Source organism: Poromitra crassiceps (genome assembly GCF_964638095.1).
Source record: "Poromitra crassiceps genome assembly, chromosome: 12".
NCBI classification, from domain to species: domain Eukaryota; kingdom Metazoa; phylum Chordata; class Actinopteri; order Beryciformes; family Melamphaidae; genus Poromitra; species Poromitra crassiceps.
In genome coordinates this window covers 43,197,497-43,341,675 of record NC_139632.1, presented here as the reverse complement: position 1 = coordinate 43,341,675, position 144,179 = coordinate 43,197,497, and the positions used below count along the sequence as shown (strand labels likewise).

The following is a 144,179-nucleotide window of genomic DNA, read 5'->3' as shown; positions in this document are numbered from 1 at the left end:
CACTGCTCCAGTAAATAAGATTAACCTTAGATACCAGTCAGCAACAGGAGGTATAGACCCTTTTCACGGGGACCATTTTGTGTCGAACAGGCAGGGTAAACAGGTGCAAGCAAAACACTAATGAGGGTTTCCAACTTCCATGATTGGAATTTAGAAACCCTCATTAGTGTGGGTGTTATCTCCAACGCAATGTCATTGTCCCGATGTCACGATGAGATAGGCTCTGTCGGGCCACAGCCAAGGAGGTTATGACGTCGGCAGCCTGTAGTGACGTTAGATAGTTTGTTTGTTTTTTAGATTATTTTTGGGGGCATTTTGCCTTTATTGTATAGGACAGTGGGCCGACTGGTACTAGCCTGGTAAACCGCCCGTCACGTGAACTCACATTGCATTTGGTTCTCCGTGACGGTCTGGACCTGCACAGGCAGTTAAGATGATTGGTCGAGCCATGCCGGCTCGACGAATCAGCGGCGGCCGTAGGCGGGCTCTGGCTCATTCACTCAAATCAACTCTCAATAACTGTCAAACTATTCCACATTCATCTAGTTTGACAGTTATTGAGAGTTGATTTGAGTTAATGAGTTATTAATTTGAGTTAGTGTGGACTAGTGATGTCACTGGTCCACACTTTAACACTCAATAACTGTCAAATTAAATGACAGACTTCAAAACCGTTTACAGTTTTCTGATATACTACTGATGTTCTAATGATACAAAGCTGGTTGAAAATGGGCGGAGTGTTCCTTTAATGGATAGCTTTGAAGTGTTCTGTAATCACTTATGGCTCATTTCCACCGTTGGTATCGGCGCAGCTCGACCCGGCTCTACTCTCCTTGTTTTGCTTTCCACTGGTCAAAAAACGGGACGACCCGGGTTGAGCCTATACTTTTTTTTTTAGCACCACCTCTGTCGAGGTTCTGCCTTTATTTGCTGCTATTTGCATGGAGATACAGGTAGCCTGAAGATATGGAGCAATCTCATGTCTTAATGCATGGGGTTAATGATGCATGGTTATTATCTGTTATCAGTTAGTTTTACATACTGTATGTTTGGCTTCAGTTCCACTCACACTGCCATGTTGTGTTGTGCTGGTTTCACTCCTGTGCTCTTCTGCACAGTTGCTATAAAAACATGAAATAAATCACTTGATTTGACCTGAGAAATCAGAGGTGAATTTTATTATTTATTTTATTAGAATACTTTTGAATAAAACACTATACTCCTTTTGAAATTCTGTGCATGCATATGGAAATTCCCACATAGATTTTGTCTATAATTTGTTTATTAAAAAGGATCCCCATTAGCTGACGCCTAGACGACAGCTAGTCTTCCTGGAGTCCAAGAATAGATGCACTTGAACGAATGAATCCCTCACATCACACCCTGTGATATTGTACCATATCCTCATGGACGATGTTGAAGGGAGCCCACATTATGTACCATTTTATATTTTCCTCTAGTCTCAGTGTTTCCTCTGGGATTTATTTCAACAACAGCGGGGAAGGGTTCTGTTATACCTGGGTCGTGTGCGTGTAGTACGCACACGACCCAGGCGCGGGCAGATAATTGCACAGATTTACTTTTCCATAACTGTATGTGCTTTGCACCATTTAATGTATTTTGACGTGTTTTCTGAAAATCACGTAAAAAAAAAAAAAACGTGTTTAAAAAAAAGTGGTACTCGTTTGTGAAGATTATTTTGCTGAACACAAACTTCGCTGTTTCATAAACTTTTGTTAAGCACAGACCTTATTTCATGCATTCAACAGAAATCCCCATACTAAAATCCCATTGCCATTCCCCCCGACTTCCGGACTTGTTGACCAGACCGTAAGCAGGGCCATAAAGATGTCCTGAAGCTCAACTTCCAAAACATCAGCGCGCCACGCGGGCCTTCACAACCCTTCTTTTTCAGATGGCGATGACCTCGTCCACAAATTTGATCCTTAATATGATCGGTATGAGCCTGGGCTGGTTGGCCTTTTCTGTAGACACTTTGGATCTAAGCACTCAGGTAGGTTAGGGTTAGGGTTAGGTCGGGTGGCATCCTTACCAGGAGCCCGACCCACCATAACTGGCTCCTCACAATATGAAGGACCAGCATTGACTGAGTTTTTCCTGTATCGCTGAACTCGTCAGCCTAACATGAAGAGTGAGGCCAGACACCCTGCAGAGAAACCTTATTCTGGCCGCTTTTATTCACGATCTATCCAAAGGTTGTGACCACGGGTAAAGGGTCGGAAGGAAGACCGACCTTTGCTTTGTGGGGTCAGCTCTCTCTTCACTGCCACGGTCACCTGCCTTGTAGTTGTCCTGCATCGGCATTTGATGTTAGATGCTACAAATCGAATGAAAGCCGAACCTTCCACTGCAGACAGTATTTCTATTTTTGGAACAAATATCCTGACTTGGAACTTAATCTGCACCCAGCAACAATGGAAAAATTGAGGAGATATTTGGGCTAGTTTGGCAAGTAGCTGGCTGGCTATTGTCTGACAGACTATGAGATACTTGCCTGGGTCCAGACCTTTGAATCAGCCCACTCCACCGAGTAGACTGATTCTGTTCTGGACATCGTGACATGAAACAGCAGTTTCTTGGTTGAAAAATGATCGATCCAAGAGGGCTGGGGGACTAATGATTAGCCAATCATCGTCACAGGCGGGGACTAACGTGGATACGTTGGTCTCTAGTGATTGGTTAAGGAAAATCAAACACTCCTCCCCCACGGAAATTGGTGTGGAGTGGAAGCAATGTCAGACTGAAGAGTGTAACGAGTTGACAGTTCTGTCTGATATCAGGCCAATAGAGCATTCATTAATACCACCTGGGTGTAGGTGACATCATTTGCACCAGGAAGCAGATTGAACTTCTATATGAGTTTAATTCTGTTGAGTTTTCTCAAAGAGCGTTAGTCAGATTTCTACAGTGCTGACAGACTGTGACAGTTATAATCAGTTATAATCATCTGGGTAACTTTACATTAACAGGTCCTTTGTTCCATTATACCATGAAATACAGAAATGCAAGTCTCACTGCACCGAACCTTTAAGATAAATTACGATGTGATTTTAATGATCCCCATGGGGAATTTGGGTCATTCCAGCAATGAATCGTAACAGCAACAGCAAAGAATAACAAATAAGAAAAGAGCAAGTTGGGGCCTTATAAACGTACACAACCAACACTTTCAACTGCAGAATATGTGTAGAATGTATGATTTATGTATTTGTATGTATGTATTTGTCTTACATCTTTTACCATTGCCATATGCGTCACCGCACTTCAGTCTAAGTGATACCAAGTGTCATAACTGTGACGTTTTTGCCGCAGCGCTGGACCAGCGGCCCCGCCAGGGTCATGGGATGGAAAAGTCAGGACAGTCAGTCAGTCATGGATGTTTAGTGAGTTTAGTGGGAAAATGGCCGTAGCTCGGGATAGGAAGGTCGTAGAAAGACAGGATTTGAAGAGGAGCCATAGGGATAGGAAGGTGCTAGAGAGTCAGGATTCGAGGGGTGGGTGGGAATAGTGGCTAGGGGGATATGGGTGGTGTTGGAGGGGGGTGGGCGAGTGAAAGGGGCCATAGGGTTAAAAGGTTTATGTTTGTTATTATAATTGTAAAGTGTTACAGTGCTCATTGTCACTATTTTCTGTACATCAGTTTCCTCCATCTGCAAATCTGCAGCTGCACATCTGTAGGTATTATCTCTCTGTCATATACATTACCATAACTTTTCTTTGCATGTTTTTGGTGGGCAGTTCTTATCTGGAGGAAACCCCAGTGAAGCACAGGGAGAACATGCAAACTCCTCACTGCCCCCCTGGGCTGGGGGCAGGGAGGACATGGGAATGGGGACACACCCTCAGCGCTCACAGCATCCCAGGCAGGAATCAAACCCAGGACCTTCTTGCTGTGTGGCGACAACGCTATCACTGCGCTACAATGCCCCCCTACGTTACCATAACTTGCTAAATGCCAATCCTTAGCCAATTGCATGTGTACATTTTTCACTGACATACAAGGAACAATCTAACATCCTCCAATCATGGGTCTATTGCAAGATACAAAGTGTTGGTACAGACAGTGATGGTACAGACAGTGTTGGTACAGACAGTGATGGTACAGACAGTGTTGGTACAGACAGTGTTGGTACAGACAGTGATGGTACAGACAGTGTTGGTACAGACAGTGATGGTACAGACAGTGTTGGTACAGACAGTGATGGTACAGACAGTGTTGGTACAGACAGTGATGGTACAGACAGTGATGGTACAGACAGTGTTGGTACAGACAGTGATGGTACAGACAGTGTTGGTACAGACAGTGATGGTACAGACAGTGTTGGTACAGACAGTGTTGGTACAGACAGTGTTGGTACAGACTGATGGTACAGACAGTGATGGTACAGACAGTGATGGTACAGACAGTGATGGTACAGACTGATGGTACAGACAGTGATGGTACAGACAGTGTTGGTACAGACAGTGTTGGTACAGACAGTGATGGTACAGACTGTGTTGGTACAGACAGTGTTGGTACAGACAGTGTTGGTACAGACAGTGTTGGTACAGACAGTGTTGGTACAGACAGTGATGGTACAGACAGTGATGGTACAGACAGTGATGGTACAGACAGTGTTGGTACAGACAGTGATGATACAGACTGTGTTGGTACAGACAGTGTTGGTACAGACAGTGTTGGTACAGACAGTGATGGTACAGACAGTGTTGGTACAGACAGTGATGGTACAGACTGATGGTACAGACAGTGATGGTACAGACAGTGTTGGTACAGACAGTGATGGTACAGACTGATGGTACAGACAGTGTTGGTACAGACAGTGATGGTACAGACAGTGATGGTACAGACAGTGATGGTACAGACAGTGATGGTACAGACAGTGATAGTACAGACAGTGATGGTACAGACAGTGTTGGTACAGACAGTGTTGGTACAGACAGTGATGGTACAGACAGTGTTGGTACAGACAGTGTACAGACAGTGATGGTACAGACAGTGATGGTACAGACAGTGTTGGTACAGACAGTGATGGTACAGACAGTGATGGTACAGACAGTGTTGGTACAGACAGTGATGGTACAGACAGTGATGGTACAGACAGTGATGGTACAGACAGTGTTGGTACAGACAGTGGCAAGAAGAATGTGTTTGATGTTGGTCCATGGTCCTGGACTGAGCTGCAGAACTCTGTCAGACTTCAGCCACTCATGTTATTGGCTCCGACATTAAATGGGCACTGAAAGCTCCTCTTGTTTTAGGCTGTCATTTGTTTTTGTTCTTGTCACACTAGATCAGTGGTTCTCAAACTTGCTCACGCCAACGACCCCTTCACCAGCTCAGTGGCCTTGTGGTTTGAGTGTCCGCCCTGAGACTGGGAGGTTGTGAGTTCGATCCCCGGCCGAGTCATACCAAAGACTATAAAAATGGGACCCATTTGCCTCCCTGCTTGGCACTCAGCATCAAAGGGTTGGATTTGGGGGGTTAGATCACCATATGATTCCAGAGCGTGGCACTGCTGCTGCTCACTGCTCCCCCAGGGGATGGGTTAAATGCGGAGAACAAATTTCACACACTCAGGTGTGTGACAATCAGTGGGACTTTATGTTTACCTAAACGGACACAAATTAGACCACGGACCCCCATTTGATACGATTTTGTCATAGGGTCCACCATCTTTGCTTTTAGATGTTTTATTGCAGAAAGTGTTTGAAACGCATTACCAAAATAGTCATACATTCTGTCATAGTCTTACTTATGGATGGAATTACATGTATAGTGAAAATAAATTATTCCCCTTTTTGCTGGGGACCCCTGGAACCCAAGGACCCCTGGGGGTCCCCGGATCGCACTTTGAGAACCACTGCACTAGATTATGTGTCACTTGGGAGGTTTTATTTCTATTTCATGTTTTACATTTCATTGTCACTTGTGTGGGGTTTGTCTTTTAATGGGTTATGCTGCCTCTCTTGGCCAGGTCTGCCTGGTAATTGAGAAAGTCATTCATAATCACCAGTTGTAAGAAGTTATTGAGTTAGCAGTGTGATGGACAGGGTCTGATGTTGTGTCTGCCTGCAGCCAACACAGCCGTGGACAAGATACTGACATTTAGTTGTCCAACAAGACTCACCTGTTCAGAGTCAAATTAGCATTATTGGCAAAGGTTTTATTTTTTATAAGATGGCTATTGATGATTTAAGAGACAGTAGCCTACGGATGGGACAACATACCTGTAGGCTACTTATCTCATAATATGATTCAATATGAAATATGGGGTTCACAATTTGATATCATCAATCATGATCATCACCAATTATGATTTAATAAATAAAAGGTCAATGACAATAAAGTCTGATTGTGCAGAATTATGTTTATTTCCGAACCACAAAACTGTCTAGCGATGGCATGCTTGAATATAAACGCCAATTTAAAAATGTCATTGCAAAGTGGAAATAATATGATTTTCTTGGAGAGCTTGTGGAATTGTGATGGTCAAGGGTCTCATTTGTGATTAAAGCAGAATAAAAGGGAGCGTTAGCTAATATCACTATTCATTGTCCCATCCTTGTTCTCAATGGGACGTCATGGTAAATAAATAAATAAATAAATAAATAAATAAATAAATAAATAAACCTGCGAGTTCAGTGAATTGACGCATCTGAAAAAAGTGTATGTGTAGTTAGGACAGATTGGGTGTAATGTCCCTTTAAAGGGCGCGCTTGGCCCCCTGCAGGGCTCGTGGTGCGCGTCGTCATTGCGCAGAGCACCATCACAGAGCAGTTTGAACCAAAAAGCGGAGTGACCTTCCTCCGCTCTCAGTCTGGAGAGAGAGAGGGAGAGGGGCAGTACTGAAGCAAATACACCGGTCATCCAGAGCTCTGACAGCCAGCCAGCCCCCCGCTTTAGCCTCAGAAATGAACAACAACTTAGCCGGAGATGAAATCGGGTAAGATCATCTGAACAAAGAATGTCACTGTGAACGCGGTCAACTATCAATTGGATCGTAACTTGTAGTTGTCAGCTGTCTTCTCAGCTGGCGTTTGACAGCTAACGTTAGCTGGTTAAGCTAAGCTAGCTCCGTCTGTCCGTAGTAAGTTAGCGAGATGGCTAGCCTGGGGAAAGACGACAAAAAGTGTCACCAGTGATTAAGATAGCGTTGTTGTTACTAGTTTTGCTTGTGGTCTAATTGGTCATAGTAGTCTGGTGTGCTGCCACTTCGCGTGTTAAAGGAATTTGTGTTAGTCTAGTTACTTTTCGCAGTACTGTTTTCAATGAGCTGGAGCCACTCAGCTAGCTTAGCTACCGTTAGCCCAGCGATGCGAAAGTGGCTTCTTGAATTGGCCAGTGTGCGAGGACATTTAGCGGGCGTTAGTGGGAGGATGGAGCATCAACACGCCGCTAGCGCTAATGCACTACATTTAACACTGATGTGGACTTTGCTCTTGGTAAAGATCTACGTCAACTTGCTAGCTATTTGGCTGCAAGCTGCCGTGAAAACCGACGTTAAACTTCTAATTCTGCCAGCGCCGAAACCTTAGTTATCGGGGTGCCAGTTTGCTTCGCAGTGGCTTGAAAATACTTGTGTTCAGTAACGTGAGGAGGTCAAACCAGTTTTCTTGATTTTTCTTTTTCTGTTTTGAAAAATGTCATTGTGAGAAACTGCCGCACTCTGTTCCCTCCTCGGTCTCCAGCCTCCACCACCACAGTGTCTGTCCACCACAGTGCAGGCTGGAGACCGAGGAGGAACAGAGAGTGCTGCAGCTTCTCCTCCACTGTTTGCCCGCTATTGACGTTAGCTTGCTGCTAAATGCTATCGCTCTTTGCCGGGGTACGTGGCAGCAGGATTCAAAACAAGACCTTTATTGTCGGGACCAAGCCGGCCAGGCTTTGGAGAGGAAAATGACACCCAGGGGCCAATCAGGGCTTATGTTAGCCACATGACAGCACACGAGATTTGTTTATTTCTTGTCGTGCAGCATCTGCCTTGGTGGCAACGTTGTGAGTTGTGTAATATCTGTGTAGTTGGCTGGTTACTCAGCTGTTGTTATCCTCGGAAACTGATTTGAATCTTCCCGAGACATTGGATTTTTGCATTCTGTTACAGTCAATCAACCTGACATGTTAGCATAATGAAAAGCTTATTATTGGCATATAACAGTACCATGATGGTGCTAGTAGTTTTTAAGATGGACTCTGAAAGTAGTGGTCAATGACTGGTCATTTGTTTACACATTTTTAGGAAACTTTTTGTGGGTGGCTTGGACTGGAGTACTACACAAGGTAAGTTCACTATTTAACCTGTGAAGCAAGGAATGTGTTTAAACAGGCGTCCGTCACATATAAGTACAGTAAATGAACAGGAACAATTTGTCTTTGTAGCTGCATTGCCATTGAGACAGTGTGAGATTGGAGTTTTCTGTCTGGGAGCTGTTCAGGAAACTTGTCTGCTGAGTTTGTCAGTCCAGACTTGGCTACAGTGTTCATTGATTCTCAGGTCACAACCAGGTGGAAATGACATGAATGATGTGGGAACAATGTGGGAAGCCCACAGTGAGCAGCTGCTCCGTTACAGCACCAAGGAACAGCTCCCAGACAACATACTCACACAGAAAACTACTCGCTTTGTGTTCTCAGAACATTTTATTTATTTATTTTAACGATAAAAGGAGCTGTCCATCAGCACCACACAGAAATCAGAAGCTAAAAGTGAGGGGCTGTCTGCATTGCAATAGGCTAATTAATGAATAATTGATTAAAAATTAAATAACTTTCATTGGAGAAATGCATTACATATACATAATAATAAATACATAATGATAATAATTCGATTTTTTTTAAACACAGATCGTAATGTTTCGCTGTTTTGCAAAATGATTTGGCGATCCACTTGCAATGCTTTCGCGGCCCACCAGTAGGGAATGGTTGTCCTGTTGTTTTCAGAATGCTAGCTGTGTGAGTACATAGCAGTTCCATGTATGCGAGCAGCATGGTTTTGTCCGCAGCCCCAGGCGTCCGCAGCCCTTCACCAGCTCATGCTCGGCTGGCCAGTGTGTGTCTTTTGCACCAGGCTCGTCCCTGACCGCGTTGTGTTAACGTTCCGATCAGTAGCCACAGCGCTGCGTTTCTCTCAGCTCGTTTCCCCGCCGATGCCCCAGGGCTTCCCAGCGACCAGGAAAGCAATTATGAGAAATGACTCCTCATTTGTTGAAACTTGCATGCCTTGCCTCCGAGGGCGTGTGCGGGCATTAGTGTAATTGGGTGTAGTATATTTGGTGCCGTGTGTGTGATCACATTGGGTCAGTGTTTGCTTTGTTTGTTCTTAAGGAGTGTCTGACATTTATGGGGCTGTTTTGTGTGATTTTGCCACACCTCCAAAAGCGCACATCACCTAGTATTCCACTGTGAGACAAAATGAAGGTCGTGTGTGTTTCCTCTGTGTGTGTGTGTGTGTGTGTGTGTGTGTGTGTGTGTGTGTGTGTGTGTGTGTGTGTTTCTTCCCACATCTGTCCCTGTTTTGGTTGCAGTTGTAGCGCAGGGTGAAGTGCTGAAGACACATTCTTAATAATGTAACATTTAATCGTTGAATTGATCAAAATGAAAACACCGGCTCTGAACATCATGGCTGCTGCACTTTTTTGTGTTTATGAGAGAAACTGGGCCAAATTATACTTTATAATCAATTACACTACTATATCATTTAAATGTCATCTTTTCAACAGCTGCAGTGGTTTGTATGCTTGCTGCTGACTAAACCCAGAGGGAAATGTTATGTCATTGCTCTTTTCTTTTCTCAGAAACACTGAGAAACTACTTCTCACAGTATGGCGAAGTAGTGGATTGTGTCATCATGAAGGACAAAACAACAAATCAGTCGCGGGGCTTTGGCTTTGTCAAATTCAAAGACCCCAACTGTGTACGGACAGTGCTGGAGACCAAGCCGCATAACCTCGATGGTAGAAATGTGAGTATTTGAAATGACAGAAGCAGTTAGTCAGTTAGTAAGTCTTTGAAAGAAAGTTTTCTGTCTGCTCCATGTGCTGTCTGTCTGTCTGCCTCTGGCTGCAGTCTGCTGTTACTTGGGCTTGTGCGCCTCCCTGCAGCCAAACATTACAGCCGTAGACATTGGCAAGTGACTGACATTTGTTTGCCCAACAGGACTTACCTGTTCACAGTCCAATTAACACGATTGGCAAAGGTTTGTCTTTTTATAAGATGGCTGACAGATGATTTCAGAGACGGTAGGGAGGGATGTAACGATAAACCGCAATATCAAGAAACCACGACGATAAGCTTTCCCTGTAATACTGTGCCCCATGATATGTTGTGTAAACGTTCTCATTTTAGTTTCAGGTTCAGTTCATTAAAGCAATATTTTCCTTCAAGGCAAAATTACTTCTTTCTTCTTCGATAGGCACGTTATATGATATAGTATGTTTAATTAAAGGGGTGGGGGGGGATTAATACCTTGGAATACAGTATACCGAGATATTTTGGGAGATAAATACCGTAACGTACTGTGACATTTCATACTTCTCTCACAATACGATTCAATATGAGAGATGGGGTTCACAATTTGATATCATCATCAATCATGACACGATTTAATAAATAAAAGGTCAACGACAACAAAGTCTGACTGTGCAGAATTATGTTGATTTCTGAAGCACAAATCTTTCCTAGCGATGGCTTGCTAGAATGTAAACGACAAATTAAAAATGTCATTACAAAGCACAAATAATAATATCATTTGGATGGAGAGCTTGTGGAATTGTGATGGCCAAGCGTCTCATTTGTGATTACAGCAGAATAGAATGCACCTAATATCACTTTATTATCATAAAACTTTTCTGCTCCATGATACGCATTGACAGATTTTTCTATTGCGATATATTGAATTTCGATACATCGTCCCGTCGCGTCCCTAAAAGAGACAGAAGCGGTCGTTAATCTGTCCGTTTCCCTCCTGCATGAATTCTGCTTTACTGTCTGTGCACCACGGATGAGATATTGCCTCCTTTCCCCTGTTGACGGAGGCAGTGAAGGGCATAAGATTGTACTTGCCATGCAGTCAAATTAATATATGTCCAGTATGTAGGTTGCCGTGTCGCGCGAGGCAGGCTGTTCGACTAGATTCACTGAAGAAGAACACCTTGAAGGTGCTTTTTTATTTAGGGTTAAGGTCGAATATTCTCTCTCTCTCTCCCTCTCTCTCAGATCGACCCCAAGCCATGTACTCCCAGAGGAATGCAACCCGAAAAGTCTCGAACCAAGGAGGGCTGGGTAAGGAGCCGTCTGTTCAGTCTACTGGGGAGGCCAGGCTGGCTGCTTCTGCTGGAATAAGGTTCAGGCTGTCAGTCTGTGCTTCTGCTCCCCCTCCTCCTCCTCCTCCTCCTCCTCCTCCTCCCCCCTCCTCCTCCTCCTCCTCCTCCCCCCTCCTCTCTTCATAGGCCACAAGGCGAGCCGGAGCCTCATTTATAACAACGCTCTGACTTTCACCTACATTTCATTTTGTGGTACTTTCAAAGAGGTTAGCTTTTATTTCGACGAAAAACTGTGTCACCTTCATACTTTGGAGAATGATAGAAAATTGCTTTGAGATTTTTTTTTAGACATTTCTGACATGTATGAGAAAACAAACTACTGATTTTAAAGAGGCATTAAGTAAGCATACTTTCATCAATCTTTATTCGTGATCAAGGAATCGCAGCAACAACGCGGACAGGTCTTTGGCACAGCCGTTTGCAATAGAGAGGCGCGTAAGCTAGCTAATTGGAGCGCATATCATCATGCTAATGCTAAAGGAATAGTAAAACGGCTTTGGCATTTGCTTTTTTTTTTGGGCTTGAGAACTTTACTTTACTTTACTTTATTTCATTTAGCAGACGCCTTTATCCAAAGCGACTTACAACAAAATACAACAAATTCAAATTAATTACAGTATAGGCAACATCAATTATAGAGTTAAAAAGAAAACATAGCAAGCAACACAAAGTGGCACAAAAAGGCAGACAATAAAAATCGCACTTATGAAACGTCAATTCCAGAAGGGTCGAGGTAGATTCTGAACAGGTGAGTCTTTAGTCTACGCCGAAAAATCGGCAGCGACTCGGCCGAACTGACCAAACGGGGGAGCTCATTCCACCATTGTGGCGCCAGGTAGTCAAAGAGACGCGATCGAGATGCACGACCCCTGAGTCCGCGCAGCAATGGAGGGGCGAGACGATCAGGGCGGGTGGAGGAGCGGAGGGAGCTATGCAGTGGTTGGAACCTAACCATAGATTGTAGGTATACCGGGGCTGTCCTGTGGACTGCCCTGTAGGCCAGCACCAGTGTCTTGAATTTGATGCGAGCAAGAATGGGAAGCCAGTGTAGTTTACGGAAGAGGGGAGTGATATGAGAGAACTTGGGTAGGTTAAACACCAGACGCACTGCAGCATTTTGGATAAGCTGAAGAGGTCGGATGGCAGATGCAGGTAGCCCTGCCAACAGAACATTACAATAGTCCAGGCGGGAGAGAACAAGTGCCTGGACCAGGAGTTGAGTTGCCTCATTTGTGAGAGAGGACCGAATCCTACGGATGTTATACATAGAGAATCTACATAGAACAAGCTGAAATGTGTTCCGACACCGTTCGCTCGCTTGTAGCTCCGTCCTCCATCACTGAGCAGTGTAAAATGCCAGTAGGTTGGGCAGGCGAGAGAGCTAGTAAGGTTGGGAGTGTTCTGAAAGTCCAATGGCTGTGTGTTTTGAAAGCGAGAAGTCTCAGCACTCTGCCAAGTCATCATTGAGTCATTGGTATTGAGCATAAACCCCCGGACAGATATATTATGGTCATTTGCGCTTTGGATCAGTCAATTTCTTACTTATTGCACCTTTACTCTCAATAAAACTTGTGCATAAATCACATATTTGGCTGTAAGCACAAAGTGTTTTGTCAGAAGCTCTTATAAATGAGGCCCCTTGCCTGGCTGCTACTGGGACTCCTTTCACTTGCTTGAAGTCACATTGATTCTTCTGTAACTTTTATGAATGAAAGAGATGATGTAGTTGTTAAAAACATGAACGTTGTAGTCAGCAGATCTCTAGCCTGTAACAGTGTGAGTGGAATACACACAGCGATGGTAATTCAGAATGAGCGGAGGAGCCGTGCGCTCTGATCTGTGGAGACTAGTGTTTGCATTGACATGACATGTTAAGAATTATACCCCAGGGCGAGAGCAGAACCTCATTTCTAACTGCACTGTCTGCATAGATGATGGCTAACTGGCTCCTTCCCAAAGTGATCCTTTAACAGACATTGAAATCCAAACACTCCCTGTTTTCTTTCAGAAGGGCAGCAAAGCCGATAGCAATAAATCAAAGAAGATATTTGTAGGCGGAATCCCCCATAACTGCGGCGAGCCTGAACTCAGGGACTATTTCAATAGATTTGGAGTGGTGAGTATTGCCAAGCGCATAATGCAAGTCAGTTCATATCGACATTGAAGGGATAGTTTCACCCAGAAATTAAAATTAGACTAGTATTTTTTTTTTCTTCCTTTCATACAACATACCAGCAGTTCTCCAGGCTCAATGTCGGAGAAGCATAAAATCCAGAAAAATCTTCCAACTGTGTAATTTAAGGTCTTAAATGGAGTCCAGTCCTTTAGGCTTCAAAAAGGCCAAAACATTTCCATAAAATGTTCGTAAATGTTTACATACAGCTGCAGCGTAATCCAAGTCTTGTGATGCCATGCGATCAAAACAAAAAACATGCGATCGCTCTGTGAGCGCAAAACAAAAAACATGCGATCGCGCTGTGAGCGCAAAACAAAAAACATGCGATCGCGCTGTGAGCGCAAAACAAAAAACATGCGATCGCGCTGTGAGCGCAAAACAAAAAACATGCGATCGCGCTGTGAGCGCAAAACAAAAAACAGCACACCTTTTTTGATCCATTATTGACCTCGTGCAAATCGAGTCTTCTTCCATTGTGTTCACCTTCCACGTTCCCAAATCTGGTGCAGCTCGTGCAGCTATGGAAGTTGCACACACAGAACGGGAACGTAGAAGCTGATTACAATGGTGGATTATTTGGATTAAATAAGTGATAAAATGTTAGTTCTGTCAGAAGACTTGGATTATGCTGCAGCTGTATGGATACATTTATGGACATTTCTTTCCCGCTTGAAGTCTAAAGGACTGGACTCCATTTACTGCAATAGTCTGGAGGAAAGCTCTGGCAGTGAGCCTGGAGAACGGCTGGTAAGTCGTATGAAGGGGGGGGGAGCTCATCCGATTTTGTGCTGGCATGAGGATGATTGGATAATGACCACATTTGAATTTTTTGGGCGAACTACCCCTTTAAGACGGCTTGAATGGCTGTGACATTGAGCAGGGTCAAATGCTACAATAAAAGGATGTGACATTTAGCGGGGCGGGAGAGACAATTAATTATGTGTGTCCAGATTGAGGCAGAATAATGAATTGGAATAAGAGCGGGTTCCTGTTTGTGGCCGGTTCTCTAAATGGAGCCACTGTTTTCCTTTGTCCCATTCAAGGTCACAGAGGTGGTAATGATCTATGATGCGGAGAAGCAGAGGCCCCGAGGTAAAAGCTGAGCCCGTTTTTTCTCCCCCCCTCTCCATACCTTTACCATCTTAAATCTCATGACAAACTACTCCGGCCCAAAGAGAAAAGCCCATTCAGCTCCAAATATTCAAATCAATTCCCAACTTTATCCTATAGGGGACATTTGGTTTGCACGGCTTATGATGAAGATACACAATAAAGCCACATGGATTAAAAACTCATACCAACAATTTATCCTGATGGTTTGCATGTACACGAAAATATTATGCAAGTTAAAAAAAAATATATGCCCTTTTCTTTTCTTGTGCTCAGGTCTGTAATAGAAAATGTTGCTGTTATAGCTATTGTGATTAGCCAATGAAAACATTAATTAAAAACAAAACTCACAGCAAGTCGCCACAATAATGGAAAACATAAGGAATGCACAGCTCAATATAGCGCTATATATATATATATATATATATATATATATATATATATACACACACACACACAGGCATAAAGACAGAACGTTTAATTTATGTGCGAATGGCAAAGTCATTGGGAGGGACCTGGATTGTTGCATTGTCCTTCATGCTCAGCTAAATGTATTATTTTGTCTGGCCCAGTATTGTCGTTGATCTAATCACATTTACTAAATAAACATGCATTAGCCTGGCTAATGAAGCACGGAGGCTCTCATAAATGTCTAATATAAAAGGTCTGAGGCAGATCTGTCTGTTCCTGATCGTGATATCGAGGTATTTTCGGTGCAGATATATTGATAGCGTGCAAAATTTAAGCTATACATGTACATCAAATGTAAGAAGAAGAGAAATCCATTGTATAAGAGGCAGAGATACAGATTTTCCACCACCAGTAGCCTTCATAGACCAGAATGCAATGCAACCACATTTTGATTAAGGTCACTTTTACTCTACTGGGAAATATTTTTTTACTCTCTTACTCTCAATCCAAAAAGCTCAGGCATGTTCTGTAGGGTTTGTCCAAAGGCATTCTGACTGAAATAGAAGCAGGAGAGGGGAAAAAAAGTAAATTTCAACATGATCATAAAATGACTCTTGGAATGTATTGAACATCGCAGATTGATGTGTCATCAATTCTTCCACCACAGATTCAGATTTCTGCCCCAATGCTGAAGGAGACCAATACTGTCCCCAATACTGTCTCCTCAATGCTGAAGGAGACCAGTACTGTCTCCAGCAGAATGACGGCATCATTCTGTCCTTTGCTCCTTCACAAGTCTCTCCCACCTCCTTCCCGTCAGTGGAACGACAGGCTGTGATGTGATGGCTCATGATCGGCTTGTCCAGACTCCAGTTTAGTCATAAATCAAAAATATGCCATGTGTGCCTGTCGTTTTTAGCTTGGGCCGCCCCCACCTCAGTGGGAATCAGACCCCTGGACTCTGTTGGTGTCACTGTCAAACTCGACCCGCCGACTTACCAGTTACAGCTGTTACAGTCACAGCTGTTACAGTCACAGCTGTTACAGTCACAGCTGTTACATCTGCATTTGTCCTACATAGCGCTGATGCAGTGGCCATTGACCCACAGCATGTATTCCTCCTCTTATTCAAAACCCCATCCACTCTCTGTTGGGATGAAACCCAGAATAGTTTGTCATTGGAATTTAACTTGATGTATTGCACCAGTAACACCCATTACATAATCTTTAATAGTATGAACAGTTTTCTTTGACTAAAATCATTAGATGTTCTATATTGGAATAAGTTTTCTTTGTTTTTGATTTAGACATAATTGATACATGTATCTTAAATGGCATAGTATGTGTTTTCCCCATATGTAGAAAGTTAAGTATTTTTGTAAGTAAGCCCTTTCTATTTTTCTTTCTTCTGTCCCCCTTCTCCTTGTGAATGGTTTGAATGTGATTAACGGTGTCTCTTAAGATTTGTCTTTTCTCCTTTAGGTTATTGTGCATTGACTGGTACCACAGAGGTACAGGCCAGACGTAAAAGCCCCCCAAATTTTCTCACTTGGTTAAAATGGGGTGTATACAAAGTTGCATCGTATGGAAAGCGTTTCAGAAGTGATAGTTTAGCATCAGATCAAGTGTTTGGAACCTGTTGTCCATTCCTTAATATTTTCAAAACACAGATGATCACATCCTCCTGAAATGTGACAGTTTTGTAACTTAATATGCTGTACAAGGAAGCGCACACACATGTCCAAACTAAAGCCAGATGCAGGACAGAAGGACAGAGAGATTGCGGGAAAACGATGTTTGGAGCAATCTCTAATGTGCGGACTCTGTCTTGTAACCATTTTGTAACTTAACATCTATTGGCCTCAGTGATAGACCGCAGTCAGTGACTTTTATTTGAACTAGAAATATCGCACGCTCATTCTTTCTAGCGTGCCTCGCATGCTTCGTGTGCTCGCGCAGCAACGGAACCGGTGGCCTTATTATAGTAGTGAGATGTCAGTGGTCACTTTGGAAGAATAGGTGTCAAATATGGCGCATGGTATCTGATTTGAATGAGAAAACTCTGGAAACGTTCTGCTGGAGTGTAGCCAAGGCGTGCGTCACTGTAAGCAAGACGTGTCAAACTGTTCAAAGGTGCCAGCTTGGTTTGAAAATGAGATTAGGGACGGGTCATTGATAGATGTTATTAATAGCGATAGATCATGAGGCTCGGGGAACGCGTGGCGTGATAGTAGAGCTCTCAAAATCTCGCCGGTCTCGTAGGACGTGGAATTGGAATCAGGTTAGGTCCCCGAGTAGAGATGTGCTCACAACCCAGTTCTGCCAACAGAGAAAAGGACAGGAAATTGAAAGTGGATCACTGCAGTGCGCTGCAGAATGTCGGCGTTCTGAAAGATCCGTTTCCTTTAACGGTCAGATGAGGTCGCCCTTCCGGATCCCCGTGTTTAAGTGGCGGGCTGCTAGGCTAGAGATTCCTTTGGACTTTTGGACTTTTGCACTGTTGATTCAAAGCGGTCTTCTCGATGAGAACTTTGTATACGCCCCATGAAAAGTCTTCAGCAACATCAGTAACACCGTGCACTTTGGGAAGAACCAGCTATGGCCTATATCTTTGTGTTACTGTTGTGAGCAATATTGTAATTTTCCATTTTAGGCTTATCCTGGCTGACTCAAAAAGTAAAATACCGAATTTGGGAAAGCTTGGAGAAAGCTTTAGGCATAGTTTCTGTTTCTCCATATTTTTGTTCTGCATTAACAACGGCTGCTGCCAGTGTGTGCTCCACAGCAATATACCAAGGGACAGATCAAGGTGGGGTTTGGATGAAACAGCATGAAGTAACACAAAGTAGTATTGGTACAATTGGTATGTATCAGCTGCTTATTAAAAAAAAAAAGTCAGTACATGTTTAGCCTTGTTGGAGGGCTGGAATATAGACTTAATGACTTCACCTCTTTTACAGCAAACGCTGCACCTGTTCTTTATATTTCATTAAGGTTAAGCAGTCCTGTGATTGTCATACCAAATATAATATAAGCAGTAAAAAGCCCCTTATGTGTTCCAAACATGGTGTTGGTGCGGTTTCCCTCACTCCCCCAGGCCCTAGTGTCTGACCTGTGTGTTCTGCAAGCCTGCGACATCATCCGAACCCCAGGAGCCTCTGGCTCGCTCTTGACGGATCCCCACTCTGCTGAAGCCCAATACTGTTCTTCATCTTGTGTTGTCACAACCCCCTGCTACCTTGATTCACTCTTGGTCGTTGGCTAGGTTTTGGATTTATTACTTTCGAGGCCGAACAATCAGTGGACCAGGCTGTCAACATGCATTTTCACGACATCATGGGCAAAAAAGTGTGTAGTTGTAGTTTTATTTTACCCTCAAGATCAAACAGAGGCTTGGGCGACGGAGCGAGAATTACGCCTTGACGCTGTTATCGTAGTTTTATCCTACTTGCAGTTGTTTTTTCCATCAGTCAGTCAGTGCCTCGGGTCACTGCTGCGTCATTCTCATAACTTCCAATTGCCAACCTTTAACATCCTTTAAAGTAACCTAAACCAGGCCACTGACTTCACTTTTTTGTTGTTCTCAACACTTACTGTACTACCACACTTACTGCTTTGGCTTTCATAGTCTTCATAGGCAGACTCATCCTGCAGAAACGCTATGTAACGTTACAGTTTCTATTGTCGCCCAAGGCTTTGTTTAAACTGACCTCTCCTTTAGGTTGTCTAAAGTTTCTAAATCGTTAAAGTTAGGCGATTCTCTGGCTTTAGATATTCAAATGACTTGCCAGTAATGGAGTTTATAATTGGAGAAAAGAGATACAGACTTTTACTGAAAAGAAATCACCTAAAGGATTGGTCCTCTATCAGTTCTGTTTCTTTTTCCGTTTTCTGATATTTTGTTGGCAGGTCACTTATTTTTTGAGTTACACGCCAACATGTTTTCTTTTCAAAAGTTAAAGAAAAATCTGAGCTAAGTGACCTCAGTTGAAGAATCTCCATACTGTGTCGGTAACTTCTCAGAGACGTGGGGGGGTGGTGTCTTTCTGCTCAGGATGAGCCGCGGGTCAAACGGTAACATTTGCAAGTCATTTATAGTGTTTGTTTTATTCGCAAACTGTTAACTTATCTGCCAGATGGGTGGGGTTTACCCCATCAGGGCAAATTAGACTAACTTAGACTAAATTAGAATAACTGTAACTTAACCCCCCTGGCAGTCCTTGTATGGTCCTGCTGTATGTGGTGAACCCCACCCATCTGGCACCTCAGCTGGGATGAAACGAACCATAAAAATGAAATGTAAATACTAATTGGTGTTCTAGTTAGGAATCGGCCCAGACACATGGGGTTTAAAAGGCAGTTTAAAGCTCTTATTCATTCATTTCCCCCCAGTGGAGACATTTAGCAATTAGCAGCCTTAAGCTAGCGTTCAGAGACACCAGAGACTTGCGCGGTCTCTTTCCTGTCCTCCATCCAGACAGCGATGATTTATGACTATAAGAAAATAAGTCAAACCCTGTAGCTACGTCCCGTCAGCCATATCAATCTCATGTGTCCTATTCCTGTCCTCCTTCCACGTGAACTTTTAGTTGAACTCTTCTCAAACGTATTAAAGTGGTAAACTTTTTTTTTTTATACATTATAGTCTCCATCTTTGTTGTCGCACTTCCGAGAGATCACCTGTCAATCACACACTGTGTCAGACACAGAGCGTCTAGTAGCTTTAATGGAAAAGCTTTCACAAACTGTTATATCTGTCGGCGATATATTAGCCGCTAAACAAGACATTTACTGCTATGAAAATGTCACAGATTATGACTTTAAACAGATGAGCCAAATCCCGTTTAGTTTATACATGATCCAGCAGAACCGTTGGTCTCCAGCAGCTTGTCTTTGCCCTGGTTTTTCCAGCAGGAATCCAAGCTCCACTTGAGCCATTGTTCTTGAGTTGACATTACCTGGCGCGGGGGGGCTTGAGGGAGGCTGGGAGATATGAGTTACAAAATTAGAAATTGGAGCACATCAAACTGTGGAACAAATCCCAGGTCTGCTGTTGGGGACTGTTACAGGAGTCACGGTATCCATCACTCGTAGGCCGTGATGCCCACGGGAGAAGTGCCCAGGTAGCCGGCGGCGGCGGCGGAGGCCACCGCCGGAAACATGTGCGCGTAATTAGGTCGACAGAGAAGGAAGAGGGGAGGCTGAGAACGTGGAGACACCTTAAAGCGGGGAGGAATTTGTGATTCGTTTTCCTCCCTGCAAGGTGACCCCAATAACTCAACCCCCCTGGTCTATTTCTGGTCGGCTCCCCCTTAGTCTCAGCCTGTTTCTTTTGCTCCGGTTAACTGCTGCCTGCTAGCTTTGCCTGGTTACAAGCAGGGAAAGTTTTGCGACTGGGGCAAAGAAACACTCGCTGAAATGATAAGAACAAAAAGCATGAAACCTCCACAGCGACGGACGTAGACCTACTGTGTAAAATGGATTTATTTAAAATGTCTGCTTGGCTTTTGATAATCGCTCTTTTTTATCTGTCTCCATGTTAAAACAGTAGCAATGAAAACACTTTCAGTTCACTCTGTCAATACTTGCGGTTTTGATTGCATAAAGAATCGGGCGGCCCTTCAGCAGCGATTAGATATTTTGGGGTAAAATGATATCAGTCATTTGAGCTTCATGGGAAAAGATTTTCTCACCTTTGACACAGTATGAAGGTTCGATTTTAAATTGACTTAAAAAAAAAAGACTATTAATTTGTATTATCTGCATGTTTACTGTATATTATGTTAGATCTGAGATACAAAACTCTACATCCATTTCCCCCCTAAAATTTTAATTCTAAGTAAAATAAAAAATTAGATTCTTTAAGCGTTAGCTGGAGAAAGGTAAGTCTTGGCCTTCCATTAGATGTCTTTATCACATATAGGGCAATTCATGAAGAACAAATCAATTCTATGTTTCTCAGGTACAACCTTCAAAAGCTGCATCTGCACACAATTTCCGCATTCATTATTTGATCATCTATATGTATTTTCTATGCAAAACATTATTTCGGACGCTATGAAGCACTGCCTCTTTGGTTAATCAGGTACCTGAGACACATAGCTGTAACGGCTTTCCTGACTACACAGTAATATTAATTTTACATAGCTGCCCTACATTTGACGCCATAGACATAACGTTTTCAAGCTGCCCCAAAAAATGTTGAGCCTAATGTCAGTTGGTAGGACAGGTGTGTGTGTAGGCGAGGGACTTTCTGCGGCAGAATACTGGTGTTGCAAAATGTGCCCTCCTTGTCCTTTTGTCCAGGTGGAAGTGAAGAAGGCTGAGCCTCGTGACAGCAAAGCGCCCGGCCAGCTCGGGCCCGGCCAGTGGGCGCCCAGGGGCATCCTGAGCGCCGCCAACGGTTGGACAGCGCAGCCCACCCCCGGCTGGCAGCAGGCCTACGGGCCGCAGGGTGAGTGGGATCCAGTCCCAGAGTGGAGCCGACTGCAGAGAGGCTCGCTATGCCTGGGAGAGCAACACAGAACCCTGATGACAAGTCAGGAACTATGTTTACACGGACGGCAGCATTCCAATATGAAAATCCCATTAAGACAATAGTCTGAATTAAGAAATTGCCGTGTGATTTTCGGATGACCTTCACGTGAATAAGGTCGTAGTCTCGCGTAAGCAGAATCACATTAAGATGTAGAGCAGTGATACTCAACTTGCGGCCCGCGGGTCACATGCGGCCCGCGGGCATGGAATTGCAATTTTTTTTTCTTTTTTTTTACAGTGCACCTGAACGCAACATGCAAGATACCCGCTGAATAAGTGTCCAAATGTCCATGTCATTCTGGCCAATACTCTACTTCTGTTATAGCATTTCAGTCTGGAATATGGGATATCTTTCAATAATCTATGATTTAGCGGCTAAATTGTCAAATACTGACGTCTGCTCGCTACCCATGCACTTATGTGTGTACTTAACCTAACTAACTTAACCTAACTAACTATCCGGTGTGCACAACACTGTCAGCCTAAACTCCGGCTGACACCCCAAAAACCTACAATCCGCTACAGAAAAATGTATATTGTTTGTTTATTAGCTGGCCCCTGGCCTTCGATCATTTCACGAAAGTGGCCCCCGGGCAAAGCAAGTTGAGTATCCCTGATGTAGAGTATTCTGTTTGCAGTCTCATTATTGAAGTATTTTAGACTGTAAACACCTGAATCCAACCAGGACTCTCTGTCAGAGGCTTGGAGGGGCGAGCCGCCCGCTTGAAAGTCACTTTAGCCTCCCCGAGCAAAAAGAGAGTCGGAGCAGAAACACCTCTGTCACTGTCAGCATGCTTTATGGATTTAGATGGAAATGATATCATGACGTTTTCACTAAAGTCTTCAACTGTCCGTGTCTCCAATGATTCCCGTCCGTCTGTTTAGTGGGACTTTGCTCCACAGCATGGAAACATGGTTCTGAATGGAACAGTATAAGCAACGCATGGAAACAGAATATTGTCTTATTTAGAATAAGGAATGGTTGGACTATTGCGGTCAGTGTAATCGTAGTCAGTGTTCAGTCGAAACACCAGTGGTTCCGCTGTACTTTTTGAATCCAAACTTGTTTTAATAACATTTTGTATCCCAGGCAGCATGACTGTCCTCACTCTAAACTGCCCCCCCCCCCCCTCCCTTTTCTTTTCTTTTTTCTTTTTTTCGTTTGATTCCTTTTTCTTTGATCTTTTAAGGCGTTTGGGTGTCGACTACTGGACAGCCCATAGGTAAGTGTCAGCTCTTACCAGTTAACAACCCCTCCCCCCCAAAAAACAACAACCTCTCTTGTCATTGTAGTGAATTAGTTGTCTTGTGTAACTTGCATAACTGGGAAGTGACTGAATTTGGAGATGAATGTATATCTTTGTCATGCGATGGTGTGCTTATCTTGAAAGTTTTGTGTCATAGAAGATGACCTCCCACTCTGTGACCAATAGGGTAATGGCAGTTAACAACACGTGTTATCACTGTCTGATTGGCAGTGGCTGAGGCCGCAGATAATTTGCTGCTTGAGACAGATGGCGGCCTTGAACGGATTCCGGCCTCCCTCTGCTGTTGGTTAGGCTCGGCTTCGTATCGCCTCCTCCAGCTCAACCCGCAGCGATCAGGGAAGTGTCGTCCCTCCGCTCGCTCTAAACATACTTTATTATTATTATGAAATTATGAAATTTATTATGAAAGCCACAGTTCAGTAGTAGTAGAGGAGTGATTGGGCTTTCACATAGATAACGCAAACGCGCGGCATTGCGCAGAGCACGACCATTGTTTACAACGAGGGACCGCGGCAGCGCTCTCCTAAACAGCTGCAGCGCGGCCGATATCGGCATTCCGGAATTTACAGGAGCTAGGTTGTGTTGCGAGGCTCCGTCCCTGTCTTGTCTGTTAGCAGCTAGCCAGCTATGCTAACTTTGTCGGCTACCGGGAGAAGAGTTTGCGCTCTACCTCGCGCAAAATATGTGCATTACCGCTATCTATGTGAAAGCCCTGTGAGGGGCAGATCAAAGAATTATTTTCCAAAGAACCAAACCTGCACCTTTTTGTCAACCATGTACTTAGGTTTCCCCAGTATTCCTTAAAGTGCCATGATTTGATTTTTATGTTTTGCTATCAAACATTTTGTGAAGGTCCCATAGTAAGTCTTTCAAATGGTCAATATCTTATTATGAATTGAAGCTCTATAATTGAAGTTATTGTCTTCAGTGCTTCTCCACATACAGTATTAAAACCGGTATTATGAGCAGAAAGTGTATTTTGAGTGAAGCCACGTTATTTATTCTGTATAGTGCTTTAAAATACAAAACCACTTGAACTGCTTTATAAAATAGGGTGGTTACAAACTGGGGGGGGATAGAATGCGAACAGCAAAATGAAGGCGTAAAGTAAATGAGAGTTTGGTTAAAAGCACAAAATACCAACAAAGGGCAGAAAGAACGCGAGGCGAGACAGTAGTCGGGTTTCCATCCACCTGTTTTTATGCGAAATTTCAATTTGCGAATAAAAAAACTTGAGTGGAAACGCTGCAAAATTCGCAAAAATCTCCAAATATTGCAAAAACAAGATTCAAGATTCAAGATTCAAGTTTATTATTTGTCCCTGAAGGGCAATTTGTGTGCAGCAGACATAAAAAGCATAGCGAATACATGAAAAAACAGAACATGAACAAATTAAAACAAACATGGAGCATGGCAGCAGTTTTCCAGCAGAAAAAGGATCAAGTAAACACAGGATAAAATAAAATAAAAACAAAATAAAAACACACCTCAAAGGATCTGTACGATGTACTTAAAAGTAGTAAAGACACGTACAATGTACTTAAAAGTAGTAAGAGACACGTGCATGTCTTTTTCACGCTTGAGGGAGGTGGAAAAGTCGGGTGTATCGATAAAAGGAAAATGCGATACGTGCAGTGGAAACAGATGAAGGGATATTCCGTTGTCTCTCCTCCATTCAAAAACCACGCAGTTTGCCTTGATCACTGCAAAACATGACCTGCCGTGTAGCCTACAGAATAGGGTAAATACACACAGTAAATAATGTCGTAGTAAACTGAAGAAGACCGACCGGGATATTAACTTTAACGCGACTCACTTCTAGAATTGAATGAAATTGTATTCACTACTATCTGCTCCATCTAGCAGCTGATCAGCAGAGGCAGACAGCCTCAAACACGAGGTGATTGACGGCTCTATAATTCGCATAATAGCAGCGGATGGAAACGTGAATTATTTCGCATTTTCTTTTGCCGACTTCCTCAAAATCCGATTGAAATGTGCGATACCTTTGGATGGAAACCCAACTAGTGTATACCCCGATAATGGCTTGTGTTAATCAAAGTGTATACCCCGATAATGGCTTGTGTTAATCAAATCAAATCAAACAATTGGTACGCAATAAGTTTGTTGTACAGCACAATCTGGAGCGAGGACAGGAAAAGGGTGCAAAGCAATTTAGACAAACTGTTGAAGGCCATGAAACGCACTGCCTACCTTACGGTGAATTTGTCTTTTCTGTGTGGGAGCAGGCGGGTACGGACCTCCGCTGACGGCGGCCCGGGGAACGCCCGCCCAGGCTCCGTCTCCGTTCAACGCATTCCTGGTCACGACCCCGGCGGGTGGCTTCGCTGCACCTCAGGCTTACCCTCAGCAGGGCTACAGCACTACACCTCAGTTTGGTCAGTACCGCCCGGCCCGATTGGGTTTGACATCACTACACAAAGCTGCATGGGTCATCTGATATGTGGGAAAGGCATTACACTCTGTGAATATAGCTTTCTGAAAACAGATACTGGTATTTTTAGACTGAAGTTGCTGATGCTGGTAGCTAATAATTTGTGCCGTTATTCAGTCTAAATTTGAATTACAAGTATTCAGTGTATTTTTTTCTCTCGTCATGCGTTGAAAATCCTCTGAAGCAGCATTCAGTCCATCGTGGGGCATTAAAACTCTCCACTGAAAGCAGACTGATGAAAATCTTTTAGTGTCAGCAGCTCTTTTAAGGCAGAGAGACCCACCACACCTGTTCAATGGTAGAGACACTCTACATAATTGAACACCTAAATTAATAAATAAAATGTGCAAAGAGAATTCTAATTTCATGTCAGGTTTTCCAGCCTGTGGTCAGGAGGAACCTCCATCATATCAGAGGTAGACAACATGACTGGCTGATATCTGATAATCTTTCTAAAGAAATTGTCAACCCTACTGTGAATTATGCCACTGTATGGAGTGGGATGCGATTAATAACTGCTACCAACAAAGTCTTTTCTGTGGTTGGTGAGTTGATCTGTTGTACTAGCCACTCGAACAAACATCTGGAGGTTCTCTGTTCAGAAATTGGCCTCACTTGATTGGAAAGCCACTGCAGAGTGAAATTCACTGCAAAATGTGTGTTATCTGTTGTAGATAACCAGCTGTTTTCAATGGAGGATGGTTCAGGTTCCATTTACCTTCAGGAATGTATCTGATCCTTTTATCTAGACTGGAGCATGGCTGACTCATTTGGGGCCCGTGGGCCGAGTTTGGCCCGTTCCCGTTTGTTTTGGCCCACCATGGATTTGACAAAAAAATAAAATCATCAAAAGATCACATCTAATATGACTGTCTTTCGGAGGCTGTGGCAGGCTCATTTTTAAAGCTAGCATGATGGTTCTTATAGCATATGAAACTAACCCTAAGGGTAAGGGGGTAAATAACACTCCAAATTTAGGCTACATTTTGACGAAGGAAAAAATTGGCATGGCCATTTTCAAAGGGGTTGACCTCACCTCAAGATATCTGAATGAGAATGGGTTCTATGGGTAGGGCTAGCGATACGCACCTTGAGTTGCATGCACTTTATGTCAGAAAGGTCTTTCCCTTTGAAAATGTTTAAGCTTTTCCCCCCAATCAACTCTAAATCTAACTATCTTTTTTTTATTTTATATAAAACTTGTAATGGGGTTTTTTTTAAGTTGGAAATTTATTTTATATTTAGAAATAAAATTTTCTATCAAATATAATACATTTTAATGTAATATAATTTCACATAACATCAACATTTATGTTAACATTTTTCATTATGCCTCCGCCGGTGATAGCCGGGCCGGAGGCATTACAGTATTGTTTCGGGTTGTCCGTACGTCCGATATTCATTAACGTGATATCTGAGGAACGCCTTGATTTTTTTTTTTGTTCAAATTTGTCTCAAACATCCACTTGGACTCAAGGATGAACTGATTAGATTTTGGCGGTCAAAGGTCAAAGTTCAAGGTCACTGTGACCTCATGAACGCCATTTTCAAGATCGTTAACGCGATATCTGAGGAACGCCTTGACGGAATTTCTTCGAATTTGGCTCAGACGTCCACTTTGGACTCAAGGATGAACTGATTAGATTTTGGTGGACAAAGTTCAAGGTCACTGTGACCTCACAACTGCCATTTTCAAGCTTGTTAACGCAATATCTCAGGAAAGCCTTGATGGAATCTATATCTACAGTATCTATCTATCTATCTATCTATCTATCTATCTATCTATCTATCTTATATATATAAAATTGAGTATGTGGGCTCTGTCCACTGTTTCAAGTTCTGTGTTTGGCCACAGCTATGCCGTTTTACGTGCGATCAGGCTGAAACCTTCAGGATGTGTAAAGGGCACCCGTGCAAGTGACCTGACGGTGCTGGATTTTTTAATTAGGTGATTGCCCTAATTTGCTAATGATGTGATGTCATCAGTGATGATATCATCAGTAATGTCATATCACAGCACACACACACACACACACACACACACACACACTGTAATGATGTCTGTAATGCAAAACCCCATACACATGAATGGCAAAAGTGATGTCATAAGGGCGCGCACACACACAAGGAGGCATTGTGACAAGACTGAGTCAAAACAACATTTCTCTTTTTTCGACAGGTTACACTTTTGGCACACCCCAGGCAGACCAGTACGCTCCACAGGGAGTTCCTCCTCCTCCCAACACACCAGGAACCGCACCACTGGGCTTCGCCCCCGCCACCACACCAACTCAGGACTTGAGCAAAGCTCCCACTGGGCAGCCTGACTTCCCTTACAGCCAGTATGGTAAGCTGAGCGTTAACGCATAAAGCAGTTTGCCACCCCTTTCTCTCCCATTGAACTGCGACTCACCCCTCGGGCCTGCCCGTCCCCCCTGGACATTTTATCGGGTGCAACTACAACTCATTTTAGCGCATAACTACAACCCTCAAACAAGCAGGAGCTTTGCCCTCCGTACCATTTAGCTTGAACGGCTAGCTAGTAGCTACACATGCATACATGCTTGTTACATACATGTTCCCCTCTGGCTCTGCCGTGAAGATGCTACTGAAGTTCCACCATATCCTCGAGTCTATAGCAGTCGTTCTGTCAACTTTTTCCAGCTGGGCTGTGGCTTGGTAAAAAGATTGGTAGGTCTTGGTAGGGTTGAATTAGATCATCCTGCCTTGCAATGTTTTTGTTGTTTTGTTTTGTGTTGTATTTCTTTATTTTGAGAGGAGTGGAACCCCTCCTGACAGACTGTGTTAGACATTTGACTTGGTTCAAATATTCCCAGATCTTTTAAATCACCACCTCCTCTTGCTCTGACTTCCTCTCTGTTGATGACCTTGCTGGCTTTGTGTTGCTGGTCACCAGCATGATGGCCACAGAAGTGCACCAGCATGACAGGAGAACTTAGTTCAGGAATTAGGCATGTACAACCTGCCAAGTGACCTATCAACATTTTTCTCCCATTTCCTGGGCAACACCTCCATCAACTGATCATGCAGGAGCTTTGCCCTGGGCAACACCTCCATCAACTGATCATGCAGGAGCTTTGTCCTGGGCAACATCTCCATCAACTGATCATGCAGGAGCTTTGTCCTGGGCAACACCTCCATCAACTGATCATGCAGGAGCTTTGTCCTGGGCAACACCTCCATCAACTGATCATGCAGGAGCTTTGCATGCTTGTCTGTGAAACGTGAACTTTGCCCCTCTTTCCTGTGAATGAATACCAATAGTAGTTAGAGTCCTGTAGTTATTTGCTATCATAATCGTTTCGTTTCGCGCGCGCGCATGTGTGTGTCGTGTGCGTCGTGTGTGTGTGTGTGTGTGTGTGTGTGTGTGTAGGTGTAGATTTTACTTTTTGGTGGATGTAGGATTGCGGTCTGAGAGCGAGCTCGACTGTTAGTCTAAGATTATCTTTGGGTTGTGGTGGTCTGGATAATCATTTGTTCATCCTGGATCTGGACTGACCCATGGACTTTGGCCAGAGTGCATTCAGCATGTAGAGACTTGAAAGATAAGGCATTTTCACCAAGACACTCAAATGTAAATGTAGCAAATAATGAGCCTTGTAGATGATGACCAAACATTAATTTTCCAAGTACTAAGAGATGCTCCCTGGGTTTTCCATAGAAATATGCCCACATGGGATGTAGGCATCGATACCCTCTAGGACTATAGGCGATGCAAATGCAAGCTGGAGGTTCTCCGTTCCAAAATGCTAAGGAAGACAGTGAGGTGAAATGAGCTCAAAGCTAACCAGCAGCCATGGAAAAGGAATGAAGCTACACACAGTTAGTCCAGCTCACAGTTAGTCCAGCTCAAACTCAATCCAGTTCAATCTAAATACTGGGGATGTGACATGCCACGTTGTTGTCACACTTTCCCTAGTTTCTGCACCAGTTTTTGTGGAAATTAATATTTGTCCGATATTGATTTCTTATTTGCTAAATGAACACAGGTAAGAGGGACGAATTCCTGCTGTTGGATATGAGGAAAAACTTTGTCTTGATGCTAGGAGGCAAGCGCTTGCCCGTGGGACGCTAAAAATGGAAATGGCAGAGAAGAAGCCCTCCAATTCAGCAGATTTGTAAAGGAAAGCTATGTCGTGGGTGTTAGTGAAATGCCCTCCCGCCATTTGTAACAGATAGCAAGTAGGCCCGCATAGCCTGCTGCCTTCTCCGGCTAGCATCTCTCCTCCAGCGAGAAGCTTGATAGGTGCCGTCTCCAAAATGCTGCTGTAGGGAGGAGTGTAAATGATAGTGGGGATGGTGAAGCAGAAAGCGGCTTGCTTATGGCCCTTAAAGGTAGGCTCAGCTGTGTGCTGCATGGAGCTCAATGACGAGCCGCTGTTCCAGGAGAGAGCGAGGAAAGCCAATGACCTTGCACCACTATGGAGGTGGGAAATCAACACCGACCACCAGAGCAATGCTGCTCCATTTGGTCCGTGGCTGGTGCATTTCTCCGCTCTACCGGCCACTTCGGCAGGTGACTAACCAGCATGTAACTAAATCGGTGTTCCTGTGAAAAGAAGGAAAATGCCCGGTGGTGGATTTTGCTGTCCACACGACACCAAGCATCTCTACTGGCTTACAGCTGCTTCACACCACTGAGTCTACATTTATATCAGTCATGTGAGTCATGTCAGTCCTGGTAGGTGCCCATCTTGTTCAGTGTTTCCTGCTTGTGCTTTTCTTCCATCCAGCTTTTTGCTTTAGGGTCGGGGTGCCTGTCCAGGCTCTCAGTGCAGCCTGTCCAGGCTCTCAGTGCTGCCTGTCCAGGCTAGTGCAGCCTGTCCAGGCTCTCAGTGCAGCCTGTCCAGGCTCTCAGTGCTGCCTGTCCAGGCTCTCAGTGCAGTAGGGGTGTCACGATACACTAATTTCACGATACGATACACGATATTGGGTTCACGATAATGATACGATACGATATTTTAACAATATTCTTTTTAACAAAAGTAAATAATTTTTATGTATTTATTTATCATTTATTTAACCATGTGAGTCCCGTTGAAATCGAAACCTCTTTTCAAGGGAGCCCTGGGAAAATACTGGAAAAATAGTCTTTCATTTGAAATACACAAAATACAAAACAAATGCTGTTTTTGGAAATTGTTATTATAATAACTAGAAAACAACATGGAAGATAATGCTTCTCTTGCAATAGAATGTGTCACACTGTCACAAACTAAATGTTTGTTGCATGGTGAAAGAAAAATAAAGTATACAATCTATTTCTTAAATAACTCATGCTCAATGGTCCCTAAACTTATGTAATCTTATGTACCCCTTGAGCTGTTTTGCCATGCCAGTAGTAGTCTAACGATATAATTTTTTTCTGACGATATCGATATCGTGATGTTTCGATATCGCGATATATCGTGCGACGAAATATCGTGACACCCCTGCCTGTCCAGGCTCTCAGTGCTGCCTGTCCAGGCTCTCAGTGCAGTGATCATAGACAGCAGAGACAACACAGTCCCACCAAACTTTGTGGAATGAGCACCATCTCAGATGGTGATGATGCAGATTGAACACAAATAATGTGAAGATTCTCCGCCATGCAAGGTTTATGTGAAAATAACAATTAGACCAATGGACTTTAGGATTTGGTTAAATAAGAAAAGCTTCAACGAGAAATAAAACTTCACTCATAGTAGAAAATGTTTTCACAATTTGGGAATTAAACCCGGGAAAATGTCTGCGCCCAACCGCTCCATTGACTTTCCATAGTATCCACACCTTTCGCTTTTCCTCGTAATCCTTTCATGGTGGGAAAACATTATTTATCGCCCGTTACTTTTAAGACATCGTGCTCATTTCTCAAACTTTCGTGAGAGCAGGCTGGCCAAATGACAAAACAAAAGGGGCGTTCTAACATATAGAGCGCGCACACTTTATTTTTCCCAAAATAAAGTTCGAACGAACTTTAATTGCCTGCAAAATGTTCGAATATATTCAAAGTTTTTTGGTAATAAAAAAAAATATATATATATATATATATTTTTGGCAAGCCAGGCCACCGGGCATCGGCCCGACGTGTTAGCTTGGACGCTCACAGTCACAACACTGCCTCACAAACTTGGCTGCATCCAACTCGAGACAACTTTTCAGACCCTGGAGACAATCTTTCTCAGAAGAGACTAACACGACAAATCTGGAGACTTTTTCTGACATGGGATTAACATTACCAGCAAGCAGCAGTTCATTTTGGTTAATAAAAAAAAAAAACGGACAGGTCAATTATACATTCGAACATGCCCTCCTCCCCCACGTTCGAAGTTAAATTCGAATTTCGAATAAAAAGTGACAGCCCTAGCGCACACACACACACACGCCATTTTTGTTTGGACCTACAGACAGAGCTGGGCAGTGACGCTTTGGCAGGCTTAGTGCAGCAGTCCAGAGGAAATGAGTCTGTGTTGAAGTGTAACTGTAAAGCGCTGGTAGCTCAGTAAAAGGGGACACCAGCAGTATCTGGGTTCAGTCAACCTGGTCTCCTCATCTCCCTGCTAGGCTTGGGTAACTACCCTCAGGACCCCTCTGCCTACGGACCAACGCGTCCTTCTCACAGTTATGGTCAGGATGAGCAGGGAGGATATAGTGCAGGTAGGTGTCCAGCATCGTTCAGTACTGTAGACTTTATATACAGCTGCAAGTTGCAACCTGCTTCTTTTGCCTCTGTTCTTTTGCTCTGTGTTCAGTATTTTTGCATGTACATTTCGCATGTACATACAAACTACTGTGTTGTGTACTCCTCTTGAGTATAGTAAAAACACAGCTACGACTTGTTTGAAGGCGAAGCCATGATTTTAAAGAAATTTAAAATGAATGAATGAAGAAACGCTATTGTGATGTTTCCGACTCGCCTCTCAGTGGCTGTAGCTCTACTATACCCAGTCTAATTGTCCTCTCTTTGTGTCCACTCTCTCTCTCTTGTCCGCATTGCTTTGCTTATTTTAAAAGGATGATCTAATTATCAGAAAATGTGTTCATGGTTCAGTTGTCTCTATGCATCAGCAGTCCATTCACCCATTGTTATTTACCCCCCGTGTATTGTCTCCGCATTCTAGCTAAAGGGCTGAGAATCAAAAGAAGATGTTATGAAGGACACACATGCCGATGTCAGTAAATTTCCAATTTCTCTCAGTTCCCTCTGTCTGGCGGTCCTGTTGGGGCCGCTGCCTGTTCCTCTCAATCCTTCTTCTGTTGCTCCGTTCCTGGATCTCTTTGAGCACCCCGCAAGAGATGTGTTGTATCTTTCTCTCTATTATCTTTTCATTCCAGTTGTCTATTATTTCCTGTAGTCCAGTTAGTATCTATCCTAAAAAGTATGAAATCTTAAGTCTCGTGTGAACTGGATGTTCTCAGGGTGCGAAAATAACCATCATCAGCCAAATGCTGGTAAGTTTTGGCTGCGGGGGGGGGGGGGGGGGGTGTATCCTAGCAGCCACGCTGGAACAGTCGTTAACCAGCCAGTCTCTAATTGTAAAAAGAGCATTTGACTGGTAAAGTGGCTGCTGAAGTTTGGGATACAGCAGCCATTTTTACCGGTAGATGAGAAGATTAGTTTCCTTCCCTGGGTGTCACTCTGGTGTTTGCGGGGAGATGGCGCCCTCCAGTGTCTGAATGGAATAACATGTATGTGCTTGTTGCACTGATCATTAAAGAGAATCTAGGCATTGTTTTCCTTTTATGAAGCCCCTTAAATTTGCTTTTTCAATTCAGTTGAAATCAGTTGAAAAATTTAAACAATTGTTGATTTTTGTCCAACACGGCATAATTAGGTTTATTCCAAATTTCGATTTCTTAATTTTCAACACAAAAGGGCTCATGCAAGGAATACAATATTTCAATCCAGAGGGAAAATCCCCCTAAAACACTTTAACACTGTTATTTTAAAAAAACGCTATTGGCAATGTACTTGGCATTCCTGCATCCATGTTGTTTGGTGTAGTTTTCTTCTGTGACGAGGTGACGTTCATCAATCACACATGGGAAATGTCTATTGTAGAAGAGGAGAGAGACCATTTCTCCACCTGCAGGAGAGAGAACAGAATACAACACAGCAGAGAGACAGGAGCAGGAGAGAGAGAGCAGAATACAACAAAGCAGAGATACAGGAGCAGGAGAGAGCAGAATACAACACAGCAGAGATACAGGAGCAGGAGAGAGAGAGAGCAGAATACAACACAGCAGAGATACAGGAGCAGGAGAGAGAGAGCAGAATACAACACAGCAGAGAGACAGGAGCAGGAGAGAGAGAGCAGAATACAACACAGCAGAGAGACAGGAGCAGGAGAGAGAGCAGAATACAACAGAGCAGAGAGACAGGAGCAGGAGAGAGAGCAGAATACAACACAGCAGAGAGACATGAGCAGGAGAGAGAGCAGAATACAACACAGCAGAGAGACAGGAGCAGGAGAGAGAGAACAGAATACAACACAGCAGAGAGACAGGAGCAGGAGAGAGAGCAGAATACAACACAGCAGAGAGACAGGAGCAGGAGATAGAGCAGAATACAACACAGCAGAGATACAGGAGCAGGAGAGAGAGAGCAGAATACAACACAGCAGAGATACAGGAGCAGGAGAGAGAGCAGAATACAACACAGCAGAGAGACAGGAGCAGGAGAGAGCAGAATACATCAGCAGAGATACAGGAGCAGGAGAGAGAGAGCAGAATACAACACAGCAGAGAGACAGGAGCAGGAGAGAGAGCAGAATACAACACAGCAGAGAGACAGGAGCAGGAGAGAGCAGAATACAACACAGCAGAGATACAGGAGCAGGAGAGAGCAGAATACAACACAGCAGAGAGACAGGAGCAGGAGAGAGAGAGCAGAATACAACACAGCAGAGATACAGGAGCAGGAGAGAGAGAGCAGAATACAACACAGCAGAGAGACAGGAGCAGGAGAGAGAGCAGAATACAACACAGCAGAGATACAGGAGCAGGAGAGAGAGCAGAATACAACAGCAGAGATACAGGAGCAGGAGAGAGAGCAGAATACAACACAGCAGAGAGACAGGAGCAGGAGAGAGAGAGCAGAATACAACACAGCAGAGAGACAGGAACAGGAGAGAGAGAGCAGAATACAACACAGCAGAGATACAGGAGCAGGAGAGAGAGCAGAATACAACACAGCAGAGATACAGGAGCAGGAGAGAGAGAGCAGAATACAACACAGCAGAGATACAGGAGCAGGAGAGAGAGAGCAGAATACAACACAGCAGAGATACAGGAGCAGGAGAGAGAGAGAGCAGAATACAACACAGCAGAGAGACAGGAGCAGGAGAGAGAGAGCAGAATACAACACAGCAGAGAGACAGGAGCAGGAGAGAGAGCAGAATACAACACAGCAGAGAGACAGGAGCAGGAGAGAGAGAACAGAATACAACACAGCAGAGAGACAGGAGCAGGAGAGAGAGAACAGAATACAACACAGCAGAGAGACAGGAGCAGGAGAGAGAGCAGAATACAACACAGCAGAGAGACAGGAGCAGGAGAGAGAGAGCAGAATACAACACAGCAGAGAGACAGGAGCAGGAGAGAGAGAACAGAATACAACACAGCAGAGAGACAGGAGCAGGAGAGAGAGAGCAGAATACAACACAGCAGAGAGACAGGAGCAGGAGAGAGAGAGCAGAATACAACACAGCAGAGAGACAGGAGCAGGAGAGAGAGAGCAGAATACAACACAGCAGAGATACAGGAGCAGGAGAGAGCAGAATACAACACAGCAGAGAGACAGGAGCAGGAGAGAGAGAGCAGAATACAACACAGCAGAGATACAGGAGCAGGAGAGAGCAGAATACAACACAGCAGAGAGACAGGAGCAGGAGAGAGAGAACAGAATACAACACAGCAGAGATACAGGAGCAGGAGAGAGCAGAATACAACACAGCAGAGAGACAGGAGCAGGAGAGAGCAGAATACAACACAGCAGAGAGACAGGAGCAGGAGAGAGAGAGCAGAATACAACACAGCAGAGATACAGGAGCAGGAGAGAGCAGAATACAACACAGCAGAGAGACAGGAGCAGGAGAGAGAGAGCAGAATACAACACAGCAGAGATACAGGAGCAGGAGAGAGCAGAATACAACACAGCAGAGAGACAGGAGCAGGAGAGAGAGAACAGAATACAACACAGCAGAGATACAGGAGCAGGAGAGAGCAGAATACAACACAGCAGAGAGACAGGAGCAGGAGAGAGCAGAATACAACACAGCAGAGATACAGGAGCAGGAGAGAACAGAATACAACACAGCAGAGAGACAGGAGCAGGAGAGAGAGCAGAATACAACACAGCAGAGAGACAGGAGCAGGAGAGAGCAGAATACAACACAGCAGAGATACAGGAGCAGGAGAGAGAGAGCAGAATACAACAGAGCAGAGAGACAGGAGCAGGAGAGAGAGCAGAATACAACACAGCAGAGAGACATGAGCAGGAGAGAGAGCAGAATACAACACAGCAGAGAGACAGGAGCAGGAGAGAGAGAACAGAATACAACACAGCAGAGATACAGGAGCAGGAGATAGAGCAGAATACAACACAGCAGAGATACAGGAGCAGGAGAGAGAGAGCAGAATACAACACAGCAGAGATACAGGAGCAGGAGAGAGAGAGAGCAGAATACAACACAGCAGAGATACAGGAGCAGGAGAGAGAGAACAGAATACAACACAGCAAAGAGACAGGAGCAGGAGAGAGAGAGCAGAATACAACACAGCAGAGATACAGGAGCAGGAGAGAGAGAGCAGAATACAACACAGCAGAGATACAGGAGCAGGAGAGAGAGCAGAATACAACACAGCAGAGATACAGGAGCAGGAGAGAGAGCAGAATACAACACAGCAGAGAGACAGGAGCAGGAGAGAGCAGAATACATCAGCAGAGATACAGGAGCAGGAGAGAGAGAGCAGAATACAACACAGCAGAGAGACAGGAGCAGGAGAGAGAGCAGAATACAACACAGCAGAGAGACAGGAGCAGGAGAGAGAGAACAGAATACAACACAGCAGAGAGACAGGAGCAGGAGAGAGAGAGCAGAATACAACACAGCAGAGAGACAGGAGCAGGAGAGAGCAGAATACAACACAGCAGAGAGACAGGAGCAGGAGAGAGAACAGAATACAACACAGCAGAGAGACAGGAGCAGGAGAGAGAGCAGAATACAACACAGCAGAGAGACAGGAGCAGGAGAGAGCAGAATACAACACAGCAGAGATACAGGAGCAGGAGAGAGCAGAATACAACACAGCAGAGAGACAGGAGCAGGAGAGAGAGAGCAGAATACAACACAGCAGAGATACAGGAGCAGGAGAGAGAGAGCAGAATACAACACAGCAGAGAGACAGGAGCAGGAGAGAGAGCAGAATACAACACAGCAGAGATACAGGAGCAGGAGAGAGAGCAGAATACAACAGCAGAGATACAGGAGCAGGAGAGAGAGCAGAATACAACACAGCAGAGAGACAGGAGCAGGAGAGAGAGAGCAGAATACAACACAGCAGAGAGACAGGAACAGGAGAGAGAGAGCAGAATACAACACAGCAGAGATACAGGAGCAGGAGAGAGAGCAGAATACAACACAGCAGAGATACAGGAGCAGGAGAGAGAGAGCAGAATACAACACAGCAGAGATACAGGAGCAGGAGAGAGAGAGCAGAATACAACACAGCAGAGATACAGGAGCAGGAGAGAGAGAGAGCAGAATACAACACAGCAGAGAGACAGGAGCAGGAGAGAGAGAGCAGAATACAACACAGCAGAGAGACAGGAGCAGGAGAGAGAGCAGAATACAACACAGCAGAGAGACAGGAGCAGGAGAGAGAGAACAGAATACAACACAGCAGAGAGACAGGAGCAGGAGAGAGAGAACAGAATACAACACAGCAGAGAGACAGGAGCAGGAGAGAGAGCAGAATACAACACAGCAGAGAGACAGGAGCAGGAGAGAGAGAGCAGAATACAACACAGCAGAGAGACAGGAGCAGGAGAGAGAGAACAGAATACAACACAGCAGAGAGACAGGAGCAGGAGAGAGAGAGCAGAATACAACACAGCAGAGAGACAGGAGCAGGAGAGAGAGAGCAGAATACAACACAGCAGAGAGACAGGAGCAGGAGAGAGAGAGCAGAATACAACACAGCAGAGATACAGGAGCAGGAGAGAGCAGAATACAACACAGCAGAGAGACAGGAGCAGGAGAGAGAGAGCAGAATACAACACAGCAGAGATACAGGAGCAGGAGAGAGCAGAATACAACACAGCAGAGAGACAGGAGCAGGAGAGAGAGAACAGAATACAACACAGCAGAGATACAGGAGCAGGAGAGAGCAGAATACAACACAGCAGAGAGACAGGAGCAGGAGAGAGCAGAATACAACACAGCAGAGAGACAGGAGCAGGAGAGAGAGAGCAGAATACAACACAGCAGAGATACAGGAGCAGGAGAGAGCAGAATACAACACAGCAGAGAGACAGGAGCAGGAGAGAGAGAGCAGAATACAACACAGCAGAGATACAGGAGCAGGAGAGAGCAGAATACAACACAGCAGAGAGACAGGAGCAGGAGAGAGAGAACAGAATACAACACAGCAGAGATACAGGAGCAGGAGAGAGCAGAATACAACACAGCAGAGAGACAGGAGCAGGAGAGAGCAGAATACAACACAGCAGAGATACAGGAGCAGGAGAGAACAGAATACAACACAGCAGAGAGACAGGAGCAGGAGAGAGAGCAGAATACAACACAGCAGAGAGACAGGAGCAGGAGAGAGCAGAATACAACACAGCAGAGATACAGGAGCAGGAGAGAGAGAACAGAATACAACACAGCAGAGAGACAGGAGCAGGAGAGAGAGTAGAATACAACACAGCAGAGATACAGGAGCAGGAGAGAGAGAGCAGAATACAACAGAGCAGAGAGACAGGAGCAGGAGAGAGAGCAGAATACAACACAGCAGAGAGACATGAGCAGGAGAGAGAGCAGAATACAACACAGCAGAGAGACAGGAGCAGGAGAGAGAGAACAGAATACAACACAGCAGAGAGACAGGAGCAGGAGAGAGAGCAGAATACAACACAGCAGAGAGACAGGAGCAGGAGATAGAGCAGAATACAACACAGCAGAGATACAGGAGCAGGAGAGAGAGAGCAGAATACAACACAGCAGAGATACAGGAGCAGGAGAGAGAGAGAGCAGAATACAACACAGCAGAGATACAGGAGCAGGAGAGAGAGAACATAATACAACACAGCAAAGAGACAGGAGCAGGAGAGAGAGAGCAGAATACAACACAGCAGAGATACAGGAGCAGGAGAGAGAGAGCAGAATACAACACAGCAGAGATACAGGAGCAGGAGAGAGAGCAGAATACAACACAGCAGAGATACAGGAGCAGGAGAGAGAGCAGAATACAACACAGCAGAGAGACAGGAGCAGGAGAGAGCAGAATACATCAGCAGAGATACAGGAGCAGGAGAGAGAGAGCAGAATACAACACAGCAGAGAGACAGGAGCAGGAGAGAGAGCAGAATACAACACAGCAGAGAGACAGGAGCAGGAGAGAGCAGAATACAACACAGCAGAGATACAGGAGCAGGAGAGAGCAGAATACAACACAGCAGAGAGACAGGAGCAGGAGAGAGAGAGCAGAATACAACACAGCAGAGATACAGGAGCAGGAGAGAGAGAGCAGAATACAACACAGCAGAGAGACAGGAGCAGGAGAGAGAGCAGAATACAACACAGCAGAGATACAGGAGCAGGAGAGAGAGCAGAATACAACAGCAGAGATACAGGAGCAGGAGAGAGAGCAGAATACAACACAGCAGAGAGACAGGAGCAGGAGAGAGAGAGCAGAATACAACACAGCAGAGAGACAGGAACAGGAGAGAGAGAGCAGAATACAACACAGCAGAGATACAGGAGCAGGAGAGAGAGCAGAATACAACACAGCAGAGATACAGGAGCAGGAGAGAGAGAGCAGAATACAACACAGCAGAGATACAGGAGCAGGAGAGAGAGAGCAGAATACAACACAGCAGAGATACAGGAGCAGGAGAGAGAGAGAGCAGAATACAACACAGCAGAGAGACAGGAGCAGGAGAGAGAGAGCAGAATACAACACAGCAGAGAGACAGGAGCAGGAGAGAGAGCAGAATACAACACAGCAGAGAGACAGGAGCAGGAGAGAGAGAACAGAATACAACACAGCAGAGAGACAGGAGCAGGAGAGAGAGAACAGAATACAACACAGCAGAGAGACAGGAGCAGGAGAGAGAGCAGAATACAACACAGCAGAGAGACAGGAGCAGGAGAGAGAGAGCAGAATACAACACAGCAGAGAGACAGGAGCAGGAGAGAGAGAACAGAATACAACACAGCAGAGAGACAGGAGCAGGAGAGAGAGAGCAGAATACAACACAGCAGAGAGACAGGAGCAGGAGAGAGAGAGCAGAATACAACACAGCAGAGAGACAGGAGCAGGAGAGAGAGAGCAGAATACAACACAGCAGAGATACAGGAGCAGGAGAGAGCAGAATACAACACAGCAGAGAGACAGGAGCAGGAGAGAGAGAGCAGAATACAACACAGCAGAGATACAGGAGCAGGAGAGAGCAGAATACAACACAGCAGAGAGACAGGAGCAGGAGAGAGAGAACAGAATACAACACAGCAGAGATACAGGAGCAGGAGAGAGCAGAATACAACACAGCAGAGAGACAGGAGCAGGAGAGAGCAGAATACAACACAGCAGAGAGACAGGAGCAGGAGAGAGAGAGCAGAATACAACACAGCAGAGATACAGGAGCAGGAGAGAGCAGAATACAACACAGCAGAGAGACAGGAGCAGGAGAGAGAGAGCAGAATACAACACAGCAGAGATACAGGAGCAGGAGAGAGCAGAATACAACACAGCAGAGAGACAGGAGCAGGAGAGAGAGAACAGAATACAACACAGCAGAGATACAGGAGCAGGAGAGAGCAGAATACAACACAGCAGAGAGACAGGAGCAGGAGAGAGCAGAATACAACACAGCAGAGATACAGGAGCAGGAGAGAACAGAATACAACACAGCAGAGAGACAGGAGCAGGAGAGAGAGCAGAATACAACACAGCAGAGAGACAGGAGCAGGAGAGAGCAGAATACAACACAGCAGAGATACAGGAGCAGGAGAGAGAGAACAGAATACAACACAGCAGAGAGACAGGAGCAGGAGAGAGAGTAGAATACAACACAGCAGAGATACAGGAGCAGGAGAGAGAGAGCAGAATACAACACAGCAGAGAGACAGGAGCAGGAGAGAGAGAGCAGAATACAACACAGCAGAGATACAGGAGCAGGAGAGAGAGAGAGCAGAATACAACACAGCAGAGAGACAGGAGCAGGAGAGAGCAGAATACAACACAGCAGAGAGACAGGAGCAGGAGAGAGAGCAGAATACAACACAGCAGAGAGACAGGAGCAGGAGAGAGAGCAGAATACAACACAGCAGAGATACAGGAGCAGGAGAGAGAGAGCAGAATACAACACAGCAGAGAGACAGGAGCAGGAGAGAGAGAGCAGAATACAACACAGCAGAGATACAGGAGCAGGAGAGAGCAGAATACAACACAGCAGAGAGACAGGTGGAGTGGGGCCTCGATCAGACATGTCGAACCAACAGCTGACTCACAGCTGTTGGTCGTCAAAAAGACCCACCTATGATTGAAAGCAGTAAGTTCACCCTCTCTGGGGGTTGTTTAAAGGCATTCTGGGAAATGTAGGAAGTCACAAATCTGAAGTAAGAGTTAGACGAGGCAGGTTGAATTGAAGTGGATACACTAAAAAAGTGAATTATAGCACTTCAAAACCTCCGAAACATAATTACTGGACTGCAGTTAAGAACAGAAATTGATATCTAACAGTGTAAGAACATCAAAGGGTGGATTTTTCCTTTTTAACATCAAAATAGTGATAATTTAACTGAAGCCATTTGACTTAAACATAATTTAAGAAGTGAAGGCTGTTCCCCGCACGTTGCCTGATGTGTAGCTGAAGCCTCGTCTCCTCTTCTTGTCTGTCTCTCCTGCAGGTTACGGTCAGGACCTGAGTGCGTTCGGCCACAGCTTCGCCGACCCGAGCCAGCCGACTGCCGCGTATGGCGCCCCCACGGCACAGCCCACCGCCACCCCCCAGTCTGCCGCCACCGCTTTCGGCCGGGGGCAGAACCACAACGTACAGGGCTTCCACCCCTATAGACGCTGACCGGGGTGGGGGCGGGACGGGGCGGCGCGCAGTTCGGAAATTAAACGGAAAAAGTCAGGGAAACGTGTTGTTGCTTAAAAAGCAAAACTGGAGTTCTGGATTGTTCGTTGGGAATATTTAAATGCACACAATTTGTGGAACAGAAAACTTTGTGTAACCAGGGATTCCAACAAATTTCTGTTACAATCTCTCTCTCTCTCTCACACACACACACACACACACATGCACACACACACACACACGCACACAACGGGGTGGAAAAGAACCCAGATTTTTTCGCATAACTTATGGAACGTCGAGCCGAAAGAAGCTTTTATTTCTCCCCTCCCCCCAATGTTTTATAGTAGAACTTTACTACTTTGCAATAATTTTGATTGTCTGGTCAAACACTAGCACAGAGACTATATGTAAAGAGACTTGCATATAAATATAAATATGTATATTTATGGTGGACACAAATGAAAACAGGGTCTCAAGTTTCCTCAGCTTTAAATTCTAGGGAAAAATGTTTTTATTTTTCATTTGGTGAATTTTGTTTACTTTCTGAGCCTTTATTTTAAAGTTTGTTTAAAATGGAAAATATGAATATATATTATATTACAAACTGTGCAATTTTTTAAAAAGAGAATTTTGTACTATAAATGTACACTTTGCTTGTTTTTTATTTAAAGATGTAGACTTCCCTCAGGTGGCTGTTTGGGTGCATTTTGCACTTATGCAAAAAGAAAGGAAAACGTATTTCAAAATAAATGTTTTAAAGATACCACACTTCTCACTGATGTTTTGTGTATTTGCCTGTAGCGCTCCAGTGCTGAAAGTAATGGAATATAGACTGTCCTTCAGCCTTAGGAAGAGATGGGTAGAAAACATTTACTTCTATGTCGATGTAAAGTTAAATCAGATTTATCAAACAGTCTTCTCACTCTCTCACACCACACCTATTATTTCTCACTCCAAATGTATCTTGGGCCCCAAGATGAAAACGTTTGGGAACCCCTTTATACAGGGTTATTGTTTCTTGACTTAAGTTGTCTGATATACTACTGATATTGTAATGATACAAAGCTGGTTGAAAATGGGTGTAGTGTTCCTTTAAAAAAAATCTGGTACCACCACCAATCATGTATCTTTCCAAGTTCCCTCATTTTTAAACCCTAGAGTAGATTTGGCACGATAACACTTCTTTTGATCCGGACAAAATCAACTATCAAGGACTTCAGTTGCCTCCTAAAACTTTACCATAATTTATTGTAATTTTGTGTGATATGCATGGCATTTTCTGGGAGCAGCCAGGGACCATTATTTTCAGATGGTGGCTATCTCCTGGGCCAAAATCCATATATAACTAGAGACGAGATTTGCAAGTTTCTTTATTTGTGTTGTAGGTGAAATCTGCTGGCACGTGAAAATGAACTGTGAGGAGATCCTGTAAGGCTTCTGCAGGTGATGGATTATTAGGCTGACCTGTGGCAGTCACCAGTCGGTCCCTCCGCTCACCTTTGCCCTCTGTTGCAGGACGCCACCTTTGGTCCCAGGAGAAATGCTGAGGACAGCCGAGGGGAAACAAGGTGAAGAAAGCTCTGTTGAAATAGGTCACATGATAAAAGAAAGCTTCAAGTAACCAGGCTCAAACTGCCATTGCATTGTTCTGATAAATAAGTGGTGTGAGTAAGACAGCGGTAAAACCGGTCAGATTAAGTGTTTCTTGAAGATCTATAGTAATCCTATGCTACATTTCAGAAGGATACTCTGCAAATATCACAGCAAAACCATTAGTTTCTGTAGGAATGTGTCTGCAGTTTCTCTCTCTCTGCATGATGGGCTGAGTGTTCGATTCCCGATGGAGGAGAGATGATGTTCCTCAAGCCGGTCTCCCATCTCTTTAACGTGGCTGGAAACACACTGGCTGACAGAGCGCCTCCTACAGACAGTCAGCCCACCCCTCAGTCACTTTTGAATGGTAACAGCCAGAGGAAAGAGTGAAAACCACTGAGAAAACCAGTCTTAAGAGGTGGCGCAGAGGGTTAGCTTGCTGCCCAGCAGTATTGAGGCCTCAATCTCTTTTGAGGTCGTGGTGGGTTCGAGTCTCAGTCAGTTTTGAATGGACAGCCAGAGGAAAGAGAAGAAAGTACCCACAGATTAGCTACTTAATTATTTCTAAATTCACTAAAAGCTCAAATATATCTTTTTGACCTATAGCCAGCCACTTCAAAAGTCATACAGAGAGAAATACAGCATCAGTGGCAGTGCCTTTGTGGTTCACTGTGTATGTCAACTGCCTTCAGAGGGAGAGGTTGTGAGTTTTCACCTGGGATGTGCACAGACTGAACTTTTGGTGGTGCGATGGACCCTTTGACCACATAGAGACGGGGGACATGTGTGTGGCAGGTTTCTCCCCCCCCCCCGACCCCAGCTGAGATATGAGCTGAGGGTTATGAGACAGAAAGCCACATATTACTTTTACTGATTGAGTTGTCTTCTTAAAGGAACACTCCGCCCATTTTCAACCAGCTTTGTATCATTAGAACATCAGTAGTATATCAGAAAACTGTAAACGGTTTTGAAGTCTGTCATTTAATTTGACAGTTATTGAGCGTTAAATTGTGGACCAGTGACATCACTGGTCCACACTAACTCAAATTAATAACTCATTAACTCAAATCAACTCTCAATCACTGTCAAACTAGATGAATGATGAATAGTTTGACAGTTATTGAGAGTTGATTTGAGTTAATGAGTTATTAATTTGAGTTAGTGTGGACCAGTGATGTCACTGGTCCACACTTTAACACTCAATAACTGTCAAATTAAATGACAGACTTCAAAACAGTTTCCAGTTTTCTGATATACTACTGATGTTCTAATGATACAAAGCTGGTTGAAAATGGGCAGAGTGTTCCTTTAAAAGAGCATCACGGGTGGTGCCTGAGGCAGGGATTGAACAATGTACAGAATAATTACATAGTTATTATATAGCAGTAATACAGTAATAATACCATGCAGCCTGTCTTTAGTCTCATATCCACTTCATGACAGGTTGCTCAGATGATGTTATGCAATACATATATAGCACTCATAGCAGCCACTGCATGTGTGAAACAGACCCAAGGTGTGTAGTGACTCCAGCTGTCCCTGCCATCGAGTCCCTGCCAGCTCCAAGAGAGTGGGGGGGAAGAACGAGGTCTCACTCTGCTGCCAGTTCTCTGTACCACAAATGTCATCCAGAAAATGGTCTCAGTGTTTTGGCGTTAAATGAACAGTTGTGATGGTGCGTTCCTTTTTCGCAAAATAACTGGGATGTGGAGGCTACGTCACATCCGTTTTGTTAGCGTTCCATTTGCAGAAAACTGGAGCTGGGAAGTTCACTGTTGCGAGACAGCTCTCGGTCAGATCCAGTCACTACCCAGGCTAGCCATTGTTAGCAATAACAGTTTATAACAAGGCATTTTGCGCATACAAACACTGCAACATGTCCACACAGATCGATTTTAGGCAGTGCTGTGTGTAGCTGATTTAATGAAACACAAACAAGACAGAAGTGCTAGTAAATAGCATTTACTACGATTATAACTGTTATTGCGCGGAGCAGCCATCTTGGATTTTTGAGGTCGGGGCTGCTGAGGCTCCTACGAGTTTGGAATGGGAAATACCAGCTCTGTTGACGTCACCGTCCCAGCTCATGACCTTTGAACCGTAAGATTACTGTAAGATTACCAGTTCCCAGTTATAAATTAAGGAATGCACGATGAGATTATGGCAGTTGATTAGAATACGTAAACGTAAACGTAAACCTGACAAGCATGTGTGTCTTTGTCACACAGCGAGTGACCACATACACACAAATGCTGAAGGTGAAATTCAGCGCGGACAAAGTGGAGGTTTTTCACCGGTCCGTTTATAGCACGGGATATAGCACAGCATGTCAGTATGCGCACGAGATCTGCATCCTAGGCCCCTCCCCCAACTCCCTGGTCAGCACAGAGACAGCTGGCATATAGACGGTTTTCACCAGCTGCAACCCCACAGCACTTCCTTTTTCTCAGCTTCTTCTTCTGTGTTTTATGGCGGTTGGCATCCTTAAATGTTGCATTACCGCCACCTGAATTGTATCAGCTTCACAGTGCTAACTATTGACAGTGTCCACTTTCTCAGCTATTCAGGGGAAAACACTGACATAGCCTACTTCTATTTCTATTTTTTATTTTTGCTATGTAAACGTTTAAATGTAAAGATAGGCCTATGCGTGCAATAACGTACTGATAGTCAGCTTACTCTGTAACATGTAGCTTTTATTTGCCTCTCAGGCTAGCTCCGGGACGCAATCTTTTTTTTCCCATGATGGCGAAGGCTAGGCGAAGGCATGACCCGCCCCTCTCTGCCTCTAATTGGCTGACTGCACTCGGCTGCTCTCGCCTGCTTCCCAGGCGAGCCAGAAGTCATCTCAAACGAGCCTAATTATAGCCTATACTTTCATTCAATGTCATGATGCTGCAGGGGGAAGATCTCACACTTGTACTGATGTCCAGCATGACTGGTGACGAGGGAAACATGAGTTTGTTTACTGCGTCGCGCCATGCACCGGGTCCACCTGGTGCGCGGGGTTCTGGAGGGGGGTCTCAGCCGGGGGTGTGGGACCCGGGCAGTGTGAGGGGCAGGGCGGGTGGTGGCAGCCTGGTGATGGGAGTGGCTGCCCTGGGTGTCTGCCCAGCAGAGGGACACTTAGCCTGGGTGGTGGCAGTCTGGAGGTTGGGGTGGTTGGGGTGGCTGGCCTGGCGGCGCTCTCCTCCTCTCCCCCTCCTCTCCTCTCTCCTTCTCCTCTCCCCCTCTCCCCTCCTCTCTTCTTCTCCTCTCCCATCCTCTCCTCTTCTCCCCTCCTCCTCCCCTCTCCTCCTCTCCCCTCTCCCCTCCTCTTCTTCTCTCCTCCTCCCCTCCCCTCTCCTCCTCCCTCTCCTCTCCCCTCCCCTCCTCTCCCTCTCCTCTCCCCTCCCCTCCTCTTCTCTTCTCTCCCCTCCTCTCCTCTCTCCCCCTCCCCTCCCCTCCCCTCCGCTCCTCCTCTCCTCTCCAGCAGCCTCTCTGGTCGCCTTTTATACACGGTCCCAAACAGCACAGGACAACGCGATTGGCTGGCTCAGATTTGAACAGAGCCAGCCAATCGCATTATCCTGTGATGACATAATGTCCTGTGCCCCATGACCGGATGGACCATATATGGACTTCCTCCCCCCAACTTCCTCCTCCCGATTGGCTCGTGCTATCATAGCTGCTGACTGCACTATCTGTCAGATCCGCGTGATTTCTATTCGCACATAGGTTACGCAACAACCACACCCTGTGCCCGCCTACGCAGCAGTCAAGCGCCGGGATTGGCCAGGCACCCATGCTCACGTGAGACTGACAAGGTGAAGGCCACAACAGACTCGTCCGCCTCGTATAAAGCTTAATAACAACTGATTCACTTGGACTTGTCTATTCATAGTATTCCCATGATGTCACATGCATTTCCGACCAATATGGCACTTTACACTACACACAGCTCATTGGCTGTGTGTAATTAGATTGTAATCACCTGTTAATTGATTACAATCAGACCAAGATGTCTGTGTGGTGATGTCACAGAATACTATCAATAAACCACTGGTCTACTTGTTGCTGTGAGTTTTGTATTGTTGTGCTAACATTCTGGTATGATAAACATGGACCTGGAACCATTCTGCCTATGTTTGAATCTGGTTTTCTATTTTGACACTTATGAGCACTCAGTGCAGACTCAGAGTAGTTAACTGTTTTTCTTTAATGATTAATACATGTCAGTTCGTGAATATATTAGTTAATCATTAGATAGTTGCTGATTAGTCGGTCAATTCCTGAATAGAGTGGTTAATGATTAGTAAATGTGAAAATAATAATATTAATAATTGAAAACAAAATATTTAAAAAAATATATATACCCCCCCCACCAGCCATATCAATTGGGTTAGGGTATGGTGGTGGTTAAGAAAACCCTAATCTTAACCACATCTATTTGACTTGCTGAATGTTCTGTGTGTTTGAGCTGGGCTGTAGTCCAGTGGTGAAAGACCATGCCTTCCAACCCAAAGGTTTGTGGTTTGAATCCCGGTACGGACACTAAATTCTTTTCAAGTCTTTCATTGGGAAAGCCATAACAAAACTGCCTAGAGATCCATTGTAAGTTACCTAGGCTGATGGTCTAGGGGTTAAGGCGGTGATCCTTAACAACCCCGGTGCAGGTTCGATTCCTGCAGGGGATTTGAAGTCGTCTCCCCACCCCTCCCTCCCCCCCCTCCCCTCCCTCCCCCCCCTCATCCACCATCTCCCGGCCTCCTTCCCCCACCCCCTCCCCCCCCCTCTCCCCCCCATCCCTCCCTCTCCCCTCCCCCACCCCCCCTCCCTCCTCTGCCATCTCCCGGTCTCCTTCCTTCACCGTGTTCTCACTCATCCACTCTCACCATCTCTGCAGGGACTGTGCCTGCTCCCCTCTCTCCTCTGCGGGTCAGTCCCTGCAGAGATGGTAGTAGAGTGGGTGAGTGCGAACAGGGTGAGAGGAAGGAGGCCGGGAGATACATACATAGATGGCAGAGGAGGGAATTTTGTTGGAGGACGGGAAGGGAGACAGGAGGGAGTTAGAAGGCAGGAGGGGGATGGGTGGACAGGTTCGAGGGGAGGTCAGACAGTTCAGACAGTGGTTGTCAGACAGTGGGGGGGTGGGTCAGACAGTGGTTGTCCTCTCTCGAGGGGAGGTCATCTCTCGAGGGGAGGTCAGACAGTGGTTGTCCTCTCTACAGGAGGGGGATGGGGATGGGTGGACAGGTTCGAGGGGAGGTCAGACAGTTCAGACAGTGGTTGTCCTCTCTCGAGGGGAGGTCAGTGGGGGGGGGTGGGTCAGACAGTGGTTGTCCTCTCTCCTGCCTTGTCCTCTTGTCCTCTCTACAGGAGGGGGATGGGTGGACAGGTTCGAGGGGAGGTCAGACAGTTCAGACAGTGGTTGTCCTCTCTCGAGGGGAGGTCATCTCTCGAGGGGAGGTCAGACAGTGGTTGTCCTCTTGTCCTCTCTCTGCCCTGTCCTCTCTCTCCTCCATGTCCTCTCTCTCCTGCCTTAAAGTCCTCTCTGTCCTCTCTCTCTGTCCTCTCTCTCCCTGTCCTCTCTCTCTCCTGCCTTGTCCTCTCTCTCACCCCCCACAATGGATCTCTAGGCAGTTTTGTTATGGCTTTCCCCAACAAACAACTCGAAAAGGTTTTATTGTCCTTAATAAACAGATCACTATTCAAAACTTGATAAGACAAAACTGAACTAAACCAAACACATACAGTAGGCTAAGCCCCTGCAAATGGGTCCAGTTACAGTATGTAGGCAGCATACCTGGTGCCTTCTGAGCAGGGACATGAATCCCCCCCATTGAAGGATGCAGCCCCTCCTATGCAGAGACAAACATAATTAGTTTTCAATTAACCACACAATTCAACAAGAGTCCCCTGCCTTAAAGTCCTCTCTGTCCTCTCTCTCTGTCCTCTCTCTCCCTGTCCTCTCTCTCTCCTGCCTTGTCCTCTCTCTCACCCCCCACAATGGATCTCTAGGCAGTTTTGTTATGGCTTTCCCCAACAAACAACTCGAAAAGGTTTTATTGTCCTTAATAAACAGATCACTATTCAAAACTTGATAAGACAAAACTGAACTAAACCAAACACATACAGTAGGCTAAGCCCCTGCAAATGGGTCCAGTTACAGTATGTAGGCAGCATACCTGGTGCCTTCTGAGCAGGGACATGAATCCCCCCCATTGAAGGATGCAGCCCCTCCTATGCAGAGACAAACATAATTAGTTTTCAATTAACCACACAATTCAACAAGAGTCCCCTTCAACACAACTATTATTACATTGACTTTCCCATACGTCATCATTTATAATGACTCCATTTATAATGACTCCAAGTACTGTAATCAATTAAACCCCCCTACTGAATCACACTTGGCATGTTCCACTGCTCCCCATCTACAAGTGAGGTTGGACCATGGGTTGGACCCATCTGCCTCCGTTTCGCCTCCTCAGTCCAGACCAGGAAACTGAGAAGAGGTGAGAAAACACACGGGGGTACAAACATTTTGCACAATGTTTCCCAATAAAGTCATTAGCTAATAAAATGTCTCTGTGTTGTTATTTAACTGTTTGAAGGGATTTTACAATGTGAGAGATTGCAGGATTACGTGGACACAGCACACGGAGTGTTAACTATCGCCCAGGCAGGAAGGCTTCCCCGCAGACAACAAAGTAAGAAATCGGCAATTAAAGTTTTTTTGGTACTGCCGAGCAAAAGGTAGGCAGGAAATCTACTGCTGCACTACCCGGGTGCCCAATTTCATGTCAACCGTGTGTACCGGTGTCAAAGTCACCAGACATGCCAATGAGAGCCAGTGGAGTGATGGAGACGTGGAGGGGGGAGGGAAGGCGGGGCCTGTTGGTCACAGAAATCCACCTGTAACCCGGGGCGCCTACCTTGTGCTTCTCTTAAGTAAAGAGTTTGAGTGGAGTCCCACCTCGTTCTTTTTGTTCTCCCCGACAAACAACGCGGCCATGTGGGCCGGCAGAACATTCTCCAGCAGCAGGTGGTTCAGGTTCTCCCTGGTCTCGATCTCGTCCTGATCCGTGTGGTTCTTGTTCTTCAGCAGTCGGAAGCACGACTCGTTCTAGCAGAGACAGACGGGTGGTGAGGATGAGGGAGGTGTTTTTTCTTCTTCTAAAAAAAAATATATATATATATATATATATATATATAAAAGTATATATGAAGAGTTCATTAGCAAAAACAGGTATCTCCGTTTGGATTTTTTATCATTTTATTTTATATATAGATGTATTGATACTGTAATTAATTTATTTTTGGGAAATGTTTATTATCAATCATAACTAAAACATATTCATCTGATAATTTCCACATAAATCAACTCAATGTTTTCTATGTGCACTCCAGGGAGTATCAAACAGATGTTTGTTCATTTTAAGAATGGCGTTTACCTGTTTTTGCAAATGAACTCTTCATATATATATTATATATATACTTTTTTTAATATATATATATATATATATATATATATATATATATATTTAGATATAGAGGTTGGAGAGGTTTGCACTCAATTTGAGAAATTATTTTGAGAAAACTTTTGAGAAAACAAGGCAAAATGACAAACTCCAGCATAGCATAAGACGCAAGAAGCTACTTGTTACATAGTCAAAGCCACATCACTGGCAGAAAAGCAGCTCTTACTCTAGGTAAAAAAGAGGAGGGCCATGAAGGAGGGATGTAAGAAAGGTTAGGAACCAAAGGTCACACATCTGCCATCCAGGTACTTGCGAGGCACCGTTAACTCTATAGGGATGCTATCAGTCTGTCTTTATGCCTGTGAGCAATACAAAGTTATTCATGTGTGTGTGTGTCTCTGAGAAATAAGGGATAAAAACGGGGAGGGAAATGGGGTGAGGAGCATTCTCCTTACCTGTTGTGAGATGATGAGCATAGTGACCAGGAACAGGGTGATATATGCAGCTCATCACCTGGGGGTGTTTAACCAGGCCAAGCTCATTCAGGACAGATGCATCGTTAATGCTGTAGCACAAAGGGGAATTCATGGTTGGACCTCAGTTTCATTTGAAATGTTTCACCTATTCATACATGGTCATTTTAGGGATGCAGGAATAATTAGGGCTAATAATTGTAACATTGTTTGTTCGTTTGTCTCTGTGTCTTTGACCCTGGTTGTCTAATGATGTTGGTATCAAGGTATTTAAGATGATCATCATACCATGGTGGTCACTGTAAGTGGTTCTGATAAGATCTCACCACCTCTGAAATACTTCATGAGACTGAACTAGAGGATGCATGAAATCTAAGTGACTAGAGTGAGTGACTAGTGTTCAATTATGACTCATATCTTGTAATGCACGAGCACCCCCTCCACCCTCACAGTACAATAAGACCATGTGACAGGATACAGGGTTGACATCCAGAGTTCAGTCCCACCTGTTGCAGTTCCAGTCGTGTGGATAGAGGATGCGTCCATAGGCCATGAAGAGCTCCTTCTTGCAGCCGAGGATGATGACGCAATGAGAGACAGGATGCAGCAGTAGACAGAGTACTGTGGGAGAGAGATGGGGGATGGGAGTTAGACCTGTGATAGTTAAAATATAGTTACAAGTTAGGAATAAATTGATGAAATAGTTGTAATGTATTTTCATTTTGTAAAATGCTTATAAAAATAGTTGTACTGGTTCAAACCAAACGGTACAGATATATTTAGAAACAGGAGAGATGGCATAACATCTCACTGGGACCAAAACGTAAAACAAATGCAGGTTTAAAGACAATATCAAATGTTTTTTTGTTGTTGGTCCAAGTGAAATGTTCTATGGTCTCTCCCGATTATAGCGTTAGCTGAACCGTTTGGTTCGACAAACTATTTTATAAGCATTTTACGAAATGTCTATGGGAAAATAAATGGCGGATGAAATTCTCTGGTACAGTGCTGAAGCAGGAAGTAGGCGGTCACTTTGCCTCTCTATTGTTGCCCCTCTAGTGCAGGTTGATCATTTTATTTTCCAAACAATGTGGCATCCTTTCGTTCCTAACACATTACCAAGTCCATGTTAGGAAAGATATCCAGCATGATTTTTCCCCCCATTGAGATCTGATGTGTTTTCAAAGTGTTCCTTTAATTTTTTTGAGCAGTGTACGAGCAAGATTTTCAATTGTTATTAAACAGTCTAAATGTAATAAAGATGCCTCACATCTTACCTTTAATAGTAGATGAGACCTGTCTTGATGATTGCAGTCTGTGTGCGGGCTGGGCAGATCAGGAAGAGAAATGAAACAGTGAGAAAAGACACGGGGGTACGAACGTTTTGCACAGGGTTAGGGTTACACAATGTTTCCCAATAAAGTCATTAGCTAATAAAATGTCTCTGTGTTGTTATTTAACTGTTTGAAGGGATTTTACAACGTGAGAGATTGCAGGAGGATTATGTGGACACAGCACACAGATGTGTTAACTATGGCCCAGGCAGGAAGGCTTCCCCGCACGGCTGAGACGCTGCAGTGACATGGGCGACAGACTACAGTGAAGACACACATCTCCAACCCAAACAGTGCTCCACTTAACCACCACCTCTTGTGTAGCCCCCAAGGTGTAATGTATTTATAATATTTACAAACAAATACTAATTTCATCCAGGTAATGTTACTGTTTGGCATATTACTATTATAGGGCATGGGCTTCACCATGACAGTTCCACTTTAAGTTAAACATATTTCAAGTCATTATTGCTCGTCAATACACATTTCACCAGAGATTACTAAAAAAGAATAAAAATAATTGCCTCTTTGAGGTTGGTTCAATGTTCTTCTTCAGAAAGAGTCCTGAATTCTCCGTCCTGTGTATGGAATGGAAAAGGTAACAGTCAATCTGAGGACTGATTTACAGAGGTGAATACCAAACATGACAGGCCTTGCAGGGCAGGACTTACTCGCAGAGCTGGAAGCAGATCGTACAGGGGTGGAGCCAGTAGATCCATGTCCTAGAAAGATGCTCATTTGCGTTTCCATCACCTGCACAGTGCACAGACATGGCCAGACAAATGTCAATGGAAAGTATTTGACAAGTTATTAAATGTTCAAATCCTATTTAATTTAAGAGTTGTGACCAGCAGCTCAGCAGGTCATTCTGTCGGTTGGCCCCTCCCCAACAATTTCACCACACTTAGGTTAAATGAGGCAAGGTAGTCGTGTCATGTGTGCGCCTGTGTTTCTGTTCATGTCAATTGACGGAAAAAGGGGGCAATGGGGGCCATATTTAATAATTGCAGGGTGGCAGAGTAGAGTGGATCCTGCATCTGCCACCATGAATGTTACAAAAGTGTGTGTGTGAGAGAGAAAGTTTGAATTCATGTACATACACATACAGATCCTTTCAAAAAAATTGAATATCATGGAAATACCATGGGCTTCAGCAGATTGTCAAGCAGACGATTAAAAAATTTGGCGGAGATTCAGAGGGAGTGGACTGAGGCTGGAGTCAGTCATAACTGAGAAGTAACTGCTGATTTTCTTCACACTATTCTAATTTCTTGAAATACTGTTCTGGGGGTTTTCTGGAGCTGTAGGCCAAAATGATGAAAAATGACACAAATAAAGGCTAGAGATATTTCACTTTGTGTGTAATGAATCTATAATCTATGAAAGTTTCACTTTTTGAAAGGAATTATGGAAAAAACTACCTTTTCCATGATATGCTAATTTTTTGGAAAGGATCTGTACATTGTAGCAGCTACTTCACATTTGTGCTTGTTACTTGAATATGTCGGATTAAATGCAACACTGGCACTAATTGTTCCAATCACGTCTCGTTCCACATATCTGATGTGAAATCATTGCAAGTTCAACGCCATAACTTCATGTCCAATCAGAACTGTTCAATGTAGCCGAATGCCATGGTAATTTTGTTGGAATTACTGCACCCACTAATTTAGGGGTGCCAAATGAACACAGTACTATAATCAAATTAAAATGAAGTACTGACCACAGACTGTAGAAAGAGATGTAATGCAGGATAGCCAAGCGAATGTGTTTGGATGGAAGTTTGACGCTAGGCCAATCAGAGGCAGAGAGGGGCGGGTTATGTGACGCTAGGCCAATCAGAGGCAGAGAGGGGCGGGTTATGCCTTCGCATAGCCTTCCCCATCATCCGAAAAAAAATATCGCCTCCGGGACAACAACGCTTCCTACCCAGCGTGTGCACGTCTTTCCGACAGGGGTGGTTGTTATGGCAACTATCAACAACAACAACAACAACAACAACTACTACTAACTACTACAAAACATAAAGACCGAAATAGGCTACCTTGTTAATGTGTCTGTCGGAGACACGGCCTAACGTTAACATTTAATATGAGCCGAATATAAGAAATTTGATTTTTGTGGTTTTCTTTAAATACATTGCTAAATAGGTGCACTCTATGACCAGGGATGTGACCTAAAATAGTAAAAAAAACTAAATATACAAAAAAAACATTTCAGCTCGACTTTACACAGACAGGCATTTGCAGACAGAAATGCGGGCCAGTTGTTTAGGCTACTGCCGAGTGATTCCTCTTCTCACCAGACACTCTCGGGCACCGCCAGTCCCTCTCCTTGGAATGTCTGTAGTATATTTGACCGTGGTGAACCTTGCGCATAGTCAGCACTTTCCCACCCGATATAAACTGCCGCTGCCCCGCGCTCCCTCTCTTCTCTGTGCAGAAAGCAGTCCACTCAGTCCGCCAACAGACACCAAACATCTCCCCAAAACAACATGACCACCGCCGCACAGCCCATCTTCAACAAGGGAGAGGACTGCAAGCCCGGCTGGCATGACGCCAGCGCCGGCTACAACGAGGCGGACACCCACCTGGAGATCCTGGGCAAGCCCGTGATGGAGCGCTGGGAGACCCCGTACATGCACTCCCTGGCGACCGTAGCGGCCTCAAAAGGTAACAGGCCTGACATGCAGCTACCCGCCAGGCATCCATTATCGGACACGACCCTCTCTGTAACGTGGTGGTCCGATAATGGACACAAGTTGATACTACAGTGGCCAAAGATAGCGGTTTTGTTTTCGGATGGGAAGGCGACAGTGCAGCAGGTGCTGCATATCTTTTTTTAATACTTTTTACGCGTTTTTAATGACAGTGATTGTGCCTGTGCTTTACCCTACTTATCATTAGTGATACAATTTTCTCATGCTATCTGATTGTGTGTTGTGCCAAGAAATGCATGGAGTGAATTGTGGTTTAAAATTCAGAAACTCAGAACATACAAATATGTCTGATCATATGACTACAATAATACAGCAAAAGTCTTACTGGGAAAGTTACCAGACCTTATAATAATAATAATAATAATAATAATAATAATAATAATAATAACAATTATATATATTAGGATTTCATTTCTCAAAATATTATAGATGGGATTTGTTGAAGCTGCATTTGTTGAAGCTGCAAATGCAATGTAGTTTGCATTTATTTATGGATTTTTGAGAATTTGCTTTGTTGTGAACTGATAGTTTGACACGTTTTTTTAGATCTGAAAATATGTTTCTAAACAAGAATAATAATTATAATAATAATGATGATGATAATAATAATAATAATAATAATAATACCTTTGTTAGTTAGCTCTCCTGAAAACCTGTGAACTTTTTAAAGTAAAACTATTTGTTTGCAGATGAAATATGTTTTTTTTCTTTTTTGTTTCATGATTTATTAAAGTTATAATACATAAGATTTCAGTTTTGTTCTCTTGGTGACACTTATGGCGATGTGATGAGTGGTAATAGCAGGTGAGATCCAAACACTGTTGGATTAGTCAGTTTGTTCTGCCACAGACCTGTAACGCTAGAGACCGCAAAAAAGTAGCTTGTTATTCTACTTCACACAAGAGGTGTTAGTAGCCTACAGTTGTGCTCCGCCCACCCTGTGTCACCACAGACACCATAAATGCTTCAAAGGGCCATAGGCTCAATCACCATTGTGTTAACTCTCTATCAGATAGAAAGTGACTTAACAGATATTTATTTAGATGAAAATATTTGGAATTAAGCTTGTTGTTTGTTTATTGAACCAAAATTCACTCTGTAGAAAGTAATTCAAACCAAAGCATTTGGTCACTCTTTTCCAGCGTGTGTGTGCCTGTGTGTGTGTGTGTGTGTGTGTGTGTGTGTGTGTGTGTGTGTGTGTGTGTGTGTGTGTGTGTGTGTGTGTGAGCAGCACGAGCAGCATGGTGTTCAGCACGTGTTACTACAGCAGCTGTTAGCTGCTGCAGTAAACACATGGATACATTTGTATTCATTCACACACTTCACAGACGTGAGAAAAAAATTCTGCACAAAACTGCAAAACGAATGAATGAGTGAGAGATTGGATGAATGAATACATAATAAAAATGCACATATATGCTATACTTGAGAGTATGTTAAAGGTCTTTTTTGAAAATATACAACAACAGGACATCAAATGTGTCTGTGCATGTAGTAGACATTCATTATTATATATTTCTACCCATGGTGTTGCTGCTGGCACTCACAGTAGCCTATATGTTGAGTGATTGTCACCTGCATGTAAAAATGCCACTTTTACATTAAATATTGAACTTCACATGACTCATTATCTCTCCACACATTCTGAAGTACATTGTTGTTAATATTTGCCTGAATGTAAGAATGAGGCAGTTTAAATGCGAGTACAAGCGTGCGTTGTTGCTGCTGGTGTGACAGATGATTGTAGGCCTGCAGGTCGTTATAGGGGCAACTACAACTGGCCTTTACCCCTCCTCAGCTATTTATACGCTTCTCTGAAAGGCTGTGAAACATATAGATATACATAGAAGCTTGAGGCTTCTATCTAACCTCCAGTTACAACCAACTGTGCATACCCTTCTACATTCCAGACATCTTATTACAGCAGAGAGAGAAACCCCAAAGCACTCTCAAACAATAATAAAAAAAACATATATTTCTACAATATCCCTATACAGTGAAAAAGTGCTCAAAGGTAAATTGATAGTGACCTCATTGGAATGTATGCATGTTTTTACATCTATGATATCACTATAGTATCCATGGGGACTTAAAGTGTGACAGTTTATCTAGAGTACCGCGGGATGGTATTTTTGTTTTAATCTCCTATGGTATGAGTATACTAGTCATTTTATGTTACTATAATTGTCCCATTACCTGACAAATTAATGACAGCTAGTCTTCCTGAGGTCCTCACAAAAGCAATACAATACAAATAATCAATAATAAGATAAGATAATACTGAAGACTCTCTTACACTGACAGACAGACAGACAGACAGACAGACAGACAGACAGACAGACACACACACACACACACACACACACACACACACACACACACACACACACACACACACGCAATCTCTGATGAGTGAGTGATTAGAAGGCGTCCTCAGGTTGATATGTTCTTGGTTCTGGCAGGTGGGCGTGTGCTGGAGATCGGGTTTGGCATGGCCATCGCCGCCACCAAGGTGGAGTCTTTCCCCATCCAGGAGCACTGGATCATCGAGTGCAACGACGGCGTGTTCGCCCGGCTCCAGGACTGGGCCAAGGCTCAGCCGCACAAGGTGACCAAGGACACAGGGCCACTGAAAAGTCAATCATTCCCCCCCCAAGTCTTGATCTGCTTTCTCACTTCATTGGATTCTAATGGGTCAACATTAAACATCTGCATTAAAGACCCCACGAAACAACATCTTTACTTCCTTGAGCTGATTTCTGAGCTGTATTTCCTGTTGAAACAGGATGTTGGGGGCAGGACATAACACAGTAGTGATGCGCAGGTCAAGGTTTTTTAATATCCGCCGTTCCGCCCCCCTACCCGACCCGTTATGACCCGACCCGACCCAAGTGCGTTAATCAAGCACCCGAGCCGCAAACCGCCAACTTAATGCATTATAGTGTCGCGCAATATTGTCAGGACTGAGTCAGCACTCTCCAAGGTGCTGAAATGCCTTCCTTCTGATTCTGATTAAAGACATGAAATCTTTCTTTCTCTCTCTCTCTCACACACACACACACACACACACACACACACACACACACACACACACACACACACACACACACACACACACGCTGAACTTTAACAAAATAGTAGCCTACAGTACATGTGCCGGCTTATAACTTTCTTCTTTAGCTGCTGCTTTGTCACTTTCTGACCCGCCCGCCCGAACCCGTGATATTTTCTAGTGAACTGACCCACAACCCGCCTGACCGGCGGGTTGTGGGTCGACCCACGCATCACTATATCACAGTGATTGTGATCCTGTTTATGAAAAGTCCACTTTGTGGCCCAGCGCCACGTGTGAAGGAAGCTGATGAGAGTATCTGATGTGTTTCTCTGCAGGTCGTACCTCTGAAGGGTCTGTGGGAGGAGGTGGTTCCCACTCTGCCCGACAACCACTTTGATGGTAAGAACTCAGTTTGACCTTTACATATAGGCCCCCCCATCAGGCCAATCACTGTATTATTTTAAATACCAAAACGTACCATCCCTCTGAGCTTCTTTAAAATCGGGCTGGCGGTGTGTGAGATGTAAACGGCCTGACTGTCTGCTGACTGTCTGTCTTCTGACTGTCTGTCTCTCCTCCCTCCCAGGTATCCTGTACGACACGTACCCTCTGTCAGAGGACACATGGCACACACACCAGTTTGACTTCATCAAGGTAGGAAGCTCAGATACCGCTAACACTGCCCGCCTGCTGTAAGCTGTATTCAGATACACAGTCTAACACTGCCCGCCTGCTGTAAGCTGTATTCAGATACACAGGCTAACACTGCCCGCCTGCTGTAAGCTGTATTCAGATACACAGGCTAACACTGCCCGCCTGCTGTAAGCTGTATTCAGATACACAGTCTAACACTGCCCGCCTGCTGTAAGCTGTATTCAGATACACAGTCTAACACTGCCCGCCTGCTGTAAGCTGTATTCAGATACACAGGCTAACACTGCCCGCCTGCTGTAAGCTGTATTCAGATACACAGGCTAACACTGCCCGCCTGCTGTAAGCTGTATTCAGATACACAGTCTAACACTGCCCGCCTGCTGTAAGCTGTATTCAGATACACAGGCTAACACTGCCCGCCTGCTGTAAGCTGTATTCAGATACACAGGCTAACACTGCCCGCCTGCTGTAAGCTGTATTCAGATACACAGTCTAACACTGCCCGCCTGCTGTAAGCTGTATTCAGATACACAGGCTAACACTGCCCGCCTGCTGCAAGCTGTATTCAGATACACAGGCTAACACTGCCCGCCTGCTGTAAGCTGTATTCAGATACACAGGCTAACACTGCCCGCCTGCTGTAAGCTGTATTCAGATACACAGGCTAACACTGCCCGCCTGCTGCAAGCTGTATTCAGATACACAGGCTAACACTGCCCGCCTGCTGTAAGCTGTATTCAGATACACAGGCTAACACTGCCCACCTGCTGTAAGCTGTATTCAGATACACAGGCTAACACTGCCCGCCTGCTGTAAGCTGTATTCAGATACACAGGCTAACACTGCCCGCCTGCTGTAAGCTGTATTCAGATACACAGGCTAACACTGCCCTCCTGCTGTAAGCTGTATTCAGATACACAGTCCTAACACTGCCCGCCTGCTGTAAGCTGTATTCAGATACACAGGCTAACACTGCCCGCCTGCTGTAAGCTGTATTCAGGTACACAGGCTAACACTGCCCGCCTGCTGTAAGCTGTATTCAGATACACAGGCTAACACTGCCCGCCTACTGTAAGCTGTATTCAGATACACAGGCTAACACTGCCCGCCTGCTGTAAGCTGTATTCAGATACACAGGCTAACACTGCCCGCCTGCTGTAAGCTGTATTCAGATACACAGTCCTAACACTGCCCGCCTGCTGTAAGCTGTATTCAGATACACAGGCTAACACTGCCCGCCTGCTGTAAGCTGTATTCAGATACACAGTCCTAACACTGCCCGCCTGCTGTAAGCTGTATTCAGATACACAGGCTAACACTGCCCGCCTGCTGTAAGCTGTATTCAGATACACAGTCCTAACACTGCCTGCCTGCTGTAAGCTGTATTCAGATACACAGTCCTAACACTGCCCGCCTGCTGTAAGCTGTATTCAGATACACAGTCCTAACACTGCCCGCCTGCTGTAAGCTGTATTCAGATACACAGGCTAACACTGCCCGCCTGCTGTAAGCTGTATTCAGATACACAGTCCTAACACTGCCTGCCTGCTGTAAGCTGTATTCAGATACACAGTCCTAACACTGCCCACCTGCTGTAAGCTGTATTCAGATACACAGTCCTAACACTGCCCGCCTGCTGTAAGCTGTATTCAGATACACAGGCTAACACTGCCCGCCTGCTGTAAGCTGTATTCAGATACACAGTCCTAACACTGCCCGCCTGCTGTAAGCTGTATTCAGATACACAGGCTAACACTGCCCGCCTGCTGTAAGCTGATTCAGATACACAGTCCTAACACTGCCTGCCTGCTGTAAGCTGTATTCAGATACACAGGCTAACACTGCCTGCCTGCTGTAAGCTGTATTCAGATACACAGGCTAACACTGCCTGCCTGCTGTAAGCTGTATTCAGATACACAGGCTAACACTGCCTGCCTGCTGTAAGCTGTATTCAGATACACAGGCTAACACTGCCTGCCTGCTGTAAGCTGTATTCAGATACACAGGCTAACACTGCCTGCCTGCTGTAAGCTGTATTCAGATACACAGGCTAACACTGCCTGCCTGCTGTAAGCTGTATTCAGATACACAGGCTAACACTGCCCGCCTGCTGTAAGCTGTATTCAGATACACAGTCCTAGACGTGTTCAAATACTTGCTCGACAGCGACACTAGTTCAGCAGGACACACTCTGCTGTGTGTGGCAAGCAGAGTCAGAAATTAATTGGCGGCTTGGGGCAAAGAAAAAGCTCTTCAAAGTTCACCAAATCACCCTGAAATTAGAAATGACGTTGAGAAAAATGCCCACTGAAAAATGGGAGTCAACCTGTTGACGTGTGGTGATGAGTGGTCAGATCCCACCTCAGGGTCAACCTGTTGACGTGTTGTAATGAGTGGTCAGATCCCACCTCAGGTCGTGTGAGCTCAGATCCCACCTCAGGTCGTGTGAGCCGACGACCGCGGCGATTCTTTCCAGTGCATTCTGGGAGAGGGAGGGAAATCAAGTGTTTGAATCAAGTACACAGCCTGAAGCAGTAGAAGAAAGTACTGACCAACACGAAGCGCTGACTCAGTACAAAATAACATCAAGATGGTACGAAGAAAGAAAAGGAAAAGAAAAAATTAATAACAGTGGAGGGACTCTGGCCTGCTGCCATTTTCCGTCAGCAGGAAACTAATATGTAATGCAAATGAAGTATTTCATAGATTAAAAAAAAATTCCCATGAAAATGATCAAAAAGCCTATAAAATCAGATCAAGGAAGGGGGAGGGCAAAACAATGACCCCTGAATTATTTTTCTTCTCACACTGGATGATGAAGACTGAAATTTGACCAAAACTAGCATGAATCTGCGACCACATAAAGCCTGATTATGAGTGGTCCACTGAGTCTCCAGTGTTCAGGCTACAGTCAGTTAGTTTGAGTGGTCCACTGAGTCTCCAGTGTTCAGGCTACAGTCAGTTAGTTTGAGTGGTCCACTGAGTCTCCAGTGTTCAGGCTACAGTCAGTTAGTTTGAGTGGTCCACTGAGTCTCCAGTGTTCAGGCTACAGTCAGTTAGTTTGAGCGGTCCACTGAGTCTCCAGTGTTCAGGCTGCAGTCAGTTAGTTTGAGCGGTCCACTGAGTCTCCAGTGTTCAGGCTACAGTCAGTTAGTTTGAGCGGTCCACTGAGTCTCCAGTGTTCAGGCTACAGTCAGTTAGTTTGAGCGGTCCACTGAGTCTCCAGTGTTCAGGCTGCAGTCAGTTAGTTTGAGTGGTCCACTGAGTCTCCAGTGTTCAGGCTACAGTCAGTTAGTTTGAGCGGTCCACTGAGTCTCCAGTGTTCAGGCTACAGTCAGTCAGTTTGAGCGGTCCACTGAGTCTCCAGTGTTCAGGCTACAGTCAGTTAGTTTGAGCGGTCCACTGAGTCTCCAGTGTTCAGGCTACAGTCAGTTAGTTTGAGAGGTACACTGAGTCTCCAGTGTTCAGGCTACAGTCAGTTAGTTTGAGCGGTCCACTGAGTCTCCAGTGTTCAGGCTACAGTCAGTTAGTTTTTTCACCAAGTCAAACACAGTCAGGGATTTGTCTTGGTTTGGACTCGAGTTAGACTGATATCTGAGACTGATACTATATCAGCCAATCATGTTGTCCAGCTCTGAGATGTGTGTAGTTGCTACACCGACACACACTGACCCACACAGTACAGTGACAACACCTGAAAAATGTTTGACTGATATGTCTGTGTGTGTCTGTGTGTATATGTGTGTGTGTGTGTGTGTGTGTGTGTGTATATGTGTGTGTGTGGTGTGTGTGTGTGTGTGTGTGTGTGTTGCGGTGTGTGTCTGTAGGGTCACGCTCACAGAATGCTGAAGTCCGGCGGTGTCCTGACCTACTGTAACCTGACCTCCTGGGGTGAGCTGCTGAAGACCAAGTACGACAACATCGACACCATGTTCCAGGTTTGTTCTTTAACTCTCAGTCCACACACAAACATTACTCAACTATTACATTTAAATTCAGTCATGTCTCCCTCAGTGCCTCTACCATTGAACAGGTGTGGTGGGTCTCTCTGCCTGAAAGAGCTGCTGACACAAAGACTTTCATCAGTCTGCTTTCAGTGGAGAGGTTGAGTGTCCCATGATGAGAAGAAAACTCTAGTGGTCACTGAATACTTAGTATTTCTTGGCGCGAAAAGTGGCAAATTCAAAATATTGAATAGGGGAGAGTGGGGTGAGTTGTGCCAGTGGGGAAGTTGTGCCACCCCTTGTATCTAGAAAACCATAGAAGAAATTGGTCATGTGTCCACACATTTTTGAAGAGGCATCCATTTTACTCACTCTGCAAAGAAGGGAGGCAGATGGCACAAGAGCTAAGCACATTTAAGTTCAAAAAACTGTTTTTTGCCTCTCAAAGTAAATTTTTTATGATCAAGGTTTATTGATTGTTGTGTCTGAACAATTATAGACAAGCTTGAAAACATTTCACACATGTGTTAGTGTTTTAGTAAGCTACAATATGAGGCTATACTGTTAGCATGATGTTAGCGCCAAACCAGCTATATGATACAAGTTTGTTAAAATGGTGGGGATGGGGTGATTTGTGCCAAAAGGCCTGGGTTAAGTTGTGCCAGTGCAGTTGCAGTTGATTTAGTGAAATTTTATTTAATTTTGTTCTTAAATGTTTAAATAGACCTTGTTGAAGAATATTGCAGTATTGGCAAGTGTAGCCTGGCTCTGTGATAGTTGATTTTGTTCATTTTTAACATAATTTTTATTTCTGAAAATGTTAAATATGTAGGTCAACTGTTGCTACCGTTTAGCCTTGTTTAACCCTGTTATAGTACACTGGACTTTAGTGTTATCTTTATTTTGTCTTGCTTTGATATAGCATTACAGTATATGAGATGAAAATGTTCTGTTTTACTTCAGTAATCAATGGCACAATTTACCCCAACGTATTCTCTCCAAAGGCGCAACTTACCCCGCACCGGGGGCAAGTTGTGCCAAGAGACCACTTTTTTAAGAATAGCCATATTTTTTTAACAGTTTATTTAAGATCCAAAGGGAGTGTTCCCAGTGGTGCACAACATCCTGAAATATATTTACATATTGTAGTTGGAGGCATTACTGTCATGCCCTCACTTTAAAGACACCTCAAGTAAAAAGTGGCACAACTCACCCCACTCTCCCCTACTGGCTGAAAGAAATCTGATATTGGTGACTTCACTGTACAAATAATGGCCTTCACAACCCCAGAACTGTTGAACCCTACTTTTAAGTATCTAGCGATCAACAGACAACAGTTCCCCCCAAATTGGTTAACGGAAGAAAAAAGTGCTGGTTGCGCTCAGATGGTCAGTTGTGAAAACGCATGTGCAAGAATCAAATTATTATAAACAAAAATTCTCGCTAAGAAAAAAAAACGAATTTATTTCATAAACTAATTTAAGTAGTAAATAGAATCCTACAGCCTGACGAAGACCAGAGGTTGAAACGCGTTGCGTCTCTTGTGCCCTTGTCCTATGAAGATGTATTGTGTATTAACTATTGAGTATACCTGTACATTACTTCTTTATTAATTAAATTCTTTATAAGCATCAAGAAGCTCCCTTTTTCTATTTACTATTTATATTGGCCTGCTGAGCTATCGTCGCCACTTTTAGACTTTTTCATAAACTAATTTAAAACATGAAGAATATTTTTTTTATTTGAGACGTTTTGTCTTTAAGTTTCGTTCTGAGTGAAATGTTCGATGGCCTCTTGTGATTACAAATATAGCTGAATCGCTCTTTTATAAGCATTTTACAAAATGTAGATGGAAAAAGAATGCTGGTGCATATCCCTAAACCGGAAGTGGGTCTGACTTTGGCTCTCTATATGGACACTCAGCCTTATTGTATATTTTTTGGGGTCCTAGCCAGTGTGTAGATGTACATTTTACAGAGTGAATGCCACCTGAGTAACCAGCTGTGATAAAGCCAAGGTTAATGATGGGGGGGGGGGGGGGTGCAACTACAGCCAACCCCCCCCCCCACACACACACACACACACACACACACACAAACGCCTAAGAACTGAAGGCTAATAGATTGTTCCATTGCAACATCAGTGCACAGCGAATCCCCCATTTTGGCCTGAAGGAGACTCCCATAATGATGCCAGTAAAACATCCCACCTACAAAGTGCTGTAAAGTGCCTCTACCGAAATGGCCTGTGTTCTTCCCGGTCATGGTGTGTCCATCTGTCGTGTTTCTGTGATGTTTCCCTCTCTTGCATTCTATACTCTTTGCTGATGCGTCCCCTCCGTTAATGCTCCTCAGGAGACCCAGATGCCCAACCTGCTGCAAGCCGGCTTCAAGAAGGAGAAGATCAGTACGTCCACCATGGATATCGTCCCACCCGCAGAGTGCAAGTACTACTCCTTCACCAAGATGATCACTCCCACCATCGTCAAAGAGTGAAGCTGTTGCTGCCCACACGTCTACCTCCTCTTGTCTTTTTTTACTCTTGGGTGCCTTCACCCTGCTGACTGCTCAATATCCCTCACATGTCAATAAATCCACATCTGTCTCCATTTGAAGATTTTGGTGTTCAGTATCATTTTTGTCTAAACTAAATATCATTCTTTAGATTAATATTCTTCACAAACAAATAACACAATATGTGACGTTAAAGTCTTAAGAGTCTAAAATCACAGAAAATTTGTGTAGCCTATATCAGACTAGTACAACAGAATTATTTTAACTTGTTTGGTGCAATTTCCAAACGTATCAACATGTGGAAATGACAAAAATGGTTATCCATACATACATGTCCTAGTCTCGCTTGTCCAGACTATCTCCACACTTCATTTAGCAGCTGTATACATTTCCAGACCAGAGTAGGATCTGTGTTAAAGCCAGTGGTGGAAAAGGCACTGACAGTGTAAAAGTCTAGCAGTATCAGCAGTACAATGGAGTGAATAATGAATAGTAAAGTGTTAAATTATTGCTGTTAGAAGTATGTTAATGTTGTCGGTCTAACACAACTGACATACTGTTGGGGATTTTAAACTCAACAATGCAACATATTTTATGAGCTTATCTTAGCCTGTGTAAAACCTTTTTCTGCAAAGGAACTAGGGTAACACTTTACTTGAGGTTGCATATGACAACTGACACGACTGTCATAACTGACATGACTGTCATAACTGACATGACTGTCATAACCATTATGATGGCATGGATGTCATGATCACGAAGGAGGCTTTATGAATGTTTATGGCTGTTGTCATTGTCATTCGGTAAATTATGTCAGAGGTCTTTTCACAGCGGCCATTTGTGTCGAAAAGGCAGGGTAAACGGATGCAAGCAAAACATTTATGAGGGTTTCCAACCTCCATGATTTAGAAGTTGGAAACCCTCATTAATGTTGACAAGTGCATCATGTCATGTTACGACAGTGTCTTTTCAGTCGTCATTATGCAACCTCAACTAGAGTGTTACCGGAACGGCAAACTCCAGCCAGCAGATAAATGTTAGGGGAAGAAAAGTAGCAAGTCTCACAAAGGGCCTAGTAACCTACTTCAAAACTTAAGTACAGTACTTCAGTAAAGGAACTTGAGAGGCGTCCTAAAAATACATCCAGGTGCTGAGCAGAAGAACCCCCGGCCTACAGATCGAGTTAGAAGCTCCGACAAACTTTCCAATGTATTAGGCTACTTTCATCATGCTGTGAAGTGGGAACGCAGAGAAATGTCTTGCAGAGTCACTCTGCAGAATATTCCATCTCCTTTAATCATTGATGAAGCTGGAGTTTTGAAAGAGTAAAGATGTTCTGCTGAGAAGAAACAAAGTGCAGCATGTGTTTTCATACAGGGGGGGAGATAAGAGAGCGGGTTATCACCACACGTGGGGATAAGTTACCATCTGGCGAGGATGCATTAATCATTAGGTGGACGGATGATGCAACATCAGGGAAAGAGCAACTTAAAGGAGACACCATCACACTGTCCCCCCCAATATTTTATTTTCAGTTTTTATAGAACAGTAAACGAACCTAGTTTTGTGCTTTCCTTAGTTTTTAGGCTTCTTATGTTCTTTTTAACGTTCTTTTAATCTTTTTATTCTCCTTTAATTTTGTTATTCTTTTAATTATTTTATCTTATTTTTTTACTCTGTAGCACTTTGGGATTTTGTCCAAAATGAAAAGTGCAATACAAATACAATTTATTATTATTATTATTATTAGACAAACAGGCTCAGACACAGGAAAAGAAAAGACCCCATCACACTGTTAAGTAGCATCAGCAGTCTGTGATGTTCAATAAACTACAGGAGTTATTTACCGATGACCTTTCCTCGTCTAATTCTACTGCAGTTACTGATTTCCCTACGTTTCACAGAATGCCTTTGCCCCGGCGTTGAGGAAGGAATGGAAAAACAACATTCCTATACGCACACTTAAAGTAGTTCACCCAAAAATGACAATTCTTCTGTCATCATCTACTCGGCCTCATGCAAAATGAAACACAGGATCACATTTGTTAGTCCATATAACACACAGGGAGGTTGCCTTCTCCAAAATGCTTTTCCTCCTTCCGTAGGAGGAACCCTGACAGTATTGAAGGTCTTTTTGGAACTCTGAATAACTGATTCCTACTGACTTTAGTTGTTTTGGGGAAGGGTGCTGGCAACCTCCATGAGTTATATGGACAAACATCACCTCACCTGTGTTTCAACTGGAGAGTAGATGACAGAATTTTCATTTTTGGGCAAACTGGTTACATAAGTGAGCATAACGAATGTTGCTTAGCCTTAGTGTAAGGTGCTTTTCCATTTCTCCACCAACAATCCTCTTACCTCCAACCCCAGCCTGTCTCTAAGCTGCAGTGCATGCTGGTCTCTCTCCTGCTCCTGTGGACGAAGAAATCGGTCTCTCTCCTGCTCCTGTGGACGAAGAAACTGGTCTCTCCTCTTCTACGATGGATTTCTCCCTGTATGATTGTTGGAATGTTTCCACACCTTCTAAATCTAAAACATCAAATTCAAGGAATTTCTAGGCCCAATTCCATCAAATCCAAGGACCCAACGCTAGGGCTGTCCTCGACTCAGAATTCTGCCAGTCGAATTCGACTGTCCAATACGAATATTCGACTATTCTATAAAAAAAAGTAGTATAGAATATCTTCAGTAATTATTTCGACCACATTAACAGTCAATGCAACAGTGATGGGGACATATTTTGAGCATTTGAAAATCAGTGAGACTGTTATGATCATGTAAGATTTTAATTGCCGTCGTCGAGCTATTGGATAATGGATTTGTCTGAATAATGAGACAGGCAGGACACATGCATCTCTTTTTTAAATGAAGCTCTTATAGCCACATTTTTTATTTCACCTTTTAAACATTACAACATGGAGCCTACATGAATAAACCAATGAAACAGTGTAAAATAAGACATTGCCGCTGCTTTGAAATTACATAATGGCTAGGCGAGTTCTTTAGCCTATTTCTCAAAAACTGATAGGCCTACTGTAAATAAATCTAAACAAGAATAAATTAACAAATGAAATTAACATTGGAATTTAAATGGGGAAAAAAATGCTCAACTTGAGGAATCTCTGTCGACTCACGGGTCTCTCGACTGATGATTCGACTATTGGACTTTTAGAGGACAGACAGCCCTACCCAACACAGCATAGTTTTAACTTTTAGTTTAGATTGAGTTAACTCTAATAGCGTAATGACTCCGTGGTAAGATGCCTCTCTTCTTGTGGTGAGAGAGGAGGGCATCTGCTCGGACTAGGATAGATGCCTCTCTTCTTGTCTAGTCCTCCAATATACAGTCCAGCAGCACTTAGTGAGAAGCAGACCATAAAGAAGCACTTTGACTCTGCTGATACACAGCTTACAGTTGTCCATCTATACACCAATATGAGGCTGATTATACTCTATGGATTTGCCTGTTCCCTCTGCTCATATCTGACATGCATGAAGGCATGTGTCTGTGTGTGGCGTCAGTCAGAGGCTGCAGGTTCAGATGTCATTTGTGTGGTTAATAATTCACAGGCGCCACCTAGTGGTCCAGATCTGACAACTGGAATTCAATAGAGTGAGGCTGAAATTATTTTTCACTTGAGTGACAGACTCAAAGTTTACCAAACAATAATTAAAAATGAATGAAAATGTCTATGGCACTGAATTAAGAATCTTTTCTTTTTTTATGATCGAAAAAATTTATGAGTTTGACTTATATTCTTTTATCAAATCAGACACATTGTGTATCCTGTTACAGAAGAACTATAATCCTTAAAGTCGAGGTGAACCGGAACGGAATGCACTAGCATGAGCGTCGGAGACTGAAAACAAATTGAGAGGCTGACCATATACGTGTCGATGATTTGATTTGACAATTCTGTCGACTGGCTTTGGCATTGGTCAATCATGGCATGTTCCACCCCCAAATCGAGTGGGATTCAGCGCGTTGTCGTGCTACGCGAGTGGGATCCGCGAAGTACCAGGCAGCCACCTGCTTCGTGCGGAGCAAGCGGACAATCCGATGCATGGGTGCTGCCCGCCCGCCTGGAATCTCCGACGGGCGACCCCTGAAAACCACGCTCTCAAGCGCGTGCCATTTACGCTATTTCTGTAAATACGATATTCCTGGAATGCGCGTTTTAACAAGCCAGTTACATTTCTTTGGATTCTTAGAGATTATAGTTTTTGTTTTTTGTTCATGTTTCATACAATTGGCCAAGTTAGTAGTTAGTTTATGGGATAGGAATTCTGCCAGATGACAGGCACTAGGCGCCATTTTCTACTTCATTTGGAAGAAAAGATTATCCTGAAATGAAGATTTGATTGACAGCTGCATGTCGTGATATGATTGGTTGAAATGGGGTAGAAATTTGATAGTACTAGGTAGGGGTGTCACAATATATCGTCCCACGAAATTTCGCGATAGTAAAACTTTTTTTTTTTTTTTAAGTAGACAAAGAAACGTCTTTGTTTGTTGAAGTTCAATGTGTGGAAAGTAGTTCAGTTGAACAAGTCTCTGAAGAGACACATGAGAAGTTATACAGGAGAGAAACCATTCAATTGAGTTTCTGGCAAAACTGTTTACTTGACAGGAAAAACTGAAGATGCATAAAAAATAGACTAAGAAAAGTCTTGTTGTTTGAGTTTGAAGAAAAACTGAAGATGCATAATGAGAATGTATACTGCTGAGAAACCTTTTAGTTCAAAGTAAATCTAAGTGACGGTGTAACTCATTCTATTTCAAGATAAGCCTTATCTCCAATGTCATGTTTTTTCTAGTTGTTATTGTAATAACAATTTCCCACAACAGCATGTTTTGTATTTGTGCATTTCAAATAAAATACTACTTTTCCAGTCATATATTGTCATTATTCAAGTTTAAAAAAATATTGTTAAAATCGTATCGTATCGTATCGTTATCGTGAACCCAGTATCGTGATACGTATCGTATCGTGAACTGAGTGTATCGTGACACCCCTAGTACTAGGTGACGTCAGCAAACTGTAAATTACTGTTATCAATGAAATCTTGAAAAATGAACTTTTGATGTGAAAAAGTGTGAAAAACTAAAGAAATAAGATTTTTGTGATTTTCTTTGCATACATTATTAAATAGGTGCACTGCATACCCAGGTATTTGAAGTAAAAGAAAAGAAACGTAATTTTTGGGTTCAGCTCGACTTTAACTAAACCAAACAGAAAAAAATGTACCAGCGTTATGGACCAAACATTGTGGCGAGTTGAAAATAAGCAGCATTGCGCTTTGTGTAAATGAGCATAGTGACTTTATTAAAGTTACTTCTTGCTGCTCTACATGGAGGAGACATCGTGCTCTGGAAAATCCAACCCGGAGATACATTTACAGACCACACACACACACACACACACACACGCGCACAAACACACGGACACACACACACTGCACTTTCACTTCCTGTACCAGATCCTCATCTTCTTCTCGCGCTTAATTTTCTTCTGCAGCTGGAGCGTGCCGTACAGCAGGGCCTCCGCTGTGGGGGGGCAACCTGGAGAACCAACAACATATACAACTCTTTAACAGTGCCGTACAGCAGGGCCTCCGCTGTGGGGGGGCAACCTGGAGAACCAACAACAAATATAATACAACTCTTTAACAGTGCCGTACAGCAGGGCCTCCGCTGTGGGGGGGCAACCTGGAGAACCAACAACTATACAACTCTTTAACAGTGCCGTACAGCAGGGCCTCCGCTGTGGGGGGGCAACCTGGAGAACCAACAACAAATATAATACAACTCTTTAACAGTGCCGTACAGCAGGGCCTCCGCTGTGGGGGGGCAACCTGGAGAACCAACAACAAATATAATACAACTCTTTAACATTTCTATCATGTTATTCGCTGGTAGTGCTTGGCCATATGTCCTGAGATTCACATCACTATATACTGTCACACTCACACACACTGTACCTCGCTAACCATAAATTAAGTGATCATTTCTTCGGGAAAGCCCGTCCTCAGTAGGGATGCACAATATATCGGCAATCATATCGGTATCGGCCGATGTTGGGTCATTTTTTAACATATCGGTCATATTGGTATCGGTCAGATGTTGCAATGTTAATATCGGTTATCATTATCAGCCAAATTCTTCACATTGATATGAAATAATGCAGTAAATCTATGATTTATGGGCTTTTCCAAAGGCTTTGCAAATAAAGAAATGCATAACTTTTTCAAATTCAGTGTTAACACATTGAGTGCCAGCCATTTTTTCAATCCTGTAGGTAAATTGTGCCAGGTTTTTTTTTGAGGATTCTGGCTCATTTTACAAGAGCCGAGGATTATTTTCTGTTAAGAATTCGTGAACACCAATCATCTAAAAATAACTAATAGAATGTCTGCTTTCTCTGTCTAAAAGAGTTAGTTTGCAGAGTTAGTAGTTATGTAGATATTAGCCGTTGAGTACAGCATGGTTTCAGAGATTTTCAGAGAGTTTGGAGATAAATGGATTTTTAGAACCACCTCACGTGCCTGTGATTATGGGTGCCCTTGTCTCCCACTCTGTGCTCTCTCTCTCTCTCTCTCTCTCTCTCTCTCTCTCTCTCTCTCTCTCTCTCTCTCTCTCTCTCTCTCTCTCTCTCTCTCTCTCTCTCTCTCTCTCTCTCTCTCTCTCTCTCTCTCTCTCTCTCTCTCAGAGTGTGTGTGTCTCCAAACTCCTCCCTCCGTCTGTGCTGCGGAGTGCTCTGCTGCTGGGAGTTTGAGCAGCGAGTTAGAGCAGCCTCTCTCCCTGGCAGCGAGTGTGGATAGGTCTCACTGTCTCTTGGGTTTGATAGCCCCGATGAAGCCCCGTGCGACTCTAGGCTTTATGCTGCTCACCTAGTCCATTTCTGGAACCCCCCACCGCAGCAGCGCGAAGCGTCCCCGCCTACAGTATGAGAATGAGGCTCGTTCGTTTCTGACTGTAAAATCGCCAAGCCATTTCCGCGGGAGGCGGCTGCTTTTGGTCCACGGGTCCCGTGGCTGTGGCTTTCTCTCTGTCTCTGTCTGGAGAGAACTGTCGCCACTTAGTGGTCGGTAAAATAGATTATACACATTCTCTTCCTCCGATAGTGATATAGAAGACGTAAAAGGTGTTGATTGATGTCCCACCGTCAAAAAAAAAAAATGTTTATGTAAGACGAGATAGCTCGTCTATGGCACTTAACCGTTGGATTATGTAAGACGAGATATCTCGGCTATGGCACTCAACGTGTTAACATGTGTTTTTCAGTATGTAAAAAATGTGGTTTTATAGAGATCATATCGACATCGATAAATATCGGTTATCGGCCATAACAGCAATGTTAATATCGGTTATCAGCATCGGCCAAAATTTTCATATCGGTGCATCCCTAGTCCTCAGACAAGGAAGGCCTTTGCCCGAAACGTCACACTTTGTGGTGATACCAATGAATGGTGGGAGTAGCAGTATCTAGGGTGCAAACTCTATTTTGTTGTTTACTTTTGGTAATCTACGCAGTCCTAATCAGTAGAGGTTTTGATCCATAGTGCCTGACTCACCCAGTCAGTGCTTACTTGGAACCAGGCAGTCACGCACCAATATCCCCAGTCTACAACAGACTTGTGGTTCTAGGTGAATGAGGTCAGTCTACAACAGACTTGTGGTTCTAGGTGAATGAGGTCAGTCTACAACAGACTTGTGGTTCTAGGTGAATGAGGTCAGTCTACAACAGACTTGTGGTTCTAGGTGAATGAGGCGTAGCTCACCTGGAACGTAGATGTCGACCGGTATGATGCGGTCGCAGCCTCGGACCACAGCGTAGGAGTAGTGGTAGTATCCTCCGCCATTGGCACAGCTACAGGAACACAATTAGGAACAAACTGGTTGGTGGTCATATGTATGTAACAGCATGGACTGAGTGTACTGTGAGTAGTAGCCAAGTATAAAGGTACTATAATACGTTAGGACGTTTAGTGGCCTGTCGCACAGAATTACTGTACCATAAATATCTGTGGGGGCTGAGAGGGTTGTTGATCTACAGTATATCCATGACTCAGCCATTACTTCACTTGCTGTTGAGATTTCTGGGTTTAAAACCAATTTTCTGGGCCGATACCCTATTTTTGGAACAAAAACTCTCACTGGAGGTTCAACGGGGCATAAACCATTTCCTGTGGGCGTGTCTTATGGGTATGGCCAGTTTTGACCATAGACTGTATAAAGATATGGACGTAGAGACCGCGATGTCACCCATTGGTTTGTGGATTTTTGGGGCCCAGAAGTGACCATATTTGGATGAGAGTGTGGAGCTGATGCCTAGCAGACAGCTGGCCCCTATTCACCTTATTCTTTGCCCATACAAGGACGCTTCTGCATGACGTCATTTCGTAATCGTCTTTCCGGTTTTAAACACGGAAGTAGAGTACGCCTACCGCAGTCATTTAGACTTGCCAAAAAGCTGTTTTCAAGCTAAAAAACCCCAAACTGTTTTAAAGTTTTAATATTTGTCGGGTGAGAACGTAACATATATGTGACCAGTTTATCAGAATAACGCCTATTGGAAATCCTTAACGAGCAGCGAGGACCGGCAGCGCTGACTGTGCTGACACCGGTCGGACTAGCTATTTGTCAAACCCTACAACTGGCAGTGAGAAAACACTGTCGACGTTCTTTTGCAACTAACGTTAAATGCCGACCGGGTACAGCCATCGGCTCCTCGCAGCAGTAACGTTATGAACATGTAACTGAAGTTGGCCGCAGTGTAGCTTAATTCTGAATGTTGCCAAACTTCATTCATACTGACGTTTTATTTTGAAAATGGCCACCAACTAGCGCTGACCTGGAAGAACAAATACGTTGCTTCGAACGTGGAAGAGATAAAAAGTGGGCGTGGTGAATAAGGTGAATAGGCTTGCCACCTGTCACTCAAAGCGTCCACAGCCTTAATTACGCATAACTTTAAGCCTGTCATGAATGGGTAAATGAGCTATAGAGACCAAAACCTTTTTTTTCTTTTTTACCATGCTGTAAACAACATGTTTATTTCTGCTGTCAATCTGGACATTTTAACATGGGGGTCTATGGGGAATGACTCGCTTTTGGAGGCAGCCTCAATTGGCCATTGGAGGAACTGCAGCTTTTGGCACTTCAGCGTTGGCTTAATTTTTCTAACCTCGTGTCACCAGGCTCTCTCTCAAAGGAGAAGACCCTGGTATCTGTTACTGGTTGCTCGATCTTGCGGTCTAAGACCCACCCCACATCTGGCGGACCTCCTGCATGTTTGAGTTACAGTGTTAGCATTTCCCCATAGCAAGATGGTTTTATATACATTACATTACATTACGTCATTTGGCAGACGCTTTTATCCAAAGCGACTTACAATATATGGTGTGTAAGTTCATTTTATTTTTGTGTATTAGCTACATAGTGTAGCTAGATAACACCCATCATCACATTTATTTACTTTGACGCCCTGTTTTCAGAGCAGAATTGTTTTTTGGAGCACATACCATTTCTGTAACCGCCAGATCTGCAACCACTGTTTCTGCTTTTTTAGCGGATGACCAGATGCTAAGCTTTTGGCCGCACACTATCATTTTTCATCTACGGAGGTTGCTGCTTGGTTTTGAGTGACAGGTATTTGTCCCACTAAAAAGTCACATGTCCCACATGACAAGTGAAGAGGCAGGGAAGTAAGTCCACACTTCATCGAGTGTATCAGAGGAAAAAAATCAGGAATGAGAGGTGGTGAGTGATCAACCCATAGAAAGAGTTCACTCACCTGCCCATGGAGATGACGTATCTGGGCTCGGGCATCTGGTCGTACACCTGGTGGAAACGAGGAGAGGTTCAGTCCCGTAATGTAACGTCTGACTAAAGAACTAATCTGCTCTCAGCTGGAGGAAGCCTTCGAAGCACTCTGCCAATCCACACACAGGTTTATAATAATCCATAAGTAAACTAGCTTTTACAATTTTTTTACCTTTAACCAGGGAAAGTTACAGTGCAGGATTAGGACCACATATGATTTAACTCAGAACTCTAATCTTTTTTTCCCACATATGGTCCTAATCTTCTTCCATAGAAAGTTGATTTGAAAGAAAGTTGCAAGTGGATTTTCAGCTCCACTGTGCTGCTGCCACAGTTCCAACATCAAATATCCAAACATAAACATCTTCACACACACAGATCTTTAGGAGCAAGTTGACTAATCTCAATTCCCCCAATTTATTTTGGACATGCCAAAAAACATGCCAATGTTTGGGCCTGGTGGCCTTCATCAGAGAACCACAGCAGGCCACTCGCTGCTGGAAACGCTGGCATGTTTGTTAACATGGCTAAAATAAATGGGTGAAATTGAGATGAGTCAACTTCGTCCTTAACTCATTGAGTGCCAGCCACTTTTGGAGAACGGACGCTCCCAGTGCCAGAGTTTTCAGAGCGTTTTCAGTGATTTCTCAAGGCCCACAGAATATTGTGTGATATTACTATGTAAACACCGAACACGCACAAAGAACGAGCTGGCTCTATTGTATCATCAGCAAAAAAAAGTTTATTGATACCATTTTCCGTTCTTTAGTTATGAGCCGGAGAAGATAGGTCGTTTTGAGCAAATACAGGCGTTTCAAATTATTAGCTGAGATATTCCGCCTTTTGTGAAATGTAGCATTTCAAGCACATTCACTGAGTCTGAAGATAATATTTTCTGATGTAGTGACGTGGTGTAGTTGTGTGATGCCCTGCGTGCCCCACCCCCCTCTCCCCCCCTCCCCCCCTCAGCTGCAAACTCCTCCCCACACTAACACACAGCCTCACGCACCCACTCTATTTTCGGAGTGCTCCGTTTTTGTGTGCCGGGCGGCTCCTAGCGCGACAGGGAAGAGCCAAACCGGACTGCTGAATGGTTTGGCGTCGGGTGCTGCTTTTCTGGTGGCTAATCGTGTGGAGAAACTATACAGACAGACAGACAGAGACAGAGGGCCTCAGTTGTGGGCGCTGTTCGCAGCCAACGTCAGCTCCAGACAGAGCAATCTATATGGCTCTGGCTGCAGCATGCATCGGTTTCTCTTTGATCACGGCTTTTTCCTCCTGTTTCTCCGGACCTGTCTCTAATCTGGAGAGCACTGTCGCCACCTAATGAGTCCGTAAAATAGGTTATACACCTTCAATAGCTCCCATATTTGTACAGGAGATGCCTGAGGCTTTCATCCACGTCCCACCGTCAAAAAACGCATTTGACGTCGATCGACGTCCTTGGCACTCTACGTCACTATTTACTTTGACGTCGATCGACGTCATTGGCACTCAATGAGTTAAGATCTGTGTGTGCTAGCTGTTTACACGTATTTGATGTTGCAACTATATGACTTTGATTTAGCGCCACAAATTAGATCCAGTCATCGATCTGGTTACTGCGGTTTCCTCCTGTCGGCCACTGAGTAGCTGTACTGAGCAGCTGGAGGTTTGGTGCCCTGCTCAAACTGCAAACTGACGGTAGGTGCTGAGGAACGAGAGAGCATTACTCACTTGCCACACCCACATCTTCCCACTTAAGTTTTGGATCATTCAAATTCAAACTCCTCCTCTTACCTTCCGCAGAGCTGGAGCCATCTTATTGGTCAGTGTTCCTGCCACGATCATGACGTCGGACTGTCGGGGGCTGGCTCTGAACACAACGCCGAAACGGTCCATGTCGTAGCGAGGCGCCGCCATGTGCATCATCTCCACCGCACAACATGCCAGGCCGAACGTCATGGGCCACAGAGAGCTCTAATAACAACAAGGAACGGTCAAGTCCAACTTTTCAAACAGGGAACTTGTTGCTGCATAACATTTGTCAATATTCACAACAAGACTATGGAGTGTCATGGAGAGCGTCGTTTGCTTCTGGGTATCTACGTATGCTGGGAAGCATCAGTGGGAGGAGTTTATTTGAATATTAAATGAGATAGGCAGGAAGTGGTTGTGGGGGGAATATTCTCCGCCTCCATTGCCCGTCTGAGAAAAGAGTTTGAGGTGAACTAAAGGAGGAAACACTGCGGTGTCGAGCCGTGCGCCGAGCTGTTTTCTTAATCCCACTCCCACTGGATTCTTGACCACAGATGCAGTTGGTCTGTGAGGGAACGCCCACTAAATGTTACTAGGGCTGGCACGCGAGACTAGATGGTGAGGTAAAAAAAGACCATACTGTATATCTCAATGGGCTGACTCACCAAAGGAAGGTGCTGCGGCTCTACACTACAGGATTTGCCATTCAAAAGCAGGTACATAGACGTCTGGTTCAGATGTTACGTTCACTGCGGGGGTTGAATCCCTGATCCTGTCTGCCTGGGCTGGGCTAGCAGCTAAATGCTAACTCTGCTGCATTGGAAGACCGGGAGGATTTACCCCACACTGATCCATTGAACACGCGTCTATGACGAGACACTGACTGTATCTATTACCGCCCACTCCCACAATGTATGTTATTGACCGCTCAATCCCGTCCGCAGGCCGCAGCAACGTTAAAACCACCCATTTCCCACGAGATTTGCGTTGGGTCCCGGCGGACCCCGCAAATAGTCAATAGAAATGTTAATACCCGAAGCTTGAATGCGACACTGAGCTGCCATTTTTCCTCTTTCTGCTCTTATTGTGACTGTTGGACTCCACCTACAGTGGAATACGCACTGGCTAAAAATCATTCATGTGCGAGAAGATGAATCACTCGGTAGTAAAACCCAGAATGAAAGAGAATGAAATCCTGGGAGCCGCAGTTTATTTTTGGAGCGCCCGCTCCTGCCCCGCAGCAAAGTGAAAACTGCCTGCTCCCGCAAGATTTGCGGTGGGGCCACTCCTAATGCACTCCTCTACTGCACAGTTCAGATGCAGCATTCAGAACGTGATGGCTGTGAACGCAGCCTGCTCTCTGCAGTACTCACCCTGCGGGCCCAGTTGACCAGGTCGTCCAGCTTGGTGATCACATACTCCCCCTTGCTGCTGGCTGCTGCGGCTGCAGGTTTGGCAGCAGCCACCGCTGTGCTCTTCTCTCTGACTGGAACCATACTGGACAGAGGGACGGATGGCAGGAAGACAGTTTAAAGGCTCCTGTCATGGATTCTGATCATTCCTACATGGCGGTCTGGTTTAGTAAACTCACCTGGAGGTGACATTCTCCCCTTTAGCACTGCTATGCAAACTCTTCTGTTGAATGGCAAAGATTGAGATGGGCCTGTGTGGAGGAGAGCAAGTCATAGTGAGGAACACATGCTGATGGTATGTAAAGCCCTTTGACTTTGAAGACTACTAGACACTAGACAACAGGAGTCACGTAAGATGGCGGTGACAAAGCAGACCCCAATATAAGTTAAATAAAGTATGATTTGCAGAATTTGCCAATGTAGAGAATCACTTGGAATTTCGTATCATTTTTAAAAAATCATCTCAAGTTGAGAAGAGAGAGGGGGAGAAGAGAGGAGGGGGGGAGAAGAGGAGGGGAGAGGGGGAGAGGAGGGGGGAGGGGGGGAGGAGACGGATAGTGCAGCAACAGTCAGCAGCTATGATAGCACAGCCAGTCGGGGGGAGGAAGTCCATATATGGTCCATCCGGTCATGGGGCACAGGACATTACGTCATCACAGGATAACAGCCAATCGGCTGGCTCAGATCTGTTCAAATCTGAGCCAGCCAATCGCGTTGTCCTGGCTGTTTGGGACGTGTATAAAAGGCAACCGCTGACCGGGGTGGGTGGGGGGAACCAGAGGAGAGGGGGAGAGAAGAGGAGGAGAGGGGAGAGGAGGAGGGGAGGGGGGGAGAAGAGGAGAGGAGGGGAGAGGAGGGGGGGAGGAGACGGATAGTGCAGCAACAGTCAGCAGCTATGATAGCACAGCCAGTCGGGGGGAGGAAGTCCATATATGGTCCATCCGGTCATGGGGCACAGGACATTACGTCATCACAGGATAACAGCCAATCGGCTGGCTCAGATCTGTTCAAATCTGAGCCAGCCAATCGCGTTGTCCTGGCTGTTTGGGACGTGTATAAAAGGCAACCGCTGACCGGGGTGGGTGGGGGGAACCAGAGGAGAGGGGGAGAGAAGTGGAGTGGAGAGGGGAGAGGAGGAGGGGAGGGGGGAGAGAAGAGGAGAGGAGAGGGGGAGGATGGGAGAGGAGGGGGGGAGAAGAGGAGGGGAGAAGAGAGGAGGGGAGAAGAGGAGAGGAGGGGAGAGGGGGAGAGGAGGGGGGAGGAGACGGATAGTGCAGTAACAGTCAGCAGCTATGATAGCACAGCCAGTCGGGGGGAGGAAGTCCATATATGGTCCATCCGGTCATGGGGCACCGGACATTACGTCATCACAGGATAACAGCCAATCGGCTGGCTCAGATCTGTTCAAATCTGAGCCAGCCAATCGCGTTGTCCTGGCTGTTTGGGACGTGTATAAAAGGCAACCGCTGACCGGGGTGGGTGGGGGGAACCAGAGGAGAGGGGGAGAGAAGGGGAGGAGGAGAGGGGAGAGGAGGAGGGGAGGGGGGGAGAGAAGAGGAGAGGGGGAGGATGGGAGAGGAGGGGAGAGGAGAAGAGAGAGGGGGAGAAGAGGAGGAGAGGGGGAGAGAAGAGGAGGAGGAGAGGGGAGAGGAGGAGGGGAGGGGGGGGAGAGAAGAGGAGAGGGGGAGGATGGGAGAGAGAAAAATCATCTCAAGTTAAATAAGCACATTACTAACAAAAACTCACTATTTGCTGTCACTGAATCAATAATAATAGTATTATTATTATTATTATTATTATTATTATTAATAATAATAAGTTCTCAAATTCCAATCAGTAGGGTTGCAAAATTTCGGAAATATTCAAACTTCATAGTTGGAAATTTTCCATAGGAATTAATGGGAATATATGGAAATCAATGGCAATTAACTGGACATTTTGGGGTAATTAATACTAACTGTATTTAGGGCTGGTATTGGCAAGGACCTCACGATACGATACGCATTGCGATACATGGGTCACAATAGAATTGTATCACGAATCACGATACATTGTGATATCGCAATATATTGGAATACTCGACATAATTTACTGAAATGAAGGGGGCGCAATAGGGCTGAGTGAAACTTCGCCGTTCGTATGCACAGTTGCATTGACTGATATGTTCGAGAAATATTATTGATGTGCGATTGAATCGCTTAGTGCTGTTAGGGTTAGGGCCATCAGATAGTTGGGTAACTTGGGTAGACTGAAGTTTTATGCTGTATGGGCAGTGGTGCTGTTTTGCAGCTTTAGGCAAGCCAGCAGCTGCAGGACAGAGTTGGATTAAATTCAAAATAAGGAACACGATTAGGTGGTTCTTACCTGGTTGAAAAACAGCCAAACCTGGCCAGGCAAGGGGCTGTAAGAGAAAAGCATGAAATAAGCTGAAACCATTTATAACCATAGACTAGAGGAGACAAAAAAACAAGGTGCGTAATTGCCCCACTATCACATTATTGTTAATTTACATCACTGATTTCGAGTGATGTTGACGTTTATACAGGAACACTGAACCAGCTTGCAGGTGCCAGTGTGTTTTAGAGATGGAAATGGAAATAAAATTAAAGAAACACTCCGCCCATTTTCAACCAGCTTTGTATCATTAGAACATCAGTAAGTATATCAGAAAACTGTAAACGGTTTTGAAGTCTGTCATTTAATTTGACAGTTATTGAGTGTTAAAGTGTGGACCGGTGACATCACTGGTCCACACTAACTCAAATTAATAACTCATTAACTCAAATCAACTCTCAATAACTGTCAAACTATTCATCATTCATCTAGGTTGACAGTTATGGGCAGAGTGTTCCTTTAATTGAATGGAAATAAAATTATGAAAATTTTGGGGGTAATTATTGCCCCTTCTATTACAGTGTAATAATTACACTAATGAAGAGCCCTCCATTGGCCTAGCCAAAATTATTTTGGAAATCTGTATCCGGCACAGATGTGACAGAAGAGTCTGTAACCTTATTTCTGCACTTTGAAGTCACAGGTACGTCGCATGGGGCAACCTTATTATATCGGAAGCCTAGTTGCTCCAAAAAGTGAGTGGATATTATTTTAAGTTTGACGAGAATCGGCTAGTTGTCTGGGACCAGAGTCCAGACGCATGCATGCCATACTGGCATCCTTTGGTGATTCCGCTGGGGGAAATAATTTTAGGTTCTGGGCTAGTGCATGTTAAAACGTTTCCACCGATTGTACCCTTTTGGGTCTTTTTTCGAAATGTTGTTGGCAATTAACGCTAGAGCAATGTGTCACATCTGCCATCTTTCTGACTATCTTTGCTGTAGTCACGCTTTCGGGGGCTGTGCATTGGGCTGTGGCTAAAATGCATCGTAAAATGTCTGTAGAAGACGAAATGATGCCATTGTTACAGCTGACAGCTACTACTAGCCACATTAACGTTACAGCTGCATTCCAGCTAACCTTGTTAGCGGCTATATGCTAAGTTGCTAACACAGACAGTGCAAGGTCAGTGTGCGCAGACAGTAAATGTTTTGAATCACATCACCGAGACAGACAAAAGGCTGAGGAATGCACCGTTATGTGTTGTATTTGTTTTATATGATTAGTAAAATAATTCACGACGCTCTATTGCTGTAGTAAAAGCATTACATTTTGGTCAAAACATTACTCACCAAACAACGCCGCCATCTTTTATCGTTACGTCGTGAAAACTAGTTAACTTCCGGTGCCTGTCTGAGCTCGGCAGTTAGGGGGCGCTGCCGGTTTATGGAAAAGTCGCGTGGAAAGGCACGCGACGGGACCACTGACGTGACGAGACTAAAAAAGGGGGAGAGAGAGAGAGAAAGAGGGAGCGTTGGCTGAAACTGGACAACATACTGTAATTTACGTACGACAATGTAGCTAATTTCCTTTATGTACAATTAGATGCAGACGCCCCCTCACAAAAAAATTGCGTGCGGTGAGCAGGGATTTGACTTCCGGTTTAGTGTTTTGCCTTCAGAATAAAAGCATGATAAAATTCGATTTTTACAATAAAAATGTAAGTAGAAATTTAGCTATGACACCCAACATAATGAACATAAGAACACTAAGATGAAGCTCTAGTTTAATGTTTGAATCAAAATAGACCAGCAGAACAAATATAAAGGAGACTGTGTACAGAAAACTCCTGCTGACCACTTCACACTGGTCAATAGCTGACTCACCTGATTTGCCTCTCGGAAGACATCAATAGGAGAGATTATCAAGTATGGGTGCCCCATTAATATCCACAATGGATGATGTGGTTATGTGAAAAGTAGCCACTTCTGCTCATGGGCTTGTGAAATGTCTGCCCATATCAATGACTGGTCGGACTCTGTGCGGCCGTAGGCTGTAAAATGTGTTTTTTCAAATGTCAACAAGAGTGAATTTTACACCTGTTTGGGTTAGCCACTAGTTAGGCATGATAGAAGGACTACTGATGTACATGACTGCAGTTAACTTTCCCCAACACACCAACATTTGGATTTTTGACCAATATTTCAAAATGGTCTCATTTTACTGGCCGGACTCTGTGCGGCCGTAGGCTGTAAAATGTGTTTTTTAAAATGTCAACAAGAGTGAATTTTACACCTGTTTGGGTTAGCCACTATTTAGGCATGATAGAAGGACTACTGATGTACATGACTGCAGTGAATTTCCCCCAACGCACCAACATTTGAATTTTTGACCAATATTTAAAAATGGGCTTATTTTACTGGTTGGACTCTGTGCGGCCGTAGGCTGTAAAATGTGTTTTTTTGAATGTCAACAAGAGTGAATTTTACATATATTTGATTTAGAGTGTAGTTTGCATGGGTATTTATTGAATTTGTGTGACATAACTTCAATTTGTGTATTTTATCGATTTTTAATGACAGCTTTTGTTCTGAAAAATCCTGACCGGAAGTCAGAAATTCCTGCTCAGAGAAATTCCTCGGCACGCTGGCACAAAAACGACGGTATCACATCCGGGTCAAAAGTCGTAAGTCTTGTGTCTTCTCGTCTTGTTTTATCAGTTATCCATGGTTGATTTGTCCGGGTCGACGCGGCATTTTTCCACCAAAGGGAAGAGGTTTAAAGTCCCCGGGCAGAACCTGTAAGATATAACGTTAATAAATGTGTTTCTGTTTTAATTTGATGCTGGTTTGGTTTTAGTTTGGGTAGCTAGCTAACGTTAGTCATCAGTTCCTGTTTTAACTTGGGCGGCTAACCTGCTAGCTCGCTTCTCCGAGACACACAGACGCAAACACTTTGATGATTATAGAACGGGGTAACGTTATGTCAAAGTTCATGGACAGGGAGCAGCTGGCTCTTAAGCTGTCTGTAACGTTAAATCAGCTGTTGTGGCAAAAATAACACGGGATCAATAGAGAAAAAGCTCGCTGTCTCCAACAGGAAATGTGATTGATAGATTCAAGTCAAACATCAGTAAACCAAGTTACGCTGCTGAGACAACCAGTTAATCAAGCTTTCTCGACGGACTCGGGTTCAGAGAAAAGACATAAAAAGAAGACCGTCTGCAGGTCATGGATATTAAGATGAATGCAGCAGCACATTTCACTGAGTGAGCCGTTGTAGTTGTCGGTTTGCTCTTCATGGGACATTATTGGAGATCACTGATTATGTTTAGTAAGTATAGTACAGTATAGTAGTAATACATAGCATTTTAATCCCATGTATTGTTCTAGTGTTATGCATTTTTTATGGCATCAAGTACTGGAGTCGCAACCTAATTTTGTTGTACTGACTGGTATAATGACAATAAAGGTATTCAATTCAAGTAGTATAGTAGGGATGTGAACAATATCTCACGATACCATTCATCATTCAATACATTCGACCACGACACACGTAATGAACCAAAGTTCAGTACAAGTCTGACTGCAGAATTATGTTTATTACTGAGACAAATCAAGCATAGCATTGACTGCTAGAATGTAAACAATTTAAAAATCTCAATACAAAGTGACAATGAATATATTTTGGATGGAGAGCTTGTGCTATGTTGGCCAAGCATCTCATTTGTGATTTTACTACAGCAGAATGAAATATAGCAAATATCACTAGTTATTCATCTTGATATTATTTATTGTCATATTTTCATACTGCAATATACTGAATTTTGATATAAGACATAAGACACTTTTTTGTCATTGTGCTAGGATAGATACAGTATATCGTCCCATCCCAAGTCCCAGCCTGTAAGTGCTTTCTTCATGTTGACCCCAACAGATTTTCCACCATGTAGATGGTTGAAGGAAGTCATGAAAGGGCTAGTTGAATGTACTCGAAAACTCTCATCAATTTTGAATGGCGTTCATGTGAAATTAGGAAAGTAGGAAATGTGTTTTTCGGATGTATCTGTGACCTCATTTAGGCCGCAGCCATCCCAGCACACCCCCTTCACAGCCTGTAAAATGTGGACCGACGGCGTGACATTCGGCATACTCGTGACGGTGGCGTTGAGCCATCCAGTGCGTAGAGTCGAGTCGCACGCTGTCAGGCTCCAGATCAGGAACGCTCGGCTCAGTTGCCTGGCTGGGAGAGCAACGGCGACTCGATGAAGCAGACCGGCGGTCCTGAAGACGCCTGTCACCGCGGTAGCAGCCGCGCCACCGTTTCTCTGGTTTGATAGCGAGGGAGTTTGCTAGGACACAATTTGATTTAACTGAGTTTTGTTGCGTTTCATGTAGGGCCGGGCGCGATAATTCGGTATTATTGTTTATCGTTTTTCAGCGGAATCATATAGTTATGATCTGGTGATTTGGGGAAATCATGGCACAATTTGGTTGTCTAAACTGATAATCAAATTTGATAGAAAAACCATGACAAAATGAGGTATGACAGATTTTAAGGAATATTATTTGAAGATTTCAGCTTTGACATCACACCCAACATTTCCATGGGATGAACATTAGATTATGTAACATGATTTTACATAATGTGAGCCATATATATCTATGGAAAAATCCTTATGATTATCGTGATATTGATTTCAGCCATATCACCCAGCCCCTGTTTCATGTGAGCTTACTCCACGCTGAATTTGGTTGTAAGATCAGGTTACGGTCATGTCTGACTCGTACTTCCAGTGTAAAATATCTGGAATTTCTGCCATGTTGGGTCCAACTTTTCACCTGTAAAATTTTTGTTTTTCTTCACTTATTCGGTTCTCATCATGTCAGCATCCAATATATTCTACAGGTTGCCAAGTCTGGTTCAGGGTCATTGAGCAGTTAATGCACAGAGTCAAGAGACTGAAGCTTGAAGACAAAACAGAAGACCGGCAGAAAAGGTACGGAAGAGACACATTTTTCATTGCTATCAGCCTGGATAGGATTTTTTCCCGTTCTGCAGGCCTACGTTTGTAAGAGATGGGACTAATCTTGAGAAAATATTGGGTAATTGCTGTTCAGAGCCTTCAGCATGAGAACTTCACAAAATTTCTTCTTAGGTAACTTCTTAAGATAAATCTTAAAGCTCATCTGATAAATCACTAATCAAGCCCCACTGTATAATGTCTCAGAAGTTTTTACATTAGAGCTTGTGTTTCTACTACCTACTATTATCATTTGTTAGCAACGCTAACACTACCTACTATGGGGACACCTCGGCATTCCGAAATGTCGGCACTCCGAAATACCGGCATTCCGACAAAATTGTCGGAATGGAGATCTGTCTCGCCATTGCGAAATAACCCCTAACCCTAACCCGGGGGACCGGCTGGAGCTAACCTCTCCCAGCCCCTAAACCTAACCTCCTGCAGACCCTAACCCTAAACCTAACCTCTCCCACCCCACCCCCCACGCCTAAACCTAACCTCCCCCAGAACCTAACCTCCCCCACCCCTGTAGGCTAAATAACTCAAGATGCTATGTCGGAAAGGCGGACCTAATATCTTTGGAGATAAAAAGGGCCGCCTCTCCGAAAGCATAGAAGTCAATGATCGGAATGCCGAATGGCGAGATGACCCCACCTACTATTGTCATTTGTTAGCAGTGCTAGCACTACCTACTAATATAATTTGTTAGCAACGCTTACGCTACCCCAAGTCAATGGGGTATGAAACCATAAATAAACCATCTTAAAATCACTGACTTGCAAGCCATTCCATATACAGTACTTCCATAGTTTTAGTCATATAAATTATGTAATAACTTGCTAGCAGGAGGCTGGTGCTGATGTAAAATTTTTAGACTGCGATAATGCAGTAGGTGATGATAAATAGGACAGGCCTCTAAAACCACTGAACCTTCCCTTTAAGAGTACTTTAGTTAATCTGGCCCTGATCTTGAGAATATTACACTGGGTGTTTTGTTTTCACTGCTTTTGCTAGCCAACTAGATTTTTAGAATGTCTTCCATAGTCGCTTCCCTGCCAAACTGAACGTTGGAAAAGACAAATTCACCATCTTCAGTGTAAGATGCTGCAGCATTTGGCCAGCGGCTGGTGTTAGTCTCTCCCTCTCTGATGGTGTCGTATGTTGTTCCTGGTGTTAGTCTCTCCCTCTGATGGTACTGTGTGTTGTTCCTGGTGTTAGTCTCTCCCTCTGATGGTACTGTGTGTTGTTCCTGGTGTTAGTCTCTCCCTCTGATGGTACTGTGTGTTGTTCCTGGTGTTAGTCTCTCCCTCTCTGATGGTACTGTGTGTTGTTCCTGGTGTTAGTCTCTCCCTCTGATGGTACTGTGTGTTGTTCCTGGTGTTGTCTCTTCCTCTCTGATGATGGTGTCATATGTTGTTCCTGGTGTTAGTCTCTCCCTCTGATGGTACTGTGTGTTGTTCCTGGTGTTAGTCTCTCCCTCTGATGGTACTGTGTGTTGTTCCTGGTGTTAGTCTCTCCCTCTCTGATGATACTGTGTGTTGTTCCTGGTGTTAGTCTCTCCCCCTCTGATAACACTGTGTGTTGTTCCTGGTGTTAGTCTCTCCCCCTCTGATGATACTGTGTGTTGTTCCTGGTGTTGTCTCTTCCTCTCTGATGATGGTGTCATATGTTGTTCCTGGTGTTAGTCTCTCCCTCTGATGGTACTGTGTGTTGTTCCTGGTGTTAGTCTCTCCCTCTGATGGTACTGTGTGTTGTTCCTGGTGTTAGTCTCTCCCTCTCTGATGATACTGTGTGTTGTTCCTGGTGTTAGTCTCTCCCCCTCTGATGACACTGTGTGTTGTTCCTGGTGTTAGTCTCTCCCCCTCTGATGATACTGTGTGTTGTTCCTGGTGTTAGTCTCTCCCCCTCTGATGATACTGTGTGTTGTTCCTGGTGTTGTCTCTTCCTCTCTGATGATGGTGTCATATGTTGTTCCTGGTGTTAGTCTCTCCCTCTGATGGTGCTGTGTGTTGTTCCTGGTGTTAGTCTCTCCCTCTGATGGTACTGTGTGTTGTTCCTGGTGTTAGTCTCTCCCTCTCTGATGATACTGTGTGTTGTTCCTGGTGTTAGTCTCTCCCCCTCTGATGGCACTGTGTGTTGTTCCTGGTGTTAGTCTCTCCCTCTGATGGCACTGTGTGTTCCTGGTGTTAGTCTCTCCCTCTGATGGCACTGTGTGTTGTTCCTGGTGTTAGTCTCTCCCTCTCTGATGGTACTGTGTGTTGTTCCTGGTGTTAGTCTCTCCCTCTCTGATGGTACTGTGTGTTGTTCCTGGTGTTAGTCTCTCCCTCTCTGATGGCACTGTGTGTTCCTGGTGTTAGTCTCTCCCTCTGATGGCACTGTGTGTTGTTCCTGGTGTTAGTCTCTCCCTCTCTGATGGTACTGTGTGTTGTTCCTGGTGTTAGTCTCTCCCTCTCTGATGATACTGTGTGTTGTTCCTGGTGTTAGTCTCTCCCTCTGATGGTACTGTGTGTTGTTCCTGGTGTTAGTCTCTCCCTCTCTGATGGTACTGTGTGTTCCTCCTGGTGTTGGTCTCTCCCTCTGATGGTACTGTGTGTTGCTCCTGGTGTTAGTCTCTCCCTCTGATGGTACTGTGTGTTGTTCCTGGTGTTAGTCTCTCCCTCTCTGATGGTACTGTGTGTTGTTCCTGGTGTTAGTCTCTCCCTCTCTGATGGTACTGTGTGTTCCTCCTGGTGTTGGTCTCTCCCTCTGATGGCACTGTGTGTTGTTCCTGGTGTTAGTCTCTCCCTCTGATGGTACTGTGTGTTGTTCCTGGTGTTGGTCTCTCCCTCTCTGATGGTACTGTGTGTTGTTCCTGGTGTTGGTCTCTCCCTCTCTGATGGTACTGTGTGTTGTTCCTGGTGTTGGTCTCTCCCTCTCTGATGGTACTGTGTGTTGTTCCTGGTGTTAGTCTCTCCCTCTCTGATGGTACTGTATGTTGTTCCTGGTGTTAGTCTCTCCCTCTGATGGTACTGTATGTTGTTCCTGGTGTTAGTCTCTCCCTCTGATGGTACTGTATGTTGTTCCTGGTGTTAGTCTCTCCCTCTGATGGTACTGTGTGTTGTTCCTGGTGTTAGTCTCTCCCTCTGATGGTGCCATATGTTGTTCCTGGTGTTAGTCTCTCCCTCTGATGGTACTGTGTGTTGTTCCTGGTGTTAGTCTCTCTCTCTGATGGTACTGTGTGTTGTTCCTGGTGTTAGTCTCTCCCTCTGATGGTACTGTGTGTTGTTCCTGGTGTTAGTCTCTCCCTCTGATGGTACTGTGTGTTGTTCCTGGTGTTAGTCTCTCCCTCTGATGGCACTGTGTGTTGTTCCTGGTGTTAGTCTCTCCCTCTCTGATGGTACTGTGTGTTGTTCCTGGTGTTAGTCTCTCCCTCTGATGGCACTGTGTGTTGTTCCTGGTGTTAGTCTCTCCCTCTCTGATGGTACTGTGTGTTGTTCCTGGTGTTGGTCTCTCCCTCTGATGGTACTGTGTGTTGTTCCTGGTGTTAGTCTCTCCCTCTGATGGTACTGTGTGTTGTTCCTGGTGTTAGTCTCTCCCTCTGATGGTACTGTGTGTTCCTCCTGGTGTTGGTCTCTCCCTCTCTGATCTGATGGTGGCGTATGTTTCTCCGTCGACAGTTACTCTGTGGCGACGGCAGTTGGCATGGCGGCGGCGGTGGAAGAGCTGTCTGACAGCACGGAGGTGGTGGAGATGGAGGACGCGACCAGCCAGTTCTTGGTGGAGAAGCACACCTGGGACGGCCTGCGGAGGATCATCCACAGCAGCCGCAAGAACACGGGCGTGGTCATCAGCAAGGCACCGCATGACTTCCACTTTGTCCCGAAACTAGACGAGGCCAGTACGCACACTCACCGCCTCTACTACCTCGGTGAGCTGGAGAAGCGAACACTGGGCTCCTCCTCCCACGCTGGCCTGGAGGAACCTGGGGGGGGGGGGGGGGGGGGGGGGCACGTCACACTGGCTGAATTTCTGAGCCGATAACACATTTACAAAATTGCCTGGATGAGTGTGAGAATAGACCCTTCTCACGGGGGCCATTTTGTGTCGAAAAGGCAGGGTAAACAGAGGTGCATGCAAAACACTAATGAGGGTTTCAAACTTCCATGATTGGAATTTGGAAACCCTCATTAGTGTTTTGCTCGCACCTGTGTTTATTCTGCCTTTTCGACACAAAATGGCCCCCGTGAAAAGGGTCTATTGTTCAGCCCTAGGCTGATATGGCAGCTATGCATCATTTTGAACATGGATTAAAAGGTCTGGAAGTCTGGAAAACACACGTCGGACACAAACACTCATTCAAAACCTCACTGGAAAGTTTGTCGAAGTTGCGTGTGACATTTTTCTGTCGGGTTATTACTTGCATGGTGACACGAATCAATTTTATTTCCTCTTGTTTAATTAACATCTCGGTGACAGAGGGAACATTGCATTGTTAAGAAACTAAGAACCAGTTCTTAAAAATACTTGACCAAAGCACTGTATGTCTTAGGTTAATTTAGGCTTTCAACACCTCCAGAAGGATCAGTAGAGGCTTTCACAAATCTGCTGTCAATGTTGGAGGAAGATTGGAGAATTGTCTGTTAGTTAATAAAGTGTAAATATGTACCAAACAACTAGAAACAGAGAGCAGCTGTTGTAACTTGTTGTGGAGTGGCTGTAGATCTATTCAGTAGCGTTCTCAGGGAAAGTGAATAGTCTGTTATGGCCTTTAGTATCAGCTGATGTCACACTCTATGGAGTACAGGTCGTGACCTCACCTGGCCCCAAGCATCAGCCAATAGCAGATGGCCATTTTAGTACCCTACTGTACATTTGATAGGTGTCGGGCTTGGGCGGGGTTTAGTTGAGTTACTTTTGAAGTGTGGTTGAAAATAACCTGACTTATCCATTAAGGAGTCTGTCTATGCTCTCTGTCCCCCGCAGGAATGCCTTACAACAGCAGGGAAAACTCTTTACTCTACTCCGACATTCCCAAGAAGATCCGCAAAGACGCTCTGCTGGTTCTGTCATGGAAACCCATGCTAGATCATTTTCAGGTGAGGAGAGACCAGTCTGTCATTTTCCTCCGCTCTCCGACAGCCAGACAGAAATATTAAGACGTTTCGCTCCATTTATATCGGGGGGGAAAAAGTTGCACTTGGTCTTAGAAAACGGTGATAGAACAAGATTATAACATATTGTAGTACTTTTTATTGGTAGCCAGGAGTGAGAAGATTTGAACACTTTTGCCGACTGGGTGCTCTAGATTTTTACCGACATTGAAAGTTGAACTTTATGTCATTTCTTTCCCTCCAAGTGGATTGGACATTGACTCTTTATTTTCCCTTCTGGGAACACAGTCACTCAGACAGGATATCTACAGTATCTCTCAGCAGAGCACATGTGTCAAAGTGTGTGGTGACTTGTTAGAGCACACATGGGTCAACACAAAGTCACTGTGATACTCAGATTATTCAGATTCAAACTCTATTGTCTATCGCAAGCATGACAGAAAACAATTCTTTCATATGGCTCATAAAAAAGACATACCACATAAAAACAAATGAACAGACAGATAAGTGTTTACATACTGTGCATACGATTAGAGGTAAAATTGCAATGTGGCAATCCACGAAGAGAAGACTTGAGACTTGACTTGTACTTTGATGACTTTAAAATGTTTCTAAAGTGTTGACTTGAGGTCTTGCGTTTGTCTAAATGACTTAGATGGAAAGTGATGGGATTTGTTCCAGCAGACGACTGAGTTTAAATTCTGTTTCACGAATTTGTCTGGAATGAGTGAATTTATTGAAGTTGAAACTGATTATAGAAATCAAACTCGTGATTACCAAGTTTTTATCGTATTCAAAACAATATTGCATTGAAAAGGCCTAGTTATTTGTCTTCAAGATATGACATTGATACTGTAGAGTTGATTTGTTCTGACTTGACTTGCTGTCCTACATTTAGACTTGAGACTTGACATTAATGACATGGACTTGACTCGTTAAGTTGACTTGGTCACACCAACAGAAGAGAGCGCGCTGAGACATTCACCTTTTCCTCAAATGAAAGTCTGGTCTCGGGCATCGCAGACCGGCCAGGAGGGGGAACAGTTTACTGATGCAACATTACAGGATTTCCGGCTATTGGAGTGCGAACATTTTTTTCACGCGGTTACTTCTTGTTGCCATTTGGAGGCGCAAGTGTGCAAAGTTGCCTCGTCTGTTTTGCAGGACTGGGTGGAAGCCCAGTTGTTTATATGACGATTGTGCCTTCCATGCCCCCCGAGCAAACTCTCAAACTTCCCTCGGCCTCGGTCGGGCAGCTTTGTCACGCTGTGTGTGTCCCCCCTGTCGCCCTGTGACCCTAGGCCGGCCCGCCGCACGGTGCCTTCTCCCGAGAGGAGGAGCTGCTGCGCGAGAGGAAGCGGCTGGGCGTCACGGGCATCACCGCCTACGACCACCACCGCCCCAGTGGACTCTTCCTCTTCCAGGCCAACAGCAGCCTGTTCTACTGCCGCGACGAAGGAAACAACAAGAGCTTCATCGTGAGTTAACAGGGAAATAAGGAAGGTTTTTCACGACTGCATAAAACAAAATGATAGGGATGCACTGTGATATTGGCTTTCAAATGAAATATCTGCATCGGCCCAAAACAAATATTTCCGTCGATATGACTATATGGCTGATAAAATTATGCTTTAATTATTCCGAAATGCTCGGTGCTTGACTAAATACTTAACTAAATACCGGTACTTAGTTTTGTTTGAAAGAAAATGTTGCATAAATGAAAAAAATCTGGCATGTTTTACATGTTGAAGTAGTTTTTATTTTATTCTTCCCAATGAATGTGTCGGCTACATTTTGAAAAGCATTGTATTTATGTCTGCATCTGCCAGTGGGCCGTCACAATAAGAGTAGAGTAGAGTAGAGTAGAGTAGAGTTGGCATAATAACGTGTTCATTCCACTACAGGAGAGACTTGATGTTCTCTGAACTTAGGTGGGGTGAAATCAGTGGCGTGCCTGACCAAGTTGGTGCCCTAGGCAAGATTTTTGCTGGTTTCCAAATTTTAAGTTTTTTGGACTTTCATCCATATTTAGAACAATATTTAATTTTAAATTAACATTAGGATTATACTGTTGTGATGTCATTATTCAGTATCTTCTCCTTTTCTCACTCACTTTCATGTAAGCACCTGCTCTCCCTTTAGTCGTTTTACACTACAACAGACAGAAACACAGGCATAAACACTGAACTTATTATTATTATTATTATGGAAAACCAGATTATGATGAAAATCAAACACTTTTGAAGAGAGAGCGTATGAAATAAAATTAGAGCTGGGAAGCACAAACTGTTTTTTAATGCATCTTGTTGGTGGTATAAACACAAGACAGCCAAATCCAACAATTTCGAAAATCCATTTCTTGCCACCAGGGGGTGCTGCAGCACCCTCAGCACCCACCTTCCAGCTCCCTTCCCCCACTCTGGGAAAAAGCTCCGAGCAGGTAGAAGGGGGCGCGGCCGCGCAGGGGGTGGGGTGGTATGGATTAGGGACCATGGTGAAAGTGCTGCAGCCCGGGCAGCCAGAAAGCCAGAATTAGAAAAATGATTTCACTATTATTTAAAGACTTAAGACGTTGTTCTTCTTATTTTTGTCTACTATTGTAAAATAATAGTAGGCCTATTATCATGAAAAAGTATTTGTAAAAAAAAAAAAAAATTACCCTCTCTGGCGCCCCTAACGGCTCAAGCGCCCTTAGCATTTGCCTAGTTCGCCTAATGGACGGCACGCCACTGGGCGAAATGTGCGCATATATTGTATCTGCATCAGCAAGCGGCCAAAAGAGTTGGAAAATATCAGATATCGGCCCAAAATCCAATATTGTGCATCTCGGCCACTACCATTACTTGGCTGGGTTCTGAGTTTTCTTGCTTTCAAAACTCATTTTTTGGCCCGCACTCTTATTTTGGAACAAAAACTCCTCATATGAATTTCAAGACAGACAATGCTGCGTTCTAAAGCCAAAAAAGCAAATGACAGAGCAGTTGTATTATTCCAGTATCGTGCATGGTGATGCATCACCTCTTCATCATGGTGATGACCTCATCATGGTGATGACCTCATCATGGTGATGCATCACCTCTTCACTAGACATTTCTGTTGGATTTCTGCTCTAATTATCTAGATTATCCTCTCTGTTGTGAAAATGTGACTTTATCGATGATGTCATTCCCAGGCCATCACAGGGAATGGCAGGTGTTGTGTTATCTCTGCTATTTTGACTTTATTGTGATTATGTATTCTTTTGTCTTGCGCACCGTTGTTTGCCTTGCCGCAAGCCAATTTTCCTAGGGACAATAGAGTCTTGGTGGTTTCTTTTTTTGCAGACTTCTCCCGTGAAGCCAGTAGAGATTAAGAGCCAGAGTTCAGGCACACGCATGGACGCCAAGATCTGCCCCGGGGACCCCGACTTCATCGCCTTCATCAGCAACAACGACATCTGGGTGACGAGCATTGAGACGGGCGAGGAGAGGAGGCTCACATACTGCCACAAAGGTCAACCATGTGTCCCACAAGGGACAGCAGCTGCATTCTCATAGAGATGGGACAATAACCAGTATTAGTTTAAATCTCAGTTATAAAACAAAGGTTATGACAACGCCCCTAATTTGTATTACTGTGAACTCCAACTCTCAGTGAGACTGAGCTGTTGTTTTCTCTGCTGTTGTCACACCACAGTATTTGTCTCTTTGTGTTTCAGGCCTGGATAACCTGAAGGACGACCCCAGATCTGCAGGTGTGGCCACCTTTGTCATCCAGGAAGAGTTTGATCGCTTCACAGGGTACTGGTGGTCTCCTGCTGCTGCTGAAGGTGAAGGAGGGGAGGGAGTAATACGCCTTTTTATTTTATTTTTATAAAGTCATGGAAATTCATTGGTCAAAATGTGTATGAACCCTGCATCAAAATCCCATTGTGTAAATATCCCTACAATATTGCAATATCGATACCAAGGTATTTGGTCAAAAATATTTTAATTTTTTCCCCCGATGTCGCCCACCCCTAATTACTAAATACTAAGAAGAAGAACGATCGAAGTTGCAAAAACACTTAAATTGCTCAATGTAATCTTATTAGAAGTAAGAAGAAGAAGAAGTGGAAGAAGAAGAAAAATGATAAAAAAAAAAAAAAATTGGTAGCGTAGTTTTCTAAAACAAAATTGACAAAGACTGGTTCTGCTGGTCTCTGTCTCAGACCCGGAGGGCGGCAAGACCCTGCAGATTCTGTACGAGGAAGTGGACGAGTCGGAGGTCGAGTTGATCCACGTCCCGTCTCCAGCTCTGGAGGAACGCAAGACTGACGTCTACAGATACCCACGCACAGGTACACACACACACAGACACAAACACACGCGCACAGACACACAGACACACACACACACACACACACACACACACACACACACACACACACACACACACACACACAAGAACACTTTACCTTTACCTTTACCTAAATGTCAGATATTCTATAAATGTGACTTTATTATTATTGTGGAGTTTGCTTCACCGGCGGTTGCCCTGCTGCTTCTTAGTTTGCTCATCTGGAGTCGTGTTGGTATTGATGTATGTTTGGTTTTGGCTCATCGCTGCATTTCATTCTAGGCAGCAAGAATCCTGAAATTACTCTCAAACTATCAGAAATCAGAACGGACCCTCTGGGCAAAGTGAGTACACATTCAGTGCTATGAAACATCCCGATATACTGTTGATCTGTTAATCCAGCTACAGTGAACAGGAAGTGTGATATATTGTTATGTTAATCCAGCTACAGTGAACAGGAAGTGTGATATATTGTTATGTTAATCCAGCTACAGTGAAAAGGAAGTGTGATATATTGTTATGTTAATCCAGCTACAGTGAAAAGGAAGTGTGATATATTGTTATGTTAATCCAGCTACAGTGAACAGGAAGTGTGATATATTGTTATGTTAATCCAGCTACAGTGAACAGGAAGTGTGATATATTGTTGATCTGTTAATCCAGCTACAGTGAAAAGGAAGTGTGATATATTGTTATGTTAATCCAGCTACAGTGAAAAGGAAGTGTGATATATTGTTATGTTAATCCAGCTACAGTGAACAGAAGTGTGATATATTGTTATGTTAATCCAGCTACAGTGAACAGAAGTGTGATATATTGTTATGTTAATCCAGCTACAGTGAACAGGAAGTGTGATATATTGTTATGTTAATCCAGCTACAGTGAACAGAAGTGTGATATATTGTTATGTTAATCCAGCTACAGTGAACAGGAAGTGTGATATATTGTTATGTTAATCCAGCTACAGTGAACAGAAGTGTGATATATTGTTATGTTAATCCAGCTACAGTGAACAGGAAGTGTGATATATTGTTATGTTAATCCAGCTACAGTGAACAGGAAGTGTGATATATTGTTGATCTGTTAATCCAGCTACAGTGAACAGGAAGTGTGATATATTGTTATGTTAATCCAGCTACAGTGAACAGGAAGTGTGATATATTGTTATGTTAATCCAGCTACAGTGAACAGGAAGTGTGATATATTGTTATGTTAATCCAGCTACAGTGAACAGGAAGTGTGATATATTGTTGATCTGTTAATCCAGCTACAGTGAACAGGAAGTGTGATATATTGTTATGTTAATCCAGCTACAGTGAACAGGAAGTGTGATATATTGTTGATCTGTTAATCCAGCTACAGTGAACAGGAAGTGTGATATATTGTTATGTTAATCCAGCTACAGTGAACAGGAAGTGTGATATATTGTTATGTTAATCCAGCTACAGTGAACAGGAAGTGTGATATATTGTTGATCTGTTAATCCAGCTACAGTGAACAGGAAGTGTGATATATTGTTGATCTGTTAATCCAGCTACAGTGAAAAGGAAGTGTGATATATTGTTATGTTAATCCAGCTACAGTGAACAGGAAGTGTGATATATTGTTATGTTAATCCAGCTACAGTGAACAGAAGTGTGATATATTGTTGATCTGTTAATCCAGCTACAGTGAACAGAAGTGTGATATATTGTTATGTTAATCCAGCTACAGTGAACAGGAAGTGTGATATATTGTTATGTTAATCCAGCTACAGTGAACAGGAAGTGTGATATATTGTTATGTTAATCCAGCTACAGTGAACAGGAAGTGTGATATATTGTTGATCTGTTAATCCAGCTACAGTGAACAGGAAGTGTGATATATTGTTGATCTGTTAATCCAGCTACAGTGAACAGGAAGTGTGATACATGTATACTGTTGATCTGTTGATCCAGCTACAGTGAAAAGGAAGTGTGATATATTGTTGATTTGTTGATCCAGCTACAGTGAATAGGAACTATCGTATATTATTGATCTGTTAATCCAGCTAAAGTGAACAGGAAGTGTGATATATTGTTATGTTAATCCAGCTAAAGTGAACCAGGAAGTGTGATATATTGTTGATTTGTTGATCCAGCTACAGTCAACAGGAACTATCGTATATTATTGAGCTGTTAATCCAGCTAAAGTGAACAGGAAGTGTGATCTCAACTCAGGGCAGCCTGCTCTTTCTCCCTCAGATTGTCAGCACTCAGGAAAAGGAGCTGGTCATTCCCTTCCGCAGCCTGTTCCCCGGTGTCGAGTACATCTCCAGAGCCGGGTGGACTAAAGACGGACGATAGTGAGTTTCTTCTCCAGGAGACAATAACAAAAATAAAACCCCAGACAGACGACCTATGTGTATTTTTCAAATGCACGACATAGCGCTCATAGCGTGTAATCTGAAAGTGCTGTTGAACTCTGGTAGTACCTTGGGTTTGTAGCTTCCTAGCCATGAAATCAAAATCAGCAATTCTCTGTTATCATAGCAGTAGTCGAATTAAGACCATTTCAATCGCATTATTAAAGTGCATTGTAGACCATGTATACATCTGAATAGCACTATATGATGTCCTATCAGAATTTTCACAGCATTTTGTGACGCGTAGGGTAGTCAAGCTGCTTGACGACACGTGCTCTAGCTTTAGCTTCCAGCGAGTGTGGTGCAACTTGTTGACAGAAGAAAAGATGACAGCCACCAGTATAAAGAAGTCCCAACATCTTGTCCCTAACACAGCAGAAACAGAAAGAGCTTCAGGTTCAACTCAGGAGGGAAACTCCCACGCAGGACGTAGGGCGGGTCTTCTGTCAATCAGACTCTGCTCTGTATCATGTAAACGGAAATATGAATGGAATATTCTCTATTAAGGAACTCGTGTAAACGCCTTATTTGAAATATTGTCATATTTAGAATAAGGTAGTTGGATTATTGCAGTCCATGTAAACGTAGTCAGTGAAGTTTTGTTTGGCCTCTTACTGTGTGTGTGTGTGTGTGTGTGTGTGTGTGTCTCTGTCTCTCAGTGCATGGGCGGCCATGTTGGACCGGCGGCAGCAGCGTCTCCAGCTGATCCTGCTGCCTCCGGCTCTGTTCGTCCCTGTGCAGCAGGACCCGGCCAGTCGGCTGCAGAGCCTGGAGGCCCTGGGAGACGTCCAGCCCTTCATCATCTACCAGGAGACCAGCGACATCTGGATCAATGTGAGGCAAACACCACACACACACTGCAGCTCAAAGGCTCACACTTCACTCTTCTTTCTCTCCCATGTGACTCACATCTCGCTCCCAGTGCCACACAACCGTTTTTTTTTTTTTTTTTTTTTTTTTTTTTTATATACCGTATATATATTTATTTATTTATTTATTAGGACTTAAAAGAGCCACAACTACCCATAAAGGAGGCGCATGTGTCACTGAATCAGTGTCAACAACAGCAAACAGCTGCATGGAGTCGCAGTTTTTTCCGATTATGATTCGGATGAAGTATGGCTGAAAAAAATCGAATTGAGATTATTAGACAGAATATTGCAATTATCATCACAAGTTGTTTTGTCGTACATGTTTTGGCTGGACGGCACGGCGGCCAGCCCTAGAAGTGCAAATGTCGCTGAGTGATTGAGTGAGTGTCTGTGATGACGTTACACCTGAGTGAGTGAGTGTCTGTGATGACGTCACACCTGAGTGAGTGAGTGTCTGTGATGACGTTACACCTGAGTGAGTGTCTGTGATGACGTTACACCATTGGTCGGCCGGGGCACACCCATACACGGTGTGAATTTGCGCATGCGTGGTCTCCTGACCAGACAAGACAGGGCTCACTGCTCAGTTCGCTAACCAGCCTCAGACGGTGCCTGTCCTGTAGCCTACAGCTAGCTGGCTTGCTGACAAGGTATGCCAAGAGTCACATAAACAAATGGGATTAGACAATGGTTTTGTACACGGGGGAGACAAAGCTACATTCAACAACAGCAGACAAGTTCTGGCTAGCGTTAGCAGCACTACAGCTAGCACTAGCTGCTAACTCTTAGCTACAGATTGTTAGCTGACAGGAGTCTCGAGACAACCAGACACACACACACTTTTAACAAACGTTACACCGCACTATGAAACACAGCGTTTAGGACATGTGACAGCAAAATGACATGGGGACTGAGTAGCTTTTACTGCTGCTGGCTGTAGCAGCTTTGGCTCTGTGCTGTCTGGCTGGAGAATTTCCATCGTGCGTTCGTGGTTAGGTGCATCAAGCTAGCTACAGTTAGCAAGGACGAGACAGGAAGTCTGGCAGAGGAGGCACTAGTGCAGCGGCCAGGACACATACCCCTAATCCGGCTTCCCACCCGCAGACATGGCTTGTATGGATGCCAGACCAACATGGGGGTTCGAACCTGCGACCCTCGTGTTGGTAAGCACGGAATCTACCACTGCACCACCCAGTTATAAATATTCACGAAATATCTGTGCTTTAGCTTTAGGCTGATAAGACGGATGGATTTTAGTGACACAGATCATCTCCATGTCCTGCAGGTCCATGACATCTTCCATCCCTTCATCCAAACCAGTGATGAGGAGATCACCTTCATCACGGTGAATGAGTCCAAAACATGCTTCTGCCACCTGTATAAGATCACAGCTGTGCTACAGCAGGGACACCATGACTGGAGCAGCTACACGCACTCTGAAGGTAACACACACACACACACACACACACACATACACACACACATACACACACGCACACACACACACATCAAAATGTCCAAACATTTGATGAATTTAGTATAAAGAATAAATAAAAACCACCTTGTGGTGCTATCTCCAATAGATGGATAGAGAGAACAGAACTTATCACAGACGAAACAAAGTATCACAAAAATCTAGAAGCAGGCTTTTGACCAGAAGGTTGCTGGTTCCTGGACCAACTGATACTGTGAAATCTAGACATGGAAAGTTAATAAGAAATGCTGGTTGGGCAGTCATGTGTGGAACTGTGTTACAGCAGACCAGGCTCTTTCATACACAGATCGCGCAAAAGTTGCCGTTTAGGAGTCCCGTAAAGCGAGCCGCCTCGCCACAGAAATTGCTTTCACACGAGCCAAGCAGCACGGCCACATTACCGTGCTGCTCTGTACTTTCAGGTGAAATCCCCAGCTCCCGCATTGAAAGGCGAGCGGAGGGATTTCCTGCTCCTCCTAGCCCAAATGAATATTTTCATAGGTTAGTGTAGCCTATAGGCTACTGTATGAACAAATTCATTCAACAACAAGACTTCCCTCCTTCTCCTAGTCCGCTGAGCAGGGAGGATAGGTGCACTCGCATGGTGGGCGGGCAGATCGATATGGTGTCCTACTAAAATTGGAACGATACACGACCGCCCGCATATCAAACAGCTGCAGTCTGCATAACGTTCGTCGGGGGAATAGTATAGGCTATAAATGCACATGACTACTTAACGTTAACTAATGTCAACATCGTTTGAGCATAAAGCCTAACCGCACGGAGCATTCCTCCTGGCGTCCCTGCAGTCATGATTGTATAGGCTACATTTTTTTATTTTCACTCCTGCACTTTTCTTGATCACATGAGGTGATTTCCCCTGTAATTTTTTTTATGAATGAGCAGACCATTCCCACCTTTTCCGGCTCGCTGCAACGACCTTTCAAGTGGAGGCAGGTTGCCAGGTAACCCGGCGCTGTTACTACCTCCCGTCGCGGGACAAAAGGCGTAAAACAATTGTCCACCAAAGCGCATTCACGACTTTCACATCGGAGGCGCTAATCCTATTTTCCGTGCATTTTTCGGCTTTCATAGCCGGTGTGAAAGAGCCGATTCAGTGTTCCCGGGAAACATTTATATATGTAAAAAAAAAGAAAAGCCTTTCTTTCATTCATCCGTTTACGTGACTTCATCCCTCCTTTCTCACCAGATGATTTCAAGTGTCCAATCAAGGAGGAGCTAACGCTAACCAGCGGGGAGTGGGAGGTGCTGGCCAATCATGGAGCGAAGGTAAAAAAAACCTGCCCACACATCAGTTAAAATGGAACTGTCGATTTGCCATGTCACCATATAACCAGGACTGGGCCTTTTTAGGCTTTTTTAAATTACTAGTAGTAATCTCGCATGCTATGCACGCTCGATTCCTAGGCGGTTGTGAGCCCGCACTGCAGCTCGCCCACTGTACGTCCCATATGTAGCATCACTGATGACATAATCACTGATGACATCACTGATGCCATCACATCATTAGGTAATTAGGGCAATCACCTAATTAAAAAATCTGTCTCCATCAGGTCACCCGCACGGGTGCTCTTTACACCCCCTGAAAGTTTCAGCCCGATCGCACGTAAAACGGCATAGCTGTGGCCGGCCAAAATTCTTGAAACGGAGAACAGACAGAGATTGCCCACATTGCCAAATTTATATATAGATAGATAGATACTGATAAACCAATGGTTACAAAGTGCTTTAGGGACATTTTAAAAAGCACCATACAAAATGATAGACGGTAAATAAATCAGAGATGAACTCAAATCAGACAGGATTGAAATGGGCACACGTAGAAATGGAAGGGAAATGAGATGGATAAAACAAAAAGCCAGCAATCTTAAAACATGAAGATTTTTCTCCACCACCTGTAACGACACAAAGTCACATCATGTGTTTTGTGCTGTTTGTACCGTGCAGCGCTCATCCTCTCCTCAGATCTGGGTGGACGAGGCGGCGCGCCTGGTTTACTTCCAGGGCACCAGAGACTCTCCTCTGGAGCACCACCTGTACACCGTCAGCTACGACAGCCCGGGGGAAATCATCCGACTCACCAAGCCCGGCTTCTCCCACAGCTGCTCCGTCAGCCAGGTACGCGTTGCACACACACACACACACACGCACACGCCTATGTTCATTCCCTAACCCGAACTGCACATTCACACTAGGGTTGGAACCCGGTACCACTACGGCACCAGTTCCTTTACGACCGGTACCTACCGGACCAAATTGCATTGCAGATTTCGGTGCCTGAGTTGCAGAGTGGAATATCTGCCCTCCGGTGCTCCGAAACGGCCACATGCAACTTCACAGACATTCTCGTTAGGTCACCCTCCTCAGACAAATGAAGCCCTGTCCTGCATATGACAAATAACTACAACAGTAAACCCATCATGTGTTCCACTTTATATATATATTTCACAGTCATTTTGTACATGAAGGGGTGAATATTTAAAAAAATCTAATTTTGAAGCTAAACTAATGTGATCTGGGGGGTTGTGTATTGAATGTAGTTGAGTGTGTGCAGCCGGTACAGCCCAGCAGTATATAGGTCAGGGAGAGAGCCTGTCTGTGTTGAAGCCTGGGGGAAACATTATGGATGCAGGCTGCTCATACTCCCTCTACACTCTACACCTGCATAACTGCTTATGTTGCATTCTGAAAATCCATGCAGCCCTCCTGTAACGTCTCAAGTGGAACCCAAAGTAGTTTCACACTGGAACTTTCCTCAACTTTTCTAACTGTGAGAAAGCAGCTGCTGAGCTACTTTTATTTTGTATGATTAAAACAAAAAAACTCGTTTGTCGGCATAGAAAATTTGGCTACAGCCCACAGTCCACCGATCATGTATTAGCATTATATTTGGCTATATGGTATAGTGGTATATTTCTTTCCTGTCGCAACAATATCGATGCTAAAGATAGCAGTCATCTAGCTAAAATTAGTCGTTGAAATGAGTGTTGAGCTGCGTTCACACCGACCTATTAAAGTTTGTTGCTGGCGTCGAGTTTACATACAAAGTCAATGCAAACGAGCGATTGAGCGTATATTCGCCTGGGAGAATAATCGCTGGGCGTCCGAGCGGCAGAGACAGAGCGACAGGGAGAAAATACGCTCGTCGCTCAAGATGAAATATTCCAACTCGAGCGAAAATACGCTGGCATCAGTCGCTCGCTGTTCAATGCTGATTGGCTGCCGTGTGAGAGCGAGTCAAGGATCACACTGGCTTGGAACAAACCGCTGGTTTATTGTGTGGCAACAAACCACATTGACAGGCTGACAGCTGACATGAAGTGAAGTCTGTACTACCGGTATGCAGCTCGCGTTAGGAGCACGCTGATAGGCTTTAGCTTGTAAACAATGACGGTGGCTCGTAGTGGACAAACAGCATGACATTGCGTAACGTTATATCCCCCACATGTCCGTCATTCCGTGTGCCTGTTGATGAGCGATTTAAACAGAGCGACAGAGTGATTCCAAAGGGTTGACTTGAGCGACAGAGCGAAAAATAAATATCTCGGTGTGAACGCCCCTTTGGACAGATATATTAGTCTGCCAGTACTATAGAGGGATTATTGTATGTAATTTATATCTTTCAGTAGAAACAAGGATGGATAGTGAGGCTCTGTTTGACCCCACCCTCTCTCTCTCCTCTCTCTCTGTCTACTCAGACCTTTGACATGTTTGTCAGCCATTACAGCAGCGTGAGCCATCCGCCCTGCGTTCACCTGTACAGGCTGAACAGCTCCGACAGCGACGACCTGCCCAAAGAGTTTGAGTTCTGTGCCAGCATGATGGAGTCCTCCGGTAAGAAATCAGACTGAATGAAGACTACCACAGTTCGCTTAGGACATGAAATGATGTACAAGTTGCAACGGTTAGGCAAGCATGATATTGACACAAGAAAAAATAATAATGTTGTAATTCTTTTGTAAAAGATTGCAAAGCACTGCGATGCCTGCAAACATTTTAGGTTATGGAGCTTACGTTTCTCAGTTTGAATAAAAGGAACTATTTTTGTCCAGCATGCAATGTAGTTTGCAGGCCAGGGATTCTGCACGGTGCAAGAACACCTCATTAGGAGGTTCTCCTTCATTAAAGGAGCAGTTGTCAATATTTTTCTCTTTCTGTTCAATATGTCAAGCTTACACTTTACATTTAGCTTTTAGGTAGCCCTTCTCAGGACGCATATTCAGATCATACGACCTGAATCCAGCGTCCTTTATAAGACAAGCACCCGGGGTTCCAAATTAAGTAAATGGTAAATGGCCTGCATTTATATAGCGCTTTTATCCAAAGCGCTTTACAGTCAGTAGGTACATTCACCCATTCACATACCGATGGCGGCAGGCTACCACGCAGGGTGCTGGCACACCAACGGGAGCAATTTGGGGTTCAGTGTCTTGCCCAAGGACACTTCGACACGCAGACTGGAGGAGCCGGGAATCGAACCACCAACCTCTTTTATCCAAAGTGATTAATGGACGACCCGCTCTACCTCCTGAGCTACAGCCGCCCTAAGTCTCAAGCTACAAAGATGTCATCCGCGCTGGACTTTACAAGTGTCGCATCGAAATTTCAAACTCACCACAAGTTGCCGGACAGTCTTGCAGTCTTCCGTGCAGTTTCGATAAACATTTTTAATTCTTTTTTTAAAACGGGTCGACCGCTGTTTCTTGTTAAAACCCGCCCTACTCTGCCTCTGATTGGCCTACCCTGGTATTCTCAACCAATCGTCACTCCTCATGCCTAAACCCAACCCATCGGTGCCATGCGACACTTGTAAAGTCCAGCACGGACGACATCTTTGTGGCTTGAGACTTAATTTGGAACTCCCTGGGTGCTTGTCTCATAAAGGACGCTGGATTCAGGTCGTATGATCTGAATATACCAGCGTCCTGAAGAAAGGCTAGGTTTTAGGCATTTCAACTAAATATATTTTTTACTCGTATAGAGTGCCTTAAAATGAGCCAAGATAGAGTTGATAATGAGTTAATTAAGCGTGCCTTCTGTATGGATGTTGCTGCTGTTTGTCCTCAGGCTGCCCGATGGACTACACTCCTCCAGAGATCTTTAACTTCACGGGGAAGTCTGGCTTCCAGCTGTATGGCATGCTGTACAAACCGCAGCAGCTGCAGCCTGGCAAGAAGCATCCCACCGTCGTCTTCGTGTACGGTGGCCCGCAGGTTAGTTCTCTCACACGTCACGTTAATGTCCAGCAGGCTCAGAGACTATACAGAAAGAGGAAAGTGTCAACTTTATTTATTTTGATTTTATTTATTGGTGCTTCAACAGAAAAGAGCATCGCATTCCCCTAATTGAGACTTTATTACTAAACGCTTTAGCCCCCGTTCACACAGCACACCGAAGCAACGCTCAACCTAAGCTCTACCTACGCTGAACCCACAAGTTTCATTTAGGCATCCTTGTTAACAGGCGAGGCCGTTCACACACCACCTGCGCGCGTCACACTGAAGCCTCGCTGAAGCCACGCTCACACCTTGCTCAAGCGATCGTTCAGGATTCACGCCTATTTTCTAAGCGTGACGCGTGAAGCTTGAAGCTGCCAGGTATGAAGTCAATGAGAGTTGCGGGCGGGTTCGAGGCGGGCCGAGGAGGCGCTGAGAGGAAAAGAGAAGGCTTCCTGTGTGAACGGTTAGGCGTCAGTTCAGCTTGTGCTGCTTCAAGCTTCAGCGTCCTGTGTGAACAAGGGCTTAGTCACTGAGATCAAATATGAATATAAATCTCCAGATTATACTAGGGGTGGGACAAAATATCGATACTCACGGTATCGCGATATTTCCACTTGCGATACGTTATCGATACACTGGCACCAAGTATCGATATGTTTATTTAAAAATATATATATATATATATTTTTTTTTAAATAAACAGGCTAAAATATTATGCTGTGTGTGGTAGTTGAAACATAGTTTCAAGTTGACGTTTATTTATGTTTGTAGTTGAAACAAAAACATAAATACTGTAGGCTACATGAATTTAAATGTTTGCTCATTAATATCTACTTTTACAAATGATATAGGTAGGTAGGTTATATAGGTTTTCTTGTTTTAATAATAATAATAAAAAGACTTAATGTGTAACTTTTCCTCCGTGGTATCGAAAATGTTATGAGTGAGTGAGTGAACTCTGAGAGAGTTCATGTCAATTCTGCTAATAAATACATAATACCTGCTTCTTGCCTTTTAGGGGTATTTTTTTCTCTTCAGTTACACAGGTATCGTGATGTATCGTCTTCCAATATATCGATTATCGCAGAATCGCTGTATCGTGATAATATCGTTATCGAGGGCCAAGTATCGTGACCATATCGTATCGTGAGCTACTCAGCGATTCCCACCCCTAGATTATACAGACTAGGGGTGTCCCAGACAGACTAGGGGTGTCCCAGACTAAGAATTTGCATAGTAGGGAATCTGATTGGTCTGGTTTTTTTCCTTCTTTTTTGCTCATCGATCCGCATTTGCGACATTGGCTTCCATTTTTTCCTCCACCAGACAAAAGAGCTGAAAGATCCAATTAAACAATTTCTCGTCTTCGCTTGGCAAGTGAGCCACAGCAGGGAAAAGCTGAATGTGTACTGAACAGACCTCCCATCATTCAAACTCCTCTGCAATGGACAATTCTGAACCCATTTCAAATTCCCCTGTAATCCACAAAGCCCTGCCATCAATCCCCTGTGCCAACCACACTTCTATCACTAGTCAATATAAGGCCATGACCCGTGTCGGCCGGGCCCACAGTGCTGCGCACACTCTCCCTCTCTCTGCATGGGCCCACAGTGCTGCGCACACTCTCCCTCTCTCTCCATGGGCCCACAGTGCTGCGCACACTCTCCCTCTCTCTCCATGCGTAATTATGAACAGGAGAGAGTGAGAGACAAGAGACAGAGCCCCTTTTCAAAATACCTGTAGTCTACCTTAAAAAGGATGAAAGCCGAAAATGGCAACCGTCTTCTAATTGAGACTGGCATTTATTTGTCAAAATGTGTAGCCACACCCCGGTAAACGGCATTTAATTGGGACTTGGCTTTTAATTGAAATTTTACTGTATTAATAGGCTGAAACTTTGACCAAATAGGCCATATTAGCATGATTTATTGGCGGAAACAAGCATTTTTCCCCTCACATTTTCTCCCCAATTGCACTTGGCCAAATCCCCCTGCGGTCCCGGTCGTTGCTCCACCCCCTCTGCCGATCTGGGGAGAGCCGTGCAGTGATCTGGGGAGAGCCGTGCAGTGATCTGGGGAGAGCCGTGGAGTGATCTGGGGAGAGCCGTAGAGGCATACATGTGCAGTCGCCCAGAGGCTTCTTTTCACCTGACAGCGAGGGGTATCACCGGCAGGACGTAGCGCGTGGGAGGATCACACTATTCCCCCCAGGCCCCCTCCCCCCCAATCAGAGGAGGCACTTGTGAAGCTGCCAGGACTCATAACCCACCGGCTTCCCACCCGCAGACACGGCCAACTGTCTCTGTAGGAGCGTCTGACCAAGCCGGAAGTACCGCTGCCGGGAATTGAACCGGGTCTCCGCGATGGTAGGCGAGTGCTTTTACCTCGACACGACCCAGACGCCCCGAAACAAGCGATTCTATGTCAAATCTGGACATTCAGCACCCCCATATAGCCGCCTAGCCGGGATGGAATGATCCATGTTTCATAACCACATTTTGAGACGATTCGACTGTGAGATTGGCTGTCCAATCAGGCTCCATAGATTGAATAGTGGAATATCCGGGGTCACTCTTAATACAGACATATACATATACAGTACATATATATATACAGTATACATATAATACAATACGTACCTGCATTGCCCATGGGAGGCACTCACATTATTTCCTGCATTCGATAACGCATTGCTGTAAATACTTGTCTCTTCCAGGTCCAGTTGGTGAATAACTCGTACAAAGGAGTGAAGTATCTGCGGCTGAACACGCTGGCCTCTCTGGGCTATGCTGTGGTGGTCCTGGACGGGAGGGGCTCCTGCCAGCGCGGGCTCATGTTTGAAGGAGCTGTGAAAAACCAAATGGTATCTATCACATGATGCTGTTCACTGGTATCTATCTCATGATGCTGTTCACTGGAATACATCTCACTGCCTTAGAAGCTGAGAGAGAGAGAGAGAGAGAGAGAGAGAGAGAGAGAGAGAGAGAGAGAGAGAGAGAGAGAGAGAGAGAGAGAGAGAGAGAGAGAGAGAGAGAGAGAGAGAGAGAGAGAGAGAGAGAGAGAGATGAATAGGGAGACAGATGTAGAGGTAGATGGATAAAGATAGACATGAAGTGAAAAAACAACAACTAATGCTTAAAGTTAATGTCGGTGATGGTTACTTTTTACTTCAGTCATTCAAATTGTAGTCATGAAATTGAGGGGAAAATGGGTCATGGAGAAGTTTGTGAGTGTCATCAGTGAAGGAGTTGGGAGCCCTCCATATGTGAACGGTCAGTGAAGGTGCTCTCCCCTCTGCTCCACCCAGGGCCTGGTGGAGATCGAGGACCAGGTGGAGGGTTTGAACTACGTGGCTGACAAGTACAAGTTTGTGGACCTGACTCGCGTCGCCATCCACGGCTGGTCGTACGGCGGCTTCCTGTCCCTCATGGGCCTCATCCACAAACCGAGCATCTTCAAGGTCCGCACCGCATTCCGACATTCACTTTACCAAATGTAGATTACCAAGTCAAGTCCATGTCATTAATGTCACGTCCCAAGTCTAAATGTAGAACAGTAAATTAAGTCAAAACAAATCAAGAGTCCACTATCACTTATCAATCTTACAGAAAACTAAATATCTACTTTTCAATGCAATATGGTTTTTAATAGGATAACAACTTGGTAAGAGCATCATGAGTTTGATTTTGAAAATAATCCGTTTCAACTTCAATAAATGAAATCATTCCATACAAATTCAGAAAACAGAATTTAAATTCAGTCGTCTGCTTGAGCCAATCTCATTTCACCTCCTATACAGTCAGTCAATACAGGTTTAAGTTACCCTTTCAGAAGGAGACGCTCCAGCCTCTCTCTCTGTCTTCCTGTTTCCTGTTTGTGTCCAGGTGGCCATAGCGGGAGCTCCGGTGACGCTATGGACGGCCTACGACACGGGCTACACAGAGCGCTACATGGACACGCCCGAGAACAACCAGCAGGCCTACGAGGACGGCTCCGTCGCCCTACAGGTCGACAAGCTGCCCAGCGAGTAAGAAAAACAGAACTTGGTGCCAAAATAGACCGACCCTCTTGTCTCTCACCTGATATCCACACAGATACATGTATACCTGCGTGTTGTAAATGTAGACTGTGTATTTACCAGTCAAGTTTGAACAGACCACATTTTTATTTCTCACACTTCAGAATAATGGTAAAGACATCAAAACTATGAACGAACACAAATAGAATGATGCAGCGACCAAAAGAAACAAATCAAAACTATCTCATATTTTATACTCTTGATACAAAAGCTTTGGAAAGAAATGCATACATAAGATAGACTTCACTATTCATATTTATATTGATCTAAGAAACAAATTCCATGCGTTTATCAGAAGAAGCCTTTGAGATCAAAATGGTTTTAAGAGAGGTCAGGTGGGCCCAGACTTTTGACTGGTGCTGTATATAATTTGACTCTGGTTCTGCTCTCCTGTTGACAGCAGACTGCTTCAGCTCTAGGTGTTAATATGAATAAATAAATGAAAGAAATTCACACGTGATATTTCCTGGTCCTTGCAGGCCCAACAGATTGCTGATCCTCCACGGATTTCTAGATGAGAACGTGCATTTCTTCCACACAAACTTCCTGGTGTCCCAGCTGATCCGGGCGGGGAAGCCGTACCAGCTGCAGGTAGGAGAGAGGGTCGACTCGCATGCTGACTTGTGTTCAGGCTGTGCTAGACATGTGGATCGTACTGTGATTGCACAGAGGCTGGATGGGTTTTATACCTAAACCAGCACAGCACAGTGTTCCTCGCATGGTGTCCTGGGGTTAGACAGGACGCCCTGTAGTTTGGTTCTTAATAACCGACTGGAATGATAGACGGTCATCTAAAAAAATTAATCCAGCAGCAGTAATGAGCATAATTATCTCAGCAATACATCCTTACCCGAATTTGAGTAAAGGGATATCTTATCTTATCTTGATCTGGGTCTGCTGTGTAAAGGTGCAGTTCAAGCATCCAGAGACTTACGCACATCCACTGGTTGGTGCTGAGCTCAACTGTACTAAACAGGAAAATAAACGAAAAAAGGGCTCGCAACACAATTTTTTAGATAGCTCCCGTGGCGGACATTTATTCAGACATAAAGACAAACAGTTTCGGCCTGGTTCGGGCCTTCGTCAGTGTCAAGTGAAAAATACATTTACAAGGAAGTGCTTAAATAGCATTTTCATGGGTCTTTGTCTCCGCCTAGTGGTGTGGAGGCAGACCCAGGTACAATCTTCAGAGCAGGTGAAGTTAAAGGTGCAATTCACCCATTTTCCCCCAGAGTGCAGCTTCTGCAGTTCCCCCCCCCCAGCGTTTCAATCCAGTACAGGTTTAGTAAAAAACAAAATGAATTCCCCGCTCTTCAAAAAAGGTTGTGAAGAAAAACACACACACACACACACACACACACACACACACACACACACGACATCTTACTCAGATAATGAGAATATTGCTTGTGAAGAATAATCTGATAAACGTATCGTAGCTTTGAGATGTATAATGTGCAGGAAGCAGTTTGTCCATTCTGATCACACACCATCTTTTTGGGGGTTCCCGTTTTTTCAGATTTATCCTAACGAGCGTCACAGCATCCGCTGCCCCGAGTCTGGAGAACATTATGAGATCACACTGCTGCACTTCCTGCAGCAGAACCTCTGATCATCATTATGAGATCACACTGCTGCACCTCCTGTAGCAGAACCTCTGATCAGTCCTCCTCCACTCCTCCCTCCCCTCACATCCTCCCTTCATATAGTACCTTTTAGGGCTGGGCCATATGGACTAAAAACCATATGTCGCTATTTTACACGATATACAGTATATCTCTGTGTTTTCTACAAAGTGGGCTAAATGTTCAGTTGTTAAGTCAAAGCCACATGTGAGATGTCACAAGCACTTTTACTCAAACAAGTCTGTGACCAAAATGAAATGCAGACAGGGTTTCCTTCCCTGTTTGAAATATACAGCTGCTAGGGCTGGGGCGATATGGACAAAATCAAAATATCGTTTTTGACCAAATACCTCAATATCGCTATTGCGACAATATTGTAGGGATGACTATTGGTGCTTTCACAAAATATTCACACGAGATCTTTGATAGCTAATCATCAGTAATGTGGATATAATCACTAAGTGCGTAAAGTCAAATAATAGAACAGCTAGAGCAGAGTGTGGTAAAGTTCAAAAAGTGACATCACTTTACAGTAATGCAGCCTTTAAAACCAGGAAAAGACAGCAATTAGGTATGTCATATCACAATATTACAATATACATAAGACTATATCTAGTCTCATATCATATTGCAGATTTATATATTGCTCAGCCCTACTTCCTACCCTCACATCCTCTCAGATCCTCTTTTTCTCCCTTCCTAACCTCCTACCCTCAGACCCTCCCTTCGTCCATCCCTACTCTCCTCCTTTCGCCTTGTCTCCTCTCATCCTAATCTACTGTATACCCTCCCTCCCTTTTACCTTCGTCTCCTCATATCGTCTCCTTCAGCCTTCCCCTCTTCTCTCCTCCTCCTCCTCCTCCTGTCATGCCTTTTTAAATCTGCCTAATGGAAACTATGCCAAAACTCGTCAGTCAGCGATCCGCCTCGTTCAGCCTTCGGGAATCGGGAAGCAACTTCTGAGCGATTCTCCTTCTCACTTTTTGATTTTTTTTTTATTATTTTTTTTTTGTGTGTGTGCCATTCCTTCACTTTTCCCCTGGGATCCAGCTGGCAAAGTTTTATTTTTCTCTGTCTCTGTCAGTGGAGAAACACTGGACTGGAAATGGTCAAAATCAATCTCTGGCAACATTTAAATACACAACTACTTCCTCCCCTTTCTCCCTGATCCCTATTGTCTTGTTTCTGGTAGTTTGTTTTTGGACTGTGCTGTGATGACTGGATGTTTCTTCTTCATGTAGTGTTTGCCACAAGTTGGCGGATCAACAAGCGAAAAGGCCACATGCGCCATCTGCTGTTTAAGTGTGTATTATTAAAAAGAAAAGTTTTTTTATGGATTCTTATGCATTTATAAAGGGTGGGGAACCTGTTTTGACTGCAGTCTTTTTCCTTTTTCCTTTTCTTCTGCTGCTGCTGAGGACTTTGTTGTGTCGCACGCTTTTCTTTTGCACAGGATGCATTTTGCATTGGCACGCAGGAAGCCAAACTGAGCTTTAAGACAATGTTGAGCAGCACTGCTGGCAGTCTAAGGTGCCTTGTGTGAGGGTGTGGGGATAGTATAATATCAGGGAAACTGTTTGAGGACCTATGACCATGAAATGACTCCATACTTAGAAAGTGTCTGACGGCCATTTGTAAGAAGAGCTGCTTCCATCTGCCCATGGAAAGTAATGCACTCAAGTGATGGAGAAAAATAAACAGAAATGAATCAAAATTCTCAAAGTGTTGTCTCCCCCCCCCCCCCCCCCTCCATGCAATTTGAATTTGATAAACAATGCATTTCACTGGTGTTTTTGTGGAATAATGAACCAGACAGACGGTTTTAGTCTTTTTATTTCCAGTGATAAAACATAGAAGAGCAGTGATGCAACTGAAACAGAAAACAGACATTGCAATAAAATGTACTTATATAAAACAGTTTTCAGTGAAAATCCTCAAGGGACTTATAAACATATTAACTCTCAAATGAGAAGGGGAACAAAAATCACTCTATTCAATTCCTGGTTTATTGTCCTGTCAGTCTAGATTGCTGGCAATGTGTCATTGCCTATTCATATTCTAAAGAAGTGTAGATTGTCAACATCAGGGAAAACTGAACCTACAGCTTCTTCTGTCATTATAGAGTACCGTCCGCAGGGATGACATTTCTGTAGGCCAACACAGAAGTCATGCACTTCCTGGTTCCCTCGTCGGAAGTCAATGGGAGTTTTGTATCGGGATTTTGGTTAAATGCCCGAAATAAGGTTTGTGGTTAACAAAGGTTTATGAACAAACTTTATGACCTTTGTGTTAAGCAAGATAATCTTGACAAATGAGGACCACTTTTATGATTTGTCACAAATCGAAATCAAAAAGTGGTCCTCATTGACTTGTGTTGAGCACAGATCTTATTTCAGGCATTTAACCAAAATCCCCAAACAAAAATCTCATTGACTTCCCGACGAGGGAACAGGAAGTGTTAGGACTCATTCCTGCCGTACTCGTATTTCATGCCCTCCAGTTTCACTATTATTTATTTGCTCTGGACTCAAAAGGGAACAAGCAACAGAACAAGTAAGGATGTGTGAGTCACTGGAAAGACCGAAGTCTCGTGTTGTTTTAAACCTTCCTGTGATTTTGGAGCTGTAACACGAACAACAATTAGACATACCGATTCGCTCTTACCAGTTTATTTACCAGAGTGACAAAGTGTTTCATCTTGTGATTATTGAGATTAGATTGGTACATTTCAGAGAGGGAGATTGTTTGTAACTTGTCATCTCGAAATTAAGTTATAGTTGGTATAATAATCCTACCCCTGTTCAATCAGAACGAAGCATCCGTGTTTTATCTTTTCCCCAGCAGGGGGCAGTGCTGCTGCTGCATAAAACCTGCACATACAGATATATTGGACTGGACATATACATGAGTCATTTATAACATTTATTTCAAGATGATTTGAATCATCAGGGGCTCTCCCAGTCTCAGTTTTCAAATGCTTGATTTGTTGCATGTTGCAATTTTGTTAAATGTCATGTCAGTAAGTTCCCATACAGTAGCTGAATCTAACCATGTGAATGCCCATGCAATCTTTCAATTCAAATAAAACAAACAAAAATTGGCATTATTTGTTTTGCAGTCGACAGCAGTTATATTAGGATGGGAGCTTTAAACTGCTAAAAAAAAAAATCAGAAACCTGCTAAAACTGTGTTGTCGCCAATACAATTTGATTTCAAACTTTATTGTCCTGCAAGGGAAATTGGGCGTGTAGACAGCGTTTGTAATAATAATTTGCTTATAGTGATCAATACTCCACTTACAGTGATCATTTTGGGCCTTGTCCCACCTGAGAACAATGGGGGGGGAAATAAAACTACAGTAATTTTATTTATTTTTTTACTCACAAACTGCCAAAAATGATCTAACGAGATACAGCAGTGATACTCGGTGTATGTCTGTATATGGAGAGATTGCGGCACCTCTGTCTGTGGAGAGACGTCTACACGAGACCACTGTATGAATTGTCAGTGACAGACAGTCTGTGAGGCCGAGTGGCTTAACTAATGTCCCCACGGGGACAATAAAGTATCTACTACTACTTGGACTGAAGAAGTGTCTTTGAGCAAGACACCAAGCTCTTTATCTGCTACCTTATTGTACGTCACTTCACATAAATGTGGTTAAATGCCTAAAATGTAAAATGCATTTTTCTTTTTATATGGCTTTATATCTATAGATAGGGCTCCACTAGGGGGTGCTCTTTTTGCATGGTGAACATAGTGAGGCCTGCAAGCAGTATTAGAGCCAGACTGTACGTTTTTCAAAACTTTATTTTCATCCATTTGATTCATGAAAATATGTTTTTTGAAGTTTTTAAATGACAAAAATAAAAAACATTGCACATAGTTAAAGAATAAACAGTATAAAGATTTATATACAAGATTCAAGAAGTATAGCCCTTATAAAGGGAATAACATAGTAGTCATTATGACTGAACATATCCACTGAGACAGTGAGTTAACATATGGCATAGCATATACATAGCAGACTATCCAGTGCATTTTCAGGACAGAACGGTAATGTGCATGTTGCAATAAGCAATATGATGCTTGAGTTCATGGTAGTTCAACGTCGTCTTGTTTTGTGTAAGCATCACTGGAAATAAGTTGAAATACTCATGTTGGTCTATCTCTGCATTTAACAATGTCTTTGGTCCACTGGTTTCAAGGCAGACTGATCTACCTATTGCTTGACTGTGGCTGGTGCAATCTTCAAAACGGTGGTCTTCAGAGAACTGTTGCGTCCTTTAGCGCCCGTCCAAAACATCCCTCGTCTTCTAGACTGACGGCTCGGCCTTCTGGGATACTTGCCGTTCAGGTTCGACTCACCACAGCTGTTGAACCACCAACCTCCTGCAAAAAGAATTGTGTCCTTGTTAAAAATTGTGCCCTAAAATGTATTTTTTTTTGTGGTGCAGGGGTGGACTAAGGGTTATAGTAACCATCTGACACTGAAAGGTCACAGGTTCTATTCGCATGCTCATAGTGAGTCTGGAGGTGTTCTTGACTGAGCAAGACTTTTGGAACTTCTACCCACTCGCTCATTGCTCTGAAGGGTAAATGCATTTTAAGGATGCTCAATCATAGATGTTCCTCGCAATGCAGGTTGATGAAACATAAGCTTTATTTTATTTTTATTATATTTTGATCAAACCCACCTGAGAGAAGCTTGGCACAGTTGGTGTCTGCACTGAGGTCGTTGTCTCTGTCGGAGGTGGAGAAGGGAAGACCAGCAGCTCCAGTTGTCATGATGTTCTCCTGAACCCTAGAAGATGAGTCCTGGTCCAAGTGGAGGGCATACCCCTTCTCTTCTCCATCTAATCGGAACTGGTAACGAGTCGACTGCTCCTGTCCCAACCAATCAGAGAGCTCCACCTGCAGCGTGTACTGGCCTTGTTTGGAGAGTGAGTGGATGTTCTCCAATCCCAACCAAAACTCACCTGGCAAGGAAGGAAAATGATTATGATTAGTGTGTGGCCCAAGTGAAGGAAGATCTGCTACTGTTTGATTATGAGAATCTTGTAATCATTTGTGGAGGATTTGGACTCACCATTCAGGCTGCCGAAGCCTTTCTGATAACTTTCCCACAACTGGTTGAAGTTCTGGGATCCATCATGGCGTTTTTGGATGACAGTCCATCCAGCTTCTGTGTCGGGAGAGGAGAGGGGAGAAGAGGTTAGGCCAGGATAATAACACTTTTCAGAAAACAACTTTGTCCCAGAGTGGTTTACACAAACACTTATTTTGAGGCCTGTGTAGATATTAGGGGTAGGACTTCAACAGAGTTTGAAATCAAAACATGACGTCAGTAATGCACATTCTTCTGACCTAACTTTTCTCTTATTAGTAGCTGGTAGGGGTGTAGTAATCTGACATTGCCAGATGGGGGCGGTAGGGGTGGAGATGGTGGAAAGAAATCTTTTGGCAGCAAGTTATTAAGTTCAGCTTTTTGTGGACGGAGCACTTGATCATTGCTGATTCAGAGTTCATTTGGGCAGATCAAATCTAAGCTTGCTTTGTGCAGCTTTAAAGCTTTGTAGCAGCTTTGTCACATTAACCGAGGTATCAGTCCATCATCAGAAGACCATTGGCATTTCTGTTGGACTCACCTGACGTCATTTCGCAGAGGACGCTGAAAGTGCGGGAGTCCTGCGGCTGGATGGTGTACACTCCGCTGGTTCGCTGCCCTCGCACAAACAAATCGTGGCAATCTCTGGCCAAACCTGAGAAACCAGAGAACACAGAGAACTGCTGTCAGATGATTCCACAAACTGGACCTCTGAGGTCATTCTTCCCATCGGGAAAGAGCGTGCAAACTTTCTTTCTAAATTTGAGGATTCACCAGATACTTTGGCAATGATGGTGGTGGTATGTTGACCTGTTTAATGTTCAAGGCCTGCTAATCGCTAACGGTGTCTTAGCACTGAGTGTACTGCAGGTGAGTTGAAAAAGCGACTGTCCTCATTTTGCTTGACCTTTGGACTGGCTGAGCTTCACTGCCAGCGAGGTAGTTCTTGTAAACTCAGGGACAAAGGTTCACTTTTACCCTTTCTGTGACACAGTTGCCATGTCAAACACGAGTGTTTAACATGGCACTCTTAAACGTTCTTAAAGAGGATGTCATTGTCGAAAAAAAAGAAATGCCAAAGTCCTGTTCTCCCCACCCGTGTGTTAATCAAAAAGCATAACAGTAGATGGGTTTCACTGTTTTAATGCCCAGATAAAGAAGTTCAGAACCAGGTTTTGAGCAAAATGAGGGGGGAAAGGTCGCTTGCTGCTGAGGGACGGGTTATGAACATAAATCTTTTCTAGAGCAGCTAATATTTTCAGCTTTCAAAAGGATCTCAATCGGTCTGACTTTTAAGAGTGATCTACAGTACCACTGTTGGTGAAAGTCTTCAACAATCTTTTCATAAACATGACTCAATTTTCCCCCCGTGCTCGACAGGACTACCATAAAACACTTTGAGCATTTGAGAAGGTGTCAAACATCAGAAGCCGGTTGTCTCACCTGTTGGAGCATTGCTCTGTTCCAGCACCGTCTCCTCATCTCTGCGTATGTGTGACTTGACTCTCTTCTGTGCAACCTGAAGGAAAGGACCAGGTTAGAGAAGGGCATCTGTAACATCTGTCCCTAACCAAGAATATTGTAAAACACAATACTTCAAACAATCATTCATATTTGTTCAAGGTGCGCCCTATTGAGACTCCATGTCCCCTCTCTCTGCTCGGTCATTGTCAGTACTTCTGGATGAGCACGTGGGCTAAAATGCATCACAAAAGGTGGTGGGAAACAGTGTTGCGGTGTAACACACCTTGCTCTGGAGCGCCTGCAGGTGCAGAGTCTGCTTCTCCAGTTTGTCTTGCTGCTGCTGGATCTTGTCCACCAGGCCGTCGATGCGTCTGTTCTGAGCCTCCATCATCCTCTACAAAACAGCAGGCAGAAAAACATCTTGTCAGCTTGTGATTGATTTTGATTGATTGATTGATTTGATTTACGTGACATCTACGTGTTGATTGGAAAAGTTGTTAAGTCTACTCATAAAGCTGAATTGACTCTTGGGCAGCTGTGTTCAATTAACTGAACTGATATAAACGCTGGCATAGTAATGATATCTATTAGTCATGATTTTGCTGTTGACTTTAATATTTCTCTCATCATGGATGCCCATATCTTTTTGAAGCATATTAGTATTATTAAGGATTTCCCCCCCCCAACAAACAAACAAAAATTGAAGTGCTATTCTGCTCTCACCTGGATGAAAGGGAGTCTGCGGTGATCGCTGTCGTTGCTCTCCGCCTCTGGCTCTCTCACCACCCTCTCCTCCAGCCTGTCCATCCTGGAGTGGATGTTCTTGCTGTCTGCCTGCACCTCCTCCACCTTGGCCTTCACCTCCTCAGCCAGCTGCTCCACCAGCCTGGTCCTCTCCTCTGCCTCCTGGCTTCTGACCGGCAGATTGTGCTCTCGCTCCTGCTGCCTCCTGCCCAGCTCGGTGGTGGTGCTGTTGAAGGTCTTCAGCTTGGCGTTGATGTCTCTCATCTGGACTTTGGTCTTGTCCACATGCTCCTTGAGGCCCTGGCCCAGCTGCAGGAGGCCATGTGCCACCACGTTGACGTCGTCCCAGGAGGCGTATTTGGCCTGCGACCCTCTCCTCTCCATGGGGAAACTGGTTCCCACCTGCACCAGAATGATCAAGACTAGAAGAAGTAGTAGTGGCGTCTGCATCTCTGCTGTGGCTGGTGTCTTGTCAAGGTTTCAGTACGAACGCTCAGATGTCTCTCTCTGTTTGCTGCTGCTGAATGGCACTGTGAGCTTTATATGACCTGCTTGCACAGTGCAGATGGAGGGAGGCTGCTCTTATTGGCTGTCAGTGCTGATGGGAGGAGTTTCTCTCATAGTGGAGTTGGACCATGATGCAATGAACGGTCTGAATTACTGGTTAAACACTCAGTGTTACAGATACATTTTCAAAGAAGTCATGATTTTCTTTGAATAAAATATCCTATGGTTTTTTCATAAGTTACAAGTAATAGAAGCTTAGGAAAGAACCAAAATTGGTGGAAATCTACAAAATATGCATAATAAGGTTATCAAAAGGGAATCCCAGAAAATATAGTCCAAGCACTGTCTCTTTCCCAAAGTTAGAAAGCCTTTATTGGTTACATGACAAGGAATATTAACAACATTGAACTAATAGGGGAACAGATTTTAGTCTGCATCTCCTCTTATAATATGTCTGTTGTTTTTCATAGGTAAATGTAAGAAAAATTAAAATAAGCTTATTTTATTTTTATTAATTATTTTCTTACATTTTATCATCAGTCTCTTAGCAGTTGTGCTCCCACTGCGCTCGTGTTTGCCATTCAAATGTATCTATTTCCATAACTACAGCCTATAATACAATAGGCTAATTTAGCATGCAGGTTTCCTAATATATCACCAGTACATCCCCCAACAAACGGCAGGAAAACAGGATGCTATTATAATAGATTATTACTGTGGGTTATTATGGTGACTAAAGCAGGCCAGTGGCTGTCAGTCTTCAGCAGAAATCTCCAGAAAGACCTTCTCTGTGAGGAATGCTGTAAAAAGCTCTGTGAGACGGACGGAGCCACTGTGAGAAGTAGGGGAAAGTTCAACGCTCAGAGCGTTTTACACACTCATTCCTCACACAAGATCTGACAAGCACACGTGCACACACACTTTACACGCACAGACAAGCACACACACAGACACTTTACACGCACACACACACTTTACACGCACAGACAAGGCACGTGTTCTGATGAGGTACACATGGCATGTTGAACCCTGGCAAAGATGTCTGGAATATTGCGGCTTTGTGACCTTCTATCAATCAAAAGTATTTACGTGCATTTCTCTTTCGAGATGCTGCCATGTTCCATATCCAAATCTTAAGAGTTTATTTTGACGTATAACGAATGGTGTAAAACAAAAAGTATTAAAAAAGAGAAATGACAGATTGTGTAGATGAGAAAAAAAGGGGAGGGGGGCTTGTAAAATGATCTCACCTCAAACAAAACAAAGATCAATATGAAATGTATGTTCACATCTGAAAAGGACAAAAGCAACTAAATCACAGTCAAACTCAAAGTTCAGCTTGTTATTGTTTGCCTATAGTGACATAATATCCAACATTTTGTCCATCCTTCCCCACTCGACCATTTCTGCAACTATAGTGTAAAGAAATATAAGAATGGCTAATTTTCAGAAACTACTAATGCTGCAGAAACAAGGCCAGATTAGACACTGATTTCCTCTCTAGACTGATTTATTATAAAGCTGTGATCTTCCAAACTCAACACCTGGGTTGACAGGCCTTTTGTAGCAGCCGAGCTACATTTTGTTAAAGTTTGTAATTGACAGAAAAAGGAAGTAGACAGCCAAAGCATGATCAAATATGAAGAACGGCTATATTTGTATAGCACTTACCCAAGTCATAAAGTACTAGTGCAATACCCGTGGGGTATAAGGCTGTAATAGCCTTATAGCCTTAGACTGATGACATCACAATTGGCACTTGTGCACAGACATACTGACATACAGACACTCCTGGAATTATAGGTAGACTAGTGCAGTGCCCGTTCCCCCATTCACCACCCCGTGAGCGCCCCCCCCCCCCCCCCCCCCCCCCACAAACTGCACTCAGTCAGGTCCCCCTAAGCACACTCCCCAAGTTAGAAGTTGATCCGACAAACGGTTCTCGAGATACGCGAAGGACATACAGAAGTCGATCGGACAGACAGTCCTGGAGATATGTGAAAGCTGTGATCTTATTGGTTTAATTGCACAAAGTTTACCACTGCAATTTCTCAGGTTCCCAGCAACGCACCCGCCAAGTATGAAGTCGATCGGACGAATGGTTCTCGAGATAAACCGCTTTTTGTGTTTGCCAGTAGGTGGCACTATGACTCTGCATAAGTCCAAATTGCATGAAATGCAGCACCGCACTCCATCGGGGTCCGAGCAGCGCACTCCCCAAGTTTGAAGTAAATCGGACAAATATTTCTCGTGTGTTGCCAGTAGGTGGCGCTATGTCAAATTGCAAGAAATTCAGCACTGCACTACATCGAGTTCCCAGCAGCACACTCCCAAAGTTTGAAGTCAATCGGTTGTGCAGACATACTGACATACAGACACTCCTGGAAATATAGATAGACTATAATAGCCTTATAGCCTTAGACTGATGACATCACAATTGGCACTTGTGCGCAGACATGCTGACAGACACTCCTGGAATTATTAGATAGATAGTACGATAAATGGAACAAAACAAACATTGAGGCGTCTAAAATAAAGAACTGGAATCCTGATTTAATTTGTGTTTGTCCTCCAAAGTTCAGTTCAGTTCAGTTGTAGCACATTCATGCAGATCCTTTTCTTATCTATGATGATGAGATCATGGGAGGCAGTATGGATCTCTCCTGTCCGTCCGTCACGCACCAAATCTCAGACGCCACTGATCGAGATTTAGGGAATGACACGTTCCATTGCGACATTCTGGCATTGTCAAAATTGCACTGATTGACCAAAGGGGGACGCTACAATGTTGTCTTGTTTGAATTTCCCAAGATTATTTTGTGTATTTTTGCCTTGATTGGACTGAGAACAGTAGAGAGAAGCAGGAGAGATTGGGAGATGACTTGCAACATGTATGTTAGGGTTAATACTCCTGTCAGTGCCCCTGACCAAGGCACTGACAAAATAACTGGAGTTGGTCCCTGGGCGCTGCACTGCGGCTGCCCACTGCTCCTAAAGGATAACTTAACTTAATTTAACAAAGGTCCCAGGGTGCCCAAGAATACCGGACTTCACAGTTTCATATAAGCCTTAACTGCAGAGCCACCAGGACACCCAGGTTTTCACCAACTTAAGACACTGATGCTTGTCATTGCTGTGTTTGGACATTTTCGAAACCATAATTTTTCATTTTTCATTGGTTAAACAGGGACAGCATTTAGTCTGTACGTCATTAGCAATATCTTGGAGGCTACTGATTATATTTTGTACATTTTGATTAACTTTTGAAACTTAGTGGAATGATGTGTCTCACTGCTGTGTTCTGCCATGTTGAAAATGGCTCTGATTGGCTAAAGGGGGGAGCTACAGCATTTCATTGTCTGTACATCGCGCACAATATCTTGGACGCCAGTGAATGGCTCCTCCTCTTCCTCTTTACCTGCTGCAGACAATCAAGAAACATGAGCATGTTTTCTACTTATTGCTCCACTACAACTTTGCATCATCCACATCCAGGACGCTATGTTTACGGTTTATATTGTCTTATATGTTGCTGCTGAGGCGATCCTCTCCCCAAGCTTATTTTTACATAGAAGAAAGGGGGACTTTTATTTTGTAGTACTGGGAGTGTGTGTGTGTGTGTGTGTGTGTGTGTGTGTGTGTGTGTGTGTGTGTGTGTGTGTGTGTGTGTGTGTGTGTGTGTGTGTGTGTGTGACAGTGTCTGTGTGTGACAGTGTGTGTGTGTGTGTGTGTGTGTGTGTCTCTGTGTGTGTCTCTGTGTGTGTGTGTGTGTGTGTGTGTGTGTGTGTGTGTGTGTGTGTGACAGTGTCTGTGTGTGACAGTGTGTGTTTGTCTGAGCATGAGAGAATGCACACATGTAAGTTTGTGCGTGCATGTTAGAGTTGAGGGTTAGACTGATACGGTATATCAGGTTGATATTGATCTTCAAATATCAGATATTGTTGTCCACCTCTGATATGCAGGTTCCTCCCGATAAATGTTGTTAATTAAATTGTTTATTTTCAGGCACTCCTGTCCCTCAGAGTGTCTCTGCCATTGAACAGGTGTGGTGATCTCTCTGCTTTAAGGAGCTGCTGACCTACTTTCAATGGAGAGTGTTCGTGTCTCATGATGGACTGAACACTGCTTCAGAGGAGCAGAAAACTCTCTGAATACCTGAAATGTTTCATGTGTGAAAACGGGTGTGAAACGGGTTGGGGCCCGCACGATTGGCCAACCTGCGGGAACGCTGCCAGAGGTCAGATGTTTTCTTCTGAGCCGGCAGAAGAGATCAGTTGCTTTCAGGCAGCGAGACAGATCAGATGAAACGACACGGCTCAGACTGATATGGAGCCGATATAATGAATGAAATATCAGACATCAGTCAGTCAGTGTGTCCACCTCTGAGATGATGCAGGTTCCTCCTGAACACAGATACAGAGAAGCAGAATGGAAAACCTGACATGGCTTTTTCTTTGAGTGTCACTACTACATGGCCCATTTTGTGTGACATCATGTTGTGAACTTGAAGACTTGGAGAGCGATACAACGTCGAGCGACTGCACGACGATTAACGTCTTTGCACGCCCTCGCGGGGGGCGACCAGTCTCTCTTCCTTCTCCACAGTTCCTTGGTAAACATCGCAGTGCTACAATGCTACATGATGAACCAGGTTCTTCTTCCCGTGGGTGTCTTCCGGTCTGATCACCGGCTACGTGATTGGCCACCGCAGCGTGACGTTGGGTTGCGCTTCTCAAAAAGTTGTTTCTGTTTCAACTTTTTGCTGCTGCAGGACCGCTGCATTTTTCCCCCAGCATCCCCTGGCGCGCCCACCCCCGCGGCCTAAACACACTGCCCCCATTAAAATGAATGGGAGGACTGGCGTTTTCGCTGCAGTGGCTGATCCTGTGTGAAAGCGGCCTTAGTGTCTCATGATGGACTGAATGCTGTTTTAGAAGATTTTCACCCTGACAAGAAGAAAACTGCGGGAAATTCTGAATACTTGGGAATTTTTGGCATGAATATGGTCCAATTTAAAGATCTTGAAATCTATCAACAGCCTAAATGCCAACGTTTGTTTTCAAAACCTTGTATCGTGTGAACTCTACCTCAAGATACAGTTAAACCAGAATGTCTTTCAAACACTCTGGTTGTGGGAACTTGTTTCATAACTTCCCGATTCCTTAACACATATTCAGTCCAAGACAAGCTTGTGTGATGCATAACCACAGATTTAAACAATGGTAATTTTCCTACAATCATCTGAAACCCTCCAACGCCCTTAGTTTGTGGTTTGGCGAACTGTAACCTCTGCATCATAATCACACATTTATTCCAATATCACAGGAACCGGCTATTATTCTAACCGGGTCAAGCAACGGAGATGTGCCAGTCCATCCAAACACAACTCCATTAGCAAGTCGAACATTTTGTTCTGATGTGTTCTGGTTGAGTCAGGCAGAACTGGATGTCAGCCGGGTGCAGCAGTTTGAGGGATACGTGCAGGACAGCAGCACACAGCGAGGAGGATACGTGCAGGACAGCAGCACACAGTGAGGATACGTGCTCACATGATAAGAGACCTGCTCACCGCAAAGAGCAGCGCAGACATACGTCATCATCAGAGAGTGCTCAGCAGACATACAGTACGTCATCATCAGAGAGTGCTCAGCAGACGTACAGTACGTCATCATCAGAGAGTGCTCAGCAGACATACAGTACGTCATCATCAGAGAGTGCTCAGCAGACATACAGTACGTCATCATCAGAGAGTGCTCAGCAGACGTACAGTACGTCATCATCAGAGAGTGCTCAGCAGACGTACAGTACGTCATCATCAGAGAGTGCTCAGCAGACGTACAGTACGTCATCATCAGAGAGTGCTCAGCAGACGTACAGTACGTCATCATCAGAGAGTGCTCAGCAGACGTACAGTACGTCATCATCAGAGAGTGCTCAGCAGACGTACAGTACGTCATCATCAGAGAGTGCTCAGCAGACGTACAGTACGTCATCAGAGAGTGCTCAGCAGACGTACAGTACGTCATCATCAGAGAGTGCTCAGCAGACGTACAGTACGTCATCATCAGAGAGTGCTCAGCAGACGTACAGTACGTCATCATCAGAGAGTGCTCAGCAGACGTACAGTACGTCATCATCAGAGAGTGCTCAGCAGACATACAGTACGTCATCATCAGAGAGTGCTCAGCAGTTGGTTGCACTGATGAAAGGTCAGCAGTAATAGGTCACAGCGCTCGGTGGTCAATTCGAGCAGTCTGCGACACCAAGGGTAGCATAGCGGTCGCGTACAATCTCTTGAATTGAAAGTGAATCAAGGGAAATGAAGAACAGTTATCTGGAAGTCAAAAAAGAAAGAGACAACAAGAAAGGAAAGCAAGACAGTGGATCAGATACTTATTACAGATGCTTACGTTATTTAGTCAAGCCTTAATGAGGGAGGTACTTTAATAACTTCAGCTAGCAAGGGCGTCATGTCTTCTGCTAGTTAACCTAGCTAGCTAAGCTTATAGTTGAGCTATGAATGTAAGCTATGAGTAGGCTAGTGAAAGCTATGTCCTGGGAGAACATTTAAAAGTTGAACTTGAGGAATTACCGGTATAATTCTAATTTAACGTTACCGCCCGTCGCTTCAGGAGCCACGGTTACTGTTTTGACAGCGGCGGCCCTGATTGGCCCGGTACATTATAATTTCACGAAATCGATGTAGGCGGCTAGAAGTACAGATCTAGAAGTACAGATCTAGAAGTACAGATCTGGAAGTACAGATCTGGAAGTACAGATCTAGAAGTACAGATCTAGAAGTACAGATCTGGAAGTACAGATCTAGAAGTACAGATCTAGAAGTACAGATCTAGAAGTACAGATCTAGAAGTACAGATCTGGAAGTACAGATCTAGAAGTACAGATCTGGAAGTACAGATCTAGAAGTACAGATCTAGAAGTACAGATCTAGAAGTACAGATCTAGAAGTACAGATCGATCCATGGAGCCAAACACAATGTGAGGTCGTGTGATCAGCATGGTTTTAACCAGGCTCAAAGCTGTTATGACAGTTCTATGGAAGTCAGCTGGGTTTTTGTCATCTGAAACGCAAAATCGTTCTTTTTTTTGCACCGCCAGCCTGCGGTAACTGTACAGATTACAGCAACATTATCTCGAACAGACAGGCTGTTCTGTCACACTGCTGCACGTGTACAGTACATCAGCTTCCACGAGCCAGGGAAGGGAGGGGGGGGGGTGTGTTTTTAGGCTATAGCGGGTTAGTGTGTGAAAGGTGAGGACTGGATCACGTGTGGGGTACTTTGCATGAGCCTGGCGGGGGCACCAAATACCCCCAGCATCTGTTTGTGATCAGACACGCACAGCTGGAGAGGAGAACCAAACACCCCCGTCCTCCACCAATAATATCCTCCACCGCTGAAGCTGAGGGGACCTTTCACTTACTCTACTTGGCAACCGTTATTGTTCATGGAAAAACAATGACTAACAACAAGCAACAAACCCCATCGACTCCTAGAAAGAAAGAGAGATTATAAAAATAAAAAAAACATAGAACACAGAATCAAAAATTAGCACTAGGCTAAAGGTCAAGTCAACTTTAGTGATGCTGCAGCAAGCCTGAAAACACCCCCAGTGATGGAAAGAGTACTAGACTGTCAAATACCCAAGTAGGAGTACTACTGTTTGCTGATATTTTACTGAAGTAGAAGTAAAAGTACTGGTGTTTTACAGAAGTAAAAGTAAAAATGTTGTAAGTAAGTAAGAACGTTGTTAGCTGTGATCTTTTCCATATTGAGCACAGAGTTCACACTAGATTCTTTTCAATTGAAACATTAGAAACGAAATGAAGTCAAGACTCCTCTTCTCACTGTGAATGGACCCACAGTCTGTCAGTTTACGTTGATCCAGTTTCTGTTGCTGATGGAGAGACCCAAGTTCAAGATGTAGGAAGATACAACATAAAAGAAGTGACTCACCCAAATATATAGCCTAATATTTATCACAACATTTAAATATATATTATTGATAACCTGACCAACATATCAACATATCAACCTGATACGTCGTCATCAACTAAACCGTCTGTGCCATCTTATCAATACACTTGACATTAGTTAGATTAGATTAAACGTCCAAGGGAGATGTCTCAGCAGAGGCTTTCATCTGCAATGTTTTTTTCATACCTTTATAGTTTTTCTATACTCCGTTTAGTGCTGCCAGATCTACTCGAAACTGTCTTGCTTTTTACACAGAACATGTGTGTTTTCAATCTGAGGGAATGCTCAGTAATCTCTGTAAACAATTTTCCAATTAAGATTTTCCAAGAATCAGACTCATGTGTAGCTGCAGTGCATTTCTGGCTTCACAAAGAGCTTTGTCTCTGAACCTCTATGTATTTTCATTTGACGATTCCTTGTATCATTTTTCATGGATGCTGGTTCCTAAAAGACATACTGTAATTCAGCTTTGTTATAGGAAGCTGGGGTTGAGATGGTTTTTAATTTATCAATGCTGAATAATCTGACTTTATAGATACACACACAATATTGTTTTTAGAACTTGCTTTGGCCATGTCAATCCTTGTATCAACATTTTGGACAACACATTTCAGCAGAAAAACGTTTTCAGTCTAATGAATTACTAACAAAGCCAATACCTGTCCTGGATTTGAAGATTTCATTTTCAAAAAAATATACGTTTGAAAAAAAATGTTAACCTGAAGTTCATTATTTCCCCCCCTGAAATGATAGAGAATCTAGTCTGTAAAACTGCTATATTTTTTGTCACCCATGGATGTGAATTATCTACAATCCTTAATACTGTAATTTGACTCAATTTTGTGCTTTTAGTCTTCTAAGTCTTAGTCTAGTCTTCTAAGACCAGGTGTCATTTTTCTTTGAAATTGTAGGTCACACAGATTTAAAAATGTGGACTGGCTCCTTGTGTTTACGTCCGGAGGGTCTGATAAGGGCATTTGGCAGGGCAGCTCACTAAGTGAAGGGTGACTGGCGTTCATGTGTTGATGTCATGAGGGATTCGTTTTGTCCTGCAGCCAAAAGCAGCTGTTTAGCCTATTTACTATTCAAAGGTTGAAACTCCATTCATTTCCTTCAGGTTGAACCTTCACCCAGATTCCAGACTCACAGCATCTGCATCCTCCTGTCCTGTGACTGTCCCCACTCGCATTCAGGGCTTTCTGCCTCTTCTGAGCCGTCTGCCTGCTTTGCACTTTCACCTAGAAAGCAGCGTCTTTCCTCTGAGCGTAAAAAAATGGTGTTAAACCTCGGCACACAAGGTTTATACTCGAATCAGTGTTTCCCACAGGATTTTGAGTATTTGTGGTGGGGGACCACAGACCCCCTAGGGGGGTGCGGGGCATGCCCCCCCGTGCGATTTTTTAAAACATTTAGAAGTAAAATGCATGAATTTGGTGTACTTTGAGAAAGCTTAAGAGCTAAATTAAAAGGCTAGATCTATGAATAACATGTCATCATTACTGTGCTGTGGGTTTACAATGACAAACTAAATTTCTCCCTATAGGTCAGGGATACTCAACTTGCTTTGCCACTTTCGTGAAATGATAGAAGGCGAGGGGCCAGTTAATAAACAAACAATATACATTTTTCTGTAGCGGATTGTAGGTTTTTGGGGTGTCAGCCGGAGTTTAGGCTGACAGTGTTGTGCACACCGGATAGTTAGTTAAGTTAGTTAGGTTAAGTACATACATAAGTGCCTGGGTAGCGAGCAGATGGCGGTATTTGACAATTTAGCAGCTAAATCATAGATTATTGAAAGATATTCCATATTCCAGACTGAAATGCTATAACAGAAGTATTGGCCAGAATGACATGAACATTTATTGGACACTTATTCAGCGGATATCTTGCATGTTGCGTTCAGGTGCACTGTAAAAAAAAAAAAAAAAAAAAACTTTTTGTGGCGGCCCGCCACAAATTCCTTTATGTATGGGAAACACTGCAAATAAAATATATCTAATCTAATAAATATAAGCCAGTGGTTGGCTTTACGAGTTAATGCACTCATTTTGAAATACATTTCTTAAAGACAATTCAGGTTATACTCGTTATACTTTTGCGACCGATCTGTTTTTGCTGTCGGTGTGCAGCTCGGACACCGGATGGGAGTCTGGACTTTGTGGAGTCTTTCTGATACACATTATGAGATTGATGTTAAAGGAACTGCTCTAAGTTCTCAACCTGAAAATGCTCTTGGATGAAGAAAATCACCTGAGCCTGTCACAGTAACTGCTCTCTGTATTCAAACTAGATAGCCTCTGTCAAACTAGATAGAGTTCCAGGGGTGTCTGGGTAGTGTAGAGGTACAAGCACTGTCCCCACCTGTTCGCGGGGAGGGGAAGTGGGGGGGAATAGCGTGATCCTCCCACACACTGCCGGTGAAACTCCTCACTGTCAGGTGAAAAGAAGTGGCTGGCACTTCACATGTATCGGAGGAAACATGCTAGTCTACAGCTCTCCCAAGATCGGCAGAGCAAATTGAACATGGTGGCCCAGTTCGGTATTGCAAGTCACTGTGCATGGGGAAAGAAGCAGCTATAAAACTCTAATAATGGTTGGTTCGAGAAGAAGGGTAGCGCTGCTGCACCTACTGCAGTAGGGGCATGTGGGAAAAGTGGCTGCCAACTGAAGGGACCCTGGTCAATACTGCACCAATTTCAAAGATGTCTGTTCACATTACTTAGTTATACATAAAACAAAATAGGAAAATAAGGTCCAGGTTGAAAAATACAGAAATTCTCCTTTAAATCGGTCAAGATCTAATGTTAATTAATGTTCTGTGTTCTTCTACACATCCGAAAGTTCACACACAAAGCAGCCGTCCAGATGATAAAATCTATTTCAGAAACTAAAAGTTGAATTCTGTTTCCCCAGGACTGGAGAGTTTCCCCTGTCCTGTTAACTTACAGCTTTTAGTTATCACTGCTTAAATATCCCACGATCTTTGCTGCAGTGACATTACCTCACGCATGAAAACGTCACTGGAAGCAGCCTGAGGATTGCAGCACGACTCAAGGAGGAAGTCAAGGATGGAACGCATTCGGACGGAACGCTCTCACCAGTGTGCTTATTTGCTTTTTTATCCCCATTTTTCTGGGCTGCTGTGGAATACACATTTCTATTTCCCAACAGACCGATAAATCTATACAAGTTAACAAACTCCATTCGATCTGCAGAGTCTTCTCAATCTTGAAGAAAATTCTAAAGCCCCAGCTCTTTAGTGTCGACCTTCTGACAACGGCAAGAACTGTGAGTGAAAATGATTGATTGTTTATTGATTGATTTTTGTGAATCCACACAACTCTTGCCTCTAAATTGTACTGAATTGTAGGTGTGACCGGCCCTATCCAGATCTACATGACTAAGAGCCCTTTACTTACAAAGCAGTGGCATTTTGTGGAATGAAAATGTCTGTTTTTATGTGTTGAACAATGAACTTCAGGTAACATATTTTTTTACCCCCAAATCCATCTTTTTTTTTAAATATAAATAGCCTGCTGAACTCTGTGCTATTTCAAAAGGTAAACGCCCTGTGTTGACCTTTTCATGGAGGTATTAACCTCTGTTTCAGCGATCCAGACGTCTGTTTACTCGTGTCACGTGCGCTCCTGGTTCATTCCGTCCCATTGCTTAGCACCCTGCGTGGCCCCGGCCGTGACTCCTGCTGTGTGAAGGGCCATTCACTCTTTTCCATGTTTCACCTTTTACCTAGAAACCAGAAGGAAAGCCCCAGGACTGTGTAACTGAAGGAAATACATTCACACGTTCGTCTCAGTTAGGTTGTATTTGTTGCAATATAGACAGACGGAGACAGATTTACAAGAGAACAATGTTTGATTTTCCTACCGACTAAAATTCACTCCGTATTTGGGCTGGGCTATGTTGAGTAAATATATTCTTGCCTTGTCTGTTGACAGTGTTGACCAAAGGTGCACGATGGAGTCAAAGAGAATAATATAATATAATGGGAATAATAATAATAATAATAGTATAAAGTAGTAACTTCACCCCCACCTAAATCTGTGGTGAAGGCTGAGGCAGCTAATGGTGAAAAGTCGGGTACTGAACTGACGACCTGCTATTGGCTGGTCTGTGTCCTGTGATGTCACTTTCAGCCCCGTGACTAGTCAGTCTAGTAGTAGCCGCCAAGTAGCCGGGTACAACGACGCCGGGCTCCGAGTCACGGGGCTGTAAAAAAAAATAACGTCATGTGACCTGAGTCACATGATCTTAGATGGGTCAAAGTCATATTGCCGGTGTATCTTGTCCATTCTATGGCCAGATGAGTTGTAATATATTGTCATGTCACGGTGTTTTGGGGTCATTAATAAACGAGACGAGTGTTATTTTTCTGTATTTTTTTGGGGGGTAGTGCTATTTTACATCGAAGTCGACGGGGAGAGGCTTGTGTTTAGGCGAGGCCTAATTGCCGATCTGATGTATACTGAATGGGCCTTCTCTTATTGGCTGGTCTTTGTGCCAGGTGATGTCACCACCTGTTGTACTCTATAGAGGGTGACATCACAAGACACAGACCAGCCAATAGCAGAAGGTCAGTTCAGTACCAGACCTTTCACCACTAGGTGTCAGGCTCACTAGTTTAAAGTGACGTATGATTGGGGGGGGGGGGGTGTTAGGTGGAGGGGTTCTGATCTGTTGTTGGAGCTGGCTGTGCTCTGGGGATATTGGGGGGGGGGGGGGGGTGGTAGGGTGCTTAGTAGTGGGGGCTTTTGAACTTTGATGAGGTCTTCAAGCTGTTCTGGCAACAAGAGTTTTTGGTCTTGACAGCCTCAGTCTTTTGCCGAGGGGGAACGTTTAAAAGAGTTTGTGTCCAGGGTGGGAGGGGTCTAACCTGACTCCGCCAGATTGTGAAACAAATGTGAAGCAACCTACATCCATCTGGCAGCGTCAAGGTTAGGAGGGGTCAGCCATGATTTTACGAGCCCGCTTCCTGGCAAGAGGACAAGATGATCCTCACAAGCTCCCCCGACCCCCGGTGGGCAAAAGAGGAGAGCGCTTCAGTAAAGTGCTGCAGTGCTCATTAGAAAGTGCACCGTCTAATAACTGGACATTAAAGTTAAAGCTAGGCGGTATCGGCTGCGTTTCTGTCAAATGTTTAAGCTAGCTGTCTCACCTTGCTCTCGATCAAGTTTACCAGCGGCCGCCGCCTCCTCTCCTGTGATATTAGCCTACTTGTTTCAGCTTCATCTTCTTGATCTTCCTCCTTGATCTTTTGTTACAGTGTTGTTTCAGGTTGGTTTCACACTGGGGCCCAGGGACCGTTTGCGAGCACACTTGTCCCCAAACTTGACCCCAGGTCCGGTTCGTTTGATCAGTGATACAGCGTACCGTGCCCGGGGTCCACTTGAAAAGGTGGTCTGGGGAACGCTTCATGCGTTGATGGACTGGTGTACAGGGAGAAGAAGTATGGAGAGAGAGGACGCCGCCCTGGGCAGCACCGGTGCTGATGGTCCAGGAGTCAGTGACGTGCTTCCCTCAGTCTTACTTGCTGCTTCCTGTCAGTCAGGAAGTCTGTGGACCATCTGCAGATGGAGTCTGGCACGCCCGGCTGGGGGAGCTTCTCCTGGAGCAGGGTTGGGATGATCGCGTCGAAGGCCGAGCTAAAGCCCACAAACAGGATCGTGGCGTACGATCCTGCAGTATCCTCAGGTGCACGAGTATGGAGTGGAGGGCCATTGTGATACAGTACCATCGTCTACAGAAAATGTATAAAGAGAATGAAATATCATTGAATAACCTGTTTCTTTAGCCGTGTTCAGGGAGGAACCTCCATCATGTCAGACCAGGTGGCTGGTCGATATTTCATAAATCACCAATATCGGCTCAATATCAATCTAACCCTACTTCTTCTAACATCATTTTAATACTTATGAGTGTGCACCAAAACGAAACTTTCAAACAGTAATAAGGGCAAATAGCCTTGTATCCTGAGGCATCATGTTTCCCTTTTCCAAGGCCTTGAAACCAGTGCGGGTGTTTCCTTGAGGCCGGCGCTAACATGAAAACATGTTTTGCTGTTGGCGTCTCTGGACTTTGCCGTGTCCTCACACAGCTGACGGACAGCCAGGTATCTCTATCCTGTCAGTACCATGTGTTGCCACTCGCCGCTCCATGGGGAAATTAGTTTATGGCTCATTGTTCTTCTGATAAAGAGCTTCGCTTTCCCAGAACTCTTATCTGGCCTCCAGCTTTCTCTTTCCTCTCTGGTCACTATGCACAAGGTTGACCATGAAATGAGTGATGATGATGATCCAGCCCACAAGATCGCTTCCCTTCTCTCACAGCGATCGTGTTTACGCTTCTTCTGCAGACCACCTTCATTTCAATCAGAGGTGTGGCTACGCAAGAAGTTCACTGAAGCCCAGTGCAGGAGGCAAAAGGTAAGAGAGGAGGAAGCTCATGTTATGAACAGTGTTGGGCAAGTTACTTTCAAAATGTAATATATTACATATTACTAGTTACTTTCATTTGAAAGTAATACGTTACTTTACAATATTACTTTCTGTGTAGAGTAACTCTCACTTATTACACTACTTTTGCATTACTTTTACCAAAACAACAGCAGCAGCAGAATGACATCGCCACTCCGCCAATCCTGAAAAATAATTTCAACCACCTTGAAGTCAGTGTAAACAATCCAAAATTATAAATGTTATAATTTTCCTTTGTTATTGTCATCTGTAGTGGTTATTTGCATAAAAACACACAGTTTGATTAGGAAATGATTGTATCTTTTTTAAATATGTGCTTTGATTTAATAAAATGTAACTCAATTTGTAACTTGAGTTACTTGACAAAGTACTTACTTATGCCTGACACCCTTACCAGGGTATAGGCCGTCGACAAGGGACCTCCAGAGTTCTCGGTCACTGGCGTTCTTTTCTATCTGCGACCAGGTGCATCCCATTCTCTTGGTGTCTGCCTGGAGATCCCGCCGCCAGGTGTTTTTAGGCCGACCTCGGTTTCTCTTCCCTTGAGGGTTCCATGTTAGAGCCTGTCTGGTGGTGTTTGACACAGGTTTGCGCAGTGTGTGCCTGATCCATCTCCATCTTCTTCGTCCAATTTCGTCTGCTGCTGGGAGTTGTTTGGTCTTCATCCATAGGTCCTTATTGCTGATCTTGTCTGGCCAGTGTATCTTCAGGATTCTTCGGAGACATTTGTTGATGAAGGTTTGCACTTTATTTGTTGTAGTCTTTGTTATTCTCCATGTCTCTGCCTCATAGAGCAGGACTGATTTCACATTGGAGTTGAATATTCTTATTTTATTATTATATTATTTGTTAGTTGCTGTATCTCTCTAGAGTGCCAGATGTTTTTGAGCAGTAGGAATGCTGTCCTTGCCTTACCTATCCTAGCTTTCACGTCTGCATCCGTACCGCCTTGGTTGCTGATGATACTCCCCAGGTAGGTGAAGGACTCTACTTCCTCTAACGTGCAGTCACCTAGGTTGATTGGCTCTGCACTGGTGTTATTTAACTTCATGTATTTCGTTTTCCCCTTGTGGATGTTGAGTCCTACTTGTGAGGAAGTCTCTGCCAGTGCTTTGGTTTTTTCTTGCATATGGTGGTGCCTATGTGAGAGTAGTGCCAGGTCGTCTGCAAAGTCTAAGTCGTCTAGCTGTGTCCATGAAGTCCACTGGATTCCATTCTTTTTTTGTTCTGTGGTTTTTCCCATTATCCAGTCAATGGCAAGTAAAAACAGGAATGGTGATAGTAAACAACCCTGTCTGACCCCAGTCTTGATCTCGAACTGGTTTGTGAACTGTCCATCATGTATCACTCTACATGTTGTTCCAGAATAGCTGTTTCTTATTACTTGACAAAGTAACTGGTATAATATTACTGAAATCCTATAAGTAATGTTATATTACTGAGTTACTGCTAAAAGTAATATATTACATGTAATATGTTACTTTTGTAATGAGTTACCCCCAACACTGCTGAATATCCAAAAATCACACAGACATGACAGAGTTACTATGGAGAAACCAGTGAAATGTTTATTGGGCCTTGTGCCACTTTCAGTATTTCACTGTTGAATCAAAGTGTCTTTCTCATGGAAATCATGAGTCGGACTGAAAGCAACAGAGCCAAGTCTTCACCGTGGCACCCGCCCACGTTCTCTGGCAAAACAAAGTGCAAGTTCAGCTGCTGTGATACAAGGATGTGTCAGTGAGCGCCTTTTAGACGATGATGGATGGACAGTTTAGATTATACAAAGGGTTTCTTATCAAAATGTCCTCATATGACATTACAGTAGTTTAGCCTACTTAAAGGGGCAGAAACTACACTTTTTTACTCCCCCATACCAACTCTGTTTCTGAACAAAAACAACCCGTCTGCTGCAGTTTCAAAACACTCCCAGTCAGTACACAAGCAGCTAAAAGCTTGTTCAAGCAAAAAAGAAAAGAAAAAAACAAATGCCAAAGCAGTTTTATTATTCCAGTATTATGGAGCTAATATCGCGTTGTATAACTGAAGAGTGAATCATTTGGTGTAATTTCATAATCAGGTTTGTAGGTGCGACTTGCGTCCTAGGTCCTGTGGTTACCAATACGCACAGACAAATAGGCTATGTAGCTGCATAATATAGTCATCAACTATTGTTGCCGATGCTATATTTTATTGGTTGGCATGTGTTTTTTTTTATCAGCATCCAAAATCCACAGTAATTGAAACAGGTGCAGAAAATAATACAAATGCAACCAAAATACGGAAGATTCAGTTTTTTTGTGTGGATAGGCTCATAGAGATATACCGGTATGTTTTTTTTTTTTACACTCCTTTACACTTGTACAACAGAGTTTTAGCAGATTTGAAGGGTGATGAAATCCACTCAAGACCTAAATGACCTGCAATCAATTCCAGGAAGATGTAAAACAGCCCAGTGAGTCTTGTGCCTCCAGGGGGCCATCAGTCCACCATGACCATCTGAACTGGAGGTCAGGCTGATCTGGAGGAAAGACGAGATGTGTCGCTGGCTGCTGCCAAACAGCTCCAGCTTCCTCCATCTGGACACTCCCACAGAGAGATACTCCTTCTTTTCAGTCAGAACGACACTCCTCATGTCCTCTATGGTGTTTAGAGCTTTCATCAACAGCTAAATAGATAGATATTGATATGTCCAATATCAGATTTTGAGTCGTCTCATAACAACAGCCCACAAGAAGCCCACATTACAGCTGCAGTGATTAATCGATTAGATGTCAACTAGTCAATTTTAATCTCCAACTCCCCCCCCCCCCCCCCCCCCCCCATGTATCTTTGTTAGGTTATCGATATCATATGCGTTCCTCTGAAAGTATGTCCCGGTTTTACATTGTTGGACAAGCACAAAAACAAGGCATACCCAAAAAAGAAAGAAATATGTGTGTTGCACATCGGCCTGCACGACCAATCGCGCACTAAATCACGGAAGACAATGGCCTTTTATCATTGAGTTATAACCGTCCAGTCTCAAGAATAGGAAGGACATTTAAGTCTTTCAGCCAAGAATTAGGAGATGAAGGTTTGTGATGGAGGCTCCTTGGACAGGAGAAACATGTGTGATTGGCTGGAGATACAGAGCATCTATCACATACATCACTTGTGGTAATATAAACAGTTTGTTAAAGGAACACTCCGCCCATTTTCAACCAGCTTTGTATCATTAGAACATCAGTAGTATATCAGAAAACTGTTTTGAAGTCTGTCATTTAATTTGACAGTTATTGAGTGTTAAAGTGTGGACCAGTGACATCACTGGTCCACACTAACTCAAATTAATAACTCATTAACTCAAATCAACTCTCAATAACTGTCAAACTATTCATCATTCATCTAGTTTGACAGTTATTGAGAGTTGATTTGAGTTAATGAGTCATTAATTTGAGTTAGTGTGGACCAGTGATGTCACTGGTCCACATTTTAACACTCAATAACTGTCAAATTAAATGACAGACTTCAAAACAGTTTACAGTTTTCTGATATACTACTGATGTTCTAATGATACAAAGCTGGTTGAAAATGGGCGGAGTGTCCCTTTAAGTATAACTGCTGTCAGGTGTGTCCTCCTACTCTATGTAGGACCTTAAACTAGACCCGCTGAACTGTATTGGAGAGCAGCAGAAGCATCTTGGCAAAAACTACGTAAATATGACCCAGGTTGAAAATAAGCTGAATTATGCTTGAAATAGCTGCAGGCTCCTCCCTCTGCAGTCCCATGGTGGCCGGAGGGGAGATGACCCCGGACTGACCTGGCTGCTGGAGTGCAGGGTTGACTGATCCTGACCGCAGATTAACAACAGTTTTCGCCTTTGGCCCAACAGTTATGGCAGGGACTTTATTTTGACGGATGTTTTCTAGGTTTCTGCGTCAAAAGCCAACAATTATAGAAGGTGACAGATTGGTTTGAGTCTTAAGGACCAGTTTATGCAGAAATGGCAAAGTGAGCTCAAAAGCATGACATCATGTGACTTGTACGTATAATTCAAAAAAGAACTTAAACTGGAAAATTATCTGCTGTATGTAAACCAGAGGCATAGACATGCAATCTGTAACTTCAGGGTTAATAACACCAGAATCCCCAAGGTTGTTGGCAGATATAAAGGACTGCATAGAAGTATGAGGATCTGTAACCTCTGTAGTGACAACTGTGTGGGAGACGAGTATCCTGTTTTGTTTGAATGCAAGAATGTAATTATTTTGAATTTCAGACAGTTATATTTACCCAGATATTATTTAACTCGTCCATCTATGTTTAAACTGATTTTGCTACTACAATCAGACAGACAAAAAGTCATGTGTAAATTAATTGCTTTTTTGAAGAATGTCCTGCCTCTGTTTAAATGACATAATGCACTAGCCATGCCGTGTGCCATTGTATATTGTTTTTGTATGTTTTGTTTGTGCTCCATACCATGTGATCATGGTCAATGAGTCACATTAAATAAATAAATGAAATGAAAAAATAAGACGAGAAACAGCGCTCTTATTTTGAAACACGGGCCTTGACATCATATTACTCAATTGATCCATATACATTTTTGATATGAGAATATGAACCTGTAAACTGTTGTACTCTTGCAGTGTGAAAATAAAGGCATCTACATTCTAGTTTTGATATCGGCAATATGACAAATGGCCTAACGTCGTAAAATGTTGGCATATCCCTTTAAATAATACTTTGGCAAATAACTTTTCTCTATAATTCATGATGCTTACATACTTCCATTCAAACTGAATATATTCCATATTTGCTTTCAGATGAAAACCACCTTGTAACTTTTCAAATAATAGTTGAGTCTCTACTCTCTGCTATTCTGTATTGGTTGTTTTTCAGTGACTAGGCATAAAACTTGAAATAGTTTCTCAAAACAAAGTCTTAACCAAAAGTGTTTTGAAAATGATTAATAGCTAAAGAGCAGCTGTATTGATACGTATCTTTTTCCCAGTGTGGGAGGTTTGACCGCAGTGAGGTTAAAACTTTTGTTCCCATCATTCCCTCTGTCCTGTGACTGTGTGTGTGTGTGTGTGTGTGTGTGTGTGTGTTTTGGCGATGTCATTTGGCGACCTGCCAAACCGTCCATTGTTAGTTTTTCATGCAGAAAAACACTTGATGTGAGAGCCAGTCCTCACCACTGCAGTTAAGTTCATACAAATAACATTTTCATTCTCAAAGAAGCCTGAAAAATACTGTAAAGTGCCCGGGTTTCATTTTCGGTAAAGTTTTCCTTTTTCTTTGTCTCCATCTTGTGGCGACTCGAGTCACATGACCTGCCTGGACTCAAATCAGACTTGAGTCACTGTTTTAATGGCCTCAGCAACATGATGTCCTCATATCGAAACAACAGAATAAGTCGATTCCCAATTACTTCCGAAATGACATACCTGTATACCTGTGTAGGCCTATGGCTATATCCAGTGTTGGGGGTAACTCATTACAAAAGTTCAAATCAAAGTAACTAGTAATATGTAGTATATTACATTTTGAAAGTAACTTGCCCAACACTGGCTATATCTGGTCTTCTCCTGCTCCTGTGGATGAAGAAACTGGTCTCTCTCCTCTTCTACGAGGGATTTCTCCCTGTGTGTTTGTGGAACGTCTCTTGATGCAAAATGGCGGCTCTAGAAACAAGCACTTGTTGCTCTTTGACTTTTTGATGCTGCCACTAAAACGTTTCCCGCTGATGTTTTACATCCTGAAACATCTTCTCATATCAAACTCCACTGGAGCTGCTGGAGACATCTGGAGGTGACGCTACCTTGTCTACGATTGGCCAGTTATCCACCAAGAAGAAAAACACACAACAAACTACTGAATGCCAGGAATGCAAAGAACGTCACCAACAGCTGTTTTTTTTAACTGTTCCTTTAGAAGTTCCATACCGTTTTAATGATTTTGTTTTCACATACACTATGACTTAGGGATTCATTATGTTATGACTATGAGGAACCAATCAAGACCAAGTCTAGTGATGATGTGGTGTGAAACTGCATGGAAAAAAAATATTGATTTAAAAAAACATGCAATAAACTTTAATAATTTTCTTCGTCACGAAGCCTTCTAGGTGAAACGTTCATCACCTTGTTTGCCCACAATAAATAAGATATTTTTTTCTTAAACTGTGTGTGCCGGGACATCTGTCACCTACTAGTATCCTCCGACCCAGGCACCCGTATACTTTTTATATATCTTTATGGGAGTCGTGCTTGCTAACTGTTTTTCCTGATAAATAAAGGATAACTTAACTAACTTAAGTTAAATTTTGTTGTGTTTCTTAACTTAGCTAACTTGTTGTATAATTTCCTTGCTAATTCTAGATTTTGTTAATTTTATTGTTTAGCCTATAAACCGTACTATTATGTAATATTTTTTCTGTTCTTTCTTTCGTTCTTTCTTTCTTTTTATTTTGTTTTTCTTTTTAAAATATATCTGTAGAAATTGATATGGGGGAGGTACCTTTATAAGTCATTTTTGGCTTCCAACCTCTCCTGCACAATGAGCAATTTTTTTAAATGATTACTGTATGTTATGTATCTATGTGCAAATAAACATAAACAATTAACTTAAGTTAACTTAATTTCTGTAACAGTGTAACACTGTAACCTCTCTAACAGAACTACAGTACTGTAAATGTGGTTGAGCTCGCTGTCCATCTTCCTCCAGTGAGATGAAACTGTTTGAGAGGAATCTGCCATCTGAAAGACAACAGCGCCCCCAGCTGCTGGGAGGTGGAGCTACAGTTCACCAGACATTTTGGCTTTTCTAGTTGATTCAGTTTTGACTCTAGCTTTACTAATGAATAATAACATGATATTTTATTGCACTCTGTAGGGAAATCCTCTTATCTCTTGTCCCCTTACAGCTCAGTAAGAGTGTGTGTGTGTGTGTGTGTGTGTGTGTGTGTGCGCGTGTGTGTGTGCGCGCGCGTGTGTGTGTGTGTGTGTGTGGGGGGGGGGGGGTGCGTGTGTGTGTGTGTGTGTGTGTTTGTGTGTGTGTGTGGGGGGGGGGGGGGGGGGGGTGCATTGTTGTTGCTTTACAGCAGAAGTGTCACCTGAAGTGTGAAGTCTTGTTTCTCGGTCATGTTGAGTGCCAGAATAAAATGTTGGCATTTAAACATAAAATTGATTGATTGATTGATTGATTGATTGATTACGTGGATACGTTGAATCTCAATGGTTGCGAAGCAAAAATATGTTGCATATCAACATTTCAACAAGACCTCCGCCAATCACAGGAGCGTTTCCAACGTGCATTTTAAAATGTTACCCAAATAAGACGACTTGGGTTATGGCCTTATGGGTTAGGCAACTTGGTTAGGGTGTGGGTTCGGTTTAGACAACAATAACATTAAATGTGACTTTGGAAACGCTGGGAATCGGTCTCCGGTGTTTAAGGCAAATGTTTACCCACCACACTTTTACTTCCCACAGTGCTATTTCAATAGCAGACTGTTGTTATTTACATGACCATTAGAGGTCTAGGCAAGGGCTTCATTCATTCAATTGAAAAACATCTGGAGTTCCAAAGAAATCAGCCAGCGGACAAAGCTCAGACTCTTCAGCTCCAACATCAAGCCTGTACTACTCTACGGATCAGAGCACAACAACCAAGACCACAACACTGAAAGTGCAAACATTCATTAACAGCTGCCTGAGACAGATCTTGAACAGCCACTGGCCAGATACCTTCAGCAACAACGATCTCTGGCAGAGAACAGGCCAACAACCTATAGAGGAGGAAATTAAGGGAAGAAGATGGGGATGGATGGGCAGGCCCGTAGCTACCATTGAGGACACCGAGGTCATGACCTCAGTATTTTCAAAAAAAGATTTTTTTTTTTTTTTTTTTTTTTTTTTTTTTTTTTTTTAAATAGCCCCGGCCCTCAGATCTATTCATCTGTCATTGATGTTTTGAAGCCCCCATAAACAACATGATATATGACAGTTGATCAGAAATGCAACAATTTGCTTCCTCTCTGTGTGCTATAGAAGGAAGATACATAACTCACCACAACGTTCAAATTTTGCATTGGGGCTAGACTTTGGGGACAGTTCTATTGAAGTGAATGGGTAAGTAACTCCCCTGTAAGTGATGTTTGTGTAGATGGGCCATTGTATTTAATTGAGCAGTATTCTGCCATGTGACCTGTATGCAGAAGATAAATTATATTATATGGGGAGACATTTAGTTTTTGTATCATTTTAAAGCAACAGCACAGTAAAGAGGATATTCATCTGACATGATGTCTGTAGTTCTTTATAGATCTAGCCTCGTAATTTTGCTCTCAAAGTGCACCAGATTGAAGCATTTTACTTTAAAATGGACACAATTTTCCACGCCACGCTAAAATGACCTCGGTATTTCCCAAACCCTGGCTACGGGCCTGTCGATGGGCCACACTCAGAAACCCAATGCCAGCATCACCAGGCAGACCCTTAGATGGAACCCCCAAGGCACAAGAAAGAGAGGCCGGCCCAGAACACCTGGTGCAGGGACCTGGAGACTGACATCAGGCACAGCCCAGAACAAGCACAGCGGGCTGACATGGAAACAGACTGACATCAGGCACAGCGGGCTGACATGGAAACAGACTGACATCAGGCACAGCGGGCTGACATGGAAACAGACTGACATCAGGCACAGCGGGCTGACATGGAAACAGACTGACATCAGGCACAGCGGGCTGACATGAAAACAGACTGACATCAGGCACAGCGGGCTGACATGGAAACAGACTGACATCAGGCACAGCGGGCTGACATGGAAACAGACTGACATCAGGCACAGCGGGCTGACATGGAAACAGACTGACATCAGGCACAGCGGGCTGACATGGGAACAGACTGACATCAGGCACAGCGGGCTGACATGGAAACAGACTGACATCAGGCACAGCGGGCTGACATGAAAACAGACTGACATCAGGCACAGCGGGCTGACATGGAAACAGACTGACATCAGGCACAGCGGGCTGACATGAAAACAGACTGACATCAGGCACAGCGTGCTGACATGGAAACAGACTGACATCAGGCACAGCGGGCTGACATGGAAACAGACTGACATCAGGCACAGCGGGCTGACATGGAAACAGACTGACATCAGGCACAGCGGGGTGACATGAAAACAGACTGACATCAGGCACAGCGGGGTGACATGAAAACAGACTGACATCAGGCACAGCGGGCTGACATGGAAACAGACTGACATCAGGCACAGCGGGCTGACATGAAAACAGACTGACATCAGGCACAGCGGGCTGACATGGAAACAGACTGACATCAGGCACAGCGGGGTGACATGAAAACAGACTGACATCAGGCACAGCGGGCTGACATGGAAACAGACTGACATCAGGCACAGCGGGCTGACATGGAAACAGACTGACATCAGGCACAGCGGGCTGACATGGAAACCGACTGACATCAGGCACAGCGGGCTGACATGAAAACAGCTGGAAAGGAAAGCCCAGGACAGATGACTGGCGCACTGTTGTCGATGGCCTATGCTCCATGAAAAAGGAGCGATAGGCATAGTAAGTAGGCTAAGTAATTCGAGGTCTAGGCTATAACGTTACACATATTTAGACATGTTAATATGAAACATATTTTCTGCTCACAAACGTTGAGATTAGAGGTAGACCCTTTAATCGGCTGGCCGATTGATCGGCCGATTATTGACATTTTGCAGCTATTTTGAGATATCGGCATCGGCCAATCATGCCTGGCCAATTAAAAAATATCGGAATGTCTGCTCTCAACTGGCACTGGGACTAAAAACAAAGAGATGCTGCTTCTGTGTGCACTATAATAACATTATTTTTTAAATGTATGTACTTACAAATGTTCGTGCACTAAAACAATTTATTTTTCAATCACAAGTTGTTTTTTACAGTTTAGTTTTTGATTACCTTTGGACATTGTTGACATTTCTTTTTAAATAACAGGTAAGTGCAGTGCAGATCTATACTTAAGCAAGCAGAGGTAATGCAGACAATAACATTAGTGTTAAATTCATTCAGTTCATTTAAGTTCAGCAATTTTGTCTCATTTGTTACTATTAAATTGATGTAATTTATTTTATCAGATGCAAAAACAACAACAACATGATTATCGCCGATATCATATCGGCATTATATATATCGGCCATCGGCCGCCCTGCTCTCTAATATTATCGCATCGGCCATTGAAAAACCCATATCGGTCGACCCCTAGTTGAGATTCAAGATAATGTGTGGTTTGCATAAGTGTATAGCATGCCAACATTTTCTTCTGGTGGCTGGGATGAGCGGATGCAGCCTGTGAAGTGGAGTACTGGGAGCGATTAACAAAGTGTTGGTCAGCGTTTAGCAGAGAGGAACCAGCAGCTCTTGAAGGAAGCTCGTAAACAAAACCAAGTCAAGTTGTTGTTTATTTTAACACGTCTGGACGGCTGCAGGAAAACACACTGGTATACAGAGAGGGGAAAGATGAAAACACACTGGTATACAGAGAGGGGAAAGATGAAAACACACTGGTATACAGAGAGGGGAAAGATGCAAACACACTGGTATACAGAGAGGGGAAAGATGCAAACACACTGGTATACAGAGAGGGGAAAGATGAAAACACACTGGTATACAGAGAGGGGAAAGATGAAAACACACTGGTATACAGAGAGGGGAAAGATGAAAACACACTGGTATACAGAGAGGGGAAAGATGAAAACACACTGGTATACAGAGAGGGGAAAGATGAAAACACACTGGTATACAGAGAGGGGAAAGATGAAAACACACTGGTATACAGAGAGGGGAAAGATGAAAACACACTGGTATACAGAGAGGGGAAAGATGAAAACACACTGGTATACAGAGAGGGGAAAGATGAAAACACACTGGTATACAGAGAGGGGAAAGATGAAAACACACTGGTATACAGAGAGAGGAAAGATGCAGTGGGATTTTAGTAAGACCTGCCAGTTTCATACAAGTGTGTGTGTATCTCTTTCACACACAAAAGCACATGGCAAGATTTATATAGGCCTACAAAAAAGGCCATCTCATCAG

At 44.0% G+C, this 144,179-nt stretch overlaps 5 protein-coding genes across 6 annotated transcripts; 3 read left to right on the top strand and 2 right to left on the bottom strand.

The window, feature by feature from the left end:
* Nucleotides 1-6,847: 6,847 nt before the first annotated feature.
* Nucleotides 6,848-42,330, top strand: LOC310785853 (DAZ-associated protein 1-like). 2 transcript variants are annotated; one of them, XM_083647011.1, is made up of 12 exons: nucleotides 6,848-6,965; nucleotides 8,259-8,299; nucleotides 9,814-9,980; nucleotides 11,234-11,299; nucleotides 13,349-13,456; nucleotides 14,560-14,608; nucleotides 18,303-18,385; nucleotides 21,344-21,491; nucleotides 22,765-22,797; nucleotides 25,092-25,241; nucleotides 27,477-27,644; nucleotides 41,434-42,330. In XM_083647011.1, exons 1-12 carry the CDS (start codon nucleotides 6,934-6,936, stop codon nucleotides 41,604-41,606), a joined length of 1,218 nt encoding a protein of 405 aa, XP_083503137.1. In that variant the 5' UTR covers nucleotides 6,848-6,933; the 3' UTR covers nucleotides 41,607-42,330. The 2 variants fall into 2 exon arrangements, with proteins under 2 accessions (XP_083503137.1, XP_083503138.1); XM_083647012.1 differs by lacking the exon at nucleotides 22,765-22,797.
* A 12,633-nt stretch (nucleotides 42,331-54,963) lies between these two features.
* LOC310786444 (guanidinoacetate N-methyltransferase) lies at nucleotides 54,964-65,336 on the top strand (the record flags this gene model as incomplete). Its single annotated transcript, XM_083647651.1, has 6 exons — nucleotides 54,964-55,141; nucleotides 57,651-57,796; nucleotides 58,579-58,642; nucleotides 58,830-58,897; nucleotides 62,725-62,835; nucleotides 65,196-65,336. 6 exons carry the CDS (start codon nucleotides 54,964-54,966, stop codon nucleotides 65,334-65,336), a joined length of 708 nt encoding a protein of 235 aa, XP_083503777.1.
* Nucleotides 65,337-69,710: 4,374 nt separating this feature from the next.
* On the bottom strand, nucleotides 69,711-82,066 carry LOC310786442 (NADH-quinone oxidoreductase subunit B-like). The gene is made up of 8 exons (XM_083647649.1): nucleotides 82,019-82,066; nucleotides 80,697-80,733; nucleotides 78,512-78,583; nucleotides 78,294-78,417; nucleotides 76,963-77,142; nucleotides 75,155-75,201; nucleotides 73,140-73,228; nucleotides 69,711-70,920 (listed from the first exon to the last, which is right to left on the bottom strand). The coding sequence occupies exons 1-8, from the start codon at nucleotides 82,032-82,034 to the stop codon at nucleotides 70,823-70,825; spliced, it is 663 nt and encodes a 220-aa protein (XP_083503775.1). The 5' UTR covers nucleotides 82,035-82,066; the 3' UTR covers nucleotides 69,711-70,822.
* Nucleotides 82,067-83,355: 1,289 nt separating this feature from the next.
* Nucleotides 83,356-112,450, top strand: LOC310786438 (dipeptidyl peptidase 9-like). The gene is made up of 21 exons (XM_083647643.1): nucleotides 83,356-83,466; nucleotides 85,575-85,665; nucleotides 89,349-89,599; nucleotides 90,655-90,767; nucleotides 92,084-92,260; nucleotides 94,106-94,274; nucleotides 94,480-94,590; nucleotides 94,972-95,100; nucleotides 95,382-95,443; nucleotides 97,322-97,422; nucleotides 98,142-98,316; nucleotides 99,640-99,796; nucleotides 101,039-101,118; nucleotides 101,797-101,967; nucleotides 103,548-103,683; nucleotides 104,917-105,062; nucleotides 107,784-107,930; nucleotides 108,375-108,527; nucleotides 108,952-109,094; nucleotides 109,625-109,736; nucleotides 110,665-112,450. The coding sequence occupies exons 2-21, from the start codon at nucleotides 85,610-85,612 to the stop codon at nucleotides 110,755-110,757; spliced, it is 2,682 nt and encodes an 893-aa protein (XP_083503769.1). The 5' UTR covers nucleotides 83,356-83,466; nucleotides 85,575-85,609; the 3' UTR covers nucleotides 110,758-112,450.
* A 2,204-nt stretch (nucleotides 112,451-114,654) lies between these two features.
* LOC310786441 (angiopoietin-related protein 4-like) lies at nucleotides 114,655-118,535 on the bottom strand (the record flags this gene model as incomplete). Its single annotated transcript, XM_083647648.1, has 7 exons — nucleotides 114,655-115,162; nucleotides 115,468-115,749; nucleotides 115,860-115,955; nucleotides 116,419-116,532; nucleotides 117,321-117,396; nucleotides 117,625-117,735; nucleotides 118,065-118,535. The coding sequence occupies 7 exons, from the start codon at nucleotides 118,533-118,535 to the stop codon at nucleotides 114,993-114,995; spliced, it is 1,320 nt and encodes a 439-aa protein (XP_083503774.1). The 3' UTR covers nucleotides 114,655-114,992.
* Nucleotides 118,536-144,179: the final 25,644 nt, after the last annotated feature.

Bases quoted from the DNA above. Each gene is read 5' to 3' on its own strand.
- LOC310786438 (XM_083647643.1), top strand. From the start codon at position 85,610: ATGCACAGAGTCAAGAGACTGAAGCTTGAAGACAAAACAGAAGACCGG. The intron at 95,101-95,381 runs GTACACACACAC...ATTTCATTCTAG, and splicing joins CTACAGATACCCACGCACAG to GCAGCAAGAATCCTGAAATT. The intron at 98,317-99,639 runs GTGAGGCAAACA...CATGTCCTGCAG, and splicing joins CCAGCGACATCTGGATCAAT to GTCCATGACATCTTCCATCC.
- LOC310786442 (XM_083647649.1), bottom strand. The intron at 78,584-80,696 runs GTAAGAACCACC...TCCTCCACACAG, and splicing joins TTTGGCTGTTTTTCAACCAG to GCCCATCTCAATCTTTGCCA. The intron at 78,418-78,511 runs GTGAGTTTACTA...CCCTCTGTCCAG, and splicing joins GGGGAGAATGTCACCTCCAG to TATGGTTCCAGTCAGAGAGA.
- LOC310785853 (XM_083647011.1), top strand. From the start codon at position 6,934: ATGAACAACAACTTAGCCGGAGATGAAATCGG. The intron at 9,981-11,233 runs GTGAGTATTTGA...CCTCTCTCTCAG, and splicing joins ATAACCTCGATGGTAGAAAT to ATCGACCCCAAGCCATGTAC. The intron at 14,609-18,302 runs GTAAAAGCTGAG...GTCGTTGGCTAG, and splicing joins GGAGAAGCAGAGGCCCCGAG to GTTTTGGATTTATTACTTTC.